General features: G+C 47.0%; 8 protein-coding genes and 3 long non-coding RNA genes across 16 annotated transcripts in view; 8 read left to right on the top strand and 3 right to left on the bottom strand.

The window, feature by feature from the left end:
• The window catches only part of Hjv (hemojuvelin BMP co-receptor), a 2,816-nt gene extending 2,133 nt beyond the window's left edge, over positions 1–683 (top strand). The window contains exon 3 of the mRNA XM_052178584.1: positions 1–683. This exon is cut by the window's left edge and continues 255 nt beyond it. Within this exon, the coding sequence (XP_052034544.1) occupies positions 1–363 (363 nt within the window). The 3' untranslated portion in view covers positions 364–683.
• Positions 684–31,692: 31,009 nt separating this feature from the next.
• Positions 31,693–35,643, top strand: Txnip (thioredoxin interacting protein). Of its 2 annotated transcripts, none has more exons than XM_052179699.1 (8): positions 31,693–32,232; positions 32,636–32,708; positions 32,817–32,964; positions 33,075–33,177; positions 33,307–33,563; positions 33,655–33,811; positions 33,919–34,070; positions 34,193–35,643. In XM_052179699.1, exons 1-8 carry the CDS (start codon positions 31,983–31,985, stop codon positions 34,241–34,243), a joined length of 1,191 nt encoding a protein of 396 aa, XP_052035659.1. In that variant the 5' UTR covers positions 31,693–31,982; the 3' UTR covers positions 34,244–35,643. The 2 variants fall into 2 exon arrangements, with proteins under 2 accessions (XP_052035659.1, XP_052035658.1); XM_052179698.1 differs by having other exon boundaries at positions 32,633–32,708.
• A 7,342-nt stretch (positions 35,644–42,985) lies between these two features.
• LOC127682940 (uncharacterized) lies at positions 42,986–58,341 on the top strand. 2 transcript variants are annotated; one of them, XR_007977459.1, is made up of 4 exons: positions 42,986–43,169; positions 43,415–43,551; positions 55,364–55,427; positions 57,430–58,341. It is a non-coding gene; the product is annotated as an uncharacterized LOC127682940 (long non-coding RNA). The 2 variants fall into 2 exon arrangements; XR_007977458.1 differs by lacking the exon at positions 55,364–55,427 and having other exon boundaries at positions 42,990–43,169; positions 57,430–58,340.
• Positions 43,541–50,704, bottom strand: LOC127682941 (uncharacterized). The gene is made up of 3 exons (XR_007977460.1): positions 50,192–50,704; positions 48,424–48,553; positions 43,541–43,674 (listed from the first exon to the last, which is right to left on the bottom strand). It is a non-coding gene; the product is annotated as an uncharacterized LOC127682941 (long non-coding RNA).
• Polr3gl (RNA polymerase III subunit GL) lies at positions 51,643–65,269 on the bottom strand. 2 transcript variants are annotated; one of them, XM_052179695.1, is made up of 8 exons: positions 65,167–65,269; positions 55,605–55,772; positions 55,171–55,300; positions 54,418–54,486; positions 54,014–54,070; positions 53,579–53,652; positions 53,360–53,473; positions 51,643–52,120 (listed from the first exon to the last, which is right to left on the bottom strand). In XM_052179695.1, the coding sequence occupies exons 2-8, from the start codon at positions 55,728–55,730 to the stop codon at positions 52,034–52,036; spliced, it is 657 nt and encodes a 218-aa protein (XP_052035655.1). In that variant the 5' UTR covers positions 55,731–55,772; positions 65,167–65,269; the 3' UTR covers positions 51,643–52,033. The 2 variants fall into 2 exon arrangements, with proteins under 2 accessions (XP_052035655.1, XP_052035656.1); XM_052179696.1 differs by lacking the exon at positions 53,360–53,473.
• Positions 65,270–68,236: 2,967 nt separating this feature from the next.
• Positions 68,237–70,402, top strand: Ankrd34a (ankyrin repeat domain 34A). Its single transcript, XM_052178583.1, has one exon. The coding sequence runs from the start codon at positions 68,389–68,391 to the stop codon at positions 69,877–69,879; it is 1,491 nt and encodes a 496-aa protein (XP_052034543.1). The 5' UTR covers positions 68,237–68,388; the 3' UTR covers positions 69,880–70,402.
• A 1,762-nt stretch (positions 70,403–72,164) lies between these two features.
• On the top strand, positions 72,165–99,797 carry Lix1l (limb and CNS expressed 1 like). The gene is made up of 6 exons (XM_052179692.1): positions 72,165–72,616; positions 86,714–86,877; positions 91,629–91,769; positions 94,976–95,071; positions 95,805–95,882; positions 96,958–99,797. The coding sequence occupies exons 1-6, from the start codon at positions 72,325–72,327 to the stop codon at positions 97,198–97,200; spliced, it is 1,014 nt and encodes a 337-aa protein (XP_052035652.1). The 5' UTR covers positions 72,165–72,324; the 3' UTR covers positions 97,201–99,797.
• Positions 93,955–103,674, bottom strand: LOC127682938 (uncharacterized). The gene is made up of 3 exons (XR_007977457.1): positions 103,307–103,674; positions 96,924–97,119; positions 93,955–95,893 (listed from the first exon to the last, which is right to left on the bottom strand). It is a non-coding gene; the product is annotated as an uncharacterized LOC127682938 (long non-coding RNA).
• A 104-nt stretch (positions 103,675–103,778) lies between these two features.
• Positions 103,779–105,753, top strand: Rbm8a (RNA binding motif protein 8A). Of its 2 annotated transcripts, none has more exons than XM_052179694.1 (6): positions 103,779–103,896; positions 104,168–104,227; positions 104,342–104,416; positions 104,704–104,840; positions 105,283–105,419; positions 105,536–105,753. In XM_052179694.1, the coding sequence occupies exons 1-6, from the start codon at positions 103,830–103,832 to the stop codon at positions 105,579–105,581; spliced, it is 522 nt and encodes a 173-aa protein (XP_052035654.1). In that variant the 5' UTR covers positions 103,779–103,829; the 3' UTR covers positions 105,582–105,753. The 2 variants fall into 2 exon arrangements, with proteins under 2 accessions (XP_052035654.1, XP_052035653.1); XM_052179693.1 differs by having other exon boundaries at positions 104,339–104,416.
• Positions 105,754–110,678: 4,925 nt separating this feature from the next.
• Positions 110,679–120,765, top strand: Pex11b (peroxisomal biogenesis factor 11 beta). The gene is made up of 4 exons (XM_052179691.1): positions 110,679–110,804; positions 111,737–111,852; positions 112,386–112,587; positions 119,604–120,765. Exons 1-4 carry the CDS (start codon positions 110,749–110,751, stop codon positions 120,007–120,009), a joined length of 780 nt encoding a protein of 259 aa, XP_052035651.1. The 5' UTR covers positions 110,679–110,748; the 3' UTR covers positions 120,010–120,765.
• Positions 120,766–121,873: 1,108 nt separating this feature from the next.
• Positions 121,874–138,375, top strand: Itga10 (integrin subunit alpha 10). 2 transcript variants are annotated; one of them, XM_052178581.1, is made up of 30 exons: positions 121,874–121,922; positions 123,312–123,423; positions 123,561–123,670; positions 123,858–123,949; positions 124,335–124,449; positions 125,272–125,399; positions 126,168–126,316; positions 126,992–127,142; positions 127,756–127,921; positions 128,027–128,100; positions 128,352–128,496; positions 128,685–128,833; positions 129,066–129,209; positions 129,351–129,554; positions 130,007–130,137; positions 130,984–131,150; positions 131,253–131,395; positions 131,690–131,803; positions 132,167–132,252; positions 132,527–132,668; positions 132,827–132,919; positions 133,065–133,141; positions 133,299–133,388; positions 133,771–133,855; positions 134,004–134,117; positions 134,313–134,393; positions 134,525–134,638; positions 137,073–137,168; positions 137,835–137,948; positions 138,236–138,375. In XM_052178581.1, exons 1-30 carry the CDS (start codon positions 121,874–121,876, stop codon positions 138,299–138,301), a joined length of 3,501 nt encoding a protein of 1,166 aa, XP_052034541.1. In that variant the 3' UTR covers positions 138,302–138,375. The 2 variants fall into 2 exon arrangements, with proteins under 2 accessions (XP_052034541.1, XP_052034542.1); XM_052178582.1 differs by lacking the exons at positions 121,874–121,922; positions 123,561–123,670; positions 123,858–123,949; positions 124,335–124,449 and having other exon boundaries at positions 123,336–123,423.
• Positions 138,376–139,133: the final 758 nt, after the last annotated feature.

The raw sequence follows: 139,133 nt of genomic DNA, 5'->3' as shown, positions 1-139,133 counted from the left end.
GCTCGGGCCTTCTCGGCTGAGCAGGACCTACAGCTGTGTGTTGGGGGATGCCCTCCGAGTCAGCGACTCTCTCGCTCAGAGCGCAGTCGCCGTGGGGCTATAGCCATAGACACTGCCAGAAGGTTGTGTAAGGAAGGGCTTCCGGTTGAAGATGCCTACTTCCAATCCTGTGTCTTTGATGTTTCAGTCTCCGGTGACCCCAACTTTACCGTGGCAGCTCAGGCAGCTCTGGACGATGCCCGGGTCTTCTTGCCGGATTTAGAGAACTTACATCTTTTCCCCTCAGATGCCGGGCCGCTCCTCTCTCCAGCCACCCGCCTAGTCCTGCCGGCCCTCTTTGTGCTGTGGATTTGCATTAAGTAGGCCAGCAACCCCGTGACTGGTTTGGAAACGGTCTGAGGATAGAGGTTGGTGTGAGAAAACACAAAGATGCGCCAAAGGAAACAGCAGGGACTGGAGACAAACGACGCTTGCGCAATCAGATGAGGGTGCAGCCCAGGGCTAAAATGACGCCAGAGAAAGGGTTTTGCACTCCAGACCTTGGTGCGGGCTATTCACCATGAATTTCCCAGTTAGTGATTTCCTACTTGTAATGAAATTCCACTCTCTGCACACCTGATATCACTCCTACAAGGCTAGAGATTGTGAGAGTGCTAATGACCAGCAAAACATTAAAGGGTTGAGATATCGTAAAGGCAAAAACTAAAATAAAATTTAAAAAAAAAAAAAGGAAAACATGATTCTCTATAAGAAAGTCAAAAGAGGAGAAACTAATTAGGAAAAGCTTTTTGGTTCAGAAATGAAGTAGGCATTGTCTGGCAGAGGAAGTCAACTTTTGGAGACTGGTACCCACACAGAAACTGGCATCTCCATCCCTTCCTCATCTGTTATTAAAGTGATGAGTTCTCCATGCTGTCGTTTGTGGCCTCTGTTGAACCGCTTTGCATGTGTGGCATGCAGCTGAGGCTGTGTGTTCCCTCCACTGGAAGAGGCCTTGCAGCTGCTGCCTCCTCCCTCTTGGCGTCTACAGGCTGATGGAAAGAAAAAAACTGGTTCACAGGAAGAAGTCCTGAGTATTATTATTATTGTTACATTTGTTTTTATTTCAGTGGAGCCTCTTGTAGCCCAGGCTGGCCTTGCACTGCTGGCCCAACTATCTCTACTCCTCAAGCGCAGGAGTTGAAGTGGGTGGAGGAGTGTGTAATTCTTCCTTGGATCCTTTGGCGGTTGGATGGCACTGTAGATGGTAGGCTAGGAACAGTTCAGGGCTTCACGGTTCAGTGGAAACTATCGGGAGTTATCTATCCACGGAGGCATGATTAGTGAGGAAACAGCGGAACTCTAACAAAGATTCGTGAGATAGAAGGGCAGAAGGGCTTATGAAGCACCTTAAGGTGGGATCGAGGAGTTCACATCTGATCACGAACACTTATTTCGTGCTTAAAATCTGCCAGACAATGTTAACAAAGCTTAAAATATATAATGTTATAAACACATTGGAAATGCACGGAGCTGGAGCAATGGCTCAGCAGTTAAGAACACTTTATTGCTCTTATAGAAGACTCAGGTTCTGTTCCCAATGCCCAGAATACTAACAATGGCCTGCAAGTCTAGTCCAGGGAACCTGGCACCTTCTTCAGGCCCCCTCTGGCATTTGCATGAACATACTGCACATAAATTTATGCCAAACAAACACACATAAAATTTTTAAAATATTTAAGTTTTTGCTTCACCACTTTGTGCTCGCAGCAGATCACATGCTTGTGTCTGCCCAGGAACTATCTTCAGATCCTTGAGGGAAAGGCACACACACATTAGATGATTTTTAAAGTGCCTTGGCTAACTCAAAGGCTGGGCACTCCTGCTGTCTCAGGCCCCGTCGGGAGGTGGCCAGTGGCCGCATGGCTGGTTGACTTACCTTCTGCTGCTACTGAGTCCCATCTTTATTCCCTGAGTTGGGGAGATTCTCTCCTGTTCCTCTCTGCGTCCTCACCTGCCCAACTCTAAGGCTTCCCCACCCCGTGCCAGTTCATTGGTTGTTGGCATTATTATTAATTGATCAAAAACCAATTGGGGACAAGGACCTTTAGTGTTTGGACATGCAGATTCCTGATCGAATCAAAGCATTAGAACCAATCTCTAGCACCAAATACACACACACACAATGTATATATATGTATAATATATATGTATATATGCATATATATATATACACATATACACACACATGCATGCATTAAGGGCCTGGCATGTAGCTCAGTTACAGAGCATTGGCCCAGCATATACAGGGGCCCTGAGTTTGAACACCAGCACTGCAAAATAATAATAATGACAATAATAGTAATTCTTTTAGCTTAGTTTGGTGGCACACTACAGTAATCCTAGCACTCAAAGTGGAAGCAGAAGGATCAGGAGTTCAAGGTCATCTTTAGCTCTATATATAGACCAGCCTGGGCTGCATGAAGTCCTATTTCAACCTTCCTTCCTAAAACTAAAGTAAGTAATGATAATTATGATTCATAACTTTCTAAGAATGGTAGTCTTCTTTTAACTGTCTCTATCACTTCATGTTTGTCTGTCTGTCTGTACACACACACACACACACAAACTTATCTTTATGCTGGTGGTGTTGGGAACGTTCTGCACATTAGGGATGAACCTGGGCTGTGTACACTGTCTAAGCACTGAACCCTAGAGTGTATCTCCATTTCTACTATAAGGAAGTTGTGGCACAGAAAGATTGAGCAACATTCCCACGGACATACAGCTGGTAAGTAGCAGAGTCAGAGACTGAACAGACACAGTTTGCACCTGAAAATGTAACTCTTAACCAGCCAGCATGCTCCTGAGGAAAGAAAGTGACAAGGGATTGGGATTGCGGAGCCAGGCGGAGGCAGGGGATTGAGGCGGTGGACAGTAGGTATTACAGTATTCCGAAAGCTCTCCTCTTTTCTCATGTGAAGCCAAAGAGCAAGTGTTGGGAAAGGGAAACAAACCCAAGCAACCCAGTTTGCGGAGGGAAAGACTGAGGTCACATGGTGTGCTCTTTGGGGTGTTCTACATACGCACTGCTTCTAACCAAACGGGAAGGAGGATTCCACACTTAGTGCCGCAGCCTCTCCTGCAGGCGCTCCATGCCTGGCTCCTCCACAGTTCTCATCTAGTCTTTGACGCCTCTCTAGGAACGCTGACCATTCCCCAAAGCAGTCTTCATGTTCTCTGAATCAACCGTTAGCTCATCTAGGAAGTAATCCATTCCAATGGGGAAGTGTGTGTGTGTGTGTGTGTGTGTGTGTGTGTGTGTGTGTGTGGACTGTATCCACTCCTGTACCTTAACTTACAGACACTATGGGCACTTTAATGACATTTGTTTAGTTTTCTTTTTCATGGGGTCTTATGTAGGCTGAGCTGGGCCTGAACATACTCCTGTAAAAAAGGCCAGTGCTTGAGTTCAGGGCCAGCCTGGTCTACAGACTGAGTTCCAGGACAGCCAGGGCTACACAGAGAAACCCTGTTTTGGAAAAAGAAAAGAAAAAAAAAAAAGACCAATGCTCCTGCTTTGGAGGTTGGCCTGCACCACTGTGGAATTTATCCAGTACACTGGGGACTGAACTCCAGGCTCTGTGCAAGCTAGACAAGCACAGTGCAAACAACCGCATCTCAGCCTTGCCGACATGTCTGAACAACTTTATTCCTCAGAGGTGGGACTCTCAAAGAAGAACTTCATAACCAAATGGCTAAGGGAATTCTTTCATGGCACCAGTCATATAAAACTCTTCCTTTGCTGAGACTCAGGATTCAGCCCTTTTCCCCATGGGATGTTTAAAAATGAGCAGCTCAAATGAACACAAGAAAAGACTACCAGCATTACTACTAATAAGGAGGTGCATATCAAACTAAAACTGTGATGAGAAAAGGCTCATCACAGAAAAGATGATAGGCACAGAGAGAAGGGGATATGCTCAGTGGGTAAAGTGTTTGTCGCACGAGGATCTGAGCTCAGGTCCTCAGCACCCACTTAAAGGTTGCACACAGTGATGCATGTCTATAACCTCCTTCAGTCTGGAGGACTGAGACAGGCGACCCCTGGGACTACTGGTCAACCAATGTAATAGAAATGGTGACTTTCAGGCTCAGTGAGGCACCCAGTCTTAAAAAATAAGGTGGAGGGCCAGTGAGATGTTCAATGGGTCCACATATGAGTGTGGTGGGAAAGCCTGGGCTTCTAAAATTCCTTCCCAGGGAAGACCAAGTGCAGGTTACCCCTTTCTCCTAATGTTCCGCTGGCAAACAAACCAAGACCTGATTCTGCCAAAGATCATTCTGGGGATCCAGTGAGTCTATGTGGCTTCCTTACAGAGCACAGATAATTTATGAGGTTAACATACGGGGGTGCAGAGGGCTGGAGAGATGGCTCAGCGGTTAAGAGCACTGACTGCTCTTCCAGAGGTCCTGAGTTCAATTCCCAGAAACCACATGGTGGTTCACAACCATCTTTAAAGGGATCTGATGCCCTCTTCTGGTGTGTCCGGGAAGAGTGTACTCATATAAATAAAAAATAAATCTTAATAAAAAAAAAAAGTAAACATGAATAACATACAGGGGTGCAGGCACTCCCCAAGCCTTACCCAGCCTCTATACCCAGTGGCTTTCAGCCTTCCTAATGCTGCGACACTTTAATACAGTTCCTCATGGTATGGTGGCCCCTAACCATAAAGTTATTTTTTTTGTTTGTTGGTTTGTTTTTGTTTTTTGGGATTTTGGTTTTTTTGAGACAGGGTTTCTCTGTATAGCCCTGGCTGTCCTGGAACTCACTCTGTAGACCAGGCTGGCCTCGAACTCAGAAATCCGCTTGCCTCTGCCTCCCAGAGTGCTGGGATTACAGGCGTGTGCCACCACCTCCCAGCATAAAGTTATTTTATTGCTACTTCATAATTGTAATTTTGCTGCTGTTATGAATTATAATATAAATATCTGATGTTCGGGACATCTGATATATGACCCAGAAGAGGGTCACCAGACACAAGTTGAGGACCACAACTCTAGCCCCTCCCCCAGGCCAAGTATACAGTTGTCAGGTGGCAGCTAGATAGTCAGACAGGAGATTCTCCTACTCAGCTCCTCTACATGGGGGATTTCGGTGGGCGTGGGCGTGCAAACGGTCAACAATCCCAACTGGGATGACCTTTTGCAAGGGGGCACAGCTGAACTACCCAGGATCACAGCTGCCTGGCTGCAAAAACAGCACTCAGGACAAACTGATAGCTTGATCCTGAAATCTGCAAAGGTGGAGGGAGAGAAGCAACTCCACAAGACTGTCCTCTCAGCTCCACATCTGGAATCTGCCAGATGTGTGCCCTCATGTGCACGCTCCCAATACTCAATAAGGTGGAGCGCGAAGCTGGAGAGATGGCTAAGCAGTGAAGAGCACTTGCTGCTCTTGTAGGGACCCAGTTCAGTCTCCAGCACGCACAGGGCTGCTAACACCCGTCTATAACATCCATTGCTAACACCCGTCTATAACATCCATTGCTAACACCCGTCTATAACATCCATTGCTAACACCCGTCTATAACGTCCATTCCAAAGGGTCCTATGCTCTCCTTGGCCTCTGAGGGCACTGCACACAAGTGGAGCACAGACATGTATGTAGGCAAAACACCCATAACACAAAATAAAGCTTTATAAAAACTTTAAAAATGGAAAACTAAGCTGGGCAGTGGTGGCGCACACCTTTAATCCCAGTACTTGGGAGGCAGAGGCAGGTGGATTTCTGAGTTCGAGGCCAGCCTGGTCTATAGAGTGAGTTCCAGGACAGCTGGAGCTACACAGAGAAACCCTGTCTCAAAAAACCAAAAAAACCCAAAAAAAAACCAAAAAAAAAACAAAAAACAAAAACAAAACAAAACAAAACAAAAAAAACTAAAGCTAAAAATAAAAAATAAAAAAATAAAAAGGGGTGACCCAGTGAGAAAGACACCTACCATCAACCCCTGACTTCCATGTGTGAAGACAGTGGCAGACCACACCGTCAGCCCCAGCACAGGGAGGGAGAGGCACATAGACATCTAGGACTGTAAGGCCGGACTGGTTTACATAGTGAGTTCCAGGCCAGCCAGGGCTATATAGTGAGATCCTGTTTAAAACAAACAAACAAACAAACAAGCAAGCAAACCAACAAAACTACTACAAACTCAAATTTTAATACAAGTCTAGCAATCCTTAACATTGTCAAGATGTGGGATGTTCCAGATATGGGATGCTGCACATGTGGTAGAAATGCAGAATGGTACAACCATTTTGTAAGAAAGGTGCTTTTCGGTAGGTGTGGGGAGATTTCGCAGGGAGGGGGCACGTGCCAGCAGGAAGGTAACCTACTTAACTCTGACAGTCCTTTGCTCCGAGCTGGTTTTATTTTGAGACAGGACAGGGTCTCCCAGCCTAAAGCTCATCGCACAGGCGAGGATGGTGGGCCACCCGTTTTCATCTCCCCAGAACTGGCTTACAAATTGCACCAGCTCGGTTTTTTAAATCAGATGCTTATTCATTTAACGGGAAGGGCCATGTGTGTCAAGAACATGCCACGGCCCACATGTGGAGGTCAGAGAACTTGGAGTCTAATCTGTCCTTATATCATGGGGGTTCTGGGGTCAAACTGAGGTTATCATGCTTGGTGGTAAGAACCTTCACCCACTGAGCCATCTCAAGTCCCTCACCCACTCCTTTACATCTAGCTTTTTATTTTATTTATTTATTTATTTATTTATTTATTTAGGGATTTTTTTTTTTTTTTTTTGGATTTGTTTTTTTCAAGACAGGGTTTCTCTGTATAGCTCTGGCTGTCCTGGAGCTCACTCTGTAGACCAGGTTGGCCTCGAACTCAGAAATCCACCTGCCTCTGCCTCCCAGAGTGCTGGGATTACAGGCGTGCGCCACCACCGCCCGGCTAGCTTTTTATTTTTTATGTCCAGCTTTTTTGTTTTGTTTTTGTCTTGAGACAGGGTCTCACTATATAGACCATAGCCTCCAAAGAATCTACCTATCTCTGCCCAATTACTGGAATCAAAGTGTCTGATGTCCTGTTGTTTGTTGTTGTTTTGGTTTTGTTGTTGTTTTTGTCAACTTGACATAAGCTATTAACTGGGAAGAGGAACTTGAAAAAAATTGTGTCCATCACATAACCTGTCCACAAGTCTATAGAGCATTTTCTTGATTAATGATTGATGTGGGAGGGCCCAGCTATCTGTGTGGGTGGTGCCACCCCAGGGCTGGTGGTCCTGGGTTCTATAAAAAAGCCAGCTGAACAAGCCATGTAGAACGAGACTGTAAGCAGCACTGAGGCCCCCACATCAGCTCAGCCTCTGGGCGCCTCCCTGAGTTCCTGCCCTGCCTTCCCTCGGTGCCTGGAAATTGTAAAGGAAACAAGCCCTTTCCTTCACAAGTTGGTTTTGATCACAGCAACAGAAACCTAACTGGGACTTTTAAAGATTCCCTTTCATTATTTTTAGCTGTGCCTATGTGTGTCTCTGTGCAGGGGTGTGCATGTGAATGTAGAGTTGGTTGGATCTCCCTGAACTGGAGTCACAGGCAATAGTGAGTCTTCTGATATGGGTGCCAGGGTGGGACCGTCCTCTGGATGAGCTGCCTGTACTTCCTGCCCAGCCTTCTTGTTTTAAGACTTACTTATTTTTATTTTTATGTGTGTGGGTATTTTGCCTGCATGTATGTCTGTGCAGTGTGTGCATGCCTGGTTCCCTTGGAAGCCCGAAGAGGACATTCTGGTTCTGAAGTCATAGATATTTGGGAGCTGCCTTGTTGTGGTAATTTCTTACCCCAATAAGCCCATATAAAAAACACACAACCAGGTGTTATATTTATAAGCTATATGCCTAGATTGGACAGATCTATCACCATACTAATCTATTCCCCATCTATGAGACCCCTGGCTATTTGGGGCTTCTCCACGTTCCTTTTACCTCCTCATCCTCCATCTTTCTCCTCCCCCTCTCTGAGACCACCCACCCCACCTTTCCTTTCCACTGTCCAGTCATCGGTTCTAGCCTTTACTTGACCAGTCAGAATGGGGAGAAGGTTTATGGAGATCGCCTGATCACATGATCACATTGTACTTTGGGCAGCGCCTCTTGAGGAAGAATTAACATCAAAATACAAACAGCACCAGGGCAACACACAACATTTTCCCCTTTTTGTCTAAATAAAAGGCTCTTTTTTTCTTATATAAATTGAGCACAATCCTTGCAATTATGCAAATGGTAAAATATACCCTTAACCGTCAGTCTATCATAGTTGTCAATTTAGATAAAGCACTCTACCACCTATCCTAATTTAAAAGGGTTACAATTCTATACCTGAATTATGTTCTGATTTTAGTTTGCTTTACCATCTGAAAATCATCCTTTCAAGTCTATATCATATCTCTCAATGATAAACAACTTAAGCTTCCTTATGAAACTATAACTAGTCTTTAACTCTGTCAGAAATTCGAGAATGAATTAACGCTTTCCTGAGTAAATAAGAAGCACAAAACATAGCTTCTAAAAGTTGAAGTTTGTAGAGACAGCTGACTACCTGGACAGCCCCTCATTTCTTATAACGTTGGAGCATCTGTCTGACACAATGCCCATCTAAGAGTAATAATATTAATTTCAAGTTTTATGTCAATAAACAGATTTACACTGATAAAAACCTTAATCCTACATCAATATGCAAATTCTGTACTAATGTAAGAAATTATAACTTCAATTTTGCATCAGTTAGAAAGATTTCTGTCAACGTAAGATTCTGACTATGCAATGTTTTGTTTAGGAGTAAATTTGATAACCTATCCCTATTTGTCTTTTCCTCTAATTTCTATGATATTACTGTATCCCCCTTTCCTTTACTTAAGAAAGATAGAGAAAAAGAAAGGAAAGGTAGAAATGCCTGTATGTGAGCTCTCTGGTCCCCATTCAAGCTACAACATTTGTAAACTATCCCTTAAAATGACAACAAACCTATAATTCATAAAATAACCAGAACCATCCACTGGGACAACTGGGACGACAATCTTTTGTCTGCTTTGAGCTGAATTCCCTACTGGGGGTCTAAGAGAAATAGGAAAATTGGTTTTGTCAAAGTAGGGCTAGCTGGCATCATTTGCCTTCCACTCTCTATGTGCTTAGAAAGTTCCTGGCTTCACTGAAGTCCTGACTGTAACAGTCTGAAAGGATAGATGGGCAAGCTAGCTGTTCTGGAAATGTCTTGGAAGCGAATCTTTAAAAGAAGCAGCTTCGATGTGATTGAGGTAGAATCAAACACAGAGCTGGAACAGAAGGTCCCAGACTCTCAGCATCCCAGAATGTGAATCTTGTTACAGCTGTCTCTCTCCTCTTTCATTCTGCAATATACAGACCTTACAAGTAACACATAGCTCTTTAAAGACATTCATATGGAATGTTTAGTGTGCACAAATCAGTTTAGGAAGATCAATAAGGAAAGACAACTGCCTTTCTTTAAATGTTAGTTTGATCGCATAATCAAACTATAATATAAATTTCTGTTTATGCCATCTTAAAGGATGGTATGTAGTAATAAGTCATGAGAATTTTGTACTCAATAAGTGTTATTGGCTGTATATAGACATTTTAATCTCAGTCAGTTCCAGAACTGTCTCCATAGACAGAGACATATATCACCACATATAGATCACCTATTTTGTTGACCATTTTAGTCTCCCTCTTCTTCTCCACCACAGAGGTCTTCAGCGGGTCTCCCTCTATCATGTCTGATTTTTCCAACTTTGAAGGAACCCATAGCTTTTCTTTTCCTGTGGAAATGTAGGCATAACCTCTCCCTCAGCATAACACATTTCCTGTTTTCCATTCTGACGTCAGAACACCCTTAAATAAAGAGGCAGGTTTAGTTCAGCAGTTTTCCCCACAATCCAGTGCCTTTCAGCAGCTGTAGTTTTTTGTTCATTAGCATTTTTAAAATTAAGGTTAATAAAGCATTATGTAATCTACCTCTGGGGGGGGGGTTGTTGCCTCCTTTGCCTGCTAAGCATCTCCTATAGAGTGCAATTAGATCTTTCTACAATCGCTGTGCTGTAGGATTATGTGATGCGCCTATAACATGTTTTATATTATACTATGTAAAAACTGCTTCATCTATATTAGAGACATAGGCCTGACTGCTGCTGGTTTTAATTTGTATGGATATTCCCATAATGGCCATAACTTCTCACAAATGTGTAATGATGGAATCAGCCTGAAGTAGTTGCCCATTGAATCCTGAATATGTGTCTATAGTGTGAGGCACATATTTCAGTTTGCCATACCCTGTAAAATAGAACACATCCATTTGGTAAATATCATTTCTTTAGGTACTTAGGGTTATTCCCTGTAGGAAATGGATTTTTGTTATCTAATGAGCAAGTAGGACATCGCCTCACAATTTCCTTGGCTTGTTGTTAAGTGATCGAGAATTATTTCTTTGAACATTTGCTGTTAACGTGGTGTTTTTATGGAATTCTGAAGCCTCTAGTATACTTCCTATCAATAGCTGATCGATTTCATTAATACCTTGTGCCAGAGGGTCTGGCAGACACATATGGGATCTTATGTGTGTTACATACAGTGGATGATTCCTGATCATTTGCTGCAGCTGAGTAAATAGTGAGGTCACTTCAGAATCATCCTGAATAAGTTCAGCCGTCTCTATGTGTAACACAACCCCTTCTGCTTGTTGAGTGTCAGTTACTATATTAAGAGACTCTTGAAAATCTGACTACACCATGATTATTGCATATAATTCAGACTTTTGAACTGACTTATAGGGACTCTCAGCCACCTTCCTTATATTTTCTGTTTTATATCCTGTTTTTCTTGATTTATTAGCTTTAGTGTAAAATGTAGGGGCTCCAGAAATTGGTATTCCCTTTATTGTATGAAGGAGAATTCAATTAGCTCTTTTTATGAACTGAAGTTGCTTGCTTTTAGGGTATCTGTTGTTAATCTCTCCCATGAAATTACTGCATGCTCTCTGCAATGTGCATCTTGTGCCCATAGTGAGGCAATCTCTGCATTAGTAAAATGTACCACAATCTCAGCTGGATTCATTCCAGTTAGTTGTCAAAGTCTTATTTTTCCTTTTAGTATCAATTCAGAGACCTTTTCAATGTAGGTTTTTAATTTCTTACTCTGTTTATGTGCTAAAAATATCCATTCTAAGATATAATCTTCCCTCTGCATGAGAATTCCTGTAGGGGAATGAGTAGAAGGTAAGATAACTAAGATGCAGGCCATCTTTGGATGGATACCATCTAGATGTGTATCCTGCAATTTCCTTTCTGCCACAGCTAACTCTCAGCCTGGGCTGATAATTTCCTCAAGGCTATTTAAATCTTCATCACCTTGTAAGATTTGAAATAAATTGCTTAGCTCTTGAATGGCCAAGCCAATTGCAGGACACAGCCAGTTAATATCTCACAGTATCTTCTAAAAATCATTAAGAATAAATTGGTTTCTTCTGATTTGCACCTTTTGTGGCAAAACCTTTTGTAGGCTTATTCTATATCCTAGATAATTAATAAAATCCCCCTCTTTATATTTTTCCAGGAGCAATTTGCAATCCCCAGTCAAGAAAGGTTTTTTGTTTTTTGCTTTTTTACTTCATCAAATATTCTTTCTAGGATACTTATGTCTGAATCAGCCAATAGGATATCATCCATATAATGATAAATAATGAATTGAGGAAATTGTTTGCAAATCATCTCCAGTGGCTGTTGTGCAAAATATTGACATAAGGTGGGGACATATAACATTCCTTGTGGCAGGACCTTCCAATGATACCTTTTTATTGGACAACTTCTATTAAAGATAGGTACTAAGAAAGCAAACCTTTCCTTATCATGTTCATGTAGAGGAATTGTGAAAAAAATATCTTTTAAATCAATCACTATGATAGGACATTCCTTAGGTAACGAGGATGGCAAAGGGATTCCAACCTCTTGGTTGAATAATCTTATTAATCGATCTGAGATCTGTCAACATCCTCCATTTGCCAGATTTACCGGAGAATTCCAAGGCTGGTGGACTTGTCTACATGCTGAGCCCCCAGCTGCTCCTGGACTAGCTGTCTAATGCCTGTAGTTTTTCTTTTATCATAGAGCACTGATCAATCCAAACCGGTAGGTCAGTTAACCACCTTAGTGGTGAGGCTGGTGGTGAATTGTCAGCCCCGGCTGTCTAACTGACTTTGATAAAGTTCCTTAACTAGTGAGGAATTTTTTTTTAAAGATTTAATTATATGTAAGTACACTGTAGCTGTCTTCAGACACAGAAGCCACCATGTGGGTGCTTGGATTTGAACTCATGACCTTTGGAAGCGCAGTCGGTGCTCTTACCCACAGAGCCATCTCTCCAGCCCCAGAAACTAAGGAATATTAATATGTGTTTTCCACTGTTGTAACAGATCTATTCCCCATAAGTTTATGGCTGTATCAGCCACGTATGGCCTTAATTTTTCTATCTGATCCTCAGGCCCTATACATCTAAGCCACCTGGTGCTTTTATTTACTTTGGATAAAGCTCCAACTCCTTGAAATGTCTACTTCTTGAAGTGGCCAAACTACAGGCCAAGATTTTGTAGAGATAATGGTGACATACATCTATTCCAGTGTCAACCATTCTTTCAATCTCAATATTGTTTACTAATATTTTAAGCCTGGACCTTTGATCTTCTATAGAAGTTTGCCAAAATATTCATTTTTTGGCCTCATTTTAGTCTTTTTTTTTTTTTAATTGTTTGTAGAACTTGCCTTGACTTTGTCTGGTCTCACAGCATCTGCTTTTAGAACAGTGATGTTTATTTGTCCTGAGGAAGCGAACTCTCCCTGTCTGCCTTGGGGCCTGAAAGAGCCCTGGGAGGTTATTGCTAAAATACTGCCCCATTTGTCTGTTATTGCTTTACATTCCTTAGTCCAGTGTAGGCCTTTGCCACATCTTTTACATATTTCAGGAGGCATCGGCTCCCTTTTGGAATTAATTCGGTTTTTGGAATTAATTTTGGTTTATTTTGAAATGACCCTGTTCACCACAGTTAAGATATCTGAAACGTTGGATCATCTCAAGGCCTCTAGTGGAGGCTTCTACTAAGGTCGTATCAGGTGAACAAGGTCTAACATGGCTGTGTATCTAATCCATTCATCTATTGATGCTGGCCTTGCCCTCGGTGGTCTGATTACTTCTTCATTCAGCATTTGCATTTTCAAAAGCTAAGGACTCCATTATTGCCTTTTTTGCTGCTGGATCTGATACACTGAAGCCTTTCCACAGCTGAAGTCCACCTTTGAACCTTGCATGACCTGGAAAATGGTTCAAGTCTTTTTCCTGATTCTGTGACCTTGTCCCAGGCATTTACAGCTGCTGAGTGACATAATGCCACGGTCTCTTCATCCTATACAGCCTGCACCTCTACCTCAGCAAGGCGACCTTCACCCAGCAGCTGATCTGTGGAAGTCTCTCCACCCCTGGCTCTGTTTTGTCGCGCTATCTCCTTCGCCTCTTCTCTCCATTGTGAGAACCACTGTAAACGTGACACAGGTTCTAGATTGCTTTTGCCATATCCTTCCAGTCTTGGGGGATCATTCTGTTTTTAATAGCCCAAGAAGTCAGGAGTTGCTCCCTGTTCCTTGTCCTATTCCCTGAGTTGCCTGTTCAACGTTCTGCCTCCATATTTTAATTTTTCCTTTATGTTGTAATTTTTATATTCTGCTGTCTATTTTATTTTGATTAATTTTAACGGATTCTCCTCAAAGCTCTGTTTCCAATCCTCATTATTTTCTCTTTGCCTCTCAGTGTGATCTGTGATCAAAGGATCAGTCTGCCGCATCCTTTCTAGCGTTTTGTTCTAGCGTCTTTTCCAGTGCCCGTTGTCCACCTTCATTGTCTTCTCTCTGTTGCTTATCTTGACCTATAAATCCCTCTATCGTTGGTTCCAGTGTTTCCTCTAGACTATGTTGCCAGGTCTTAAACTTCTCTCTGTTGTTCATGCTGCTCTATAAATTCCTGTGTCTTCTGTTCTATGTCCTGCTTCCATGATTTTAACTTCTCTTTATGTTGTAATTCTGATATTGTAGCATCTACCTTATTTTGATTTACTAGTTTTAGTAAATTATCTTCTAGATTCTGGTTCCAAATTTTATCGCTACTGCTTTGCCATTCAGTCTGATCTATGGAATTCTGCATCTTTTCCAATGTTTCCTCCAATAATTTTTCTAATGCTTGTAATTTTTTTATCTAGAGCCCTGTCTCTTGAGAAGACATAGTAAATCAAGCTGCTCAATATTGTAATAATTATAACTGACAAGGTGTCAATTTCCTTTAAATCCATCCCTGTCACAAACGGTATTTATTTTGTTTCTTGTCTTTATCTAAAAATTATCTTGTTACCTGATCTGGCGCTTTTTGTACCTTTGTCTCCCTCTGCTGTTCTCGTTGGGACACTGCAGTTCACTTCTGGCCTGGCCTGCCTTTGGGAGCCTGTGGCGTTCACCAATCCCAGTTGGTAGAGCCCGGCTGGTTGGTCTGCGTCCAGTTTAGACTTGGGGGATGCTGGGTAAGCGAGCACAGGAAGGCTCCCTGGGGCGGATCAGCCTGCTACGCCTGTGAGGAAGCTTTAGAAGGTTAATTACTGTTTTTTTTGTTCCTTTTTCAGCTGTCTACTCTCAGCTGTGAAGGCCTTTCTACAGGCAATCGCCCCCCCCAGAGTCCTTGGTCCTTGTTTTAGGCTCTGGAAACCCCCAATCGCGTGCCACAACTGTGCTGCCCAAGCCCCAGCTCTGCCTCGGGCTCGGGGAGGGAGCCTCTCAGGCTCTCCATAGATCCCTCAGACCCACTCAGCCCTAGATCGCAGCCACAGCCGTTTATTGTTTATTCGGGTTGGGGTGGTGGCGGTGTGAACTTTTATCTCAGGTTAGTTGGGTTCTAAGCTATATGTTGATGCACCAAATGTTGCAGTAATTTCTTAATTCTCCAATAAGCCTGTATAAAAAAAATACACAACCAGTTATTATATTTGTAAGCGATATGCCTAGATTGGGCAGATCTATCACTATACTAATACTCCCCCGCTGTGAGACCCCTGGCCCCTTGCAGCTTCTCCAGGCCTTGTGGTTCTGCTCCATCTTTCTTCTGCCTCCTCTTTCTCCATCTCTCTCTCCTCCCTCTAGAGGGAGCAAAATTAACATCAAAGTACAAACAGCACCAGGTCAACCCACAACATTGTCTTGTGGATGCTAGAAATCAAAGCCAACTCCTCTGTGAGAACCGCAGGTGTGGGCTGGAGAGATGGCTCAGCAGTTAAGAGCACTGGCTGCTCTGTGCCACCAACCACACGGTGGCTCACAATCATCTGTAATGGGATCCGATGCCCCCTTCTGGTGTGTCTGAAGATGGTGACAAGTGTACTCATATACATATGATAAATAAAATGTTTTTTTAAAAGAACAGCAAGTGCTCTTTAACTCCATGCACAGCTTTTAAGATGAAGATTTGGGGGAGTCAAAATTGAGTAGCTTGTGCTTGCTGAGTGGACTGGCTGGTTCTGTGTGTGAACTTGACACAGGCTGGAGTTATCACAGAGAAAGGAGCTTCAGTTGGGGAAGTGCCTCCATGAGATCCAGCTGTGGGGCATTTTCTCAATTAGTGATCAAGAGGGGAGGGCCATCCCTGGGCTGGTGGTCTTGGGTTCTATAAGAGAGCAGGCTGAGCAAGCCAGAGGAAGCAAGCCAGTAAGAAACATCCCTCCATGGCCTCTGCATCAGCTCCTGCTTCCTGACCTGCTTGAGTTCCAGTCCTGACTTCTTTTGTTGATCAACAGCAATGTGTAAGTGTAAGCTCAATAAACCTTTTCCTCCCCAACTTGCTTCTTGGTCATGATGTTTGTGCAGGGATAGAAACCCTGACTAAGACAGACAGCAAGCACGTTATCAGCTGAGCTCTCTCACTGCCTGGCCACGGAGACACTCTAGGCATTGTGGAATCTGACTACAGTTTGACTTAGGCAGCAGAGGCATGAAGCTCACTGTAAACTCCAGAACCAACTAGTGTATCCACGTAGGTAATACAAGGATCAGCCAAGGGAACATATAGTAAGAGCCTTAGGAGAGAAGGAATGGGGTAAGGAAGAGGGAGGGAGGAAGGGATAGAGAGAGACAGAGAAAGGTAGATACAGACAGACAGACAGACAGACCCAGGAGTTGGGGGTGTAGCTCACTTGGTAGAGTGCCTGTTAGCATACGGAAGTCATGAGTTCCCATCCCTAGCACTAAGCCCAGCACTCAAGAGCTGAGGCAGAAGGATCAGAAGTTCAAGGTTATTCTCAGCTACATAGGAATGAGGCCAGCCTGGGCTGAATGAGATCCAGGGCTGGAGAGATCACTCGCTGAGGACTGCCTGCTTACCCGAAGCACCTGAGTGTGGACCTAGTGCCCAAAAGACAGTATGTGACTGTCAGGAACTCTAGTTCCAGGAGAGTCAACACCTTCTTCCAACCTCTGTGGGCACCTTGCCTGCATGTAGTACATGTGTATGTGCAGATAAAACACACGCATAAAATTAAATAATTTATTTAAATGGGAGAACAATAAAAGTATACATATGCCATAGATCTAGATATTCTACTCCTAGGAACTGATTCAAAAGAAATGATAATATGTCCACCCAAAACTTGCAGAAAAGTTTTCTTTGTAACTGCCAAACGCTAGTAGCGTGTGAATTTAGAAGACACCATCCAATCCTAGCTGCGGTGAAACGGTGAATTTAATGGGATGACAGACAGGAGCATGGGTGACTCAAATGTTGTCACGTCCTGGAAAGCCATGCCCTAAGTGGATGATGACTTGTGAAAACTGCACACCTGGATCTCGCTGGACAACCTGCAGGCACCTCTGCAATCTCCCCCTCCCTAGGGACTGCCACCACTTACGCAACACTCAGGAGGGGCCTTGTTCCTCTAGAAACTTCTGAACTGAAACCTCGTACCTTTTGTTAGCATCTGGGACTTCCTCCCTCCTCCAGAAGGGGATGTTTCAATTAGGAGGAAATTTCTTAGAGACGATCAATTAAATGCTTGGAGATAGTCAGAGGGAGGGAAAGAGGCAAGAGAGACTTTTAACGTACTCATTATCTTGAGGGGCCAACCAGTTCTTGGACATGTACATGCACACATATACATTTTGTTGCTGTTTTTCGAGACAGGGTCTCACTAAGTAACTCTGTGAAGCAGCCCAGCCTTGAACTCAGAGATCGTGCCTTGTTGATGGACATATATATTAAAACTCACAAAGTTACAAAACCCTGTCAATGTGTGTAACTTATTGTAAATTGCAGTCACCCAGTGGCCATGGACAAACTGGGTTTCCTGAAAGGGGGCTGGAAATGAAAAAGGACGGGTGCAGGAGAAGGGTGACGCCAAGACAAAAGTTTCTGATCAAGGCTCCAAGTGTGTTAGTCAGCACTGCGTTTCTATAGGGAAAGCCACATACCCATCCTTTGTTTCAGCTGCGTTGAGCTGCAAAGCAAACTTAGCTAACAGTTCCTCAAAGCTCCTGTAGGAAACAGCAAATTCCAGGCCAGCGGACTCCAGCTAGGTTGTAAAACTATTGCGGAAAGCCCTCAAGGTTTGTTTACCCTACACGGGCTGGGGGAAGGGCACAGTAAACCAAAAACACTTAAATAAAGTTGCAATATAAAGGGGGTGGGGAATCCCTAGCAGGGTGGTCCACACCTCTGATCACAGAACTCAAGAGGCAGAGGCAGGTGGATCTCTGTGAGAACCAGGCCAGCCTGGTCTAGAGAGTGAATTCCAGGACAGCCTGGGCTACACAGAGAAATACTGTCTCAAAACAAAACAAAACAAAACAAAACAAAACAAAATGGTGGTCCACATTTTCCTCTTCCTTTGGTGAATGGGATAGGAAAAAAATGGGGTATTCAAACAAATTTAGGAAAATCATAGAATGTCAGGGAAAGAAAATAGACCAATTAGTCTATGTGGCTTTTCAAGACTGGGTAGCCCTGGCTGACTTGGAACTCACTGTGTAGACCAGGCTGACCTTGAGCTCAGCCTGCCTTTGTCTCCTGAATGCTGGGATTAGAGGTGTGCAGCACCACTTTTTTTTATTTGCTTCTTTTCTGTTAACACAAGATCCATTTTCTTTTCTCCAGAGTGTCATTCTCAAAGTCATATCCAATAAAAAGGTCTAAAGTTTTTTAAAACAAAAACTGAACACACACACACACACACACACACACACACACACTAATTCTGACTTTCCACTTTCACAAATTGTCAGCAGGTGGCGCTAATAACTAAAAAGTTATTCAAAGAAGGCTGTCAACTCTGCATTTCTTTTTTTTTTTTTTCTTTCTTCCTTCCTTTCTGACAGCTTTTGTGGTTCTTCTGGAATTCACTGTGTAGACCAGGCTGGCTTCCAACTTAGAGATCTACTAGCCTCTATTCCCTGAGCACTGGGATTAAAGGCATGTGCCACCTGAGAAAAACCACTTTCTGAAGAGTGTCTGAGCCTCCACCCCACCCCGGTAATACAGGCACTGTCGTGGCTCTTGATGGCACAGCATACTGAAGACATCGTACATTTTAGTTGCAGAGCATGGAGAAACCAATCTAGGACTGAGCAGGAAACTTCTAGTGCAGAAGGCAGAAGGCAGACTACCACCAAAGGAGAGACATCAAAGGTCTCCTGCTGGCCCCTCATCTGTAATACTGATCTTCTAAGTAAGATTCGGCCACTACGACAAGAGTGTCACAGCTATTTAGGGGGCAACCGACTGTCTTCTGGCTGGACTTGAGGCCTTCTCCATCAGTGGCTGAAACCATTGCTGAATTCTTGCTGCAGATGCTTGAAAACACAGAGTAATGCTCATCTTAGGGGTTAGCTGTAGACTCAGCCACTGACCGTCTCGGGGTCAGACGTGGACTCTGCCCCGGACACATTCAGGAGAGCAAAGCACACACATTTAGAACTCACGATCATATCAACCCATAAGTGAGTTCCCCCTGACACTTAGAAGTGACCCTTCCTGAAAAGGAGCAAACTGTGTGCCTTTAATCCCAGCACTGGGGAGGCAGAGGCAAGTGAGTCTCTGTGAGTTCAAGGCCAGTCTGGTCTATAGAGTGAGTTTCAGGACAACCAGGGCTACACAGACAGTTTCCTGCCTCTGCCTGGGATTAAAGGCATGTGCCACCCCACAGGTTAATATGTTTTATTTCGTGTATATATACATATATTGTTCCATTTTCTTATTTTCTTCAGAAGACAGAATTTAAAGTCCCAGGCTAGCCTGGGCTGCATAGTGAGACCCTATCTGAAACAAACAAAACACATTAAATGAGAAATATCAAGAAATGCACAGAGATACACTTCAACCCATTCCTAGCACGAGGCACTAGGTCCCATGTCTAGCATGAGCAAAGAAAAAATAAATACAAAACAAAGCAAACAGATATAGTGGTGAGTTTTTGTCAACTTGACACAGCCAGAGTCAATGGGAAGGACAAACACAAACCCCAACTGAGGAAACGCCTCCGTCAGATCGGCCTGTGTGCAAGTCAGTGGGACATTTTCTTGATTAATAACTGATGCGGGAAGGCTCAGGCCACTGTTGGTGGTGCCAGCCCTGGGCATGTGGCCTTGGGTGGTATAAGAAAGCGGATCCATGGGGAGCAAGTCCTTCAGCAGTTCCTCCACGGCCTCTGCTTTTCTCTCCCAGTTCCTGTCCTGCCCTCCCTCAGTGATGGACTATAAAAGTAAACTGAAATAAACCCTTTCCGTCCCAAGCTGCTTTTGGTCAAGAATTCTTGTTTGTTTGTTTGTTTGTTTGTTTTTGAAACAGGGTTTCTCTGTGTAGCTCTGGCTGTCCTGGAACTCACTCTGTAGACCAGGCTGGCCTCGAACTTTAACTCAGAAATCCTCCTGCCTCTGCCTCCCAAGTGCTGGAATTAAAGTCGTGCGCCACCACCGCCCGTCTTAGTCAAGAATTCTTATCCCAGTGATAGACAGCGCAGCAGCGCACGGGAGAAAGCGCCGGAGCTGAGAATTGTTCAGGAGAGGGGCCTGAGGAGGGCTGCTTTCCGAACGCACGTAACATACAGTAATTTTAAAATTTTTTTATCCTTAACATTTTTTATATTTATCTTGATGATTTTAAAAATAATTTTAAAATATTTTCTTTAAAATTTGTGGTGGACGTCTTGAGTGTGAGTTCATGGATGCGAATGCAATTCCTCTGGGGGCCAGCAGAGGTCACTGGTTGGATGCGGGGAAACAGTTGTCTGCAGTCTGGGGATGTGCTCTTAATCCCTGACCCATCTCTCCAACTCCAAGTAACCTTAACGGAATTCTTAACTACATTACATTTCACTTGGAAGTGAGACATTTCTGCCTTGGCTTGAACACATAATCCCCATCTTCAGCGCTGCTGGGATGAACCCAACTTCAGCCTTCGCTTCAGACAGCTGGGTAAGCCCTGCAGCTCTGCAGAGCCACATCCCCAGTCCTCTCCAGTCACTGCCACATCTCCAGACCTCCCCAGGGGCCGCCACCCCTGTTTTAAAGACAGGCGCTTACCCTGTGGCCACCGCTGACCTGGAACTTAGTTTCTCCTGCGTCTGCCTCCCGGGTGCTGGGATTAAAAGTGTGCACCGCCACACCCGACCCTTGATCACTTCACAGATCAACCTGCATCACCTCCCGCCCTCCTCCAGCCATCCATCTTAGCAGATTTCCCTCTCCATCTCAAAGAGAAAAGATAATTGCACAGCAATGTTGTAATCATTGTTCTCAAAATCAGTGTCAGGAAACTGGCAGCAACATGGACTGGAGGAGGCGGAGCTCTGGAAGCCACGACTGCGCAGTTCTGCCATTCTCAGGACAAAGTGTTTACCACCATCACATCGTGTTTCCTGAAATAAAACGCGAGTGTGGCCTCTAGTATGTACAGTCTGTGTGCGTGTGTGTGCGTGCGTGTGTGTGTGTGTGTGTGTGTGTGTGTGTGGTGTGTGTGTGTGCGAGAGAGAGAGAGAGAGAGAGAGAGAGAGAGAGAGAGAGAGAGAGAGAGAGAGAGAGAAATTGAAGGGGCTATAACATGGAAAGGAACAGGGAAGAAAAAAAATCACCTATTTTCTCCCTCAATCTGAATGCACCTATGTACGCGTGTGCATGTGTGTGTGTGTGTGCTTGTGTGTGTGTGTGTGTTCCTGTATACATGTGTGTGAGTGAGATGAGAGTAGAAAGGGGCCTGTGTGGAAGGAGAGAGGCCGAGACAAGGAATGGTGGTGGGGATGTAACGAGATAAGGGTTATGTCTTGTTATACCAACGTCTTCATGAGACCTACTGTTTGTATGCCACTAAAAATAACAAATAGCCAAATAAATACAAATAAATAAATAACTGGCTCAGTATGGTAGAGTACACTTGTGTTCCTGATAGCTGTCAGGCAGAAGGATCAGGAGTTCAAGGCCAGCCTCTACTATGTGGCAAGTGAAGGTGGAAGGCGGTGAGCCTGTGGAGCAACAGACCCTTATTTTTTCTTTCTTTCTTTCTTTCTTTTTTGTTTGTTTTTTTGTTTTGTTTTGTTTTCGAGACAGGGTTTCCCTGTGTAGCCCTGGTTGTCCTGGAACTCACTCTGTAGACCGGGTTGGCCTCGAACTCAGAAATCTGTCTGCCTTTGCCTCCCAAGTGCTGGGATTAAAGGCATGTGCCACCATCGCCCACCGAGAACATTATTTTCTGTGATTAGTTCATAGAGTCACTGTCTTTAAGACCAAGGGTTTCATGTCCCTGTCTTTAATATAGAGCATTTCCTACCTTCAAGCATTTACCTAAGTCATATGTGTATATTTGTTTGTTTTAAACAAGGTTTTACACTATAGCCCACATCTGCCTGGAGTCCACTCTGAAGCTTAGCTTAGGTTGGCTACCAACAAGAGGTGATTCCCCTGCCTCCACCTCCCGACTACTGTGACTGCATATAAAAGACCACATCACAGTCTTATCAAATACACATATAGTTGTTGTTTCAAGACAGGGTCTCTCTGTATAGCCATGGCTGTTCTGGAACTCAGACTTACAGAGATCCAACTACATCTGCCTTCTGAGTGCTGGGATTAAAGGTGTGCACCACTAGTTTCAGGAGATTCAATTTAAATTCACACCACAGCCAGTCAATTTTTTTTAAAAAAAAATGTTTATTCCTTTTAGTAGCATACAAACAATATGTTTCTTTAGGCCCCAGTCATGCACATGGTACACATGCACACATGCAGCCAAAATACTCATACACATAAAATGAAAATAATTCTTTATATCTTTTTTAAATTAAGTTAACCAGTCTCCATTTTCTCTTCTGCTTTACCCCATGCTAGATGAGATCTGAAAGGCCCTGTGCTAAAATTAAATCATCTGAAACAGGAAGAGGCCGTGTCAGGGGTTTATTTTCTCTTTGTGAGGACACGCACAGTCTTGTTTCTGTCACAGCCAAATCTACAATCAGAAGGGTGCGCAGTGGGTTATACACCGCAGTGGTTCTCAACCCTTGTGTCCTGACCCCTTTGCGTACTGACGGACCTTTTCACAGAGGTCACCTAAGACCATCGAAAACACAGACAATTTCCATTATAATTCCTAACAGTAGCAAAATTACAGATATGAAGTGGCAACAAAAATAGTTTTATGGTTGGGGGTCAGCACAACATGAGGGTGCTTTAACTATATTAAAGGGTTGCAGCATTAGGAGGGTTGAAAACCACCGTTGTATTAAAAAAATGTGCCTTATATTTGTTATTGCAGCAGTTGAGAGGTGGAGGCTGGGGAATCACTACTTTTTCAAAGTCAACATAAGTTACATTCGCTGATTAGGCTAGAGTTTAGAAGCCAAAATATTTCATGGATTTATTTATTTATTTATTTGAGACAGGATCTTTTGTAGTCCAGGTTTTGGTAGAACTCAGAGGATGCCCTGGAACTTCTGATTCTTTGCTTCCCATCTCCCAAGTGCTAGGATTACAGGGATTTGCCAGCAGGGCTACTTTGGTCCTGGAGATCAACCCCAGGCCTTCATGCATGCTAGGCAGTGCTCTACAAACCGAGACACAACCTCTCTGCCTGTGATTCTTCTCTTGAATTCCTGTTTTAAGACAGGGATTCACTTTGTCCCACACTGGCCTTAAACTTAAAGCAATTCTCCTGCCTCAGCCTCCCAGTACAGGGATGACCCTCATTCTTTAAGATTTCTGAAGTCCCTAAACTATGATAATATGGTTCACACCTCAGAGGAGCTCTGTTTAGTGACAAGAGGCAGGCAAAAGTGACAGAGTTGGTAAAAAACAAACAAACAAACTCATATGCATTGGCGGTGCTTAGCACGCCACCAGGACACCAAGGTTCCAGTTAAGTCTGTTTGGAGAAATCACAGAAAACTGCAAAAGCTGTGGTATTTTACTGTCTGAAGGATCAGAGAGGCACTGGTGGACAGATTCTTGAGCCATACGTCAGATGATGTGGGGGAGGCTGTGAGTGACCACAGAGTGATCACACCCTGCCAATCATACGTCAGATGATGTGGGGGAAGCTGTGAGTGGCCACAGACTGACCACACCCTGCCAGTCACAGTGGTCTTTTCTCAGAGGCTCATCTGCCCACCTCTGAATAAGAGTTGGCTGTCTAGAAATTTTGGTCTTGGGACAGTCTCGTTATGTAGACCAGGCTGGCCTAGAACTTACAGACACCCACCTGCCTCTACCTCCCGAGTGCTGGAATTAAATCCCTGTGCCCCAATCCCCAGCTTGCAGTTTTTTAAAAAATAACTTATTTTTATTCTATGTGCATTGTTGTTTTGCCTGCAGTGTGTCTGTGTGAGGGTGTCCGACCACTTGGAGCTGGACTACAGACAGCTGCGAGATGCTGTGTGGGAGCCGAGAGTTAAGCTTCGGGTCTCCAGGAGAAGAACAGTCGGTGCTTTGACCCCTGGGCTGCCTCTTTCTTTTTCTTTCTTCCTTCCTTCCTTCCTTCCTTCCTCCCTTCCTTCCTTCCTTCCTTCCTTTCTTTCTTTTCTTTCTCTCTCTCTTTCTCTCTTCCATCCTTCCTTTCTTTCTTCCTTTCTTTCTCTTTCTCTCCCTTTCTTTCTTTGTTTCTTTGTTTCTTTCTTTGTTTCTTTCTTTGTTTCTTTCTTTGTTTCTTTGTTTCTTTGTTTCTTTCTTTCTTTCTTTCTTTCTTTCTTTCTTTCTTTCTTTCTTTCCTTCCCTCCTCCTTCCCTCCGTCCTCTCTCTTTCCTTCTAACACAAGCTAAGAAAGTACTGCTAATATCATCAACCAGGTGAAAAAGATGGGAGACTGCTTTGTGTTTAGTTTCTTCCTCGGTCATCTGTTTCTTTTTCTCATGATTAAGAATCATCTCTGCCATTCATGGGGAATGTTCTGGATCCAGAGTCAGGTCACCACAAAGGCTCCTGTGTTTGTCATGATTCTTAGACAGAGGATCTTGGTTGATGGATTTCACTACCCACTGGGTGGCAGGGGTGAGCCAACTGGATTCCTAAACTAGTGAAGAAAGGATTTCTCAGAAAAGGACAAGTTTTCAGAAAAGGCTAAGGACGGAGTGTCCCGTCCTTAGCGTCTCCCTGGAGCGGTTATATCAACACAGCCTGGCGGAAAACCACGCCATCCTCCCTCGCTGCCCTCACCCCTTGCCCTGCTACATAACTGATCCGTCCATAGAGTCCGAGGAGGGAAGAACTGGAATGAAAGTGTGAAACTTAACATTTACAACACAGGGAAGAAAGACTACAAGTACGAATTGCTCTGAAACACCAGAGTCTAGGTTTTGGCGCATTCTCCTTTAGAGGTCCCACCCCACCCCCCATCCATCGGCTCAGTCTCTAGGAAGAACACAAAGCTATAAAAAGCACGGAGTCCTGCTCTCTAGAAATTCATTATCTAGGGGGGAAAAGCAACTTGCCTGAGAAGATAAACAACATGCGAGGGACGAGTTAAAGAAGAAGATTAAAACCGTATTTAGTTATAGGGCAAAACCTGAGCACAGTTGGCACCAGGATTTCGGAGGGGAATGCTGTTTGGCTGTGTACTGGGAATGGGTGAGGCCTGGGGGTTCAGATGCTGGGCCGAGGAGGAAAGGTATTCCAGGTAGACAGAGGGAGATGCGTAAGCGAGGGCTTCACGAAGGAAGAAGAGGATATTAGGAGAACACCGAGTACCCAGGCTTGGCTGATGTGCAGGAAACGTCGATCAGGAAGGAGCAGGCTCCGAGGCAGGCATGTTTAGCTGGGACCATGTTGTAAAGACTTTGAATGCAAGGCGGACATTTGCATGAGATCAGAAAGCACAGGATTTCGGATAATCCCAGGAGCTGGCGGGGAAATGTTGTATTAATCTAGCCGTAATCTATAGATTATAGTGGATTGAGGTGGGTTTGAATGTATTTGGAAGATGGACATGGGAAGATCAGGAGATCAAGGCCAGCCTGGGCTACATAAGGCTCTACGTCCTTCTCTTTCCCCCATTTTTTTCCTAAAACAGGAAGCATACTAGTGTATAGCAGTGGGGGAGGCGAATACTTATTACTTGATAAATTGAATTTGAGAGTGCTGGAGATAGGCTGGTTACACAGCAGACCACTTTTCTGGACTCAAACTCACTTTGAACTTCGGATTTTTGTTTGTTTGTTGTTTGAGACAGGGTTTCTCGGTGTAGCCCTGACTATCCGGGAACTCTTGCTGTAGACCAGGCTGGCCTTGCACTCAGGAATCAGCTTGGGCTGCCACCACCTGGGGTGATTCCCACACCTGCCCCACCCCCTTCAGTGCTGGTCAAGCCCAGGGCTTCGTGAACCCCAGACTGGAATTATAGCCCCAGGCCCTGGTTTTGTGGGTTTGGTTTAGTTTTTTGTTCATTTGTTTGTCTTTAGATTTATTACTTTTATTTTATGTGCATGTGTCGTTTTGTCTATCTGTCTGTCTGTGTACTGTGTGTGCTGGCTATGGGCCTGGAGTTACGGAGGTTATGAGGCACCGCGTGTGCTGGGAATGGAAGCTGGGCTCCTCTACTAGGTCCTCTGGAAAAGAAGCAACACGGACTCTTAACAACGGAGCCATCTCTCCAGCCTCTCTGTCACCTACTGGTTTAATATTATTTACAAAAGAATGATATGCGGAATGAAAAACAAGTAAAGAAGAGCCCAGGGGCTGGAGAGTCGGCTCAGTGGTTAGGAATTATTGTTGCTGAGGACCCAGGTTTCATTCTCCAGCACCCATGTGGAGGTCAGACACTTTGACTGCACCAGGCATGAATGTGGTGCACAGGCATACATGCAGACAAAATACTCATATGCATAAAATAACAAAAGCAGCTGGGTGGTGGCGCACGTCTGTAATCCCAGCACTTGGGAGGCAGAGGCAGGCAGATTTCTGAGTTCAAGGCCAGCCTGATCTACAGAGTGAGTTCCAGGACAGCCAGGGCTACACAGAGAAACCCTGTCTTGAAAATAATAATAATAATAATAATAATAACAATAACAATAATAATAATAATAACAACAACAACAACAATAACAAACCTAAAAATTAAAGAAAGAGAGGGGGAAACACCAAGGCAAACATCCTCAGGAAAAGCTCCGAGAGAGTAAAAATAAAAATAAAATAAAATAAAATAAAATAAAATAAAATAGCTAGCAAAAGAAAAGAGGCTAAAATCCAAAAGTCAAGATAAATGTCGAGTTCTTTAAATGATGGTTTTTAAACTATATAGTTGTTAAAGAAACCTCACTTTGATGTCTTCTAAAACATTGAAGAAAACTGACTGGAGGATCGTTTCTCAGCCTGTGGGCCTCGATCCCACAGGGGTCGTAGATCAGATACCGGTAGATCAGATATTTACATTCCAATTCCTAACAATAGCAAAGTCACAGTTAAGGATTAGCAATGAAAAGACGAAATGAGGAACTGTATTAAAGGGTGGAAGCTTCAGGAAGGTTGAGAAGCGACTGCTGTCTTCTCAGGTAGGACGGAGAGAGAGCCAAACAGACAAAACTGACTTAAGAGAATCTCTCTCTAGTCTCAGGCCAGGGGCGCAGTGGCCATCCTGGCTCTCGGGAGGCAGAGGCAGGAAGGAACCTGGGCAGCAAGGCCAGACCTCAGCACCTCAGCACTGGGGAGCGTGGGGTTCCAGGTATTTTACAAACGAGTCCCTTCTTGTCAGTCTTCCTTTGTTTTAGGGGCCCATGTTGAAACCTTGAAAACAGGCGCCATCATTATCAGAGCAAGCCCAGGGATGGCTCCAACCAGATATTAGCCGGTTATCTGAGGGCGTGTCTTACAACCAAATAAGGGAAGTCCCCTTTAAGCCTAAAACTCTGAGACTCTTGCCCTATGTCCTTTACAATGCCATTACAAAGATCAAACAAGGTACGCGTCAGAGCACCAAGAGGCAAGGTCTCACATCTGTACCTGGTGACTGAGAAAGTGTTGGACCTCCTGTGGTGCTGGAAAACCAAACCTGGGTCCCCTGCAGCAATCATTCCTCCTAACCGCTGAGCTGATCTCCAGCCGGCTGGGCCGACTCTCCAGCCCGCTGGGCCTCTTCTTTGTGTCCTTTTCATTCTCCATCTGAAAATCACTCTTTTGTAAATAACATTACATGTCTCACTACATAGCCCAGGCTACTCTGGGAGTAGTGGCTATCCTTCTGCCTACTCTCCCAGTGCTGGAGTTCCAAGAGTGAGCCACTTGCCTGGCACAGAACAGATAGGCCTAGGCTGAAAGTTCTAGATGTTCTTACAAAAACCTGTGACCTCGGGCGCGTCGCTGCGCCTTTCTGTGAGGTTACCGTGGGAACTAAATGAAACAGTCCAACTTTAAATCCTGTTTAAAACGAGAAGGTAGATGACTTTACAAATAAAATAGCATCCATAAGTGTGCCGGAAGTGTGCCAATGAGTCTCGGCTGGAGGAGGCTGGCACTGCACTTAGTTCCAGTGCTGGGGAAGCTAAGGCAGGGGCTTTGCTGTGAGTTTGAAGCCTTCCAGACATCCATAGTGAAATCCTGTCTTCTTTTTTTTTTTTTAATTCATTTCTTTATTTCATGTATGTGGGTACACTGTCGCTATCTTCAGACACACCAGAAGAGGGCATCAGATCCCATTACAGATGGTTGTGAGCCACCATGTGGTTGCTGGGATTTGACCTCAGGACCTGTGCTCTTAACCACTGAGCCATCTCTCCAGCCCAAATCCTGTCTTTTTTTCTTTTTTCTTTTTTCTTTTTTCTTTTTTAAATAGATTTGAGGTCATCCTTGGCTACATAGCAAGTCTGAGGCCAGCCTGGGATACATGCAACCTTGTTAAAAAAGAAGAAGAAGAAGAAGAAGAAGAAGAAGAAGAAGAAGAAGAAGAAGAAGAAGAAGAAGAAAGAAGAAGAAGAAGAAGAAGAAGAAGAAGAAGAAGAAGAAGAAGAAGAAGAAGAAGTCTCTTTGAATTCTTAAGAAATATTTTTTAGCTGCTCTTATTTATCTATGACTTGGAGTCATGTAGTGTCAAATCCCACAGACTCATTTCACATCCCCCACCCCTAAACTAACCTTCCTTAGGGAAAGACAGGAAGGAGGTGGATGGATGAAGGAGAAGACATATTTTACAGTGATTAAGAAAACAAGCTCTTTTGTATGCCCAGCTCTAACCATCTGCAAGAGGGGGTGACAGAATAAAGAACTGCAGGCCTGGCTTGGCCTCCTGTCCACCAGGCTGCAAGCTCTGGTCACACCGTAGTTGTCTAGAGTAAAACAAACACAGGGCAAACAGCACTGGCTTCCTACTGGCGCTGAGACTGAACTTGCAAGCCTCTGCTCCCCCTGGGGCACTTCTGTCCTTGTCCCTGTACCCAAAGCCTCTGTACTGTTTTTGTAGGGCAGGAGTTTACAAGACTTTTTTCTTTCTTCCATCCAAGAACTGAGACAGGTACATACGTGTGTGCGTGTGCGTGTGCGTGTGGGGTGTGTGTGAGAGTGTTTGTGAAGAGGGACAGATGGTTATCAGAATACCAGGTGAAAGGTTATAAACAACCCTCTCCAAGAGGCAGCCAATTCAGAACACGCCTTGGCTATAGGCCCAGGAAGCAGCTGCCACTGCCAAAGTTAAACAGATTTTTGGCCTAATGCAGAACAAACAAGTGGTCTGGGCTGAGCGCTGCAAATTAAGAAGAAATGATAGCCATGCAGGGGACAGGACACAGAACTGGCCACGGGAGTTTTCTTAATGAAAAAGTCCAATATTCCATAGACAACCCCAAATAAATATCTGCATTGCCTCCTGGGAGACATGCCAAGTCAACACCCTCTGACCCCTTAGCAGCCTCCCCACCTTCCTTTCATCTGATCTCAAGATTTAAAAACAATAACTTTTTACATTTAAAATTTTTATTTTGGGTGTCTCTGGAGTGAGAGTACTTGGGAGGTGGGAGGTCAGAGTTGGTTCTTTCTCTACCGTGTGGGTTCTGCTGTTGAACTCAGGTTGTCAGGCCTGACACCACCTTTCTGGCTCTCCTGAAATCTCATGTAGCTGGGGCTGAAGAGATGGCTTGGTGGTTGTCAGTGTCAGAGGAAACGAGTTCGAGTCCCAGAATCAAAATGGCGGCTTACAACTCTCAACCCCACTTCTAAGGCATCTGACACCCTCTTCTGGTCTCTACCTGCAGCAGGCACACATGTGGCAAAAAAAAAAAAAAAAAAAAAAAAAACCCGCACATACACATACAAAACTTTAAATCTTATGTTGCTACATATCACACTATTTAACAATATCGATATATGCATTTCTGGTATTTTTTGATATTTCATAACATCAAGTTAAGGTTTTTCTCAGACACCTGCTACAGGCACTGAGAAACTAAGGTTAGTGACAGTCCTACCTCCCTTATCCTTAATAAATTCTGTTTATCATTGGAAAATACCTCAAGTCTTACCTTTCTTAACTTACCTTAACTTTCTGGACCACGCACGCACGCACGCACGCACGCACGCACACCCTAAGGATCAAGGTGTTCCTAGGCTTTGGTATTGTGTATGTTTTCCAACCATGTGATGTTCATGTCTGAGCTTGCGTAAGATTAAGGTTGAGTTGTAACTTGTTAGCCTTAGGGTGTCAAGCCAGTCAAGGTGTGTGTGTGTGTGGGGGGGGGGCGTGTTGTTTATGAACAGCCGGGAACAGGCTTCTAATTGTGCATGCAAAAGCTTTTTACTACTCCATCTTAATCTCAGGGCTATTGTCTTTATTTTCCAGGGCAAGGAACAAGGAGATAGATAATCTCCTAATAATTCTGCCCAAATATGGAAGGAGTGTAGGACTCAAAGACAAGGCTCCTGCGCGGAGTGGAGGTGGGAGGGGGTGGGTGGGGAATAGAGTAGGGGGCAGGGGTGGTTGCGGGTAATCCTTCTTCTACACAGGAGAGTTTCTTGGCACACTTAAAGAGTTATTTCTCTAGTCAGCTCCTGAGACATCTCTCAGCAAGGCTTGCTAGATAGCCAAGTGAAACCAATGCAGCTCCAGCTCCGGTGAAATTCAAACAGGCTCAGGGATATACATTTCATTTAGTGAATTTGGAGAGAGGACAAAGGGGAAAAGAGCGAGGGGCAGGAACCAAGTAAGGAGTAAGGGCACTTTTTCTTCCCTTTTTTTTGTACCCACCCCTTGTTTCCTGGAGAAACAGGGACGGAGGGAGAGACCAGTGTAAAAGTACACACCTCACTCCAGCTGCAGTGAGGCAGACACGGGAACATATACAAAATGTTCCCTAACTTCACAGGTACACTGAAGAGATGAGGGGATAAGCAACAGGATGTGGACACTCCCTTACTGCTTCCGTTCTGGAGAACAGAGAACAGCAGAGAATGTAATGGGCGAGGAACAGAAGCAGCACATAGGGGCAAGAAATGAGGGACACACCAGGGCATTTTCCAATAAGGCCTGAAAGCCAGACTTAGAATATCTGACAAGTTCTCCTCTGGAGAGACAGAAGCGTTTTATTACAATAGAAGTGTACAAGGAGCACATCGGGTGGGCTCCTCCTCACTAACACCACTGCACTGCACCCTCCGCTCCATCCTGAGGTACCCTTGGGGCGATGGGATTGTTTTTCACAGACTTGCGAACTTGTGAGCCAGGAATAAATGGTCACCTCGAAATGAATTGCGCTGGCTAAGGCGAGAACATGAAATCCGCTCCTAAGCACATTTTTCCCTCACCTAAAAAAAGAAGGGGAAAAAAAATCAACAAGGCGCACACCCAAACAACCCGGCTCCCAAGGGGAGTCCCCTGGATGAGGTTCAGGGTCGCGGGGTCCCGGGGTCCCAGGCTCCCGTGGGAGCCACCCGCTGCCCCGGGCCCCGCCCCTCCGCCTGGCAGGGCTGCGCACCAGAACAACAACCATTTTCCCCGCTAGGAGCACACCGTGTCCACGCGCCCCTGCGGCCTCGCTGATTGGCTGGAGGCCTGGTAAACAAGGACCAAGTAGCCAATGGGAGAACTGTGCACGAGGGCTGCACGAGCCTCCGGGCCAGCACTCGCGTGGAGCGGCAGGCCAAGGCGACTATATAAGCGGTTTCCGGGCTCCCAGTCGCCACTCTCCACCCCTGGTCTCGGGATCTCCAGAGTTCCTCCAGTTGCGGAAGACAGCTGTTATTTTCTCCTGAAAGCTTTTGGCGCAGCCTGCAGGTTGAAGCTTTCAGGCATCTTTTGGAGAAGTTGTTAGGGTTTGTTTGAGGCTTTCTTTACATTTTTATTTGGGCTTTGGAGCCTTGTCTGCCTCCCGGACAGTGAGCTCTTCGTTTGCTGTGAAGGGTTCTTAAAGGAGTTTTTCCTCTCCGGCTTCCGTTTTTCTTGAACCCACTCGGCTTAATCATGGTGATGTTCAAGAAGATCAAATCTTTTGAGGTGGTCTTCAACGACCCGGAGAAGGTGTACGGCAGCGGGGAGAAGGTGGCCGGCCGGGTGATGGTGGAAGTGTGTGAAGTCACCCGGGTCAAAGCCGTCAGGATCCTGGCTTGCGGCGTCGCCAAGGTCCTGTGGATGCAAGGGTCTCAGCAGTGCAAACAGACCTTGGACTACTTGCGCTATGAAGACACGCTGCTCCTAGAAGACCAGCCTACAGGTACTGCACTTTGTAGGGTGGATGGTGACTTTGGGAGGACTAGGGGTTCTCCACCAAATATTTCCAGTTGTTCGTTTGAGTGGTTTGAACCGCTGGTCCCTATATTTTTACTTTTTAAGTTATAAGTTTTTCGCCACCCCTCCACCACCACCACCACCACCCCCGCCCCAGAGTGACTTGAACAGTTTCTGAGGTGCACCTTTCCTGAAGGTGTTGCCTTAGCTACGTAAAGATTAATGTATTCGTGGGTTTCGAAACTTTCTGTCCAAGAAAGTGCCCCGGGATCTTGATTCCATAGTGTAAGAGATGAAAGTGGAAGTAAGGTAGTCGGCTGCCTGCCCAGGCAGCAGGTGTACCCCACAGATGCATTTGAAATGTTAACTTGCATTTGTTTCCCCAGCAGGTGAGAATGAGATGGTTATCATGAGACCTGGAAACAAATACGAGTACAAGTTTGGCTTCGAGCTTCCTCAAGGGTAGGCATCCACCGAATGCACCATGGACTCTTATTTCTAAGTCTTCCCCTCCACTGATCTCTTACAGTTCTTAGAGAGCATTAATTTCTGTTCATTGTTTTGACACAGGCCTCTGGGAACATCTTTTAAAGGAAAATATGGCTGTGTAGACTACTGGGTGAAGGCTTTTCTCGATCGCCCCAGCCAGCCAACTCAAGAGGCAAAGAAAAACTTCGAAGTGATGGATCTAGTGGACGTCAATACCCCTGACCTAATGGTGAGGGCTTTTTTTTCCCCCCTCAAGGTTTTATTCTCCTTGGTCAGGGATAATAAATTAGATGCATGGGAGCATTGAAATATCTCAAAATATTATTTCCTTCTACACAGGCACCAGTGTCGGCCAAAAAGGAGAAGAAAGTTTCCTGCATGTTCATTCCTGATGGACGTGTGTCTGTCTCTGCTCGAATTGACAGAAAAGGATTCTGTGAAGGTAAAAACCTAGTGCTTAATGTACAAGAGAGCCAGACCTGTGGGGTTTGTCCTGGGCTATGGGGTAGAGCCAGAGGAAATGCTGCTCAACTTAATGGATATTTATACTTTCTTGTTTTTTGAACTCTAGGTGACGACATTTCCATCCATGCTGACTTTGAGAACACATGTTCCCGGATTGTGGTCCCCAAAGCAGCTATTGTGGCCCGACACACTTACCTTGCCAATGGCCAGACCAAAGTGCTCACTCAGAAGCTGTCCTCAGTCAGAGGCAATCACATTATCTCAGGGACTTGTGCATCGTGGCGTGGCAAGAGTCTCCGGGTGCAGAAGATCAGGCCATCAATCCTGGGCTGCAACATCCTTAAAGTTGAATACTCCTTGCTGGTGCGTGAAGAGAAGAGAAACAATTACTTGGTTACAAATCCAAGGCTTTCTCTACTCAACTCATCTAACAAACTACCACCTTCCTTTCTAGATCTACGTTAGTGTCCCTGGCTCCAAGAAAGTCATCCTCGATCTGCCCCTCGTGATTGGCAGCAGGTCAGGTCTGAGCAGCCGGACATCCAGCATGGCCAGCCGGACCAGCTCTGAAATGAGTTGGATAGACCTAAACATCCCAGATACCCCAGAAGGTAAGCTGTGGCTAATACGTTCTCTTTATTTCGACCTGCTTGGGCGTTTGGAGTTGGTAGCCTATCATTTCTTTGCTGGACTTCTGACCCCAGTTTTCTCTCCTTAGCGCCTCCTTGCTATATGGATATCATTCCTGAAGATCACAGGCTAGAGAGCCCCACCACTCCCCTGCTGGATGACGCGGATGATTCTCAGGACAGCCCCATCTTCATGTACGCCCCTGAGTTCCAGTTCATGCCCCCACCCACTTACACTGAGGTGAGAATTTTCTTAGGGTCAGCGCTTTGTCCTAGGCCTTCTGAAGGAAGGAAGAGTTAGTGTGGGTTTTCTACTTACCTTAAAAAACTGAAAGTCTCTCATTTCTCTTCCCCCCACCCCAGGTGGATCCCTGTGTCCTTAACAACAACAACAACAACAACAACGTGCAGTGAGCCTGCAGAAAAGCCGCATCTGTACCAGCTCATTTCTTTCTGCCTCTCTGCTTGAACCCCAATGTTTGAGAGACTCAGTCTCTATAGTGGGGAACAGATGGGTACACCCCAGCCTCTGACTCCACAAGATGGGTGGTAATCAGTAGGCGGGTCTCCGGCTTCAAGTGGTGCCCGCACTGTGGTGCAGGAGTGTTTTGCTGGGTGTCGCTGGCTCACTTCCTCAGGGGTTGGAAATGAAGAAATTGCTTGTATTTTTTGAGTCGGGGTATTATTCCTGACCTTCTTGGCATGGTCTCTCCAAGGTGTTTTGTTTTGGAAGAGAATTTTAGGTTGTTAAAAAAGGGCAGACCATGAACTTCTGTGCCATGGGGGACAGAGCCAATTTCACATACTAGGAAAAAAATCATGGCCAAAATTTTGTAAGAGGAGTGTTTGTTTTTTAAAATCAGTGTTCCCTTTTTATATCTTTATGAAGGAAAAAGACCTTCCACAGCTGATGATGCAGCCTGTGAAATATGGGGCAGCTGCTCCGAGTTGACTTAACCCTGGGAACGGTAGTGGCTGCGCCCGCTGATGGCCATAAAAGCCACTTCACAGCCTGTTGCACTGTGTTCTCTCGTAAGCGTAATCAGACGGGAGAATCTGTTATTTCCGTGTAACTCCTTGGAGTTGATTCTAAGGTGATGTTCTTAGCACTTTAGCATGTCAGTTTTGTTTTAGTCTCGGTTATAGATGTAAGCTCCACTAGGCTGTCTCTCAAGGGTTAAACCCTGTGTGACAGGGACTTAGGAGGGTGGGAGGGAGGGTCGGTCTCTATCCCAGAACTCTGTAGACCAGGCCTGGCCAGCCTCCAAGATCTGCCTGCCTCTGCCACCCTTTAATCTGCTGAGATTAAAGGCCCAGCTTGGTCGTGACTTTTGAGTCTTTCTCCCAATGCACAGACTTTTGTAATTCGGACACTGATCTATGAAGGGTTGCCACTGACAGGTGGACCCCGGGTGACACTCTACAATGAGATGCCCCCACACTGACGGAGGTGCAGTGACAACTGCAGGTTTTCACGGAAGCCCCCAGACCCAAAACCCCTCCAGTGTTAGGAGAAAGCACTGCTTTCACTGTGGCCTTTAGCGCTTGGTCGGAAACTCACTCAGCCTTAGCACTTTTGTTCCTGTCCTGTGTCAGATCTCCGTGCTCCACCCTGAGCACCACCTAAAACCTGTACAGCCAGAACGTGTGTGAGCCGATGGAAGTTTCATTGTTTTGTTGTTTTTGTATTTTGTGTATCTTTTTGTATGATTAAAAACTATATTTTGTACTTAACCAAATATATTTTCACCCCAATGTGGGGATATCCTTTGTAAAAAAAAAAATAATAAAGGTTTTTTAATGGAAAAAATAAATGTTCTTTTCTTGTCTATGAGTTATTGGAGAAGTTACTAGGTATCAATGCCTTCCCCTGCTTCACAGTCTCTGACCCCGTGACAGAATGGCTGGTTTGGTCTCCATTCAGACTGAAGAATAGGCAGGGTCTGGTGATAGAGAATTATCCACAGCCATGGTCACCAACTCCCTTCAGGATCAGGTTTGCCCCTGCAGCTAAGAACAACCCTGAACTCTGATCCTTTTGGCCCTGCTTCTGGGCGGGCATTAAGAGCATGTAATATCTATCGTGCTCAGGGTTTTTTGCTTTTGTTTTTGTGTGTGAATACAGGTGGGAATTGTGCTTGGAACACACCTTGCACGAGTCAATCGGCTATGGGGGACCCTGAGGAGCCATCTCGCTGGTTCTCTGTACTGTTGTATGATTTTTTTTTTTTAATTTGGTTTTTTCCAGACAGGGTTTCTCTGTGTAGCCCTGACTGTCCTGGAGCTCACTCTGTAGACCAGGCTGGCCTCGAACTCCAGAAATCTGCCTGCCTCTGCCTCCCAAGTGCTGGGATTACAGGCACGTGCCACCACTGCCCGGCTTGAATTTTTTTTTTTTAAAGTAACTGGGGATTTGGAAGGGACAGGATGAGATTCCTTATTTTTTGTTATCTTTAAATCCAAATGAGCAACTTTTGTTTACACACAAGGCAGGGAGGATGAGGGGAGAAGGGACCAGGAGAGTAATGTGAGAGGAAAATTAAATGGGTGTTTGCTCAGTGGGAGGCAGGACGCAATCTTCTTGTGCTCTGGTGGGTCTCCTGGTGGTCCCTAAAGCTCAGCAGACAGACCAGAGTGAGCCTGGGTCAGGACTGGCAGAGCCCTGCCCATCCTAGCCCAAGAACAGAATGGCTGGTGGGGATGGAGTTTTTGGTTTTGTTTGAGACAAGTTCTCTGATGTTCAGGCTAGCCTCAATGTGGAAGCGATCCTGTCTCAGTCTCCCCTGCCGGGACCACTGGGGTTAGAATATCATGGTCTCATTCATCACTTGGTTTTTATTGAGAATTTTCCTCAATATAAACCTGGTTTATATGCTGAAAAGAGGAACTATTTCAGACTTAGAATTTTAGTTACAGGGATTAGATGTTTTAGAAGCAGCTCCTGTTTTTTCTTCTTTCTTTCTTTCTTTCTTTCTTTCTTTCTTTCTTTCTTTCTTTCTTCTTTCCTTTCTTTCTTTCCTTTTCTTTCTTTCTTTTTCTTTCTTTCTTGCTTTCCTGCTTTCTTTTCTTTCTTTCCTTCCTTTCTTTTTTTCTTTTCTTTCTTTCTTTCTTTCTTTCTTTCTTTCTTTCTTTCTTTCTTTCTTTCTTTCTTTCTTTCTTTCTTTCTTTCTTTCCTTTTCTTTCTTTCCTTCCTTTTCTTTCTTTCTTTCTTTTTCTTTCTTTCTTGCTTGCTTTCCTGCTTTCTTTCTTTTCTTTCTTTCCTTCCTTCCTTCCTTTCTTTTCTTTCGAGACAGGATTTCTCTGTTTAGTCCCAGCTGACCTGGAACTCATTCTGTAGACCAGGCTGGCCTCGAACTCAGAAATCTGCCTGCCTCTGCCTCCCAAGTACTGGGATTACAGGCATGCACCACCACTGCCTGGTTTTACAGTTTTCTATCTTTATAGTTTTTTGTGTTTTTTGAGACAGAGTTTCTCTGTGTAGCCCTGGTCTGTAGACCAGGCTGACCTCAAACTCAGAGATCCACCTTCCTCTGTCTGCTGAATGCTGGGATTAGAGTGTACCGATACTGCTAACTGAAGTTATAGTTATTTTGTTCAGGAAGAAACTACGCACGTGAGGAACAGAGATGGCCTAAGACATCATACAGTTCTTCCTGTTTTTTTGGTTCATCTAAATGTTTTCCTTCAAAATGGGCTTTCCAGCTGGGTGGTGGTGGCACATGCCTGTAATCCCAGCACTCTGGGAGGCAGAGGCAGGCGAATTTCTGAGTTCGAGGCCAGCCTGGTCTACAGAGTGAGTTCCAGGACAGCCAGGGCTATACAGAGAAACCCTGTCTCAAAAAGAAACCAAATCCAAAAAACCAAAAAAACCCAAATGAGCTTTCCATAGCTCTCTATACACCAGCATACTCTCTGAAGCATTGCATTAGAAAGTAAGGTGAAGCTTGCTGTGGTCCTACACACCTAAAACCCAGAGTGAGAGGCAGGGGCGGGGTGGGGGCAGAGGTGGGAGCAGGGGCAGAGGCAGAGGCAGAGGCAGAAGGATTGCCAAGAATTCAAGACAGCCTTGGCCATAAGTACCATCAGATCTGCTAGGGCTACAAAGCAAGAACTTGTATCCCCAAAACAAACCACAAAACCACAAAAAGAATGTGAACACAGAATTGAACAGAAATTGAAATGAAAAAAAGAAATCCTTTTCTGTGCTGGTAATTGATCTTTATCATTCCTTTGCTATAGCACGTCTGCTTAATCTCCTGCCTCACTTAGAAGAGTGATCGTTTGCCTGTCTATGGGCCCGTGGGTGTGGGCCACAGGGCACAGGGAGGTCAGAGGACAACCATGACTGGAACTGGGTCCCCCTGCCACCTTTCTAGGATCCCAGGGACCCATTGACCACGAGTCACCAGGCTCACATACCAAGCGCCTTTATCCAAGCCAGGTGACATTTTTCCTTCTTTGTCTTTTGATACTGAGTTTCATTTAGTCCAGGCTGTGTGTGTCTCCAGGGTCACCTTGAATTTCTCATCCTCTTGCTCCACCTTCCTAGCTCTGGGATCGTAGGCATGCGTGGCTTCCACGCTCACTTTATCTCCTGCTGGAGCCTGAAATCGGGCTCCATCTAGGGCAAACCCTTTGCCGACTGATCGCATCTCAGGCTCTTCCTGCCCCTTTTGTCTATTTACCGTGTGCCGGCCCCTTGCTCCCCCCATTGCTGTGAAGACTCTCACCTGAATTCCGCCACTTCTCACCTGTTCAAACATTTAGTGGCTCCTCCCCTTTAATTTTGTGATCAGAAAACTAGGTCAAAGTTGATGGAAAAGTTTTCTATGCAGCTGGGTTTCTAGGGACTTGAGGGTTGGAGCAGGGACAAGAATGAGAACGAGGACCAAGCTGAGGGGTGGAGGGACCAGGAAGGGCCGCGTATTTGTGTACACAGACTTGTTATGAGAACTGAGTGGTCGGGAGAGCACAGACACCAAGGCCACTGAGGGAGAGTGGACCCTGCAAGAGGCAGACCGTATGCCGCCTCTCCTGACATCCCAGCCCCACCCCCACCACGTCTAGCACTGTCTACAAGATGTTATTTTTCTCTCCGAGACTGCTCTCTTCTCTCTGTCATCCAAGCTAGCCTGGAACTCACTCCTCAGGGCGGGCTGGAGGCAATCTACTGCCGCAAGCTCTGAGCCCTTAGGTGTAGCTCGGCACACCTCACCTTACTGAGGAGTTTTTTGTGACAATAGACATTCTGTGCGAGCCTCGTGCTGTGGAGCCAGGTGGAGCCGTCACACTGTGACTGGAAAATGGCATTTTTAATTCTGTTTAATTAATTTAGACTTAAATAGCACAGTGCTACCAGTCATTGCCTCACCGTGCAGCAGGGCTAACTCTGAGGAAGGAAGTCGCCGGAGGATCGCTCCCCAAGAGGAAACCCATCCCTCCCGAGAGCACAGCAAGGCTGCCCTGCACTTCCTTTTGTGTTCTCTAACAATTTCTGCCTCACCCTGGGACATTTTCTGCTGAAGGTTCATTTTGTGCCACTTCCCCGTCGCCGGGCAGCTCTTTCCCCACTTAACACTGGGTCTCATTTTCCCAAGCTCGTCTCAAATGGCTTTCAACGTTTAAAGAGCTACAGCCTCCACGTGCCACCGTTGGTAGAGAGCTAGTCCTGAGAATTATTTATCCATTAGGTCCAGTCTAGTACTGGAAGAGCTGAGAAAAGCCAGAGAAAAAAGTGAGAAGTGGTGGGGGTGGGGGTGGGGGGGAGAGAAGTGGGGAGGAAACACCCTAAAGAAAATAAAATTAATAGGAGGGCCTGGTGGTGTCACCTCGTCATGTGGGAGACTGAGGCAAACTGGTCAAGAGTTCAAGCTAGCTTGGAGCGCACAGCCAGCTTTTGTTTTTAAGACTAGAGATGCAGTCGGGCAGCAGTGGCATAAGCCTTTAATCCCAGCATTCCGGAGGCAGAAGCAGGAGAATCTCTGTGACTTAGAGGCCGGCCTGGTCTACACGGTGAGTTCTAGGATAGCCAGGGCTACACAGAGAAACTCTGTCTCAAAACAAACAAAAACAAAAAGACTAGAGACACAGCTCAGTTGGGAGACCATTTGTCTAAAAGCCTTGAATTTGAACCTCAGCAGCAAATAAAAAATGTCTGGTGGTAGACACCTGTAATCCCCAAACACCAGTAATCTCCGAACTTGGGAGGCAGAGGCAGGAAGATCACAGAAGTTCAAATGTTCAAACCATATACAATTATATACTGAGTCTGAGGCCAGCCTGGGGTACGTGAGACCCTGTCTCAAAAAAACAGACAGGAGATCAGGAAATCTGGGCCATCCTCAGCTGCATAGTAGCAACTTTGAGGGCAGGGTGAGCTCCAAAACAACAGCTATGGATAGTTTCTTAAAAACAAACAAGCAAACACACAAAAACCCAAGAGCCTTCTCTAAACATAAAGAAAATGGAAGGCTCCAACTAGAGTTAGGACATTGAGAGAGAAAACTGTGGAGAGAGGGTGAAACTAAGCATGTGGCCAGCTGGAAATAATCGCACACGAAGACCTTTGATTCAGTCTCTCTCTGTCCGTCTCTGTCTGTCTGTCTGTCTGTCTCTCTGTGCTCTCACTTTGGGTGTTGTCGCTTTCACCACTTTTTCATTTGTTCATTTGTTTTTGAGATAGGATGTCTCAGGAGCTCAAAGTTCGGGCTACGCTGGCTGGCTAGGCATCCCCAGGGGTCCCCTGGCAAGCAATTCTCCCCCACAGGGAATATAAACATTAGCCACCGAGTTCTGCATTTTAAATAGGTTTGGGCTTCTACTGAGACCCTCGTTCCTGTGTGGCAAACGTGTTACTGAGTCAGTCAGCCCCCAGCCTGCCTTGAGTAATTTTCTTTGAGCAATCCACAGAGTCCTGCTAGAGTATTTTTTCTTGAATTACCTCTAGGTGACAGAACACAGAAGAGAGATAAAGAATACATTTAACTGGCCCTCCTGTTCTAAGCACCTTGACATGAAGAAGACCTTCTATCCACAGTACTTCTGAGGTTGAAATAACTTCCAGAGACAGCCACAGAATCAGGGGTGCTGGCCTTGGCCCGATAGGTGATGGCTCTAGAGCCTGGGAAAAGCTCAGTGGTCAGCCTTCCCGTAGAGTTCTGCCTTGGTTTCTCTTTTTTGTTGTGATAAGCACCGTGACCAAAGCAACTCAAGGAGAAAAGGGTTTTATTTGGCTTACATGTCCAGATCACAGTCCATCAGTGAGGGGCACCAAGGGCAGGAACCTGAAGACAGGAGCTGATGCAGAAGCCATGGAGGGGTGCTGCTTACTGGCTTGCTCCCCATAACTTGTTCAGCCTGCTTTTTTCTTCTTCTTCTTCTTCTTTTTTCCCCCCGAGACAGGGTTTCTCTGTGTAGCCTTGGCTGTCCTGGAACTCACTCTGTAGACCAGGCTGGCCTCGAACTCAGAAATCCGCCTGCCTCTGCCTCCCAAATGCTGGGATTACAGGCGAGCGCCACCACGCCCGGCTTCAGCCTGCTTTCTTATACTGCTCAGGAACACCTGCCCAGAAGTGGCACCACCCACCTCGGGCTGGGCCTTCCCATATCAATCATTAATCAAAATGTCCCACAGACCAGTCAGATGGAGGCATCTCCTCAATTAGGGCTCTTTCTTCCCAGACAACTTTAGTTGGGGTCAAGTTAACTAGATCCTACACCTCCTGTGACTCCTGCCAGCAGGTGATGCTGGACACCTTGTTTAAAGTCTCCGCATCGTAGGCTGTTCATTTGCTACTGCTTTGCTGTAAGGTTTTATGTATTTTATTTTGTGTACATGGCCGTGTTTGCAGGTAGTCTGTGCTCCCTGTGCCTTCCTGGTGCCGTTGGAAGCTAGAGGGGAACATCAGGTTCCTAGAACAGGAGCTAAGGATGGTTGTGAGCTGACACTGGGTACTGGGTCTAAACTGGGTTAAGTGCTCTTAACGGCTGCCCCATCGTTTGTCCTTTTAAATAGGGTAGAGAGCAAATAAGGAAACCCAGTGTGGGTCTCTTGCTTCCATAGACACACATGTGCACACACACACACACACACACAAAGTTCAGTAAAGCATGTGTGTACACAGAGGGCAAAGTCAGTCAGGTGTCTTCCTCTGACAATTTCCACCTTGTGTTTTGAGACAAGGCCTTTTCCTGAGGTCTGGAGCTTGCAGGCAGGCTAGACTGCCCGAGCAGCAAGCCTCCGGCCGACCCGTTGGCCTTCCCCCAGGGGAACTGCAGTCCACTCCCAACCTCCCCTCCCCGGCTTTTCATGTGGGTGCTCTAGCTTGACTAGCAAGCACTTCACTAACCCCCTCAATTTACTTGTTATTTGTTTCTATGTCTGTGAGTCAGGATGTCACAAGGGAAGCCAGGCCCTCACAATCCTTCTGCCTCAGCCTCCTGAGCCCTGGGATTACAGGTGTGAACCATATTTCCAGGTTGTGTGTGCCTCTGTGTGTATGTGCCTGTGTATTTTATTTAGGAGATAGAGCCTCTAGATAACCCACAATGACCTCAAACTTACAATCTTCTTGCCTCCCAAATATTGGGATTGTAGACAGACAATCTACTGCTACCTGTAGTTCTGACTGTTCATTTGTAAAATGAAAGCCAATGACAGAACTGCTCCCACAGGAACTGTGAAGATTACAAATACACAGTGGGGAGTGGGTAAAGACATTTGCCACCAAACCTGTCTCCACTAGTCACATGGAAGGGGAGAGCCAACTCCCCAGAAGGTGCCCCTCTGACTTCTCTATAGGCATGCCATAGTGTCTGTGCATGCATGAGCACGTGCACACACACACACACACACACATACACACACGGTGACGAAGAGGCTGAAGAAATGGCTCAGTGGCTAAGAATACTTGCTGCTTTTCGAGGACCGGATTTAGTTCCCGGCACACACGTCAGGCAGCCCATAAACTCCACCTCCAAGGGATCTGAAGCCTTTTGTGGTCTCTGAGGGCCCATACACATGTGACCTTCACTCACAGAGATACAGACCCATAAACTAAAAGAAAAAAATAGAGAACAAATCTTTTTTAAAAAAATAAAGTGTGGTGAGGGAGGGATGGATCTGGGCGTGGTCAGCGCAGAAACAAGTTCCTTATTCAAAGGAAGAGCAGGCTGGGCACGGAGGCCCAGAAGACAGCGTACTTCCTTCCACACATTGTTCTTTGACCTCTGCAACTGTGTTGTAATGGGATCTTCTAAATTCTTCAATTTACACAATTGTGGGAAAGCTTTCTACCACTTAGTGTGGTAAACCGAAGGCCAGAGAACACAGACACACAACGTAATGAAGAGGCCTCTTTCTTTCCTTCTCTCTCTTTCTCTCTCTCTTTCTTTCTTTCTTTCTTCCTTCCTTCCTTCCTTCCTTCCTTCCTTTCTTTCTTTCTTTTTTTCTCTCTTTCTTTCTTTCTCTTTCTTTCTCTCTCTCTCTCTCTCCCTTCCTTTCTTTCTCTTTTTACATTTCTTTAAAATTTTTTATGTGTATAAGTGTTTGCCTGCATGTATGTATGTGAACTACTTATATGACAGGTGCCTGCAGGGGTCAAAAAGGTCCTGGAACTGGAGTTACAGATGGCTGTGAGTCACCTCCTGAGTGCTGAGAACAGAACCTGGTCCTCTGTAAGACTTCTAGGAGTTCTTCCTGGAGCCCTCACTCCCGTCCTAAGGTACTTTGCTCTTTTCCCAGAGATGGCCTAGCTGGGTAGCCAAGGGTCAGGTCAGCTGGCCCGGATTGTTCTTGTCCTGTGCTGACCGTCCACGGGGCTCGGTCCTTCTAGTCTTTCTTTAGCCTGTTGCATAAAGAGGAAAGAATGAACAAACTCAGTGCACTGGGCTGTTTCTGTGTTCCCACTGCTTGGCCATCTCCAGGCAACAGCGCGTCGGAGTGAGAGGGACAGAGCATGGGGACAGCACTGTGAATCCCATGTGACCTGCACCTCAGGATGTCAAGCGAGGTCCATTCTCTGTCTTTTTTTGTGTGCTGGAACTGCTGAGTGGCCATCTTTAAGTCCACTCAGCAGTCAGTAAGCAGGTTCTTGGAGATGCCTGGCTAGGTGCTTGTCACGGGTATTTTTAACCTCCTGGACAGATGGAGAGACTCCCAGCGTTCCAGTTGCTGGGAGCGGAGGGCAAGTGAAGGGGCTTCCTTTATATGGCGGCAGCTCTTCAGGTGAAAACCCCTCCCGCCGACATGCTCCTCGCGTTGCCCAGACCCAGGGCCAGTGCTTCGTGTCGCTCTTTCTTTCTGCACCCATGGTCTTTCATACTTGCCTCGCCTTCCAGGGCAGAAGCTTAGCTTCCTGTTCCACATTCAAAGTTTTCCCTCCCAAACCTCCATAAATCAGTGGGCGTGTCCTTCTCTCCCTGCCCGGCCTGTAGGAGGGCTACAAGCCCTCCTGCAACCTCATGGTCCGGACCCTACTGTGCCTATTCCTGAGAACAGAATCTAAGACTGAGAAACCCAGGTTTGGGCTTTAGACACCTTAGGAACGTAGAAGAGATGTTTTCTTGTGGAGGTGAGAGATCGAAAATGGGGGCGGCTGCCTAGAAATCTCGGTCTCCGGAGGGAGGGACGGGAGGGGTGGGGAGAGCAGTCAATCAGTGTGTGTGTGTGTGTGTGTGGTGTGTGTGTGTGTGTGTGTGTGTGTGTGTGTGTGTGTGTGTGTGTGTGTGTGCTGAGACAGGGTTCCTCCTGGGTAGCCCTGGCTGTCCTGGAACTCACTCTTTAGACCAACCTGGTCTAGAATTCAGAGACACAGCTTCTGCTTCCCAAGTGCTGTGTGTTTGTGTGTGTGTGTGTGTGTGTGTGCTGAGACAGGGTTCCTCCTGGGTAACACTGGCTGTCCTGGAACTCACTCTTTAGACCAACCTGGTCTAGAATTCAGAGACACAGCTTCTGCTTCCTAAGAGCTGTGATTTTAGGCAATGTGCCACCACCACCCTGCACCTTGGCCTTATTTTTAGACCACACACCTTGCCATCCCCAAACACTTCCCCTCCTCTCCCTCCCTCCATCTCTTTCTGTATCTCAGCACCTCTTCTGATACTTTCTATCCTATTTGTGGTAAGGAAGGAGTCCTCAGCACAGACACTCCAAGTGCTGGGAAGACAGAACTTTGCTGTAGAGTCCCAGTCAAACTATTGTGGGTCGTGGTTCCCTTCCTGTATGCTGATTTTAGCTGAAGTTGACAAAACAGGGCACAACAGAGGAAATGCTAAGTCAGAGGCAGAAGGCTAGCCAAAGCATCTGGCACATGTTTGGAAGCCCCTACAATTTCTTCCTCAAAGTTTGAATTGGTTGTGAACATTTAGACACTAGATTACTGCATTTTAGGGGCCCGGGGTGTGGCATTGCATTCCTGAAATTCCAGTATCTGGAAGCCTGAGGCAAGAAGGTTAACAGTTACCAGCCATAATTGATAATATGACAGACTGTTCCCAGACACTGTTGGAAGAAAGAAAGAAGAGAGAGAGAGAGAGAGAGAGAGAGAGAGAGAGAGAGAGAGAGAGGAAGGAAGGAAGGAAGGAAGAAAGGAAGGAGAGAGGGGGTAGGAAAAAAGGTGAGACAACTTATAAGTAAAAGTACTTGCTACCTGAGTCTGGTGACCTGAGTTCAGTCCCTGGAACCCATGTAAAGATGGGAGGAGTCAACAGAGTGCACAGCTGTCCCTGAGCTCTGTGTGCACACACACTATAGGACAAATGTGCTGCATTTACACCACACCCCAAAATCCAAGGGGGCAGAATTCCTGCACTAGGGAAGCTGAAGCAGGAGGATCAGGATTCAAAGCCATTCTCAGCTGCATAGCAAGTTCCAGGTCAGCCTGGGTTACATAAGACCTTGTCTCATACATACATACATACATACATACATACATACATACATATACATACATACAGATACATACATGCATAAGAGAGACAGACAAACAGACAGACAAGAGAAAAATTATGTGACGCACCGAGGACTTCAAGGATAAGTCTAAAGATCTCTGTTGTATAGCCACCTCTCTTGGCCAGGCCCCCAACATCTCCTGAGAGGTTGTGGAGCCACTGGCACCCTGGGCAGGTGTGAGAGTGCTGGCTTGGGCTGGAAATTGAGACTCAAAACAGGATCCAGGCCAAGTAAGGGAGAGGTGAGCGGCTCAGAGCCGCCAGATCCAATTATGGTCGGGCGGGGGAAAAGTTATCTGGTGCCAGGAGAGAGGCCTGGAGGAGGAGCTCTGTGAAGGGCTGCTTCTCTCTGAGAGAGGGCTTGGCTCTTCCACGGGTCGTCCATCTTTGCTTGCTTACTTCCACCACCGTGGCCTGGGAAAGCATTCACTCGAGGAGACAGTTTCCTCTCAAAATGGTTGCCTCCGAGGTTACAGCAGGGCAAAAGGAAAAAAAAAAAAAAACAACGAGGCTTCTTCCTGTCCAAAGGGGACTTTGGGAGGCATCGCCAGGATAAGAAGGATTTAGACAGCCTTCTTCCCTTCTGGTTTTGTTTGGTTGGTTTTGGTTTTGGTTTTAGAGTGTGTGTGTGTGTGTGTGTGTGTGTGTGTTGAGACAGGGTCTCAATTCTGAGACAGGAATTGAGGGCCCAGGCTGACCTCAATTCCCTCCCTAGTTAAGATGAAGGCAGGCTTTAGCTGATGGATGGGTAGCACAAAATCCTAACTAACCCCAGCACTCAGGAGCCAGAGGCTCTCAAATTTGAGACCAACTAGAGATCCTGTCTCAAAATATCACGAAGAAGGCTGGGAGTGGCTCGGTCAACAAGGTGCTTGCTGCGAAGTTGGGGAGGACCGACTGGTGTCTACTCCCTGCAATCCCAGGTCTGGGGGCATGGAGGCAGACGGGTTGCTGAGGTCAGTGTCCGACCGTCCTAGCTTACTTCACATGCACACAAGGCAGGCCATACAGGAGGAACAGTGCTTTAGGCTGCTTCCAGCCATTCATATTTACAGACACGAATGAGTACATATATGCACACAAACAAACGAAAAACTCACATCAAGATAGGGAAAAACCAAATGTGGTGGCGCACACCTAGAATTATACCACTTTAATTGTTTTTTGTTTTTTTTGGGGGGGTGTTGGTGGTTGTTTTTGTTGGTTTGTTTGTTTTTTCAACAAAGGGTCTCACTATGTAGCCCTGGCTGTCCTGGAATCCACTCTGTAGACCAGGCTGGCCTCTTAACTCACTCAGAGATCCACCTGCCTCTGTCTCCCAAGGACTGGGATTAAAGGCATGAGTTACTGTGCCTGGCAATCCCAGCACTGTGGAAACTGAGGCAGAAGGATTATTCCATGTCTGAGATTAGCCTGCACTGCACAATGAATCCCAGGTCCCTCTGTCTTAAATAAATTAAAACAAATGAACAAACAAACAAAAAAAACAAACAAAAGCCAACCTGAAGCAGTGGTGAATGCCTGGAATCTCAGCACTTGGGAGATTGAGGCAGAAGGATTAGGAGTTTGAATGTTACATGATCAAGTTTAAGGCCAGCCTGAGCTACCGGAGACCCTGTCAGAAATGAACAAAGCCAAACACAAACGTTAGTTTAATTGAATGTTTCCTGGCAGGCACTGTAACTCAGAGTGCTGGGGACAGATGAATTTGGATATGTTCCCCCTCTTTACCATAAATCCCGAGAGGGAGAACCACAGGGCTGTGTCCACTCAAGGGGGCAAGGAGTCTGAGCTGTGGGAAGATCCTGGGATACGAGGCGGTTGAAATAATAAACAGCCACAGACTCTGTGATGATGGAATCCTTAACCCCTCTGGTTGTGCAGTTGGGGTGAGGTCAGTGTGTGCCTACTAACTCCCACTGGGTAGCTATAGCTAAGCAGCTGACAGAAGAGACACATTAAATCCTATTGGATTAGGCGGAGCTTTCTCGGTGATAATACTAGAAACTAGAATTCTGCATTGGGATTTCAAATTTCTATGTTTGTGATTTCCTTGGGGGATATGGGTCTCAGTAGGGGAAAGGTCAGTGGAGAAAAGGTCACACTAGTCTGGCCAGATTACCTAACCGAACTATTCCTGTCTAGCTCAGTTGTCTCCTCCTAGTCCGGCATATTTAAGGACAGATAGGAAGGACCTGTATCTTCAGCCACTTCTTTGGCCAGAACTCTCTGTGGTGTCCTTGATGTGACTCCTGACTTGCAGGTTGTAACCTTGAAGTCTCTGTTACAAGGCTTTCCTGCTTTCTTACTAGTAATTACTGGGGAATTGCTGGTTCCCCGCTACCCTGGCTGCAAAGGTTCTTGGAAACAACTGGCGATGCCTGAGGTATCTTTAGCTTGCCTGGCTGAAAATAAGGTAGGAAGATCAAGGGGATCCGATGACAGCTTGGTGACACAGGGTCACGTATGCCATTTGGAGGACAAAGGTTGGAGTGACCACTCTGGATCAGTTGTACTGCCTCAAAGACAAAAGTGTCATAGAAATCAAGTCATATTTGAACTTTGCTCTGCCTGGACTCCTGCTTTTACTAACTGGTGACCGTGATGGACTGAGCCAATGACTGGCGTCCCAGTACCATTTGTACCTTCACAAGTGGGTCCACTCCAATCCTACTGTGGAACAGGGGTCTCAGGAGACAACACGCCCAGATTCATGCATCAGACATGGAGAAACTGAGGCGTGGAGTCTTGACACAACTTTCCAAGGGTACAAGACTGTGGAGTAAAGAAACCAAGGCTGTGAGATGATGCTTTTTGCCTGAGATGACAATAGCTCCCCTTGGCTTAGCTTCTTGATTCTTTTATTTCTTTTGAGATGGTGTCTCCCATGCCCCAGATTTTCCATATAGCCAAGGGTTATATGCATATGTCTTTATGTGGTTTTAGGGATAGAGTCTAGGACTTTATGTATGCTACACAAGTGCTCTATCTACTGAGCCACACCCCCAGTTCACACCCTGCTGCATTCCTGACCAGCCCACACCCTTCTTTACTTTTAGAGTTCAAACAACCATAAAAGCAAGGTGCAGAAACCATCTCCCTTTTCCTTACGAATCCATGGGTGCCTAACCACTGACAACCTAAACTGCTTGCCGCATCCAGCTCTTTCTGTGGCCCTCCCTCAAAATAAAATAAAATAAAATAGTAAAAAATGAGCCCTTGAGTTTGTTCACAGACTCCCCATTTCACATGTCCCGCCCAAATAGGTGAGGTCTGGGAGGGTAGATGTGGAACTTGGGTCAGGGAGAGTAGATTTCCTGCTGTAAAACCTAGCCTGCAGCCCAGGCAGAGGAGCAATTTAGACAATTAAGAACTGGGGCTGGAGAGATGGCTCAGCAGTTAAGAGCACTGACTGCTCTTCTGAAGGTCCTGAGTTCAATTCCAGCAACCACATGGTGGCTCACAACCATCTCACAATAAGATCTGACTCTCTCTTCTGGAGTGTCTGAAGACAGCTACAGTGTACTTATATATGATAATAAATCTTAAAAAAAAAAAATCTAGCCGGCTTCGGCGTCAGTGTGAGTTCCAGGACAGCCAGGCTACACAGAGAAATCCTGTCTCGGAAAAAACAAAACAAAACCCAAAACTGTTTCTAATAGGTATTATATACCCGGCTGGCAAACACTGACTGTCTAGCTCTGACCCTGTCTGCCGGCCCCAGGCTCCAGCCCCTGCCTGTTCTTGTGGGAAGTTGGGGAAAGGTCAGTGGAAACAGCTCATGCCTCATGCCTGGAACCGATTAGGAATCTGGGGAAGCTGCTGGGTCTCGTGTCACCTCACCAGCTTTGTCCAACAAGGTCACCTGCCAGGGGAGGCAGGAGTCCAGGCAGGGCAGAGTCCAAGAATGGCCTGATGTTTATGCCATTTTGTCTTTGAGGCCGTATGACTGATCCCGAGCGGTCATTCCAACCTTTGTCCTCCTTCCTCCCGCCATGGGAAAAGGGACGTGAGGAGGCGTGAGTGTGGAGAGATGGGCGGGGACTAGCTTCCAGCCGTGCGGCCGCAGGGGAGTACTGACCCCCGCAAGCTGTCCTCTGGGCTCCCCACACAAGCCATTTTGCACCCCCTTGGCCAAATAAATGAAGTGTAAAAAAAACAAAAACCCCGAGTTTCCAGAAGAGCATCAGGTGGCAGTGTCTCTCAACATAGCCTGGATTTTAGTAATGAGGGCTAGGATGGTGTCTCCCCTCCCAGTGTGTGCAGGGGACGAAGTGGGGAAAGACAACAGAAAACGAAACATAACAAAACCGGTCAGGATCTTTGCTTTCCGCTGTTCCCTCCCTAGCCACAGTCACTGCTGTAGAACAGTGGGAAACCCCAGGGACAAGTCCTGCCCCACCCTTCACTCACCTCGGAGAGCTAGAAAAGGAAACACATCAATCATCACAAATTGCTCAATAACTCTGGAATGTTCCTTTCTATTCCTGTTTCCATCTCCGTTTTCTTGGCTGGGCTTCTATCCCAGCGCTTCTAGCACGTTTAAACGAGGCCATTAAGGCGCTTTCCCTCCATGGGGTCGAAGCCCGTCTTCGCCCCATACAGTGGGGTCAGAAATACCTGACCGTGGGTTTCTCTAACCCACGATGCTGTAGGAAATTCAGTCAGCCTGTCTAAAAGTGATTGGGAAGTTTTATTGGACGCTTCTCTCACAGTCCATCTTTAGACTTTAAATGCCCCGTGGTGGCACCCGGTGGTGGCACCCCAGATGTCTATGCAGTTCCCCTTACTCTGTTTTCTATACTGGACACGCAACTTACCCGTGGCTGTGGCATGGCAAGTGCATGCGACCAATCAGCTCGAGGAAGGCTTCCTCAGAGGCCAATCAGCGCCCAGGGAAGTGACCTCACCCACGGGAGCGCTGTGTGGGCGAGGGAGCCTCTCAGAGCAGTGAGTGTCCCTAAATCACTCCCTTCCTCCCCACCCTCCTTACTTCCTGGAAGATAACACCGCCTACCCCCTCTCCTAAGTGGAGTGAGAAAGGCTAACTCAATTCCACAAAGGAAAGAACACACACACACACACACAAAATAAAAATAAAAAAGAAGCTGCAAGCCACACCCCATCTGTCGGTAGAGAACAGTATTTTTAAGGAGATCCCTAAATATGCCTTTCAAAGTAGGCTCTCCAGTTCCTGGAGGAACCATGCTAGCCAAGCCGAAAGCAGTGAGTCACTCCTCTGCTGGCCCCTGGCTTTCTTGACTCTCTGCACAAAAATAGCTGTAATCACTCTTTGTAAATAAGGACGCGATCAAGGTCAAGTGTGAGAAAGGAGAGGGCTGGCTTCCTGGTGAACTCCTGAATATGCAGGCTCGGTCCCCGTGCTGTGGGAGGCCAAAGGCTGGGGTAGTCCACAGGAGAGCCCATGCTTTCCCCAGTGATGCTTTGAGACCCAGATGAGTTCCCGAGTGTCCTCCATGGCCGGGCTGAGAAGTAAGGTCAGGGATCAAGGCGGTGACCTCTCCCCCCCCCCCCAACCCCTGTTCCGCAGAGTCACCCCACAGCAGAGGTTTGACACTGGCAGCACAGGCTTGGGATCTCAGCTTGGGAGGCTGTGATAGATTCAGGCCTATTTAGGCTGCAGGGTTAGTTCAAGGCCAACTTAGGCAACTTAGCAAAAACGCTGTCTAAACATTCTAAAATAAATATATAAAAAGAACTGGGATATGGCTCAGTGATAGAACACTTGCTTAGCATATGTAAGGCTGTAAATGCAGTCCTCTGGAAGGGGGCATGGCGGGATAAGAATGGCTTGGCTGGATGTCCCTTCAGCCTTCCCAGCAGGCATCACTCTGGGCAGAGGGGCAGATACAAACATTTTATTTAAAGGTACAAAACAGGCTTTACTCCCTTGACTGTTTCTACCCGAAGTATTTCCCCAAACGGTTGTTGTGCACAACCCCTAGGGATCACACAGGTCACCTGGATTCTGACTAAATAACTTTTCCTCAACAAAAGTAAGTATTAGTAAGTCTGGTGTGGTGGTGTATCCCTGTAATCTCAAGACTTGGGAGGAGGAAGTGGGGGGCTCAAGAGTTCAAGGCCAGCCTCAGCTACATATTGAGTTCCAGGCCAGCCTGAGATACATGAGATCCTCTCTCAAAAAAACAATAATAAAAACAGGAAAAACCCTAAGTAAATAGGGATATTTAGTTCCTGTATCTTAAATCAAGAACCATCTCTGGGCCCAGGTTTTCAGTATATGGCCTCATCCATATTGTCATCGCTGTCCCCTCCAAAGTCCTCTCCATTGTCAAAATACGACATGATGTAATCAGTTTCCTGAAATGTAAAAAGAAGCAAAGATTGGGAATGATTTCAGAGTTTTCTTCTCTTTTTTTCCAGGCTCTTTCCTCCCAAATACACCAGGTGTGGGGTCCCTACCAGCTGTTACAGATTCATTTTACTTTTTATGTGTATAGGTGTTTTGGCTGCATGCATGTGTATGTTGCTTGCATGCCTGGGACCCTCGGAGGTCAGAAAATGGCATCAGATGGGCGGGAACAGGAGTCACAGGTGTCGCGAGCTGCGGTGGATGCTGGGAGCGGAGCCTGAGTCTCTGAAGAGCGGAGCCTGAGTCTCGGAAGAGCAGCATGTGCTCTTGGCCTTGAGCCATCACTCCAGCTCCATGATATAAAAGTTACAGTTATTGGTTTGCCTGTGTGTGTGTGTGTGTGTGCCCTGGTGTCCACGTGGAAGTCAGGGAACAGCTTGCAGGGGTCAGTTCTTTCCTTCTACTGCGTGGGTTCTAGGGATTGAACCTAGACCATCAGGCTTGGTAGCAAGCCCCCTTTGCCCTCTGAGCCATATCACCCGCCATGTTTTGTGTTTGGAGAATAGGCCAGGGATAGGTGAACTGGAGAAAGACTTCTTCCTTTTGGTGGCACTGAAATTCTCTGAGAATGTCTCCTGTGTAGGTGTTGGGAGGCCAGGACTAGTGAGGTGGCTCAGTACAAAGGCATCTGCTGTCAAGTCAGAGGACCTGTGTCCAATAACCAGACCCCACACGGAGAAAGGAGACCGCCAGCTCCCTCAAGTTGTCTTCTGACCTCCACACATTTGCCATGCCGCATGCAAGCACACACGTGCACATGCACATGCACACTCATGCACACATGTACTACAAGATGGTGGGGGTGTTAAAGGCCTTTGTTGCTCTTGCAGAGGACCCACGTTAGGTTCCAGCACCTACAGCCCACAGCTGCATGTGACTTCTAGTTTCAGGGGTTCAGAGACCCTCCTTAGGCCTCCTGACCAGAACATGCTTGGTAGACAATCATACAGAGTCTTGTATGCCAAGTCTGGAGGTGTCCTCATGTAATCCCAACCGCAGGAAGTAAAGCAGGGGAATTTCTGGGGAGTTCCTGGCCAACCTAGCTTACATAGTGGAGACCCTGTCTCAAAACCAAAACCAAAAATAAAACAACAAAAACCTTGAAAAGAAAATAAGAGTTTGAGCCCACAACTTGTTCCCCAAGGGAGAAAGGAGGGGGAGGGGAGGGGGGAGCAGAGTCCCTTCACCTCCTCATGCTCCTCTTCATCGTACTCCTCCTCCTCCCCCTCTTCCTTCTCCTCCTCTTCTTCTTTCTCTTCATCTTCCTCTGAAGTCACTTCCTCCTCCTTCTTCTCTAGAGTCTCATGTGAGGATGAACAGGAAGAGAAACTCACACTCAGGGAACTCGGGAGAAGTCAGGCTCTGAGGGCCCGGGAGGCCAGCTGTCTATCGCGCTCCCTCCTCACCTCTAGTTTCTGTATCGTCTCCTCCTTATCGTCTGTGCTCTTGGGGGGCCTCTTGGGAAGGAGGATGGTGGTCCCTGTGTGGAGGATCAAAAAGTGAGTCCTTATGAAGCACGTCTCCTAACTAGCTATCTTTCCGGTTTTTAAATTTGATGTGTGTGCGTGCGTGCATGTGTGCGTGTGTGTGACACACACACGCGTGGAGCGTAGAATGAGTTCTTCCAACGTAAGGGTCCTAGGGCATGTGGCGGGTGTCCTTATCAGCAGAGCCATCTCTCCCTCCACCCTAGCTGAGCCTACTCCACCCTCTTGCAGCAAACACGGCACTCTGCTGCCCTCGTGTGGTCTCCGGCAGCAAATGTGGCGGTCTGCTGCCCTCGTGTGGTCATTGCGGCACCGGCGGACTAGACCTCCTCCTCCTGCGGCCGATTCACTCACGCTCCTTCTGTACTTTCCGCACTCGAATCTTGAGCTCGCTGGGTAGTCGCCGCCAATCTGGGAAGAGTGGGAGGGAAAATCAGCAGGACCCCGTCTGGCTGGGGGCTTCAGGGAGCGATGGCTGGTGCTAAGGGGAAGGGGGTGTTTAAAGGGAAGGAAGGGAGGGAGGAAGGGAGGGAGGGAGGGGTTGGTTTGAAGATTTTTCAGAATAAAACTGTAGGCTGGACGCCTCTGGAGAGAGGTGGGCCCTGTTGTTACAAATACAGTTTTCAGGTAGAACCAAAAGTGTTACAGAGCACACCTAAGACTCTAGTTTTTAGATGTTGCACAGGAAAGGGAGGGTGATGCGTTGAGGCCCCTAAAGAATCTGGAAGAAGAGCATTTGGAGAGGGCCAGTCACTTACCAGGGTTCCAATCGATGGCATTGTCAATCGGCCCGGACATCTGATACTTGTCTGAGTAACGTTCCACATCTGGGAGTCAGAGCCCACGAGTCAGAGTTTTATCCTTAGAACATCTGTTCCTAAGGGTCTCCCCGTCTTATCTATCAGTTGCCTTGCTTTAACCGGAGCCCAGAGCCTCCAGCTTGGGTGGAGGCCTGGCCTGGCCTCCCCTCCAATCTGCCTTTCTGCTACTCTTGTCTTCGTCCAGAGTTCTCTCCTGAGAGGCAGTGTGCTCAACTGGATGGGGCACACTGGGATAAACACCGGGCTCAGTCTTCTGTCTCCCGCCCACTAACTGGGTTAGCTGAGCCCCCGGCTCCCAGGGACTCAGCCGAAAAGCATCAACTGTCACCGAGGGCAAATATCCATCCTCCCAAGCCTGCCAGCAACCCTGCCCTCTCCAGTCTCCTGCTCTCACTAGCGAAGGGGAGAAGGCGTTGCAAGGTCAGGTGCTGAGAGGCCCAGCATCAAGGTCTCTCCAACTAAAGAATGGGAAATTCATTTGCACCCCACTCCCCCATTTGAACTAAGATGCTTTAATGTCCCACTAGGCCCCAAATTAAGGTGCAATTCAAATCCCGAATAAGGCGATGCATTTCAGACACGGAAGGGACATTTAATGCTCTCTCCATTAGACAGTAAACTTCCTAAGCCTCTCTGGTGGGCACTGCCTATGGAAGAAGGCCCTCGACAGACACGAGCCCTTCCACTGACCTCTCTTGGGGACGGCTGGCCGGATGAAATAGGGGAGCTGCCTCATGGCCCCACGCAGCTCCTGCTTCAGAGCCAGGACATACTCCCCCTCCTCTCCTGCGGGCAGAGGCACGGGGTGGAACTCCAAGGGCTGAGGAAACACAGCGGTTAGTCAGGAGCGCTGCAGGGAAACCTTAAAGGGCCTTTCCCCCAGGTCGAGTCCAGCGTTCTCAGTAAGGCCAGAAGATGGAGAGCAATTTGAGAGCTGGAGAGTGGAGGTATGAAGAGTGAGGACAAACACTTTCGTGCCTGGAAACCCCTCCCCGGGGGTGACTATAGACAGACTCAAGGTGGTGATGACTCCTGCTGGGCCAGCAGGATTCTGTGCTCACGTGGGCTCCGTGGGGCTGGGGGGGGGGCACAGGGGAGGCTTAGGAAGGGAAGGAGACACTCACAGGGAAGAGCGGAGAGGGTTGGAGAGTGGGTGGGGGCAAAGCGTCACCCTTCCCAATGCCCACAGCCTCCATGTTGAAGGTCAGCTGGCCTCGGCCACGCCCCCGGCCCCCACCCCGGCTGGTCATGGTGGAGGGGGCCTGGATACGTAGAGATCCAGTGAGAAAAACCTAATAAAGACAAAAACAAAGAGGTAAAGGAGTATACTAGAAGAGACGTGAAGCCAAGAAGCTGTGTACCCGGGTTCAAACCCAGGGCTTTCCTCATGCTGGCCAAGTACTCTCTCTACCTTTGGGCTACACTCCAAATCCTGTTTTCTGTGACAGTTAAAAAAGTTAATGTGCTGGGCTGTGTAGGCATGCCTTTAGTTTCAGCACTTAGGAGGCAGAGGAAGGCATTACTTTTGAGTTTGAGGCCAGCCTGGTCTACAGAATGAATTTCAGGACATCCAAGGTTATGCAGAGAAACCTTGTTGAAAAAAAAAAAAACAAAATAAATAAAAAATATACTTAAATAAATAAATAAATAAATAAAACGTAAAGCTAGGAGTGACACCACAAACCTGTAATCCCAGCCCTGTACTTGACAGGAGGATTATCAGTTTGTGGCTAGCCTGGTCTACATAGAGTTCTAGGCCACTGAGGGATGAATAGCAAGATCATGTCTCAAAATAAAGAAAGCCGGAGAGATTGCTCAGTGGTTAAGATGTGCATTGCTTTTGCAGAGGAATGGAGTTTAGTTCCCAGTACTTGTGTCTGCTGTCTCACACCGTTTGTAAACCCAGCTCCAGAGAATCTAACACTCCTCTGGCCTCCCTGGACATCTACACTTACATGCACACACTTTTAAAACCTTTTTAAAATATATGTTTTAAACACGGTTTGGAGAGATGGCTTGATGGTTGAAGCATTCTGTGCTCGTGCAGAGGACTGGGTCTGCTCCACAGCTCATCTAAGGCAGCTGCCGTTGCCGTGACTCTACTTCCGGGAGGTCCGGTGCCTGTCGCAGGCTCCACACACATTTTACACAAGTGGTATACATTCAAACAAGTAAAAGTAAATAATATTTTAAAATACTAAAACAATTCAGCCAGAGAGCTGTCTCAGTGGTTGGGCACTGCTCTTCCAGATGCAGATGACGTGGTTTGATTCCCAGCACTCACACAGGGTGACTTTACTGTAACTCCAGCTTGGGGTCCAAGGCCTTTGGCCTTCAAGGACACCTGAATTCAAGTGTATACACAGAGATATACACTAACCCATAATTAAACAAAGACTAATCTGTTTATTTTTTGAGATCTTTATTTATTTTTACTTTATGTGTATGGGTGTTTTGCAGGCAGATAGACACACATCATTTGAATGCAGTGCCCATGAAGACCAGAAGAGGGCACTGCTTCTCCCGAAACTGGAGCTACAGATGGTTGTTAGCAGCCTGATGCAGGTGCTGGGACCAAACCTGGATCCTCTAGAAGAGCTGTCAGTGCTCTCAATCACAGAACCATTACTTTAGTTCCCAATAAAGTAAAATAATATTAGATTATCATCCCAAAGTACAAAGTAAATGCCCAGGAGTCCATCATAATATAAATGACAAGGAAATGACAAATGCTCATGCAGAATTCTAAATAAACCAAGCGTGTAGATAGTCATGCTAACAGGAAAGGATCATACTTCCTGGTTCATAAGAATGGGGGAATCAGAGATCTGCCTGCCTCTGCCTCCCAAGTGCTGGGATTAAAGGCGTGCGTCACCGCCGCCCAGCTTGTAATATGTATTCTTAACATGCACTGACACATTTATTTCCTTTCTTATTTTGTTCATTCAGGATCTCCAGTAGCCCAGTAGACCGAAACTAACTATGCAGCAGACAATGACGGTGACCTTTCGATCTGTCTGCCTCTTCTCTGGAGGTGCTGGGACTGCAGGGTGTGTGCCTCCTTCCGTCTCTCTCCCTTCCTTTCATCCTTCCTTGACGAGGTCTCATTATGTAGCCCAGGCTATCCTTGAACACTGTTTTTTTTCCCATCTCAGCTTCCAAGTACCTGTCCCAGATCCAAAATGATGCTTGTACCTCTATGGTCATCATGCCCAAACCTCCTAAGTCCAGATTAGTCCCAGAAGAACCAGAGCTTCTGACAGAGGGATAGCCTGCAGCATGCCTGGTCAGTTAGTTCTCTTCAAAACTGTCAGGGCCCAGAGGAGCCTAAGGAGACAAACGTGTTGTGGTGTCTCGGATGGGATCATGATACGTGAAGAGACCATTATATCAAAAGTGAAGAAATCTGAGTGCAATATGAACCTTGAAAAATAATAATAATATATCACTAGTGGTTCATTAATTGTAACAAATAAATTAGAGTAATATACAGCATTAATAAAAGGGGAGCAGTGTGCCAGGGATACGTGGGAACTCTCGGGATTATCTGCTCAGTCTTTCTGTAAATCTATTTTTCAAAAAATTTGTCCCATTATTTTGGTCACTAAACTACATGCCCAGCTCTGTAACGTGGTTTTCTTTCAGACGATGGGCCTTCATGATTGTTTCTTATCTTCCTGTTTGTGTATTAATTTTTCCTATAATATATGAATACTTCTTTTATAATAAGATAAAATTATTAGGTAGGCAGTGTGACTTGAGTCTGTAATCCCAGCACCTGCAGGGCTGAGGAAAGAGAACAGCCAAGCCGAGGAATCTAGGGTTAGCCTGGGCTACACAGAAAGTTCTACATATATGATCCCCCCCCCCCCCCCCCGCCTCTACCTCCTAAGTTCTAAGATTATAGGTATATGCCAACACGACCAGCCACTAAATAAAATGATTGATTTAAAATTTTAACTAGGGATCCAATGACATGTCTCAGCAAGCAGAGGCCTTTGGGCATGCACGCTGACAACCTGTGCTTGATCCATGGAAGTGATGGGAAACAAAGAGGGGAGAGTCACTGAGCGTTTGGAGGCTAACCAGCCGGACATTCACTGTTCAGCAGTTAGAGACCCTTGCCTCAATAAGGTAGGTGAGGTGTGTAGCTGAAGACGGCTCCAGTGTACTCACATAAATAACATAAATAAAACAGAAGAGAGAGAGAGAGAGAGAGAGAGAGAGAGAGAGAGAGAGAGAGAGAGAGAGATTGAGAATCCATTGGGCATGGATTAGGCGAGGCTACATAGTGAGTTCCAGGCCAATTTGGGCAACATGGTTCCTGGCTCAAAACACTGAAACCAACTAGCCAGCCAGCCAGCCAACCAACCAACCAGCCAGCCAGCCAACCAACCAACCAGCCAGCCAGCCAGCCAGCCAGCCAGTCAACCAACCAACCAGTCAGTCAACCAACCAACCAGCCAGCCAGTCAATCAACCAACCAACCAACCAACCAACCAACCAAACAAACAAACAAACAAACAATCAGCCAGCTAGCCAGCCAGTCAACCAACCAACCAACCAACCAGTCAGTCAACCAACTAACCAACCAACCAACCAGCCAGCCAGCCAGCCAGTTAACCAACCAACCATCCATACAGCCAGTTAACCAACCAACCAACCAACCAACCAACCAGCCAGCCAGCCAGCCAGCCAACCAAAAAGTCCCAGTTCTGTCATTTCCTAGCTACATAAACTTTGGTTCCTTCTTTGTCTGTAAAATGGGAGTAATAATAAACCTAAGGTCTTAGTTACTTTTAAGTTCCTTCCCAGAGACACCATGATCAGGGTGACTCATAGAAGAGCCTTTATTGGGGGTTTGCAGTTCCAGGGGGTGAGCCTGTGACCATCATGGCAGGGGTGGCAGCAGGCAGGCACTGCACAGGAGTGTAGCTAAGAACTCACACCTTATCCACAGGCATGAGGCAGAGAGAGCGCTAGCTAACCGGGATTAATGAGAGCTTTTGAGACCCCAAAGCCCACCCCCAATGACAGACCTCCTGCAACAAGGTCACACACCCCTATTCTTCCCAAACAGTTCCACCAACTGGGGACAAAGTACCCAAATATATGAGTCTCTGGGGGTCATGCTCATTCAAACGACCACAGCAACCCTGAACGCTGTGGATAAGGCTATGAGTGAAATGGACAAAACTAAACAATAACAAAACGTTTCCTGTGCACCCTGGTTCCTCCTGCATGGAGTTTATATTCTGGGGGACTCATCAGCTTACAAATTAAGAGTATGGGTGCGGCCCCTAGAGGAGACTGACCAGTAGAGGGCACTCTAATGCTCTATTTCTAGTAATGTAGGAAATCAGTTCTATGTCACAACTCTTAGAGATCTACATGGAAGCAAACCATCCCGTTCCCCCAGGAGAACTGATAGCTGGAGATGAGGCTCCAGATAGAGTCCTTCCCCAGGAGGTGCAAGGCCTCAGCACCAACCCCCAACACTAGAGGGAAAAAACAGCAAGTCAGATGGACATGTGCAACATGCCTGTAATTTCAGCTCCAGAAAAACTGAGACAGGGGGATTGCAAACTCTAGACAAGCCTAGGCTACACAGTAAGATATTGTCTGCCAACAAAAAACAAAAAACAAAACAAACAAAAAAACACAAATAAAACAAATAGGAAAAAAAAAAGGACGAAGTCTGGACATGGCGTCCAGCGACTTTAATCCTAGCACTTGTGGCAAAGGCAGGCATGTCTCTGTGAGTTCAAAGCCAGCCTTGTCTGCATACAGCTACATAGGAAGACCCTGACTCAAAACAGACAGACGGCGACAATAACAAATGACAAAGAATAGGAACAGAAAATTGACAAAAGAATGGTCAATAAAGCCACTTTAAAATATTTATGTATGTATGTATTTATTTATTTGAGACAGGCTCTCTACATAGTGCTGGCTGTCCTAGAACTCACTATATAGACCAGGTTTGCCTCAAACTTGGAGATCTGCCTGCCTCTGCCTCTCAAGTGCTAGAATCAAAACCATATCTGGTCTCTTTCTTTCAAAATTTATATTTATTTTAGTTATGAATTATGTGCATTGTGTGTTTGTGGGTACGTGCATGTGGTGCCTGTGGAGCCTAAGGTCGGATTCCCCTGTAGCTGGAGTCGCAGGTGGCTGCTGGGAAATAAAAGTGACAACAGTATAAGTACACTCGCCTAATCGCTGAGCCCTCATTCTAGTCTCTGTGTTAAAAGCCATAACTGTATGTATGTTACAGGCCTTTGACCCTGTTTCCAGTTAGGCTGTGGCTTAGCTCTTACATACCCTTAATCCCTCTGACTGGAATACAGCCACAACTTTAGTACTCACCTTTAATCCCAAACAATGAAGGTAAAGTTAGTTTGTAGAGGGAAGCAGCTATGTTTGAAAGTAACAGCTAACTGAGTGGCAGACAAGGAGAAACCGGAGAAAGATTTGACAGAATAGGATATTCCCAACCAAGAAGAAAGGAAAGGGGAGCGACTTCAGGGATAGACAGACAGCACAGGAGAAGAGAGTCGGTGCAGGAACACAGTGGAGTCCGTGGAGAGCCGTGCAGCAGAGTTGGGAGGGAGCGTGGACAGCGGAGAGGGAGGAGGAGGCAGTCTTACCAGGAGAGTTTTACAGAGACACATCGAAGAGAGAACAAGCTCGACACAGGTAAAGACAGAACCAGCAAGAGAATGAGAAGGAGCCAGAGCTTAGAAAAGATTGCTGGAGTTAGTTAGAAGCCAAGCAGAGCAATTCAGAGGCAGGGAGAAAAAACAGACTGAATCAGTCAGTTGGGAGAGGAGTTTGAGCCAGAATGAACCAGTCAACCAGAGTTCAGAAAGAACAAGAAAGGATGAAATTATTCAGTAGCAGGCCTCAGAGGCTGAAAACATTCTAGGCCTAAATAAGATTGTATAGAGGCTAGAAGCCTCCAGGACTAGGCCTGGGCTAGTCAGACAGAAGCAGTACACCTCTGAGACAACAGTTATTCAGGTGAGTAAAAGTTACTTTTACGAGTGTATGTGTGTGTGTATTCATTCATGTGCGTGTGCTTGACGTTTGTGGAGGTCAGAGGACAACTTTGGGTTGGCCTTCACCTCCTGTGAGCTCTTCCTTGTGGGCCACAGCTGGCCCGAGAGCTTCTCTACCATTCCCTCCCCCTCCCATCTCACCATAGCAGTGCTGGTATTACAGCTCAGCCGCCATGTCTGCCCTGCCTTCACATAGGATCCATGGAAATGACCCAGGGTTTATGGACTGAGCAATCTCCCTGGCCTGATAAAACCATTTTTCTACCTAATAAGGAACTAGAAAAAAGTATAATAATAATAATAATAATAATAATAATCAGGCTGAAGTGAAATTTTCTTCAGATGGACATTGGCTGTGCTAGGGAGCTTGGGAAAATGGCTCCAGCAGCTGGGCCTGTGGGAGGGCCTAGTTCACTGTGGGGGGATCAGGGAGGTGAGAACGGGGTGGGGGTGAGGACAGGGGTGGGGTGCCCACTGAGCAGGGGGTCTGGAGCTGTCTGGAAAAGAAGCTGAGGAAGATAAAGCAAGCAGCTCTCCTCCATGGCCTCTGCTTCCTTTATCAAAGACTGACTGGGAAGTGGGAGCCGAGCCCACGCTTTCCTCCTTTCCTTCCCCGGGCGGGCGTTCGGTCCTAGCGTTTCACTATAACCACAGGAAGCGTCTGAAACAAGCACACCTCCATGGGAAGACTAAACAATTTCTTGAAGTTTTTTAGTGTTTTTATTCTTAATCCTACTGTTAAAATCTGTCCTAAATAGTCACATATTCTGCAATAAAAGTATCACAATGCTTGTTAAAGAGCTATTTATGGCAGCAAAAGTTCTGAAATAACTCGATGTGGTGACTCACACCTACAGTATGAGCCCCCAAGGAGGCTAAGGCAGAAAGTGGTCAGCCTGCGGTATCTATGGAGTTCCAGGCCAGCCTGGGCTACATAGCGAAGCCTTGTTTTAAACAACAACAAATTCTGAAATGACATAAATGGTCTAATAATACACGATAAAAAACACAAACAAACAAAAAAAAATAGCCAGGCTGTGGGCTCTTTATCCCAGCACTCAGGAGGCTGAAGCAGGCAGAAATCTAGAGTTCTACGCCAACCTGTTCTACAGAGCTGCCAGTTCCAGGACAGCCAAGGCTACAGAGAAATCCTGTCTTGAAAAACCAAAACAAACAAACAAACAAACAAACAAAACCACCACCAACAAAACCAACAACATAAAAAAACCCCAAACAAACCATTTTCAAGGCAGGAGGTTGATAACGTGGAGCGTTTAGGGGTGAGGGAGAATACAATATAAAGCATATTTACCTGTTGTTGTTTTTTAATGTTTTCATTCTTGGTATAAAATTGAATTTATTGTGTGGCTCTATTTACTTATAAAACACAAAGTTATACATATATACAGAATAAACTGAGAGTACACATGTCAAAATACTAGTATCGGGGGCAGGCGAGATGGCTCTGCAGATAAAGTGGGTGCCAGTCCAAGAACCTGAGTTCCGTCTCTGGAACCATGTAAGGTGAAAGGGAGACACAACCTTACAAAGTTGTCCCCTGTCACCAACATGTGTGCTGTGGCACCAGTGTACACGTACATAAAATAACAATAAAGCTTAAAATCGTAGAGTACTAATTGCAATCACTATTACGTCAGGGCTATGAAGTAATGCACACTTGTATCACTATGTGTTTGAAAGTGGTATAGAATAAATGTACATCCTACAATTAACAAGGAAAAAGGATGTTTGTTTTCAAGGATGCAGGGGAGGCCTGGAGAGATGGCTCAGTAGTTAAGGGCACTGGCTTCTCTTCCAGAGGATAGGGATTCCATTCTCCAGGACCCACAGTGACTCTGTGACTCGGAGCTGTCTGTACCCTGCCAACACCCTTTTCTGCCTTCTGAGGGTTTTAAGCACACAAGTGGCACACAGACCACATGCAGACAAAACATCCACACACATAAGAAGAATCAGAGGACTGGGGGGGTCCTATAGCTCAGTGGCAGAACCCCTGATCAGCAATGCATGAGGTCCTCAAATCAATCCCCAGTTAAAAAAAACAGGCAACTCCCTTCCCCCCCAGAAAACAACAGCACATTGGCTTAGCAGAAAGCCTTGGGCCACGCTTGTCATTCAGAAGTTTAAATTCATCTTTGGCTCCATGGTGAGTTTGGGGCAGCCTGCAGAATACACTTCATTCCTCTGACCTCCACATATGCACCATGGCCCACTGATAATAAGTTTAAGCTGAATAAATACAAAGAAAAACATTAAATAGTGGACCGACCTGAAAAGAGCTAGGGAGTTCCCTTACTAAATATGCTGGCTCAGGAGTAGGGGCGTCCTTCAGGGGCAGAATTAGTGCTTAGCATTTGTAAGACCAGATTCACGCTTCTCAATTTAAAAGAAAAATGTTTATTTGGGGTGTAGTGGTCCAGGCCTGTTATCCCAGGAAGGCTGAAGCAGGAGGATCACAAGCTGGAGGCCAGCTTGTTTGCCCTGCATAGAAAGAACCTGTCTCAAAAACATTTTCCCACATACTAAGTAACAATTTATTGAATAGATGTTATCAGAGGGTTCACTGAGCTCCCCATTGTCTAGCATCGTGTCTGGTATATAGTAGGTGCTCAGTAAATATCTGTCGTTTGAATGTGTGTCTACAGACTCTGAGTCATAAAGACTCCCTTCCGGTTCTTTTTGTTGTTTTCCTTCTCTGGTCTGAGAATAACTATAAAACATTAATGCAATAAAGCACCAATTTAAAGGCCCTTAATTATATGCTTTGTTGTCTTTTATTGTTCCTTAATTGTATTAGTTTAAATTTGTCCTCCTTGACAAGAGCACTGGTTGCCACAAATCAATTCCATTCGATTAACGCTTATTGAACACAATGTATTAAGTACCACAATCTGTCCCATCAAACCTTCCGTTCACAGACTAGAAACATCAAAAGAGAACATGTAATCCTAGGAGACTGTGGCAGGTGGACCGCAAATTGCAGGACTGTATGGGCTACAGAGCAAGAGTCTGCTAAGCAAAAGGATGGGAGGGAGGGAGGGGAAAGTGAGCCTCAGGAGATGGTATATAGGAAACAGACTGACTACCTCAACTTGTCCTCTGACCTCCTTGTGCAAGCAATGGCGCGCACGCCACACCCCCCAATAATAAATGTGATTTAAAAATTAAAGAGATTCCAATAGTGATAATCAGGCATTGTCAGACTAGGGATCAATAAATTCTTCAAGGCGGTCTAGGAAAGTGGTGGGTAGAGTAGCCGGTCAGTTGACTTGATAGGTATTAAGAATCGGTCAGGCTCTTGACAGGGGGCTAATGTTATGTTAATGTTAGATCCGGGAGAAGCTGATATCATAGAAGAGTCTGAGCTACCAGAATGAGCCTTCCTCTCCTGCTTTAATATCTGTCCCCAGGCACGACAGCAAGCCCGGTCTCCGGTGTACAGTCAAGACAGCAGTGAGATCCCGGGGAGAAAGGGGAGGGATTCAGAAGGGGGCTGATCCAAGAGGCTGACAGAAAGCCTAACCTACGCTGTTGTCTGCGCCGAGGGACTAATTCGGGAAGTACCGAACCAAACCGGGTCAGAGCCACCAGGTCGAAACCTTACCTGCCGTCCCTCCCCCACTCGGGGCCCACGCAGCCGCCAACTTGAAATTTGCTTTTCTTCTTTCAGCCCGTGTTCTAGGCCCGCCTCCCCGACCTCTCCATTGGTGGGTTTTGCTGGCCAATCGACGGGAGCGGAGGCGTGAGAGGCGGGGAGGGGGAGGGAGAGAGCCTAACCGGAACTGAGGCTTGGGAAGTGGGGCGCGCGGAGACCTGGGGCTGCAGAATTCACCTCTTCAGCCCCGACAGAACAGACTCTGCAGGGCAGGAGTCGGCTAGGTTGACCTCCTACTCAGAGCTCATCCAGAACCGCTGCTGGGAAATGTAGACCTGGGTTAGAGAGACCAGCTGTCAACTGTTAACATGGTGCCTGCTGGAGTTCCCAGAACCCTCCCGCCTGACTCCAGCGCCCTCTTCTGGTTAAGGACATATCACACACACACACACACACACACACACACACACACACACACACACACACACACACACACACACACACACACACACACACACACACACACACACACACACACACACACACACACACACACACACACACACACTCTATTAATCTTCCTCAGTCTCCAGCACTACCAATAAATAATCTTTAAATGATTTTTTTTCTAAAGGCAGGGTCTGGCTACCCAGTCTAGGCTAGCCTTGAACTCTTGATATTCTTTTTTTTTTCTTTTTTCCCGAGACAGGGTTTCTCTGTGTAGCCCTGGCTGTCCTGGAACTCATTCTGTAGACCAGGCTGGCCTCGAACTCAGAAATCTGCCTGCCTCTGCCTATTACAGGCTTGTGCCACCACTGCCCAGCTAACTCTTGATATTCTTGACTCTGGTACCAAGCTCAGGCCCCAAATGCCCCATCCTGTAGATTGTTGCTGTGTCTGAGAAGTCGGGGAGGGAGGGGCGCTTGGGATCAGAGAAGATGGCAGGAGCCCAGTGGGTTATTTTCCCTCCTGCATGTTCCACTGCCCTTCAAGCTCCTTCAAGGGAAGGGGTGGAGTAGGAAAGGGCATTCTTTCACAGAGTAGAAATAAAGGGAAATATGTCAGGATGGAGGTAAAACTAGGAGTTAGTCAACAAGAATATGGCAGAGGTCAGAGAAAATGGCCTCTAGACGGGGAAGTTGCATGTGGCTGATACATACTCGGGTTTTGTTATAGTATAAAAACATAGCTGTGGAGCTTTGGGGGAACTTGCTTAACCTCATTATCATTTGTTGCAAGAAGACAATAGTTCCCACCTCATAGAGTTGTGAAGGTTGGAGGTGACGTATGTATGTATGTATGTATGTATGTATGCAAAGCTCTCAGCACACATCAATAGCTAGTAAAAGTGGGTGATTTCCCTGCAGCCATTTCTCTTCCTTTCCCAGGAACGTTATTTTTTGTATCTGTACATGGTGGCATCCACCACTCGAGCCCTCTGTGATCCTTGGGGAGCTTTGCAAACCTGTAATACCCATCCGATGCCCCCACTTCGTTTGGTACTTTCCAGCTGGACACAAACTCATCCCTAAACTATGCAGATGGAAGCCTTGGTAACCATGGAGACAGGACAGGTGGCATGGAGAGGCAGAGGCAGTGAGCAACAGATAGGAAGAGACAGGGAGTGATTCAGGCAGGGACCTTCAAGGGAGAGGGGAGAATGAGTCTACGGGACTAAAGAGAGGCAATGAGCGCATCCGTGCAACAAGGTTCAGTCATCACTCTGCCTTTTGCTACCTCCTATGCACACCCCTTAAAATATTGCAAAGAGGGAATTTGAGAATGCCCCTTGCCCTAAAAATTCCCTGGGAAAGCCACTGTCCTCACATTCCTAATGGGACCCAAGGGAAATGAGATCCAAGCGTCTCTACGGTGTGTGATGTTTGAGAGGGGTGCAGCGGGAATAGAGTGCTGTCTGATTCCAGGCTACACTTTCGCTGATATTTAAACTACGGGAAGGGAGCCACATCTCCTGCCTCTATGCTCTGTGTGGACGCTGCTGCAGATCCCAACCGCCTCCCTATACCCCTCTGCACAGTGTGCCATATGCCGTGTGTGGCAGTCAGGTCTGGCATACCGGAGCTCATGGAGATCTGTTGAAGATCAACGAAGAATCTGGATGGTTCCTGAATGGGTCGTGGGAGAGTCCCCTAAGGAGCACTTAGGTTTGTTTGGGTTCGGGAGGTGGGTTAAGAAAGGGAAGTCAAGATTGGAGGCGCTAGGTGCTTTTTTTTTCCCCTTTAGGATTTATAGGTTTATATGTGTGCGCATGGGGGTGGGGAGCGGATCGGTGCCGGACGCCCCCACCCGCAGAGACTGGGCTATAAATAGCTCAGAAGAGCTCCGCCCCCACCCCCCCTTCTCTCCTCCGGAGCCGGCGCTGTGCCCGGGGCGCACCGGGAGGAGGGACCAGGATCCAGCGCTGAGGCGCAGATACTGACACCAAGGGAATCCGGGTACCCCCCCACGCCATGTGGGCCCCCAGGTACCCGGCTCCTCCACCCCAGAGGCCCCCATGGCCCCGGCCTCAATCCTGGCCAGGCAGAGATTATGCGGACATTCAGGTATCTATTTGGGGGTACAGGCTGGGAGGGGGAAGAACAAGGCGCAATGGGGAACATTGCAAAGGCAAAAGAAACCCTAATTCTTTCTCCACCCCTTTAGGTCCCAATTGCAATCTGCTCCCCCCCCCCTCAATTTTTGGGGATGTGGCAATCTAAAAGAGGTTAGGAATAGAAATATGTGTATGACTGTACGGGTGCATGTGTGTGGGTGGGTGGCGTTCAGTATCCTAGAGAGGGGGATTCCAAGTGTGGATAAGAAAAGGGGGGTGTTGGAAAGGTCTGATAAGCCGTGGGGTGCGAATGGGGGGGGTGGGAATATCTGTGCGCGTGCATGTGTGTACATGCACGCGCTCTCATCCTTCAGTGCGGGTGGTGCACCCTTCCCACCTCCTCTGACATGCGTGGGGGGGATGGGACGACTCAAAGGCAGGAGTCAAAAGGAAAGACTGTGCATTGTACCAGCCCCCCACCCCGGGCATACATCAGGTGCGTTCATCGGTGCCTCAGTTTCCCTGCTGAGCCTGTCAATGAGCTCTCTCTCTTTTTCACAGGGATAGGCTTCACTACCAAGACCTCAGGCCTCTCCCAACCACCACCCCCATACTCCTAGATATCTTCGGCAGGTCCCAGTCCCGGCTCCATCGGTGCTTTTGCCCGAGCCGCAGCTATGCTGCACACCGAGGGCCACGCTCTTCTTCGGGCTGTGGGACAGGGTAAGCTACGCTTGGCCCGTTTGCTTCTGGAGGGAGGAGCCTACGTGAATGAGGGTGATGCCCAAGGGGAGACTGCGCTAATGGCGGCCTGTAGGGCCCGTTACGACGACCCTCAGAACAAGGCGCGCATGGTCCGCTATCTCTTGGAGCAAGGCGCGGATCCCAACATCGCAGACCGTTTAGGACGCACCGCTCTCATGCATGCTTGCGCCGGGGGTGGGGGAGCCGCAGTGGCCTCTCTGCTCCTTGCCCACGGCGCAGACCCCTCAGTCCGAGATCACGCTGGCGCCTCGGCGCTTGTCCACGCCCTGGACCGCGGGGACCGCGAGACCCTTGCCACACTGCTGGACGCCTGCAAGGCCAAGGGCACGGAGGTCATCATTATAACCACGGATACCTCGCCCTCGGGCACCAAGAAGACCAGGCAGTATCTTAATTCCCCGCCGTCCCCGGGGGTAGAGGACCCTGCACCCGCTCCTCCTAGTCCAGGGGTCTGCACGTCGCCTTCAGAAGTCCAACTGCAGACTGCAGGAGGAGGAGGACGCGGGCTGTTATCCCCTCGCGCCCAGGAAGAAGAGGAGAAAAGAGACATTTTTGAATTTCCTCTTCCTAAGCCCCCTGATGACCCTTCCCCTTCGGAGCCTCTCCCCAAACCACCTCGGCATCCTCCAAAACCACTCAAAAGGCTCAATTCCGAGCCCTGGGGCCTTGTAGCTCCTCCCCAACCGGTTCCTCCTGCGGAAGGGAGGCCCGGCTTGGAGCGCCTGGCTGCTGAATTCAACGGCTTGACCCTGACCGGTAGACCGCGTCTTTCTCGGCGTCACAGCACCGAAGGCCCGGAGGACCCGCCCCCATGGGCGGAGAAAGTGACGGGTGGGGGTCCTCTCTCGCGGCGAAACACTGCGCCCGAGGCTCAGGAGTCTGGTCTTCCTTCAGGGCTAAGGCAAAAACTGAGCCGCATGGAACCGGTGGAGCTCGACACCCCTGGACATTTTTGCCCTGACTCCCCTGAATCCAGCCGTTTATCCCTGGAGCGCCGGCGATACAGCGCCTCTCCTCTGACCCTCCCTCCAGCGGGCTCGGTTTCCTCTCCACGCCAGTCCCAGGAAAGTCTGCCTGGGGCTGTATCCCCGCTGAGCGGACGGAGGCGGAGTCCAGGGCTGCTGGAGAGAAGAGGCTCCGGGACCTTGCTCCTGGACCACATCTCGCAAACGCGACCGGGTTTCTTGCCTCCTCTCAACGTCAGTCCCCACCCTCCCATCCCCGACATTCGTCCCCAACCCGGAGGTCGGGCACCCTCACTGCCTGCCCCTCCACACTCTGGGGCACCAGGGTCTCCCAGGACCAAGCGCAAGTTAGTGAGACGCCACTCCATGCAGACTGAGCAGATTCGCCTGCTAGGGGGTTTCCAGAGTCTAGGCGGGCCTGGGGAACCCGGACGCTGAAAGAGATGAGCGGCCCAAGGAGGGGGAGGGTCAGGACCCTGATAGAGGGAGAACCAGCTGATACCTCGGACACGGGATCTCTTGCATGTGCTCCTGGCACTGTGCACGCACACATGGGTGAGCATGTGTCCACAAGCACAGTACACTTAGTAGCGAGAAGGATAAATACTGTGTTTACTGGGCGTTTAGACCCACGCACCCGTGCCCTGGTCATTTCACAAGTACATGGGATTACTTGGGAACCCATAGGCACAGCACACCAACAGAGGACCACTTGTGCTAGGGTCCCAGACTCACACTTGTTCAGAAGCAGCAGGGAGCCCCCACTCTTGGCTGGTCTCCTGTAGCTTTGCCCTCCTGAAGAAGCAATCCCTCGCTTTCCATGTATGCCCTGCCACATGGCCTACCTATCATATCCTCGCATAGTCTGCTTTCTCTTCATGACTATCTCACCGCATTCTGCTGGCCTCGCTTCTCCATGCCTGGCTCCTAGCTCCGTCCCCCGCGTCCCCCTTCCCCTCCCTCTCGCCCCCCCCCCCCCGTCTTCTTCACTATTCTTGGGGTTCTTGAAGCAGCTCCCAATCTTGGCTCTGCTGCTGCCTTTCACGCCCTACGCTTCTCAATTTCCTGCTTTTTATTCCCTCCCTGTGCCCCCACCCACCCCCCCCCACACCCCCCCCCCAACACGCACACCACTCCCGATTGTCTTGTTTCCCCCAGGGGTAGATCATGGGCTCAAAGTTGCTCTTCTGTGTGTCTGAGCTTATGAACACCCCCCACAGGGATATGTGGGGAGCAAGTCTAAGTCGGTCCTTACCACGTGACATGTCAAATAAATGTGTTCAGAAGTCTGTTTTGTCACTGCTGCCTGAAGGCGTGGGTTGGGGGTAAAGAGAGAGGGCGTGGAAGGGTGAGGCTTTCAGCCCCGACTCAGGGAGAGGTTGCTGCCACCTTCTTTCCAGGAGACCAAATGACCAGTAGTGGTTGTAGGAGAAGAGGCAAATGGGCCCTGTGCTCTGAGGGCTTAAGGCATCTGGTAGGCCTTCCCCAGCCTCCCCACGCCTGACCTTTAAGTTAAGAGTCTTACAGAGTGGGCCCCTTCTCCATAAGCGGATGTGACTTCCTATGTCTTGACCACACAGGTTTTGCTGTTGTTGTTGTTGTTGTTGTTTTAAATACAGGGTTTAATTTCATTTCACCAGGTGTGCCTCCTTCATTTTCTTCTCACCTCCATTGTCCTAGAAGAGGGGGCGGGGCTAGTAACTTCACCTAAGGGGGAAAAAGTCAACACAAGGGCAGTTCGGTGTGTGTGCAAGGATGTCTGCTGGGAAAAACTGTTGGAACCCAGCCTTACCTGGACGAAGCACCCTTTCCCTCTATGTCCTGGATTTCTCGGTTTGATAGGTTTCTGCATATATTCTAGCTCACTCTTTCTGTACAGTGATAAACACATTCTCTGTTCTCTGACTCCCTCAGTGAATAGCTGAAATCAGAAAACCATCCCTGAATGTAGAATAGTGAAAAAAGGAAAACATTCGGATCGCAACACTTCACGTCTGCATCTCCCTGGCAACCTAGCCATTTGATTTGGGGTAGTGCATCCAATCTTCCTGAGCATCGCTTTCCTTGTTCATAAAATAAAACCTGGTTTGTACCTGCAGTTGTTAACTAATGCAGTGCACTGAAGTATACTACATAGCATGTTCCCATTAAAGTCAGCATCGTACTCCGTTTTCACTCCACCACCAATTGTGTATGAATTTTAGAGACACTTCTCTGAACCGCATCTACATCCAGAAAGTAAAGTGATCATACAAAAGGTCCTTAAGAATCCTCTCCAGTGCCGGCAGTGGTGGTGTACCCCTTTAATCCCAGCACTTGGGCGGCAGAGGCAGGAGGAATTCTGAGTTTGAGGTCAGCCTGGCCTACAAGGTGAGTTCCAGGACAGCCAGGGCCCTGTCTCGAAAAAACCAAAAAGAAAAAAGAAAAAAAAGAATCCTTTCCAGCTACAATTCTTTTTTTTTTTCTTTTCTTTTCTTTTTTTTTTAATATATATTTTTTTCCAGCTACAATTCTATCCAGCCTTGCATCCAGGCCTATTTTTTCTTCAAGCCCCGCCCCAGGGGTCTGGCCAGATTTCTAGCCTTTACCACAGGATTCCCAAAGATGCTCCGAAGCGCTCCCTCGATTCAGACTTTTCTTTTTCAATTGGTTCTCGCAGCCTCCGCCTTCCTCAATCATTTGCCTAAGGTGGCTCAGGAGCCCACCCCTTTCCTCCCTCTCCACCAGTGATTAGCATGGCATCTGGCTCGTCCCGCCCGCTCTTGACTGACAGCTGGATCACGGCACCGCCCTCAATCCCCCCGACTCTTGCTCACTGGGGTGGCTGGGACCGTTAGCTCGCCAGGCTGGCAGGCTCCAGGGCCCAGCCCGCCGGCCGCCGGGATGGAGACGTTGCGAGCACAGCGGCTGCAACCCGGCGTAGGTGTCGGCGGGAGAGGCACTCTGCGAGCGCTGCGGCCGGGGGTGACTGGGGCCCCGACTAGCGCCGCCACACCCCCCGCGGGCCCACCGCCCGCCCCGCCGCCCCCCGCCCCGCCCCCGCCCCCTCTGCTTCTGGCTGGGGCCCCCGGGCTGCCCCTGCCCCCCGGCGCCGCGGGGAGCCCTGCGGTGCTGCGCGAGGCGGTGGAGGCGGTGGTAAGGAGCTTCGCCAAGCACACGCAGGGCTACGGTCGAGGTAAGTGTCGGGGACTGGCCTCCTGCCGGACACCCTCTAGGCAGGGCCTGGCTCCCACAGCTCCCACCGTCCTCCCAATGGCTCCGCTTGGCGTCCAGCCTTCGCATGCATTTCCTTTTGGGGAGTTTCCTTCTGGATGGACACACACACATGCACACACACAGGCGTGTACGCGCACGCGCGCGCGCGTGTGTGTATGTATGTGTGTGTGCGCACACACACACATACATACACACACACAGTGAGTTATTAATGCATTCTCCTGGGACTCCTTTTTTCAGATGTAATTCTCTTTTCTTCCCAACTTTTTCTGTCAGCAGCAGAACTCCTGTAGGCTAAACTTGTTAATGTCCTTCTCCCTTTAAGAACCGGCCCCTATTGTGTGGGATCCTCTCCTTTATATCAGTCAGACCAGGGGCATTTCTCATCCCTACCCTTCTCCATCTTCTCTCTCTGATCTCAGCAATTCCTGCACTCCATCTCCTGAACCCTTGTACTTCATCTTCTGAACCCCGACTTTTTAGTTCTTCACATACTTATCCACCCCCACCCCACCATGAAATTTCCATCACGACTTCAGATCTGCTGGAGAATTAGGTAGTGCTTTCAAAAGTCACTCACAATAATTGTTCTTTTGAATCTGGACCCACACAATTGAGGCCCTGCCAGCTTCCTGTGTCTTGCTGCCTCTCTTTAGTGTCTTAGTTTGGAGCCTCACAACTCGGGCCTCTGTCTGTCTGGCGCTGTGTTCCTGGCCCTTGCCCAGGAACTGAGGATAAATCTCAGGCCCTGGCTCACTCAATGCTAAATTCTGTGGAAATGAGCCAGGCAGCACCCTTATTTTGCTTAGAAATTACCAGCTTAAAAATGCCTAATTTCTGGGAAGAGGGATGTGAGGATTTTCTTTGTTGTTTTTGTTTAGGCAGTGTTAACCAATTTCCTGTCAGAACCCTGGTTCCAGATTCATAGTTTAAACGACGAGGAACACACAGTGAAGGGTGTGTGACTCAGAATTTAAGACTGGAGTTTCCAACACATCACTTCTGTTTCCTTGGTCAGGTCCTCCCGGGTCTAAAAGTGACTGCATCCTTTCTTTTTTAATAGAAAAGTTGTACAGCGCCCCCCCCCCCCCAGCTCTCTTTCTTTCCAGTCTGTTGCCCCCCTTCCACCCCACTCTTTGCTTCCTTTTGGAAGCTTCAGTGAAAAGAGCGGACAGGCGTCAGGGGCCTGCCAGTGCCAGGTTTGTCTTTTGGCAAAGGGTCTCACAACTTCACTGAGCAAGTTTCCTCAAGGGTCGTGCTCTGGGTTCATTAAGATTCTGCCACTGGGCCAGGAGGTGGTGGCGCACGCCTGTAATCCCAGCACTTGGGAGGCAGAGGCAGGCGGATTCGAGGCTGGCCTGGTCTACAGAGTGAGTTCCAGGACAGCCAGAACTACACAGAGAAACCCTGTTTTGAAAACAAAAAGAAAAACAAAAACAAAAAAAACCAACCAAACAAAAAAAGATTCTGTCACTGACAACAGATTGGGCTCTTGAAATAATTGCTAGCCCCGATTTTCTGGCTATCTCTTCCTTGAGAACACGTTTCATTTTCTTCTACTCTTAACTGTTTGTGTCCTTGTAAGCTAGGAGCTTTCAGTGAGGCTGAAGGCTCAGATCCACTCTGCCGCACGCCTGATGCCTCATTTCCTATTAGCTCCCTTTGCTCTCTAACCAGTCTGAATTCCAGCCAGGCTAGGATTCCGTAGGTGCTGGGGATACAAATGGATGTACTTCTGAAACTAGTGAGTCAGTAGAGTTACTTTCCAGGTCTCTTAGAGTTAACAAGGGTTAACAAGGCTACACAATAGATCTGTCCAGCTCTTTTTACCTCAGTTCTGAGGGAAACATTTCGCCTCGGGTGTAGTAGTAGCCAGTAGCTACCCTATGCCTGAAGAGTTCCTCTTGGAAACTTACAGGCACTTATCGACTTGATAGAGAAATGTACTCTTCCCTCACCCAATGTTCCTATGCCCTGAAGAGCCTCTGGTCTGGCTTTCTAAACTGGGTGTCTGGAAAACCTTTTTAGTTTCCCGAGAAAGGAGGAAGGAACAAAGGGATTGTGCTGACGGAGAACAATCAGGCTTCGGAGTCTGTGGCGTGTCTCCCCTTCAGCCTCCCCACCTCCCACCACCGTCTTATTATTCTTGAGTTTCTCATTTCCAGTCTGGGTGTCCAGCCAGTGCTGTAGGAGATTCCGGCTCTCTGCTGATTTGGCTCCAAGTCCTTCACCACATGGAATCACTTACTCTGCTTCAATTAATAGGCAAAGCTGCCCTTGGCATATACCCATGTACCCTTGTGACTGATGGCAAGAGATTCAGGGGATGGCTCCGCTACCCTGAATACAATTTACTTTGGTCTCGGTCCAGATCCCTCCTTCATCTGGGGCTACGTTACATGCCATCTTCAATTCACGTCCTTCAGCCTTTTCCTGAAGACTCTAGGCTCACCATTTCCAGTACTGACTTTTTAGATTTATCTTCACCAGCACTGGGTCCCAGCACACACACATTGGGTCCACACACACACACACACACACACACACACACACACACACACACACGCACGCACACACGCACACGCACACACACACACTGTTGTGCCGACTCTTTGTTTTGTTTTGTTTTGTTTTGTGAGAAAAGCTCTTGGTATATAGCTCGGGTTAGTATGGAACTCACCGTGTAGTTCAGGCTTTTAAATTCATGGTGATTCCCCAGCCTCAGCTTCGCAACTGCTGCGATTGCAAGCGTGTGCCACCATGCCTGGCTTGCTGTTGATTCTCAATTCAGCTCGCACTATAAAGAACTTTTGACTGCCGTGCAGGGCACTGTGATCTCAGCGATGTTGCCCACTCCTTTTTACGTTTTATCTGTTCCATTTTTTTTAACAAATATTTACTGCTCACCAGATGTAGTGGTAAACAAGTCACATATTTAGTCTCTATGTTGATGGAGCCCAGTCTGCTTTAGAACATGTGTGAGGATTAATGGTACAATGAAGCAAAGTAGTATAATATGAAAGAGGGCTTGTCTTGGAGCCAAGCGAATTATTAGTTCTTTATCTTGGTTCTGTCATGTGTGGTCTGTTCCCTAGGCTGGATACTTTCTACAGAATGGGCATTATAGTACTTGTCTTGGTTTTTAAATGTTTTTGTTTCTGGATGTCTTGCCTGCATTCACATCTATGCACCATGTGCATGCCTAGTACCCACAATGGCTAGAAGAGGGTGTTGGATCCCCAGGGACCCCAGATGGTTTTGAGCTACTGTGTGGGTGCTGGGAATTGAACCTGGGTCCTCTGGAAGAGCAGCAAGTGCTTTAAACCAGTAAGCCATCTCTTCACCCCAAGAATAAATGAATTTTATATGATATTTTCTGATTAGCTAGTCTTTGTCATTACAGTCATAAACTAAATATCGCTGGGTCTAAGCTGGTATGGGCATTTATCATTTTTGGAACTACTGGATCGGACCCTCTGTTAATTTCTTCTGCCTGTCATAACAAAGCATCATAAATCTGCTTCTTAAAAGAAATGAAGTAGGCATGGCTATACACATCTGTATCCTCACTTGGGCAAAGGAGGAGAAGGAGCAATGGGAATTCATGGCCATCCCTGGCTACATGGAGACTTTGAAGCCAACCCGAACTATGTGAACCCTAACAGAACAGCGTGTGTTCTTCTGCAGTTCTTCAGGCCAGACACCAGCATCACAATCACAGGGCCAAATGTGTATTAGCGCATCCTGCCAGAAAGTCCAGTCTCCTGGCCTTCCCCAGCTTCTGGTGGTGGCAACGTTCCTGCGCTGACCATGACCACAGCACTGCAGGGTCTGCCTCTACGACAGCTCCTCTTCTGTGTTTTGCCAACTCCGAGCACCCCCTCACAGTTTTGTTGCTGTTTCTTTTTGTGTTTGAAACAGGCAGTAGCTGTATCTGTAGAGCTGTGTAGCTTTTGCTAGCTTTGAACTCAGAGATCCCTTTGCCTCTGCCTCCCCATGTCAGTGGTATAATCTATGACTCCCTGAGTCAGAGACCGTAAACACATCTGCAAAGTCCTTGTCACATAAGGTAGCCTCGCTGGCTCCAAGGACTAAATAGGCAGATGTTGTCAGGATGCATTATTTAGCTTTAATAGATAGAGTCCCTACTTCTCCACACTAGATAAAGTCACTGGTTCTCCACAGTCCTGGCCTTCAAAGACTTCTGTGGACCCCAGGCTATCATGGTCTTCCAAACACCCAAAGGGGAAATATTAGACAAAATATTGTTAAGCAGCTCCCATTTCCATAATATCTCGGATGAACCTGCCAGCGTATTTCTCACAGACCAGATGATCAGGGAAACCCCTTACCTCTCAGTGGCTCTACCTAGTCACTGCCCTTTAACCCCTTCATCCTCACCACAGTATTGTCTTCATTTTTTCCCTACCTATGGCTGGTTTGGGATTTTGTTTGTTTTGTTTTTGAGGAAGGGTCTCACGTAGTCCTGGCTGGCCTTGAATGTGCAGTCCTTTACTCTGCCTCCTCAGGGCTGGGATCACAGATGCACGCTGCTGCCTCTGGCCCTGGAGTTATTTTTATTACTGTTGTTTTTCCTATGTTACTCCTGTCATCCTCCCCATGCTTGGGAATTAAGCCCAGAGCACGTTGGGCCTGTTAGGCGAGCACCCGACTCTTGAGCTGCATCTTCACTCTATAGCTATTGTCTTTTTAAAGGTCCACTTAATTAGCACATGCACATGTGTGTGTGTGTGTGTGTGTGTGTGTGTGTGTGTGTATCTCCATCTCTCTGTCTAAGACAGGGTTTCTCTGTGTAGCTCTGGCTACCCTGGAACTTACTCTGTAGACCAGGCTGTCTTCAAACTCAGAGATCTGCCTGCCTCTGCCTGATGTATTATTTTAATGTCTTTATCCTTAGAAATAAATCATTTGTCACCAACATTTCATTTAGACAGTCTTCTTTTTTAAAAAAATATTTATTTATTTATTATATGTAAGTACACTGTAGTTGTCTTCAGACGCCAGAAGAGGGTGTCAGATCTCTTTACGGATGGTTGTGAGCCACCATGTGGATTCTGGGATTTGAACTCATGACCTTTGGAAGAGCAGTCGGTGCTCTTACCAGCTGAGCCATCTCTCCAGCCCTAGACAGTCTTCTAATGTTTTATTTCCTACAAGAAAAAAACAAAACCCAAATATTTACTTTTGTGTTTACAGCATCATGGTATAAGCATTTAGACAATAGTTTGGTCTTTATCTCAACTCAGAATCTGTCAGTATCTTCCACAAAGCATTGCATTTGTCAAGTATATTCTGTTCATATCTCTTCTTGAAATATATATATGTATGTATATGTATATGTATATTTTGAGACAGGGTTTCTCTGTGTAGCCCTGGCTGTACTGGAACTCACTCTGCTATGCTACCAGAGGCGGTAGCATACATCTGCGATCCCAGCTCTGAGGAGGCCAAGTAAAGGACTGCACATTTGAGGCCAGCCAGGACTTTAAAAAAAAAAAAGTCAGGCAATGGTACGCCTTTAATCCCAGCACTCAGAAGGCAGAGGCAGATGGGTCTCTGAGTTCGAGGCCATCCTGGTCTACAGAGTGAGTTCTAGGACAGCCAGGGCTTCACAGAGGAACCCTGTCTTGAAAAGTAAAACAGCAAATCAAACCACAAAACAAAACTCTATGGGCTGTTTACTTACACGTGTGCAGGCGCACACAGTGCACACACGGAGAGCAGTTTGTAAGTTTTATGGGACTTGTGAGGCCCTTTGAGCTCAGACATAGTTTGGATCTTGGGTTAGGTTTCCCAAGCTGGAAAGAACACTGGCCTTAGCATCTCTAGATTCATACTACAATTCTGTTGCAGGGTTGAGCCCCAGAGCTCCAGCTTCCCCAAAGCATAGCATCACTTAGGAGCATTTTCAAATGTAGATCACAATCAATTGCTTAAGACAAAACAAAACAAGCCAAACCAAACCCCAAGCAAAAACACAAACCCTTCCCAGGCTCTCATTTCATACTTCGCATTACCTAACTCAGCTCCTGCTCCCTACGACTTTGAGGAGTCATGAAAGAGCTAGCCCTGTGCTGTATGCCCAGGTCTGGTTTATCTGGATGCAGGACTGGCATGAGTTTTTGAATAGGCCCTTCCCTATGCCTCCCCCTTCTCTTTCACCCTATTTTCCATTGTTTGCACATTTGAGACAAGGGCTGAAAAGGTCTCAATTGAAAGAACAAAGATGGCGGAGCTCTCTGGGCCAGAGTGACTTCTGAAGAGCCTCGCCGGGGCCCAAGGACAGAAGAGAGCTGTTCTTTCCTTTTCGTGCCCTTTCGATAGCAGAATGAACACTCGACCAAGTCAGTCACAGATAGGGTGTGAGCTGTGCTTGCCTTCCTTAAAGACTGAATTTTCTTAGTGAAAGTGTTCAGGTTAGATCCCTTCTTCAGAAACAGAACTGGCTCACAGCCTTGCCCTTGTCCCTCTAGGTCCATCACCACGTTTGCACACAGCCCAAGATCCCCATCACTGCCCTTGTCAATGACTGAGGCATAACAACAGGGTTGTTAATGCAGGCACATGGGGTAAGATATGGGATTCCTTTGACGTAAAGACTTCTTGGCTTGGACAAAACTTTCTTGGAACTACAGTGCAGCCCAAACGTAAACCTCTTTCCTCCCCTTCCACACGTCAGACATCACTGTGCCCTGAAGGCTGTCCCTGTTGTCTACTCCAGTAAATCTCTTGCATGTATATTTCATCTTAGCACCTTCTTGACAGACCCTAACTAACACAATATGAGGAAATGGATGGGTTTTGTGGTAATTGAGAGAGGGACAGTATTCATGCCATAAGGTACTGGAAGATCTGGGTGATTTGTGAGTCTTCAGTTAAAGCCTTTTGAAATGTTTGGAACCCTGGAGTCAAAGTAATCCATTCAAAGCTGAACTGACCAGATCCCCTTTTCTATGTAAAGATGTGTTGCTTTGAATCTAACCCTCAACAAGACTCTATTCAGTCTGCTCTGGTCACTGCCTCCTTTTGCAACTGCATCCTGGATAGCACATCCCTTCCCTTCCCAATAGGCACCATGGCTCTCACTGCCTTCCCTTCCCTTCCCTGTAGGCACAGTGGCTCTCACTGTGACACCACTTCCTACTCCCTCACAGCCTTTTTCCTGCCATTCCTTATATGGTGTACCATTCTCTCATCTTTTGCCTAATGAGTTTCTCCTCAAGCTTTAGCTGAGACATGACCCTCAAGGTAGCTTTTTTGATCTTAACACTGGATGAGGGCTGGGTGTGGTGGTGCACATGGTTAATCCTAACACATGGGAGACAGAGCCAGGTGGGTCTGTGAATTTGAGGACAACCAGGACTACACAGTTAGACTCTGTCTCAAAAAAATGAGACCAACCAACTAAGCAATTAACTACTTAATCAATCGACCATCCAAACAACCAAAAACCGCTCAAAAGCACTATAGGCCTTATCAGAGTTGTAGCTGTCTCAAATGCTTGAGATTATCCAGCTAATGTCTTCCCTGTTTTACAATATAGTCTCAAAGAAAAGGAGCTATTATCTTAGCCTAGAGTGTAGCTAGCAGTCAGTCACAGAGCAACCACCCAGTAAGATATTTTGGAATAACTGAGCCCAGACATCAAGGAATGGAAGGGAAGGAGTGCTCCTGACTACTGTGCCATATCTGGAGTTTGATTTTACCATTTATAGCTGAAGTTCGCTGTTTTCTATTTACTAAATGCTAGAAGTCACAAGGTTTCCAAATCAGAGGGAATGGGCATGTGCCTCAGCGCAGCCAGAAGCACGAGCAACAGCGGTGTGCCTGGCTTCTCGCTCCCTAAGGCTGATGCAGAAGGCTCAGACAGACGCTTGCACAGCCTGGGGCCGCATCTGAGAGGAGAACGCTGGTCTTGAAGAAACTTTCATTTTTATAAAAAACACTAAGCACAGTTGCTCTTTTCATTTTTGTCATTGTTAATTTTGTGAGACAAGATCTCACTCTCAGTAGCCGAGGCTTGCTTGGGATTTACTATGTCTACTGTCTTCCAGGCTGGTCTCCATCTTGAGGCAACTGTGAATGCTGGGAATGTAGGTGTGAGTCCCTATGCTGGCAGCAAGCCTTCTGTTTCCTGTGGGATCATTGCATCCCACTTCCTGCAAAAACAGTCCTGAGAAGTGGCCCATGGAAAGAAGGCAGGCATTGCAGTGTTGTCACAAACCCAGCAAGTGTGAAGGAGAAGAGACCCTTTGGGAGTGTTGCCCAAAATAATGTTCCTCAAAAAACCATTAAGACCCAGGAAAGCTCTGAAGAGAATCCATCTGCTCCAGTCTCCCCTGTACTGTATTTATAACATTCTCAAACAGAAAGCAACTGCCCATTAGTTTATTCACTTGAAGGTCAAGTTTGCGGGTCATATGTCGTTGAATGGCAGTGTTGTCTAAAGTTTTCAGAACGCTGACTATAGGCTAGGTTGGCTATGCCTGTAATTCAAAAATTAGGAGGCTGAAACAGAAATATCTTGGGCTCTGGGCCAGCTCAGGTTACATGCAAAACTAAGAGGCTGGAGAGATGGCTCAGAGGTTAAGAGCACCAGCTGTTCTTCCAGAGGACTTGGGTTCTAGTCCACTTATAACCATTTGAACCTCAGGGGATCCAATACCCTTCTGACCTCCAAGGGTACCAGGCATATGAGTGGTATATGTACTACTCACATGCAGGTAAAATACCCACACATAGAGATTTTTAAAAAGTTTTTTTCTAAAAAAAAAAAAACCCGAAAGCTTCTAGTGTAGAGTACTTGCCTAGCTGCTTTTGTAAGGCCTTGTAAGTAAGCAAAAATAAAATAAAATAAAAATAAAACAACAATCAAACAATTATTTGACTGTGGAGCCACGGTCATCATCCACATGACCTTGTGTGTGCTGGTGAGCCCCCCACCCCACCCCCATGTGTGCCCGTGAGGGCAGAGACTGGCTTCAGGTATCTTCCCTGCCATTCTCCAGCCTTCTCGTTATTGAGACAGGATCTCTCACTGAACCTAGAGCTTCTCTTTTTGCCTAAGCTGGTTGGCCTGTGAGCCCAGGGGCCCGTCTCTACCCCAACTCTCCCTTCCCCAACACCGGGGTTACATATATACAGCATCATACCAGCTTTTACATGGGTTCTGGGAATTCAAACTCTAGACCTCATGATTGCACAGCTAGTATTATAACCACAAGAACTATTCTCCCAGCGCCTCCCCTGTCTAAAGGATGACCTTTCTCTTAGGGTTCCCATTGCTGTCATAAAACATTAAAAATCAACCTGGGGAGGAAAGGGTTTATTTCAGCTTACAGTTCTGAGGGAAGTCAAGGTATATATTAGGGTTCGTTAGAGTAATAGCTTATATAATGAATTGCTCTCATCTCTCTCTCTCTCTCTCTCTCTCTCTCTCTCTCTCTCTCTCTCTCTCTCGTGTGTGTGTGTGTGTGTGTGTGTGTGTGTGTGTGTGATATTTATTAGAATGGCTTACAGGCTGTGGTTCAGTTAATTCAGCAGTGGCCTGAATGGAATGGAAAGTCCATGAATCTAAAAGTTGCTTGCTTAGTCTATGAGGCTGGGTGTCTCAGCTGGTCTTGGGTCGTTACTGGAATCCCGAACATGTAGGGTTTAAGGCTAGTGAAGGAGAAACAAAGCAAAAAGGGGGTCAGGGGAGGAGCTGGAGAGATGGCTCAGTGGTTAAGAGCACTGACTGCACTTCCACAGAACCCAGGCTCATGTCCCAGCACCCACATGGCAGCTCACAACTGTCTGTAACTCTAAGATCTGACGCCCTCAGACAGATATACAGACAGACAGAACACCAATGTACATACAATGAAAATAGATTATTTTCTAAAAAAAAAAAAAAAAAATCCCTCACTGAGTGCCCTCCACTTTTGGATTTTACTTAATTCTAGATGTAGTTGAGAGCCAAGAATAGCCATTACAAGGTGGGAACTCAAACCCAGCAGGAACCTGTGGGCATGAGCTGACGACAGGCCAGGGAGGAGTGCTGCTTTCTGACTGCTCCACATAGCTTGCTAGGCCTGCTTTCCTATACAACTCAGGTTCATGTGGGCGGCACCTCCACAGTGGATGGACCCTCACACAGAAACCATCAATCAAGAAAACGCCCTATGGATTTGCCTCCAGGCCAGTCCTGTAGAGACATTTTATCCATTCATATTCCTTCTTCCCAGGTGATCCTGCTGTGTCAAGTTGACATAAAACTAGGCAGCACAGCCTTAAATGTCTGCCACAGCTTCCCAAGTGTGAGGATTACAGACGCATGCCACCACACCTACCTAGCTGGGTTTGCTTCTTGTTCTGTAGCCTGATGTTTCAGTAGTCATAGCCTTCCAAAAAAATGGTTGTAATTACTTGTATCTTATGTGTATGGGTGTCTTGCCTGTGTATATGTCTGTGTGTCACCTATGTGCTTGTAGAGGCCAGAAGGTGGCATCTGATCCCCAGGGACTGTTATTATAGAGGAGCCAATGCTCTTCTCCCCTGAGCCATCTCTCTAGCCACAACACAGTTATTGAATCCTTCCCCATCTTATTCCTCATCTGTAATGGTAATGACAGAAGGACCTGCCTCATAAGGTTATGATTGGTGGGTAAAGCACCTGTGGAAATGCCTGACGTTTAGTAAGTACTTTGTAAATATGATGAAACTGCTTACGTAGTGATGGTTGTCACTGTCCCAGGCCAGTTGACTCATTGTAGAATAAATGACTTTTACTTTATCACACAGTAATAATTGCTGGCTAGCCCTGAAAGTGCTGCCTATAGTATTTAAGTTAAGCTCCTTGGATCTCCAATACTAACCAACATGTGAGATAAAGCAGGGGTTCTTAAACTTTTTCCATTGGCCACACCCTTTTTGCCCAGGAAATTGTTCTGAAACCTTGGGAATATAGGTATATGGAATATACAAACCAAACATTTCCTGATAATAAACTAGAATTAAATGTTAAAGTAATTATTTAGGGTTAGGGAGATGACTCAGTGATAAAATATGTACCACACAAGTGTGAGGACCAGAGCTCAGATTTGAAGAATCCCAGTGTGCCCGTGGGATGCAGTGCAGCACATCTGTAATCCCAGTGTGCCTGTGGGATGCAGTGCAGCACATCTGTAATCCCAGTGTGCCTGTGGGATGCAGTGTAGCACATCTGTAATCCCAGTGTGCCTGTGGGATGCAGTGCAGCACATCTGTAATCCCAGTGTGCCTGTGGGATGCAGTGCAGCACATCTGTAATCCCAGTGTGCCTGTGGGATGCAGTGCAGCAATCTGTAATCCCAGTGTGCCTGTGGGATGCAGTGTAGCACATCTGTAATCCCAGTGTGCCTGTGGGATGCAGTGCAGCACATCTGTAATCCCAGTGTGCCTGTGGGATGCAGTGCAGCACATCTGTAATCCCAGTGTGCCTGTGGGATGCAGTGCAGCACATCTGTAATCCCAGTGTGCCTGTGGGATGCAGTGCAGCACATCTGTAATCCCAGGAGACTCACAGGCCAGCTAGCGTGACTTGGTAGTGATGAACAAGAAGCCCTGCCTCAAACAAGGCAGACACTGAGGACTAATAAACCAAGATTGTCTTTTGTTCACAGATGGGTTGTGGCATGTGCACCTTCACTCACACTCAGACGCACAAAGCCATGCACACAGATACAACCAAGCAGTTCTTTAGTATACATATACTTTCCCATTTACTAAAGATTAAGACAAATATGCATACTAATGACATAGACTCATTTATTTGCATTTATTGGTTTGTTGTTTTTTTTCTTTTTTTCTTTTTTTTGTTTTTTTTGTATTTGGTTTTTTCGAGACAGGGTTTCTCTGTGTAACCCTGGCTGTCCTGGAACTCACTCTGCAGACCAGGCTGGCCTCGAACTCAGAGATCCGCTTGCCTCTGCCTCCCAGAGTGCTGGGATTACAGACGTGAGCCACCACCGCCCGGCTTGTTGTTTTTTTTCTAAGACAGGGTTTCTCTGTGTAGCCCTGGCTGTCATGGCACTTGCTCTGTAGCCCAGGCTGGCCTGCCTCTGCCTCCTGAGTGCTGGGATTAAAGGAGCATGCCGCCATCATCTAGTATATCTATTTCTTATTGTGTTCATTTACCTGTGCTACTTCTTAACAGAGTAAATCTAAGCTGAGTATTTGACACTGGATATAGAGCATCTCCAACATTTCTGCAGTTTATTGATACTCTGAGCCCATCATCATCAATACTGAGAGCTGATCTGTGGTAGTACTTAGTTCAGAGTGGAAGAAGTAGTTAGGACTGTTCCAGAAATGGTTAACAACTCTGTCCTGGGCTGAAATTTGCAACTCTAGGTTCAGGGACTCCATACCCTCTCCTGGATCCATGGGCACCTGCACACACATGGTGCACAAACATATACGCAGGCACACACACCCATATACAAAAAAATAAGCGTTTATAAAGAAAACTTTTAATCACAAGCCAAAATTCACATAACAATTAAATTATACTTATTTATTTATTTATATGTGTGCATGATAAATGTTTATGGTGTCTGTGCTATGGCATTTGTAGAGGTCAGAGAACAATTCCATGGGGTCAGATCTCATCTTCCATCTTCATGTGGATTTCAGAAATCACCAGGCTTAAGAAGAGTCATCTTGGTGACCTCCATTTATCTATGTACCATCTATCCACCCATCCATCCATCCATTTTTTAAAATGTAAATTTATTTCGTGTATATGAGTACACTATAGCTGTCTTCAGACACACCAGAAGAGGGCACCAGATCCCATTACAGATGGTTGTGAGCCACCATGTAGTTGCTGGGAATTGAACTCAGGACCTCTGGAAGAACACAATCAAAGCCATATCTTCAGCCCCCATCTATCTATTTTAATTAAACTTAAACCAGCAACTTTTAAAAGCAAACACTGCAGGGCTAGAGCGATAGCTCAATAGACTAGGGTTTGGTTACCAGCACCCACATGGTGCCCCAATTCCAGGGCATCTGATGTGCACTCTAACCTCTGCCAGCACCTCACATGTATGGTGCTCAGGCATACATGAAGGCAAAACACTCAGAAAAGGAGATAAAAGATAAACCTTTTAATGTTCTAAATGCCTGAGCCATCTTTCAGCCCCACAAAACAATTTTTAAATTGAACATTTTAACACAATACAATAAAAAAATAAACTATTTTTGGAACTATTTGGAAACTATTATGTTTCCATAAACCCAAAACCTTTGTGTTAGAGACAGTGTGGTTCATGAGCTGTAAGTATCTCCAGTCTGAGCAGAAGGGTTTCGGCCATCTTCGTGGCATCACAAGGCACCAAGGCCTTGCTGCCGGATCTCCACCAGCAGCATTGTCAGAAACACCATAGGCTCATTCCACATTTGATTTTGAATTAATTTGGGTACAACACATCCACAGGATGTGAGGGCAATCTGGCTGCGACATCTGTCACCCCATTGATCGCCAGGGTTGATTTGGCTGATCTGGTTGGCTATGTCCCCTGCCTCCTCACTGCTCCACGTGCGTCCCTCCCGAAGCTGTGCACTCGTGCAGGGCTCGATTGGACGATCTTCCCCTGCTAGAGCCTCCAAACAACACATCCAGAAGCTATTTGCTGCTCCCAGTTTCCTACTCTCCCATTTGTTTACCTCACCCCATATAATGTCACAACTCATACTATACCTTAAGAAGCTAAGAACTAGCTGGGTGGTGGTGGCGCACGCCTGTAATCCCAGCACTCTGGGAGGCAGTGGCAGGTGGATTTCTGAGTTCGAGGCCAGCCTGGTCTACAGAGTGAGTTCCAGGACAGCCAGGGCTATACAGAGAAACCCTGTCTCGAAAAAACTAAATCTAAGAAACAACAACAACAACAACAACAAAAAAAAAAAAAAAAAAGAGAGAAGAAGCTAAGAATTAGAGCATTGAGGGGGAGGGGGAGGATGGAAGCCCAGCTTTGGCACGCTGATTTGTTAGTCTGTGCCTCCCCTCTTGCAGTGAATGTGGTGGAGGCCCTTCAGGAATTCTGGCAGATGAAGCAGTCTCGGGGCGCTGACCTGAAGAACGGGGCTCTGGTGGTGTATGAGATGGTCCCCTCCAACAGCCCTCCCTACGTCTGCTATGTCACTCTGCCTGGGGGGAGCTGCTTCGGGAGTTTCCAGGTAAGCGTCTGAGGCGGCCGTAGGGTAAATGTGTACGTGCTAATAAGGACTACATCACTTTGGCCATTGGTCTCTGCCTGGTGTCATGGAGGACTAACTAACGCAGGACAAATCCTTCCAGCAAGTACCTGAGGCTCATGACACTGCAGAGGAGCCTCAGTCAGCATACCGTGTTCTGGCCCACAACTCATTTCAAATTTGAGCAGTTATGACTGCACTCCGAGCGCCAACCTTTGCTTTAATTCAGCTTCCAAGCTTGCACTCCAACTTCTTGTCATTCCTTCCTTTCTTTCTCTCTTTCTTTCTTTTCTTTCTTTCTTTCTTTCTTTCTTTCTTTCTTTCTTTCTTTCTTTCTTTCTTTCTTTCTTTCTTTCTTTTCTTTCTTTCTTTCTTCTCTCTCTCTCTCTCTCTCTCTCTCTCTCTTTCTTTCTTTCTTTCTTTTTTTTTTTTTTTGAGACAGGGTTTCTTTGTGTGACAACCCTGGCTGTCCTGGAACTTGGATGGAGCAGGCTGGCCTCAAACTCAAGAGAGTGGCTTGCCTTTGCCTCCCAAGTGTTGGGATTCAAGGCATGCACCACAACCATACAGCTCCTGTTTTATTTTATTTTGATTATTTTTTTTTTTTTGTTTTTTCGAGACAGGGTTTCTCTGTATAGCCCTGGCCATCTTGGAACTCACTTTGTAGACCAGGCTGGCCTAGAACTCAGAAATCCGCCTGTCTCTGCCTCCCAAGTGCTGGGATTAAAGGCATCCGCCACCACTGCCCAGCAAACAGAGGCTTGTTTTTGTTTTTGTGGGTTTTTTTTTTTCCAAGAAAGGGTTTCTCTGTGTAGCCCTGGAACTCACTCTGTAGACCAGGCTGGCCTAGAACTCAGAAATCCACCTGCCTCTGCCTCCCAAGTGCTGGAATTAAAAGCGTGTGTCACCACTACCCGGCACCTGTTTTATTTTTAATTGCATGTATATGTAGGTATCTGTGTTGAGTGCACTTAAAGTCTGAAGAGATAGTCAGCCCCTGAGGCTGGAGTTACATGGGGTTATAAGCCTTGTGATGTGGGTTCTCTGTGTGAGAAGTGAACTCAGGTCCTCTGGAAGAGCAAGAAGAGTCATTTGTCCATCCTCTTCCTTTTCTTTTTTTTTTTTAAAGATTTATTTATTTATTATATTTAAGTACACTGTAGCTGTTTTCAGACACTGGAAGAGGGCATCAGATCTCTTTTCGGGTGGTTGTGAGCCACCATGTGGTTGCTGGGATTTGAACTCATGACCTTTGGAAGAGCAGTCGGTGCTCTCACCCACTGAGCCATCTCTCCAGCCCCCTTCCTTTTCTTTTTTAAAGACAGGATTTCATGTAGTCCAGCCGAGCCTCAAAATGTATAGCTAAGGAAGACCATGCTGAACTCTGATCCTCCTGCTCCCATCTCCCAAGTGCTGGGATTCTCAGACATGGAGCCGCCACGCCCCATGTGTGACGTGCTTGGGGGCTTCTCCCAACACCTCTGGCTCACTCTACAACTGAGCCAAAGCCCTAGCTTCCAGGCTATATTGTTTCTAAAGGTTTCCTATTGCTAAGGTTCTATACAGATATGAAAGACAATATTTGAAAACGTCTGTAGGATAGTGAGAAATTGTAGGGCCTGAAGAGATGATTCAGCCATTAAGAGAACTGGCTGCTCTTCAGAGGACCAAGTTAAGATCCCTGCACTCACTTCAGGCAGCTCACAAGCACTGGTAACTCCAGCTCTGGGGAATCTGGCACTCTCTTTTGGCCTTTACTGGCACTCACACCCCAATATATATATACATATTTACATAACTAAAATAACAGATTATAAAAATCTTTAAAAAGAAATTATATAGATTGGTGTGAATATTATCAAGAATTGATTGTTTTTCCATTTCAGAGAGGAAGGCAGCCTTCCAAAATGTCACCTTACAGAGTCTGGATAGGAATTAAAAGAAGATAATAGACACCTTTGGTTAGTTTTCATGTGATTGTGTGGCCATTAGATGTGGTTGGAGCCCTTGCTGTGCCCACCGCACCTTGGGCTTCTCCATCATATGACTTACAATGTGCCATTACTGCTTGTCTTTCAAGTCTTCCCAGCTGTATCTGCTTTTCTCCCTCTGTCTATGTGTATATGTGTGTATACACATAGGATCGAACCCAGGGCCTTGCAAAGAATCTTCCTTCTTGGTCATTATTAAAAGCCTGCCACCCATTCAGAGACTAGTATATAGATGCCAATTTATCTATTGCATGAATAAAAGCTACTGTAGCTCAGTTTTTGCCTTAGACAGAAAGTCCTAAGGAAATCTTGATCTATCTATCTATCTATCTATCTATCTATCTATCTATCTATCTATCTATCCATCCATCCATCCATCCATCCATCCATCCATCCATCCATCCATCCATTCATAGATGGGGTCTATAGTCCTGGCTGTCCTTGGACTCTCTGTAGAATAGGCCAGCCCTGAACCCCCACCCCCACCCCCCTGCCTCTGCCTTGCAGTGCTGGATTAAAGGTGTGCACCACCTTGCCTGGCTTGGAAGCTGTTTTAAAACAGATTACTAAAGCTTTTGGCTCAACACTTGAGCATTTCAGATAAATAAATATAAGCCCAGGATGACTAACTTTTCCCTTTTCATGTGTGGTGTGCACCACGTATGTGGGTGCATGTACACATACATGCCCCTTGTGTGTGTGTGGAGTCCTGAGGTTGACAGAGGAGCATCCTCAGCCACTCTCCCACCTCGCTCATCAGTGCAGAATCTCTGTCAAACCTACAGTCTGCCAGCATGGCTGCTCTTGAAGCCAGCTTGCTCTGGGCATCCCAGCTTTGCTGTTCTAGAGGCTGGAACCTCAGTCAGGCACCATGTATGTGGCTTCCAGAACCTGGATCTGAATTGTGGCTGTCACACCTGTGCAGCAATCCTTTAGCACTGGCCCATCTCAGCTCCTTTTCTTTCTTCAGAATAATATGGCTCCTTCTTACCTCATCACAATCTGAAGGACAGATTGAGTTTTACTTTGATTTGTTACTTTCTGAAAGTCAAATGATCTGTTCTTGGCTTCTTTTAGCTTATTTTACATCCCCCTTGGCAAGTGGAATTTTCCTAGTGGTTTTCTTCATGCTGACTTTTTCAGTAGTAATATTATGGGATAAAGTGGCTAACAGGCTAGTAATAACGAGAAAATAAAGAAACAAAAAGCCTTAATGTGAATGTATCAAGTACCATATGCTATCTCAGAGAGAACTGCCCTCCAAAGGAAATCAGGACTTATCTTTTGAAAGCGGAAACATCAAGCCAATGTGGTGATACATGGTTAATCCCAGTACTTGGGAGGCAGAGATCTCTGTAAGTTCAAGGACAGTCTGGTCTTCACAGTGAATTCCAGAATAGCCAGAGCTACACAGAGAGAGACCTTGTCTCAAAAAAGCAAAAAGCTACATCACTCCTCTTAATCAAGAGTGACAAAGGCTAAAGACTGATTATAGCAGATACCTTGGTGGTTAGGGATCTGAAGTCGGGGTGATCTGACTTCTGAACATCAGGCTTGCCCTAACACCATGCTGGTTCCTATTTTTAAAAAGCTGTTTCCCTTGTTTTCCTCAGTCAGCTTTCCTCCCGTAGCGACCCATCTTCGTTGCATTTATTGTGGGCGGAAATAGACATCTTCAGACTTAGATCCTATCGAGGCAGCTCCTCTGGTCTGCTGTAGATGCTGTTTACAGCTAAGAGACAGTAGAAGAAGCCCAGATGGGTGCTTCCAACAGGTCACAGCCTTGTTTTAATCTTGGCTTATCTAGAATTCAGAGACCCTTGCCTGACAAACTGGCTTGCAGTAATTAGTCCATTGACAGTTTAAATAGAGGCATTTTCCATGTCTTATGGCTATCTGCTGACTTCATCGGCCTTCCCAGCTCTGCATTCAATTTGGTAGGAGTAGTCATCTCCAATTCTTTAATGACTTCAGGATGCTGAGTCAAAATTATGTTTCCAAACACCATGCCATTTTTCAGTAAAGCTTTGGAAAGTATGATGAATGCAACTGATTCATCCATGGTGTCCAAACGTCCTCTTCCTCAGTGGTGTCCGCCCTGCTGCCCCTCCTCGCTCCTCAGTGGTGTCTTCCCTGCTGCCCCTCCTCCCTCCTCAGTGTTGTCCTCCCTGCTGCCCCTCCTCCCTCCTCAGTGGTATCCTCCCTGCTACCCCTCCTCCCTCCTCAGTGGTGTCCTCCCTATTGCTCTTCCTGCCTCTTCAGTGGTGTCCTCCCTGCTGCCCCTCCTCCCTCTTCAGTGGTGTCCTCCCTGCTGCCCCTCCTCCCTCCTCAGTGGTGTCCTCCCTGCTGCCCCTCCTCCCTCCTCAGTGGTGTCCTCCCTGCTGCCCCTCCTCCCTCTTCAGTGGTGTCCTCCCTGCTGCCCCTCCTCCCTCCTCAGTGGTGTCCTCCCTGCTGCCCCTCCTCCCTCCTCAGTGGTGTCCTCCCTGCTGCCCCTCCTCCCTCTTCAGTGGTGTCCTCCCTGCTGCCCCTCCTCCCTCCTCAGTGGTGTCCTCCCTGCTGCCCCTCCTCCCTCCTCAGTGGTGTCCTCCCTGCTGCCCCTCCTCCCTCTTCAGTGGTGTCCTCCCTGCTGCCCCTCCTCCCTCCTCAGTGGTGTCCTCCCTATTGCTCTTCCTGCTTCCTCAGTGTTGTCCTCCTTCTTCGATGTACACGTGTATATATTTTCACTCTTTCTCTCCTGCCTAGTTTTGCCCCACAAAAGCTGAGGCCCGGCGAAGTGCTGCAAAGATTGCATTAATGAACTCCGTGTTTAATGAGCATCCATCCCGAAGAATTACTGATGAGTTTATCGAGAAGAGTGTCTCAGAGGCCCTGGCATCTTTCAATGTAAGGAACTTGGAAATGGAAGGAGGAAGCATGGGGGATGGGAGAGGTGGGGAACCTGTGCAGTTTTGTTCTTTTCTTTCTGTATTTTATTATTTTGTATATATGGGCTTACCACATACATGCAGTGCCTAGAAGCCAGATGAGCATCAGGTCCCTGGAATGGGATTTATAGATGGTTCTGATCTGCTATGTGGGTGCTAGGGATTGAACCCTGGTCCTCTGGGGCAGCAGCCAGTGCTCTTAATGACTGAGCCATGCCTCCAGCCCTTTTGTCTGCATTTCTTTTTTTTAAATAATTTATTTATTATTACGTGTAAGTACACTGTAGCTATCTTCAGACACACCAGACGAGGGCATCAGATCTCATTATAGATGGTTGTGAGCCACCATGTGGTTGCTGGGAATTGAACTCAGGACCTTCAGCAGAGCAGTCAGTGCTCTTAACCGCTGAGCCATCTCTCCAGCCTTTGTCTGCATTTCATTTTTTTTTATTCGATATAATTTATTTACATTTCAAATGATTTCCCCTTTTCTAGCCCCCCCACTCCCCGAAAGTCCCGTAAGCCCCCTTCTCTTCCCCTGTCCTCCCTCCCACCCCTTCCCACTTCCCTGTTCTGGTTTTGCCGAATACTGTTTCACTGAGTCTTTCCAGAACCAGGGGCCACTCCTCCTTTCTTCTTGTATCTCATTTGATGTGTGGATTATGTTTTGGGTATTCCAGTTTTCTAGGTTAATAACCACTTATTAGTGAGTGCATACCATGATTCACCTTTTGAGTCTGGGTTACCTCACTTAGTATGATGTTCTCTAGCTCCATCCATTTGCCTAAGAATTTCATGAATTCATTGTTTCTAACGGCTGAATAGTACTCCATTGTGTAGATATACCACATTTTTTGCATCCACTCTTCTGTTGAGGGATACCTGGGTTCTTTCCAGCATCTGGCAATTATAAATAGGGCTGCTATGAACATAGTAGAGCATGTATCCTTATTACATGGTGGGGAATCCTCTGGATATATGCCCAGGAGTGGTATAGCAGGATCTTCTGGAAGTGAGGTGCCCAGTTTTCAGAGGAACCGCCAGACTGATTTCCAGAGTGGTTGTACCAATTTGCAACCCCACCAGCAGTGGAGGAGTGTTCCTCTTTCTCCACATCCTCTCCAACACCTGCTGTCTCCTGAATTTTTAATCTTAGCCATTCTGACTGGTGTAAGATGAAATCTTAGGGTTGTTTTGATTTGCATTTCCCTAATAACTAATGAAGTTGAGCATTTTTTAAGATGCTTCTCTGCCATCCGAAGTTCTTCAGGTGAGAATTCTTTGTTTAACTCTGTACCCCATTTTTTAATAGGGTTGTTCGGTTTTCTGGAGTCTAACTTCTTGAGTTCTTTATATATATTGGATATTAGCCCTCTATCTGATGTAGGATTGGTGAAGATCTTTTCCCAATTTGTTGGTTGCCGATCTGTCCTCTTGATGGTGTCCTTTGCCTTACAGAAACTCTGTAACCTTATGAGGTCCCATTTGTCAATTCTTGCTCCTTTGTCTGCATTTCTGTTCTGTTTATTCTACCAATTTGTGTGTGTGTGTTTTGTGCTCCATGTCTGTCTGTAATTCTTTATCTGTGTTTTTATGTTTATTGATTTGTCTTTATATTTCTTTGGTATCTTGATACTTTTTTTTTTTTTTTTTTTTTGGTTTTTTTGAGACTGGGTTTCTCTGTGTAGCCCTGGCTGTCCTGGAACTCACTTTGTAGACCAGGCTGGCCTCGAACTCAGAAATCCGCCTGCCTCTGTCTCCCAAGTGCTGGGATTACAGGAGTGCGCCACCACCGCCCGGCCTTTTTTTTTTTTTTTTTTTTAAGGATTTATTTATTAATTATATGTAAGTACACTGTAGCTGTCTTCAGACAGCTTCAGAAGAGGGCATCAGATCTCATTACAGATGGTTGTGAGCCACCATGTGGTTGCTGGGATTTGAACTCAGGACCTTTGGAAGAGTAGTCAGAGCTTTTAACCGCTGAGCCATCTCTCCAGCCCCATCTTGATACTTTTAATTCGAGCTTTGTAGAATTCAAAATTTTTTTTATAATGACAATCATATGAGTTCCAGGAAAACCAGGGCCATAGAGAGAACCTATCTCAAACAAACAAAGATAATAAGAACATTTTTTATCAGCTGGGTGGTGGTAGTACACATCTTTAATTCTGACACGCAGGAGGCAAAGGCAGGTGGATCTCTGAGTTCAAGGCTAGACTGGTCTACAAATTGAGTTCTAGGACAGCCAGAGATACATAGTAGAACTGTCTCAAACAATATAAAAAAAAACAAAAAAATGGGCTGGACACATGGCTCAGCGGTTAAGAGCACTGACTGTTCTTCCAGAGGTCCTGAGTTCATTCCTAGCAACTACATAGTGGCTCACAACCATCTGTAATAGGATCTGATGCCCTCTTCTGGTGTGTCTGAAGATGGCTACAATATACTCATATACATAAAATAAATTAATAAATCTTTAAAACAAACAAAGAACAACAAGTAAAAGTGGAGAGAGAGAAAAGATACCCAACATTAATATCTGGCCTCCGTAAACACAGACACTATACTCTTAAACTATTTATTTTTATTTCAATGTGGCAACTGAAAAATTTAAAACTAAACATACGGGAGCGAGAAGAATGGCTCAGGAGTTAAAAAGTACTTGCTGCTTTCTAAAAGGACCAGAGTTTGGTGCCCTATGTCAGGTGAGCTGTCTGTAACTGCAGCTCCAAGGGGAAGCTGCCGCCTTCCTCTGGCCTCTGTTGACATCCACACGATATACAAACATACACACATAAAAAAATCTTTGAAAATTAAATATGTAGCTCATGAAGGGCTAAAGGATGAGTTAGCAGGTAAAGCATTTGCCTTGATCCCCAAAGCCCATTTAAAGTGCCAACTGTGGTAGCTCTCATGGATAGTTCCAGGATCCCTGGGCTCTTTGGCCAGCCAGTCTAGCCTACCTGGTGAGCCTCAGGCCTGGCACCCTGTCTGACAGGAGGTGGTCAGTGCTCCTAAGGAACAGCACTAGCCTCTGGCCGGCAGATGAGCACACATGCACATGCACACATAAGCACAAAACTGTGACTAATATCTATTGGATGCTGCCGGTCAAAATAATTCTGACTGAGAATCTATTTGTCTTTTTCTTTCTTCTGTTACCAGGGTAACAGAGAGGAAGCTGACAACCCAAACACGGGCATTGGTGCCTTCCGATTCATGCTGGAATCTAACAAGGGCAAGTCAATGCTGGAGTTCCAGGTATGGTTCCACTCACACTTCTGGCTCTAATAAAGCAGGGCAGCCTGACACAGCAAGTTGAATGCCACCTACTAATCTTTACCTCCTTATTCAGAAAAAGACACAGGGAGAGAAGGTGATTAGATCTTTACCATGTACGATCTTCTCTTCCCCCTCAAGGTGCAAACCAGAATTGGTAATTATAGATGCTTCCATAAAATGATTTGTAAAATGTTTCCCATGATTCTGATGCAGTCTGCTAACTTAAGATCACTATCCTGGTTGTATTAGTCAGGGTTCTCTAGAGAAACAGAACTGAGAGTGCATGTGCACTCGCAACCCGGTTTATTAGTGTGGCTTAGGCTGTAGTCTGACTTTTCCAACAATGACTGTTTTAGAATCCAGTAGCTGTTCAGTTCACGAGGCTGGACATCTCAGCTAGTCTTCAGTACACACCAAAGTCCCAAAGGAGTAAGGCTGTAATGCCACTGAAGGACTGGACTTCCTGGCGAGGGCAAGAGCGAGCAGGCATAGAGAGCAAGCTTCCTTCTTCATGTCCTTCATAGAGACTGCCATGAGGTGTGGCCCAGACTTAAGTGGGTGGGAGTGGGGATGTCTTCCCTCCTCAAATGACCCAATCAAGAAACATCCCTCACAGGCTTACCCAGCACATTGGGTTTTAGTTCCAGGGTTATCATCAGGTTGACAACAAAAAATGGCCTTCACACTGGTGTTTCCTCTCTTCTTCCCCCAGGAGCTGATGACAGTTTTTCAGCTGCTGCACTGGAATGGCAGCCTTAAGGCCATGAGGGAGAGGCAGTGCTCTCGACAGGTAAGAGTCACCTGAGGGAAAAGGGCAGGAGAGCTGTTTTCAGTTGCTAAATGGTTACCAGGCTGTGACTACTGAAGGCCTTATTCTAGCATCTTCTTTGCTCTTCTATTCTTCTGTTTTGTTTTTCAAGACAGGGTTTCTCTGTGTGGTCCTGGCTGTTCTGGAACTCACTCTGTAGTGAGTAACTGGCCTTGAACAGAGATCCATCTGTCTCTCTGCCTTCTGTCGGCGCCTAGCCTGCTCTTGGAGTCTTTGCTTTTGAATGTCACTGCACTCCTTTTGCCTTGCTTCCCCACCATAAAGTTTCCCTTAAGAAAATCTCTGGCTGAGCTGGGCTGGGTGGCTTTAATCCTAGCTCTTAGGAGGCAGTGGCAGGCAGATCTGAGTTCTAGCTAGTTCCACACCAGATAGTGCTACACAGTGAGACCCTGTCTCAAAACAAAAACCACACAAACAAGAAGGAGCTAGCTGGGGCAGAAGAGCGAAAATAGTCATTGCATTTTTAACATATTTTTGCCAAGTTATAGGCATTCCTACAGACCCTTGAGCAAGGGCCAGTGGTGAACTGAAACAGTGTACTTGATCTACAGAAAAAGTTCCAGGACAGCCAGGGCTACACAGAGAAACCCTGTCTCAAACCAACCAACCAACCGAGGAGATAGTATATAAAGGTTTTTCACACATTTAGTTTTTATTGTTTTAAAAGATGGCCACATTTTCCACCAGTCAGACACATTCTGCATGCTGTTGGGGTACTGGAAAGTGACCTGTCTGAGCCTGAGCTCAGACTGCTGTGAACGTCACTGTGCTGTCCCCAGAACCCCCGTGCGTCTCTGTCCTGTGCATGTTCAACCCCCCTGCCCCACTCCCTTCTGCTTTACTTAAACTCTTATAAGACGGGGGAAAGCAACTCTTTACAGGACGTATGTGCGAACACGTCAGGGCTAAGTTCCACTGGGAACTGTCACTATATGACATATAGGACATATGTCTCATCCATCAGGGTCACTGTGCTGTATGATGTGTATAATGTGTTTTTACCTTCTCAGTGGTCTTTGCATTCCTCTCTGACCAGGAGGTGTTGGCTCATTATTCACATCGGGCCCTGGATGATGATATTCGCCACCAAATGGCTTTGGACTGGGTGAGCCGGGAGCAGAGTGTGCCAGGGGCACTGTCAAGAGAGCTGGCTTCCACTGAACGGGAGCTTGATGAAGCCCGGCTGGCGGGCAAGGAGCTGCGCTTCCATAAGGAGAAGAAAGATATCCTCATGCTGGCCGCCGGGCAGTTGGGCAACATGCATTCTTCCAGCTGCTAAGCACCTACCATCCCCCTACTTGCCACGGCGCTTCAGGCCCTTTTTTTGTATGTCTCCTTTTTAAGACGTAGGATGATGATTTCTGTATATACTTTCTCAATTTTATACTTTAAATATAGATATATATGTATAAATTCTACACCTGGCTTCCTATTTACTAAGAGATCCCTTTTCTAACTTCTAGTTTGGTGATGTAGTTACCTTTGAAATGTCACTGTTCTATTTTAGAGAGTGTGGTTGGCTCTTAACCCTTCAGATTATCTAAGTCACCGCCATGTACAGCTTACTAAGTGCTCGTGTCTCTTTCCTTTAACACAGCAGACAGGTGTGTGGTGACTCATAGCTAGGATCTCTACACTCAAGAGTCTCAGGCAGTACTGCTGTGAATATGAGGCCAGCCTGGACTACATAGAAAGTTTCGGGTCAGCATGGGCTAGGGTGTATGATCCTGTCAGATCCCTCTCCTCCCACATATAAAACCACAGAGGGAATCAGAAACATGTGCCCCACCTCCCACACTCTTGGTTTCTAAGACTATGTAGGGTAAGAGCATCAGGTTTTGAAGTGACCTTCCAATACACCTCTCCTGCCCACTTTCCTCCTTCTTTGCCTCTAAGTTTGCTCCTTCAGTTGGGGACTTCCCTACCTTATCCAGAAGGAAACCTGGCTTCCTTTTGTTTTATGAGACATCTTCTTATGGCCGGAACTTATCCTATAGACTAGCAGGACTTCATATTTGTGGCTGTATCTTGCTGAGCTCACGGGCATGGGTCACCATGCCTCGCCTGGTTTTTATTTTAAAGTCACTCCTGAGAAACTACCTAAGAACAAGAGAATTATACAGCCAATTCCTATGGGTGGGTAGGTGGCACTACCCAGGCTGCTTCTGGGCTTATCTGCCCTGCCAAGTCTAGGTTTCTGGATGTGAGAAGAGGGTAACGGTTGAGGCTGCTTGCCTTTCACCACCGCCTGGAGTCACTTCTCTTACTCACCAGAATAAAGACATTCGCACATACATGGCACAAGTGCACATGCGCGCATACACACAATTTTCCCATCTGTTTATGTAGCCTAGGCTGGCCTCAAACTCTCCTTGCAGCTGAGAGTGACCCTGAACTCCAGACCTCGTCAGCCTCTCACGTGCTAGGACCTCAGTGAATACCACCTCAGCTGCCTTAATCCTTTCTTTTTGTTTTTATTAGATATTTTCAGTATCTAATATTTTTTATTCGATATTTTCAATCTTTTGTTTTGTAGTAACCGTAGCTCTTCTGTTTAGCGAGAACAGTGTTCCTCTTTTGTCCACTGAGCTGTGCTGTTTATTCTGAAATGTACACACCTTGGAGTCTGATTCTTCCTTCTCCTCCACATTGACTGTGAGAACTGGGGTAGATGAAGTGTGGGTTAGAACATGGTTCTTCTTAAGCATAACAGGTTACTTGTGTGTGAAGAGAAAACTGACCTGGAGGACAGGCAGGCTTTGTACTTTTGTAGAATTTTATGTAGTAAGCTCAATTTCCCTTCTTTCTGTGATCTCAGCTATATTGTATTATTATTCAGTGCACTTTCTATCAATTTGGGACAGTTAATGCTACTATAATTCAACTTCCATTTTGACAGCTGGAGTTTGATTAGATTAGTAGCTGAGTCTGATGGTGTAGTCTGTAACCTCAGCTATAAGATTGGAAATTCAAAGTCCATCTTAGCTAGAGCAAGTTCAGGGGCAACCTGGGTAACTTAGCCAGACTATCTCAAAAATAGGAAGTAAAATCAGGGCTGGGGATATAGCATCATGGAAGAGAGTCTGCCTGGCATGTGAGGCCTAAATTTAATCTCTACTGCAAAAGGGGAGGGGAGGGAGTGAGAGATTTGGCAGGAAGAGGGAGGAAAGGAAATAGAGTTACATCAGTTAGCTCACTGGGTAGGAGCCGGGCGTGGCAGCGCATGCCTGTGATCCCAGCACTTGGGAGGCAGAGGTAGGTGGATTTCTGAGTTCGAGGCCACCTGGTCTACAGAGTGAGTTCCAGGACAGCCAGGACTACACAGAGAAACCCTGTCTCCAAAAACCAAAAACAAACAAAACAAAAACAAACAAACAAACAAAAAAAGCTCACTGGGTAGGAACAAGGTAAAAGAAGTTTTCTTGCTTTTGAAATCATCTTTGTGACAAGGACATATGGGATCAGGGTAGGGTATCCAGTTAGAATAGTGTCAGAATTTGGAAAAGGGTCCTTGGATTCCTTTAGTTAACCCTGTCTCTTTGTTCCATAAAAATGCACTTGGTTAGAACAGAGGCTCCTGCATTACATGTGTCACTGTTTTAAATTGGTATTTATAACCTAGATGCCATGAATCCTCCAGTTTCTCCTGTGATCCTTTCTTTGTGTAAGACATGTTAAGGGTTATCAGTTTGGGGAAGAATTGTTCTTGTACCTCCTGGAATGATTATTTTTCTCAAAAACCCAACACTCCAAAGAACATGAGAAAAATTGTTCTGACCACTTTTGATGTTGAAGATTTTAGTTATCCTTTTGGTACTTTCTATGTATTTTCTATGTAAAATTTTACACAATTAAAAATGGTTTTTTGTCTAGTAAGCCAGAATGACTTTTTTTTTCCTGTGACAGGATTGTGTAGCCAAGGCTGACTTCCAAACTGTTATGTAGCCAAAGCTGGCCTTGAATTCTTTATCCTTCTACCTCTACTTTCCAAGTACTGAGGTCAGGGCCATGTGCCACTAAGCCTGTGGAATGGCTATTCCTGGTTGTCACTTGACTATATCTTGAATTACAATCCAGAATTGGAAGGCTCACCTGTGATCCAGATCTTGAGACACAGTGGCTATGAATCATAGGAGACTAAGGCAAAGAGATCTGAGTTCAAGATCATCTGGGACAAAGCAAGTCCCAGATCCAGGTGTGGTGGTACATACCTTTAATCTGGGCCACACCTTCTACTAGAGGCCTACATAAGGACATCGGAAGAAGGAAGATTCACTCTCCTTTCCCTGTTTGCCTTGTGAGACTGAGCAACTACTAGATAGATCCTTGGACTTTCCATTCACAGCAGACCATTGTTGGGGAGTTGGACTATAGTCTGTAAGTCATCATGACAAATTCCTGTACTATATAGAGACTACACATAAGTTCTGTGATTCCAGAGAACACTGACTAATGTAGCCTGGTTGCTGGTTTTTTGAGACAGGGTCTTACTATGGAGCCATCCTTTGTCTCTGCTACCAGAATCAGGAGTTATAAACGTGTCACATCCTGCCAGGATGGTGGAAGCAGTTATACATGAGCTCTAGCATGGCCTGGTATACCCACAGCTTCTTGTTTCAATGTATATAATCCACTCTTGATCTTCTGGGCTCCTCCAAAGGGCTGGCATCCCTTCTCCAGCTCTGCCCTCTGTAGCACTCAAAGCTCAGGTTGATCCAATCCACTGCCTCTGCTGTTCTTGGTGATCATCCCATGGCACTGGCATCTATAATTCGCTGGGGTCTTCTGCTGCAACTAGGCTTTACCAATGGCCTCTCATAAGCTCTCTTCATGGTGCCAAGCTTCAAATCCTTTGCATGACCCCTTCAGTCCTGGGCCGAAAACTATAACTGAGGCTGCACCTTCACCAGCGGCCTTCCGTGGCCTCTCACGGTGCTCAGCTGCTCTTCATGACCTCTTCATGTCTTCAAAACCAGTAAGGCCTGGGTGAATCTGACACATTACCAAGTACAGCTGCAGCACAAGGTACCACCTTGGCAATCTCTGGACCACAGCTTCTTTGTGCTCTCAGAAAATACTTCCCAGGAGATTTCACCTCAGTGATGCTCGTCTCTTCATAATCACCACTAATTTCTTAGCTCCAGCTAACCAGCATCAGTTGTCCCAGTAGTCCCTTCTATTCTTGACTCTAAAGCCAGAGCCACATGTTCGATGCTGCCATGTTCTGCTGCTCGAAGGACCTGGAACATGGACCCCTTGTTCTATTACATTATCACTAGCTTCTTCTTTTCCAGCTCCTTCACTGCCTAAACTTGGCTGTCTTGGATCTTGCAATTCAGAGATCTGTATGCCTGTCTCCAGGGATTAAAGGTGTGTACCACCATGCCTGGATTTAAGCTTTTCTTCACCTAAAACTTGCTGGTTTCAGATGGCCTTGAACTCAGAGATCTGCTTGGCTTTATCTCCTGAGATTAAAGGTGTGTACCACCATGCCTGGATTTAAATTTAGCTGGGGTAGGATCTTGCCCCCATATCCCTTAATCTTCTCTCCTAGAACACAGTATTCAGCTCCATTTCACTTCCTGGTGCCCCTTTAATACTCAAACCATGTATTTTATATTTTTCCTTTCCCAGCTTGCTCTGCTTGTTTAAAATAGAACAAAGTCTATGATGGGAATTTCTGAGACTTCTTTTGTCAATGCAATTAATCTGAGTCTCTTCACTTAGCCACAGGCACTCTTCAAACAAGGACAAAAAGTAGCCAGTTCTTCACCAAAATACCACAAAAACAGTTTCTAGGCCACATACTGAAGTTCTTCACTGAAATTTCTTGGGCCAGGTCTGCACAGTTCAAATCACTCACAGCCACAAAGTCTTGCATAATCCTACTAGGATGGCTCATGAAGCCCCACTTAAAGCATTCCATGCCTTTCCAAATCCAAAGTCCCCAAATCCACATTCTTCCAAACAAAAGCACGGTCAGGCCTATCACAGCAATATCCTAGTCCCTGGTACCAATTTCTGTCTCAATTAGGGTTTTACTGCTGTGAACAGACACATGACCAAGACAACTCTTTAAAAAAAAAAAAAAAAAAGAAAGCTGGGCAGTGATGGCACATGCTTTTAATCCTAGCACTTGGAAGGCAGGGGCAGGTGAATTTCTGAGTTCAAGGCCAGCCTGGTGCACAGAGTGAGTTCCAGGACAGCCAGGGCTACACAGAGAAACCCTGTGTGTGTGTGTGTGTGTGTTGGGGGAAGGGAGAAAAACAAAACAAAAACAGGGCTGGAGAGATGGCTCAGAGGTTGAAAGCACTGACTTGCTCTTCCAGTGATCCTGAGTTCAATTCCCAGCAACTACATGGTGGCTCACAACCATCTGTAATGTCTGTAATGGAATCTGATGCCCTCTTCTGGTGTGTCTGAAGACAGCTACAGTGTTCTCATATAAATAAACAAACAAACACAGCAGGTGTGTTACCTGTGGTTATTCTCCATTGTCAGCTTCATTATCTCTGAAATGAACTACAAATGGACTGAACTCCAGAAATGGAGAGCACACCTGTGATTTTCTGTTTGGTGGAGTAGGTGGATCCACTTTTTTTTTTTTTTAAAGATTTATTTATTTATTATATGTAAGTACACTGTAGCTGTCTCCAGACACCCCAGAAGAGGGCATTGGATCTCATTACGGATGGTTATGAGCCACCATGTGGTTGCTGGGATTTGAACTCAGGACCTTGGGAAGAGCAGTCAGTGCTCTTAACCGCTGAGCCATCTCTCCAGCCTGGTGGATCCACTTCTAGTCCAGACTTTAGGTAGGAAGGAACACTTCTGATCCAGATCTTGAGGCAGGAAGACACATGCCTTTCTTTAATCCAAATCTTTTATTTTTAAGATTTATTTATTTTTATATGTGAGTACACTGTAGCTGTCTTCAGACACACCAGAAGAGGGCATCGGATCATTGTGAGTCACCATGTGGTGCTGGGATTTAAACTCAGGACCTTCGGAAGAACAGTCAGTACTCTTAACCGCTGAGCCATCCTCTCCAGCGGCCTCCCCACCACCACCAAAAAAATCTTAAGGCAGGCAGACATACCTTTAATCTGGGCCATACCTTTTGCTGGAAATCTATATAAGAACATAGATGAGTTTTTGCTTTTTGCCTTGCTCATAAGTCCCATTTTTTCACCGGCACTGGAGGCTACTTTCTCAGGATTCTAGACCAACTGAAACATTAGCCTTGTGGGACTCTTGAACTTTTTGGAAACAGCTAGCTTGACTGCAGCTAGTAAGTCATTTCAATAAATCCATATATGTAGATATGTATCAAAAGATTTCTTGCTAGTTGAAGGTTTTAAGGGAAAGTCACTGACTTCACTCACCCTTTAAATTTGTCCCAGCGCGGCTGAGATCCCGACTTCCAATCTGCTCAACTTAGCTGTAGAACTTCCGAAAACATTTTACTTTACTTTTTATTTTTTGAGTCAGGGTCTCATTCTATATGTAGCCTTGGAGCCCGGCGTGGTAGCACACGCTTTTAATCCCAGCAGCATGAGGAGGGGGAATATAGTTGGATATCTGTAACTTCGAGCCCAGCTAGGGCTATAGAGACCCCGTCTCAACAACAAAACAAAACAAAACACAATCACAAACTACGTAGCCTTCGGCCTCAAACTCGAAATGCTCCACCCGCGCTCCAGAGTGCTGGGTCTAAAGGCCTCTGGCCACACTGGGTTTCCCCCCTTTCAAAGTGGAGCCGCCTACATTTACGAATTTTCACGGCGCCAAGGGCGGGACTTGAGGACAACCTTTGATTGGTCAGCCTTACTCGTGACGTCCTCTCTCTGAGACGGTTTCCCGAGGTGCCTAGCTCCTAGCGGCACAGAGAGCACCGAGACAAGCAAGATGGCGGACGTGCTGGATCTTCACGAGGCGGGGGGCGAGGATTTCGCCATGGATGAGGATGGGGACGGTGAGGAGAGTGGAGGCGGCTGCGTGAAGAGGGGGAGGTGCGAGAGGAGGAGAGTGCAATTGAAGAAATTTTCCTGGGATGCCACCCCACGAACTGGGTCTCCGAAATGATAGACTCCGCCCCCTTGGGAAGGAATTAGGGGCGGAACCGGGAAGGGACTGAAGCTGGAGTCTGTGTCGTATGCTTCCCAATAGTCTAGGAAAAGAGACGTTTTTTAAAAAGAAATGACTCTTATTTTTGTCGCTTCTTATTTTCTCACCTGGAACTCTAGAAAGCATTCACAAATTAAAAGAAAAAGCGAAGAAACGGAAAGGCCGTGGTTTTGGCTCCGGTGAGTGTGGGGGAATAGGGGAGAGTGAGTGGTCTAATAGGGAGAATTTGAGGGTGCGAGGGGAACACATTTGGAGGACAGTTTTCGGTGATCTGGTATGTATTCTTTCAGAAGAGGGTTCCCGAGCGCGGATGCGGGAGGATTATGACAGTGTGGAGCAGGATGGCGATGAACCTGGACCACAGCGCTGTAAGTAAATATAGGACCTGTGGGGAGCCTGTGTGTGTTGACACTTAGATGGAAAGTAAGGAGTTGTTTAGCCAGTCTCCGAAAATTGCCTACTGTGGTTCTTTTTGGAATTTTTCTCTTTTAGTTTGTTTTTTGATACAGGATTTCTCTGTGTAACAGCCCTGGCTATCCTGAAACTCCTTGTAGACCAGGCTGGCTTCAAAGTCACAGATCTGCCTGCCTCTGCCTCCTGAGTACTGGGCTTTTTATTGCACATGTTCATAGAACACCTTCCCCCTACCCAACAGCTGTTGAAGGTTGGATTCTCTTTGTCACTGGAGTCCATGAAGAAGCCACAGAAGAAGATATCCATGACAAATTCGCTGAATATGGAGAAATAAAAAATATCCACCTTAATTTGGACCGGCGCACAGGTTACTTGAAGGTAGATTTTCTTCGTTCACTTACAATTCTTAGATATGTTTCTTGTGTTGTGTTGTGTTTGCTGGGTTGATCAAGCACAGGTAGAAAGTGAAATGACATTGGAAATTGAATTTGTTACCCACAAGAAAGAGACAGAAACAGAATGGGCATTTTGTGTATATAATGGGGATATGTGATATAATTTGAATGGTGTAGAGCTCTAAATTTTTCTCTTAAGTGTGCATTTCCAGTTTAAGGAAGAGAGTACCTGATGGTTGGTGAAGTAAAATTTTGATACTTTTTGTTGTTGTTTTGTGACAGGGTTTCACCATGTAACAGAGCCCTGGATGTGCCAGGCTCACTTTGTAGACTGACTAGGCTGGACTCTGCCTCTCCAAGGCTGGAATCAAAAGTGTGTGCTGTCAGGCCTGGCTAAGCTTTGACACTTTTATATGTTCTCCTAGGGGTATACTCTAGTTGAGTATGAAACATACAAAGAGGCTCAGGCTGCCATGGAGGGACTAAATGGTCAAGATCTGATGGGACAGCCAATCAGTGTCGACTGGTGTTTTGTTCGTGGTCCACCAAAGGGCAAGAGGAGGTAAGATGGAGGGGCGGGGCCCACATTTCTCTTAGCAAAGGGAACATGAGCAAGATAACTAAGGATACTGTGTTGTCTTTCTGATAGTCCCCTTTTGTTTTTTTCATTTTCCGTAGAGGAGGCCGAAGACGAAGCAGGAGTCCAGACCGGAGACGCCGTTGATAAATCCTCTGTTGACCAGGTGGTCTCTTTGCAAGTCCACTTGGTTAGGCTGCCTTGGAAAAACAGGGCTCAGGCGGACCTTGTGTTTATATTTAATTTACCCCATCTACTTAGTATTGCTTTTGAATTTAAGAAAAAAATAAATGTTTCATTTTGTTTTCTACATTTAAAACTATTTTACTATTTTGGAAACTGAACAACTACAGTGGGGCATTCTGAGTGATTTCGAAGCTACATCTGTCTGGTGTGGCATTCTGAGTTTCTAGAAAGGCTCAAGGAGGCTGCTCAGCAATTTTTCTTAGAAGATGAGAGCAGGGGTAATGAGATTTTTCCTATGGCACTAAGGGATGAATTTTACATACTATTTTACATACTCTTGTGAACAGATATTGGTGTCTCTTTTGCTTCTCTGTCAGAGCCTTGTGCAGCTGGCCTTGACCTCACTGGCTTATTGCCGAGAATGACCTTGAACTTCTGGCACCTGCCTCTTAACTCCTGGGTGCTAAGATTGGACCCATGGGCCACCATACCCAGTTTATGAATTAATACATGGGGCTTTAAGATGCTTGGCCAGTTCTACTTTGAATATAGTGCTGAACTGTGAAGTTTGTTAGTTCCTACAACATAAAAGAAACCCAGCTTGAGTACTGTGTAACAATATGCTCACCTTTAATTCCAGCACTTGGAAGGCAGGTGGATTGCTTGAGTGTAAGGCCAACCTGGTCTACAGGAGAGTTCCAGGCTACACAGACCCTGTCTCAAGAGAGAGAAGAAAAAAAAAGACATTGCTATCCCTTTGTCATAGTTTTTAGCTGAAATGGCTTTTCTGGTGTGTCTGTAGTAACCGGTTTGTTGTTGTGTAGGTCCCTATATGTGGCCCACACTGGCCTTAGACTGATGCTCTGCCTCCTCAGTGCATGATGGCAAATATTAAACTTAACATTTTTTCAAATGCTATTGGCCCTTCCCGTTCCTTTTGTTAAATTGCTTAGGGGTTTGGGTTGAATTGGTTAAGGATATATTTTAGTTTAGATTTGCAGGGTAAGGGTGCCTTCCTTGGTGGTTTCTGATAAGGTAGATTGAATAAGTATTTGGTGAAAGATAACCCTGGGTTTTCAGATTTCTAGGTATTCTAGGGTATTTGGAAGAGTAAGTTGAGAAAGCTTGAGGGTCATGACGGCTGGTAAAGAAAGAGTGTCAGCCAGAGAGGCAGTAGATGAATTGCCTGGCTACGACGTGGATACTTGGTTGGGATGATCCTATTCTCACTTGTGTTCTTACATCTCTGGATCTTCCTTGTGCTTTGAGAAATACAAGAGCTCATGAGGATTGGGGATGTGGTTCAGTTGGTAGAATGTCTGCCTAGTGTGGGAGGTGAAGGCTAAAGCATCATACGTTGGAGTCGTCCCCAGCTACATAGCCAGTTGGAGGTCAGCCTGGGTCCTATGAGATCTTGTCCTGGGGAAGAGGAGGTGGAAAGGAAGGAAAACTCAATCAGTTTATTGTGTGGCCTTCTAACTCCTCTTTTTCCTACAGAACTTAACCATGTACAGTAAAAACCCTCTTTTTAACTACTATGACTTTGAAACTTGAGCTTAAAGAAATAAGCAATTTTTTACTATTCCTAATGCCATTTTTTATACCATAAAATTTCAAATTTTATATGTTAAAAATGTATGTCGGTGCCGGGCGGTGATGGCGCATGCTTTTAATCCTAGCACTTGGGAGGCAAAGGCAGGCAGATTTCTGAGTTCAAGGCCAGCCTGGACTATAGAGTGAGTTCTAGGACAGCCAGGGCTACACTGAGAAACCCTGTCTCGAAAAAGCCAACAAAAAGAAAAAAAGAAATGTATGTCAACAGTTTAGTTTGGTGTTGTGCATGTTTGCATTTGCATATCTGTGAGAGTGTCAGATATATTTAATGAATTTCTTGCCTACATGTATGTTTGTATGCTACATGTGTGCCTGGTGCCTGAGAAGGTCAGAACAGGGCTCCAGAGTCTCTGGGACAGAAGTTACAGATGCTCTGAGCTGCTGTGTGGATGGGTGATTCAATTTCTGTCCTCTGGAAAAGCAGCCAGTGCTCTTAACAACTGAGCCAACCCCAGCCCTAGGTTTCTTTTTATAGTGGATGGTGGAGATCTTGTTTGTAATATTGTAGGGCTTTTTGTTGTTGTTTTGTTTTTTGTTTTTCCTTCTCAGAACTATAGTCAGGCAGCTGCTGCTGCTGCTTTATAAGCAGGGTCTTAAAACTAACTAGCTCAGGCTAGCCTGGTACTTAACTACCTTACTAATTTCCCTCCAGTGCTAGGTTGTTGAGTTTAACAGGTGCTTCACTTTAAAAAAAAGTTATGTGTATAGGTGTTTTCCTTTGCGTGTTTCTGTACCATGTTTATGCCTGGTGCCTGCTGAGGTGTGAGGAGGGTGTTGGATCCCCTGGAATTCACCTCCCCTGGAGGTTACAGATGGCTGTGACCATCATGTCAATGATGGGAATTGAAGTTGGGTTCTCTCCAAAAACAAGTGTTCTTAACGACTGAGCCAGCTCTCCAGCCACACATTTTCTTTAAGATGGGGTTTTTCCTCTTTGCCATGACTGTTCTGAAACCTGCTCTGAAAACCAGGCTGGCTCTGCTTCGAGTTACTACGTCGGCTTACTTTATTTTTGGGGGGTGGGGGGCTGGATTGATCCATTTATCTTTTTTTTAATGCTTTTTTTTTTTTTTAACATCTCAACCACATTGTTGGCCTCCCCCCATCCACTCCATTTCTCTTCTGAAGAAGGCAGGTCTCCCACGGGTACCAGCAGCCATGGTGTGTTAAGGTGCAGTAAGACAGGCACCTTCTTTCATTAAGGCTCGAAAGCTCAACACAGTAGGAGGAAAGAAAGGGTTCCAGAAGCAGGTGGTAGAATCAGAGACAGCCCCTGCTCCCACTGTTAGAAGTCCCACAAGAAGACCAAACTACACAACTATAGCATCTGTGAAGCAGTTCAGTCTCTGGGCCCCTGTAGGCCCAGTTTACTTGATTCTGTGCATTTTCTTGTTTGTTTGTTTGTTTGTTTTCAAGACAGGGTTTCTCTGTATAGCCCTGGATGTCCTGGAACCCACTCTGTAGACCAGACTGGCCTGGAACTCAGAAATCATCCTGCCTCTACCCCCCAAGTGCTGGGATTAAAGGCATGCACCACCACTGCCCATCTCTGTGCATTTTCTTGTACAGTTCTTCCTCCCCCTCTTCTGCAGCATTCTCCACCTAATGTTTGGCTATGGGTCTGTGCCTCTGTTTCCATCAGTCACTGTGTGAAGCCTCTGATGAACAGACCGGCTAGGCACCAGTCTATGATTCACCCCTACCCCACCTCACCCCATTTGTTCTATCCGAGGTTTCTAGGCTACTCAGCCTCTGGTGTCTGGCCTGTAGGGCCCATCCCTCTCAAGCTGGACAGTCATTGGTTGGCAACTTCCACAATTTCTGCACCACTTTTACTCCAGGACATCCTGAAGGCAGGACAAATTATAGGTTGAAGGTTTTGTGACTTGGTTGGTGTCACAATTCCTCCACTGGAAGTCTTGCCTGGTTATAGGAAATGGCCAGTTCAGGCTCGTATCCATCGCTGAGTCTTAACTAGGGTTGCTTGCCCTCATAGATTCCTGAGCTGTAAAATGTCTTTCCCTGACCTGGAGGTATTTCTGTGCCAATGCCTTAGAGGAGGAGGAACAGGGAGGATGAAGAGGTCGCTTTTTTTAACGTGTATGAATGTCAGCCTGTTAAGTCCATAACATTTACCACAAGCTTGTGCCCATGGAGGCCAGAAGAGACCATCAGATTCCCCGAAACTGGAGTTCGAGACCGTTGTGAACAGTCCTTTACATGTAAGAATTGGACCCCAGTTCATGGCAAGAGCAGTGAGTACTCAACCACCAAGCTAGCACCCCTAAAGTCAGTCTCAGTGTGTATGTAGCTCCTGCCAGGTGGGATGGAATGGCTTTAAGCTTTCAGCAGTCCCTGCTCTGCCTCCTAAGTGTTGAATTTAGAGCATGCACCATCACCTGGCAAAGGGTAGGCTCTGGCTTGCAAACCCTAACCCGTCGAGAGAGCAGCCTGCCTCCCCTAGGATTCATGGCCAGTGGCGGCAAAGCATGCAGTGCAGTAACTTCCCAAGCAGCTGCTGTGCAGTTAAGTTCGGGTTCAGCCCAGACCAGAGCTCTGACAGCTCACTCATCTAGAGCAAGACAAGCAAGAAACCAGTTTTCCCCCCAGACATTCCGTTTACACCTTCCCCCTGAGCTCTGGGTTAAAGCAGGTTGGGTACTGCTTCAGAAAGCTGCTATCCACATGCCAATTAGTTTTTAGAGATATGGATGCCTAACACGTGATGTCGCCAAACAGACACTGGACAAGAATGTTTCAGGTAGCGCCTTGGGGCATAACCCCAGAAGTGACCTGTAAGTTGGCAGCAGCTAAATGAGTCGAGCTGTGGGGCTAGGAAGGGATAGAGTTGGCCGAGGGTACTAAGGTGCCGCTCACTAGAGCAGGGCCGGGTTTCCTCCAGCAAAGTAATGTAGAGCGGAATGATCACTCCCATTCAGACACTGCAGCCCCTGAGAAAATGAGCTCCTCTGATATATTTCCACTTATCCAGACCGTCCTTCACTGCTGACCTGAAAGGTGTTCTGAAGCCTGCAGATGTGGTAGTCTATGAAGTATGCTTAATTCTGTCCCTAGAGTCTACATCCTCTATTCGGGAGGAGGTTGTCAAACAGCATCTCATCGCATCCACTTTCCCTACGAGAAACAGTCTAGGACAGGCTTCTGCTATTCTGGACTCTTCAGCACCAGAGGGGGTTTGGGGCGGGAGGTGTGTGTGCCTTGGCAGCGTCCTACAGCGCCTCTGGGCCCCACCTCTTGCTACTGAGAATTTAAAGCAGAATGTGCTCCTGGGAGTGTGCTTAAAAGCCGGAGACCGGCCTAGAAGGGGTGAGCTGCCGGAAATGCACCCACGATCTCGCTTCGCGCCCCGAAAATTCCGCTTCAAGGCTGGCTCTGGCTGATTGGCTTTCCTGCCGCCGTTTGTCCCTCGCGAAGCCCCGTTGCTCGCCCAGGAGGCGTGACTTGGGGCTGGAGCAGGCGGGCTGCGGCGCCGTGGGCCCGGGCCGCCGCTGTCATGGACGCCTGGGTCCGCTTCAGTGCTCAGAGCCAAGCCCGGGAGCGGCTGTGTAGGTGCGGCCGACGGAGGAGCGCGGGCGGGAGGGCAGAGCAGGTTCCCGCGAGGCGACGGGCGCGCTACGGGGTCCCTAAGGGTCACTGTGGCTACGGGGGCCCGCGCGGCCCGGGAGGCGCACTCCGCAGCCGGTTGTGAGATGATTCTTTCCTGCTCAAGGGAAAGATGGGGAAACTGAGGCATGAGTGGGCCAGCGGGGAGGCCTCCTAGGGTTACGGTGTCCACGAAGAGCAACAGTTTCCTCACTGCTGTGGTGGCATGAGGAGCGATCCTTTCTGTTCTGCGTCCTCTCACCGGTTGTGACCTAAGAGCCTCGCTATCTCTGCTCTCCCTTGGTTTCCATCCAGTTCAAGGACCTTTATCTCTTAGTTTATCTCTCGGGAGAAGTAATCTGTCCTTCAACTAGATCTCCCTCTGTCGTGTTCCAAGTGTAAATTCGAGTGTGGACGCTTGCGATGGACCCCGGGCTGCTTCCTGGCCCCTTAGGCCTCATAGTTTTCAGAACTCTTAGCCTCTTAACTCCAAATAGTGCTCTCCACCACCTTCTAGGCTTTATTTTCCTTGCACGTCTTTCCTTTCCCCTGGCCTTAAGGAAAACCTGATAGAGGTTGGCCTGAAAAGGAGGAAGTGTTCCTAGCAGGGGGTGGGAGTGTGGGGGGGTTGTTTACCAGTTACTTATTTGAGTGTTTTGTCTGCAAGGATGTATGTGTACACATGTGTGTCTGGTACCTGCAGAGGACAGAAAAAGGTGGTGGATAGCCTGGAAGTAGAATTACAGAGAGTTGTGAGCCACTATTTGGGTGCCGGGAGCGGAACCCAGGTCACCTGCAAGAGCAAGTGCTCTTACCCGCCCCACCAGCCCACGGAGGACATTGTTGGCGGAGAGGTGAGGGAGGCCTGTCCCTGACTCTGCTGCCTGTCCTCCCTCCAGGGCCGCGCAGTATGCCTGTTCCCTTCTCGGCCATGCTTTGCAGAGACATGGGGCTAGTCCTGAGTTACAGAAACAGATTCGACAACTGGAGGGTCATCTGAGCCTCGGACGAAAGTGTAAGTAGAGCAAACCTTTCACCATCCTCGGCTGGGAGCCATGGCCTCTCCCTCTGTGTGCTCCCTCTGCCAGCTCGCCATCATTTGGCTCTGCCCTGCGTGTCTCCCCGGGTGAGGTGCGAGAACAGGCATAGGAAGTTAGTGCTCATTGGAGAGACGCGCAAGGAGAAACTAAACTGGCACGAAAATGAATTAAGATTTGAAGTTAAGAAAAAGAACATCAGGGCTTAGATGTTAAGAGCACCGACTGCTCTTCGGAAGGTCCTGAGTTCAAAGCCCAGCAACTATATGGTGGGTCACAACCATCCGTAATGAGATCTGACACCCTCTTTTGGAGTGTCTGAAGACAGCTACAGTGTACTTACATATAATAAATAAATAAATATTTTTTTTAAAAGGAAAAGAACAAATTATTTTTACTCTTTCTTCCTGTATGTTATCATTGCTTGTTCAACGTTTACTTTTTTCTTTCATCCCCACTCCCACCCCCACCTCTCTACTTCAAATCCTCCCTCTCCCTTTTCCTCCACAAGTGCTACGTCTGGGGAACTCAGCAGATGCCCTGGAGTCGGCCAAAAGAGCTGTACACCTGTCAGATGTCGTCCTGAGATTCTGCATCACTGTTAGTCACCTCAATCGAGCCCTGTACTTTGCCTGTGACAATGTTCTGTGGGCTGGAAAGTCTGGGCTGGCTCCTCGTGTGGACCAGGAAAAGTGGGCCCAGCGTTCGTTCAGGTCGGTGTTCCTTTTATCCTACAAGACTATTTGTAGCCTTCGTTCTGCACAGCTTGCGTGGTGTGTACTACTGAACATTCTGTTTTACATATGTGGGTCTTTTGCCTGCGTGTCTGTGCGCCACTTGTGTCCCTGGTGCTGGCAGAGGCCAAAAGAGGGCATCAGAATTGTAGTTAAGATGGTTGTGAGCTGTCATGTGGATTCTGGGAATCAAAAGCCAAGTCCTAGGGGAGAGCAGCCAGCGCTTTAACCACTAAACCATCACTCTAGCCCCGTATATTTACATTAATAAAATTATTATGGTAGGTGCCGCAGAGCACATCTGTAGTTTGGACAACAGCCTTCAGTGGCTGGTTTTCTCCTTCTACTGTGAGTTCCAGGTACCAAACTCAGGTCAAGACTCAAACTCAAGCTGTTAGGTTTCATGGCAAGTGACCCACACCCACTTCAATCTCCTGGGCCACCCCACTTCCATCTCCCTGGCCCAGAGCTTACTGTATATGAGACAGAGGGGTCTCAGGATTTTTTTTTCTTTTGAGTGTACAGTGGCTTTTCACACCCATTGTCCCCACATCTGCTGATTCAAGCAACCACAGGCTGGAAATGTTGAGGAGAAAAGTGCATCTGAATTAAACGTGAAACTTGTTTGTGTCATTATTCCTTAAACAATACAATATTTCCTTACATTGCACATATATTGTATTAGATATTATAAACAATCTGGAGGTAGATACAGAGGATTGTGTGGATTATATATAGATGCAATGCCACTTTATCTAAGGGACTTGAGCAGCTGTGGATTTGGGTAGAATTTGGATGGGTGAGCAGGGGAAACGATCCTGTGATTAATCCTATTACTCCTCCATGGATGGACTGACTGTATATTATTCATTTGCTTTTTAAAAGATTGATTTATTTATGTATATGAGTATACTGTAGCTGACTTCAGACACTCCAGAAGAGGGCATCAGATCCCATTACAGATGGTTGTGAGCCACCATGTGGTTGCTGGGAATTGAAGTCAGAACCTCTGGAAGAGCAGCTGGTACTCTTAACTGCTGAGTCATCTTTCCAGTCATGTTTATCAGTTTTTTGAGGCAAGGTCTTCCTGGCCTTGAACTCACAGAGATCTACCTGACTCTGCTTCCAGAGTACTGGGATTAAAGGCATGTGCCACTGTGCCATGACAGTTATATCTATCTGAATTGACCATTTGGTTTCCAATCTCCTTTTCAGCTTAAACCATTACAAAGTAAAAATATCAGATGGAAGTTATATTTGCTATGCTACATAAGTGGCTGGATTAATGACTGATGTCTTTACCCTGCTGGGTCATCTTGTGTGGTGTTTTTGATGTTTGTTGTTTTGTTTTATTTTTAGATAGGTCCCAATGCATAGCCCTGTCTTGCCTAAAACTTGGATTCTCCTGCTTTAGGTGCTGCAGTTCTAGGACAGCATTACAGGCATGTGATACCATGTCTAGCTTCTTTTTCTTTTGAGATATATCATAGCACTGAGATAACACAGTTCTCCTACAAGCATGAAGACCTGAGTTTGATTCCCCAGAACCCATGTTAAACAAAAACCAGAACCACACATACTGACACATTCTTGCAATCCCAGCAATATGGAGTTAAACTGGAAGATTCCTAAGACTCTCTGGCAAGTTCCAGACCAAGTGAGAAATCCTGTCTCAAAAACAAGGTGGATAGCACCTGAGGAGAGACCCCCAGGTTGAACTCTGGGGTTCACATGCATGTGTACACATATGTGAATCTCCACACATAAAAGAGATGAGGGTCTCGGTTTGTTGCTCAGGCTGCTACAGAATTCCCGATTCAAAGAATCCTCCTACCTTGGCCACCTTAGTACCTGGGACTCCAGAAGCACACGCCACTCCCACTGCTTGGATTTTCCAAAAACATGTCTCAGTTTCTTACTGTGGACCAGGAGATTAAGCAAAAGCTAAACAAATGTGGTGCCTGATCCTTGCAACATAAAGTTTAAGATGACTCAGTGAGTTTTAAAAACAAGCAAACCTGATGTCTTAGTCTTAGTTAGGGTTTATTGCTGTGAAGAGACACCATGACCTAGGCAAGTCTCATAAAGGCAAACATATAATTGGGGCTGGCTTACAGTTTCAGAAGTTCAGTTCATTATCATCATGGCAGGAAGCATGGTAGCCTACAGTCAGACATGGTGTGGAAGAGCCTAGAGTTCTACATCTTGATCTAAAGGCAGCCGCGGGAGACCCCCTCTTCTGCACATAACAGAGCTTGAACACGAGGAGCCCAGCACCCACAAGGCAACTCAGGACCCTCTGTAACTCTCAGTTCTAGAGGAAATCTGATGCCCTCTTCTGGCTTCCACAGGCACTGCATGAACATGGTGCACAAGACATACATGAGTCAAAACAACTATATTCAGAAATTAAAAAAAAAAAACCTAAAACAAATGCAACAGACAGCAAACAGACAAATGGGAGACCCTGTCTCCAGAAACAAGGTAGTCAGTATATCAAGAATAAGGTTTGAGCTTGTCCTGTTGGTCTCCATGCATGAGGAGTCCTTTGGTCTCAGACACATGCACTTTCACCTACACACAGGAACACACACACACATGCATACACACATACACACGTGTACACGCAAGCAGCAAGCACAAGCATACCACTCTCGAGATTATGAAAAGAATGATACAAGGTAACGTTAAGTGGCTGAGGGTGTAGCTGAGGTATATAGGGCTGATTGTTATTAGATAAGAAGAGTGAGCCGGGCCTGGTGGCGCACGCCTTTAATCCCAGCATTTGGGAGGCAGAGGCAGGCGGATTTCTGAGTTTGAAGCCAGCCTGGTCTGCAGAGTGAGTTCCAGGACAGCCAGGGCTACACAGAGAAACCCTGAAAATACAAAAAAAAGGGGGTGGGGGGAGCGGGGAGGAGGAATTTTAAGAACAGACATAGTGACATGATTCACATTCATGCTACTAGCTACTTTATCAATGTCAACAGCTGGGGTAGGGACAAGACTGGCCACAGAGAGACTCTGTAACTAGGGTAGATAAAAAACAAAATCCAGGCTGCAGAGATGTGTAAGCCATGAAAAGTGGTTGTTGCAAACATGCACAAGAGCTGAGTTTGGATCCCCAGCAACTACACCAGTCAGCTGTACTGCTCATGCCTGTGAGCCCTGGTGCTGGGAGTCTGAGTAAGGAGGGTGTGTCCACCAAGTGAAGAGCTCCAGGCTCAGTCAAAGACCTAGTCTCCAAACACGGCGGAGAACAGTAGAGGAGAGCATCTGGTGTCTACCTTTGACTCTGTATATGCAGACCTTGTAACACACACACACACACACACACACACACACATGAATGTGCACACACAGGCTTTTGTATTTAAGACTTAGCTAATGTATACCTGTAACCCCAGCACTGAGAAGGCTTAGGCAGGATAAAAAACTTATGAACCACATAGTGAAATAAATCCCGTCTTAAATCAACAGAAATGCCTGCCAGGCAGTGGTGGCACACGCCTGTAATCCCAGCACTCTGGGAGGCAGAGGCAGGCGAATTTCTGAGTTGGAGGCCAGCCTGGTCTACAGAGTGAGTTCCAGGACAGACGGGGCTATACAGAGAAACTCTGTCTCGAAAAGAAAAAAGAAAAAAAGAAAAAAAAAAACTGAAATGTAAAAGGTTTTGAGCTGAGCCAAGTGTGGTGATGCAGGCCCTTAACTCTGCTCTAGAAGGCAAAGGCAGGGAAATCTCCGTGAATTTGAAGTGTGCCTACTTTACATAGTGAGTTCCAGGTCAGCCAGAGCTACAGAGCAAGACTCTGTCTCAAAATATATATATATTTTTTTGCTTAAGAAATTTATAATCTAGTATCTCAAGCAGTCAGTTAATATGTCTGGACCTTTGCGAGGGGTCTTTGTTTTTTTCTTAGAGATTGGATATAAAGTCTGTATAAGTATGTTTTCTTTTCTCTTTTTTTAAGTGTATATATATATATATATATATATATATATATATACACATACATTGGGGGTGGGGTTCGAGACAGGGTTTCTCTGTATAGCCCTTGCTGTCCTGGAACTCACTCTGTAGGCCAGGCTGGCCTCGAACTCAGAAATCCACTGCCTCTGCCTCCCAAGTACTGGGATTACAGGGATGCGCCACCACCACCTGGCTGGGGATATATATTTTAAAGATTTATTTATTTATTATATGTGAGTACACTGTAGCTACCTTCAGGCACCAGAAGAGGGCATCAGATCCTATTACAGATGGTTGTGAGCCACCATGTGGTTGCTGGGATTTGAACTCAGAACTTTTGGAAGAACAGTCATTGCTCTTAACCACTGAGCCATCCCTCCAGCCCTTCTTCTCTCTCTTTCTCTTTCTTTCTCTCTCTCTCTCTCTCTCTCTCTCTCTCTCTCTCTCTCTCTCTCTCTCTTTCTCTCTCTCTCTCTCTCTCTTGGTTTTTTTGATACAGGGTTTCTCTGTATAACCCTGGCTGTCGTGGAACTCTGTAGACCAGACTGGCCTCGAACTCAGAAATCCACCTGCCCTCCCAAGTGCTGGGATTACAGGTGTGCACTACCATCTCCGTTCTTTCTTGAGGCATGGTCTCATGTAACCCAGGTTGTCCTTGAACTCCTGATCCTAAATGTTGAGATCATAGGCATTCACCACCACTTCAGCCTGCAACTCTGTCTCTCTCTCACACACACTCTCTCTCTCTCTCTCTTTCTGTTTCTGTCTATCTGTCTGTGTCTGTCTGTGTCTGTCTCTCTCTCTCTCTTTCTTTCTGTCTCTGTCTATCTGTCTGTGTCTGTCTGTGTCTGTCTCTCTCTCTCTCTTTCTTTCTGTCTCTGTCTATCTGTCTGTGTCTGTCTGTCTGTCTCTCTCTCTCTCTCTCTCTCTCTCTCTCTCTCTCTCTCTCTCTCTCTCTCTCTCGTGCATCCTCTGTCCTCTGTGTAGCCTTGACTGTCCTGGAAATCACTCTGTAGACCAGGCTGGCCTTGAACCCAGAGATTATATGTGCCTCTTGAACAGCTAAATTTGTTCTTTCAAAATAGTTTGCATTACTAGGGTCAGGTTAAATGTATTTTTCCGTGTGTGTGTGTGTGTGTGTGTGTGTGTGTGTGTGTGTGTGTGTTTGCATGAGTGTATGCAAATGTCTAGGAACATGTTTTGGAAGTCTCCCTTTGTCTTTCTCCACCATATTCACTGGCACAGGATCTTTCAGTTGAACCCAGAGCTTACTTACACAGTGCTAGTCTGCCTAGCCACCTTCTTCCGGGAGTCTCTGTCTTCACAGATGTCAGCACTGGCATTGACTCTGGGGATCTGAGCTTCGGGCCTCACTCTCGAATGGCAAGCACGTCACTACTGCCATCTCCCCAGCTCAGAGTGGGTGCATTAGAAGGATTGTCTCAAAAATGAAATTTGTTGTTGATCTTAGCAGATTTTATGACTCATAAATTTTAAGCCAGGCCCTTAAGGTGCAAATAAGTACATTGTAGGATAGCAGGAGAGTTGCTTTTTCTTTATTGTTTCAGGAGTATAATTACATGTATTTAAGTGTACAGTGTGATGTTTTGTATATGGTGAAATGATCACCATAGTCAAGATAGTAACATTTTTATAATGGGGCAGGAGAGATGACACAACAGTTCAGAATACTAGTTCTTCCAGAGGGAACGTGGTGCTCACAACCACCTGAATCTCCAATTCTAGCTGATCTGACACATTCTTCTGGCCTTCTATAGTGCACAGACATACATGCAGGAAAAACACCCATATACATAATATAAATAATTTTTAAAATGCTTATAACCTCATGGTGACATCTTTTTAGTGATAAGAACACAAGCTGAGATCGACCCATTTAGCAACTTTCAAGTACATGATTATATTAACTATATGTTATATGTTAACTGATATATTAACTGCAGTCACCATGTTAGATATATAGAGCTATTTATTTTGTAAATCTGAATGTTTGTCCCAATAGCTACCTTCTTCCTGTGTTTTGCCCCCTGCAATCACAGTTTTATTCAATACTTCAAAAGGCTAGGCTGTTTAGGTTTAACACATAAGTGTGATGATGAGTCTTTCTGTATCAGATTTATTAAACCTAGCATGTTGTCAAGAAAGGAGGATTCTTTTCTGGTGTTGTTGATATTGAAACCAGGCCTTGTACATGGAAGGCAAATACTCTTTTTTTTTTATAAAGATTCATTTATTATTATATGTAAGTACACTGTAGCTGTCTTCAGACACACCAGAAGACGGCCTCAGATCTCTTTATGGTTTTGAGCCACTATGTGGGTGCTAAGACTTGAACTCAGGACCTCCAGAAGAGCAGTCAGTGCTCTTAATCGCTGAGCCATCTCTCCAGCCCTTGTAAGGCAAATGCTCTTACCAGTGAGCTACATTCCCACTTCTAAGGGTTCCCACTTTTAAGAGTTATTTACTTATTATGTATACAATGTTCTGGCTTCATACCAGAAGAGGGCACCAGATCTCATTATAGATGGTTGTGAGCCACCATGTGGTTGCTGGGAATTGAACTCAGGACCTCAGGAAGAGCAGTCAGTGCTCTTAACCTCTGAGCCATCTCTCCAGCCCAGCAAGATTGTCTGTCTGTCTGTCTGTCTATCTTATATGTAGCATAATATATTAATTTATTTCTGTTGGATATGTGGGTACATGTAAGTACATTAGTGTGTCTGTGGAAGTCAAAGGACAGCTCGGGAAGTCAAAGGACAGCTCGGGAAGTCAAAGGACAGCTCGGGAAGTCAGATGTTCTGGGGATCAAACTTGGAACTTCAGGCTGAATGGCAAGTGCCTTTACCCGTAAGCTATCTCCCCAGTCCCAGTGTAGACATTTCTAGCAGTGGATTACAGCAGTCACTTCTGATGTTCTAATGTGGAATCCCTCTCCAGTCCGTGGAACGTGTTGTTCAGTAGACATTTGTGCCTCTTCTAACTCATGTATCTTCCCTGTGTGTCTCAGGTACTATCTGTTTTCCCTCATCATGAACCTGAGCCGTGATGCTTATGAGATTCGCCTACTGATGGAACAAGAGACTTCAGCTTACAGCAGGCGAATGAAAGTTTCTGGAGGTGGAGTCTCGGGAGGAGTAGAGACTGGGGGACCTGGAGGACCAGGGACTCCAGGAGGATGCCTGCCACAGCTGGCTTTGAAGTTTCAGCTCCGGATCCTGCTACTGGCTCGAGTCCTTCGAGGTCACCCGCCTCTTCTGCTGGACGTGCTCAGAAATGCCTGTGACCTCTTCATCCCACTGGACAAACTAGGCCTCTGGCGCTGTGGCCCTGGGATTGTGGGGCTGTGCGGCCTCATATCCTCCATCCTGTCTATTCTCACCTTAATCTGTCCCTGGCTACGACTCAAGCCCTGACAGACACTGGTACGAGATAAGGAGGGAACCCAGATCGGTGAGATGGAAGCTTAGACTGTCCCATGTGCCAGCCTCATCGTAATTCAACTCCTTGACTGAAGTTAAAATCCAGATCCTTAGGGACGAGGGGAAGAACCTGCCAAAGAAGGTTAGGAAGGCGATGCTAAGGGGAAGACCTCTGCGGTTGGTCTTCGATTCCATTGCCAGAATCTTAGCTCTCATCCCTTTGTCTGTCTTGAGTCTAGTTAAGAATTTGTTACCATGAGACAGAATTCTCTTTCTTAGTCTCCTGCCCAGATACTTAAAAGGGGGAGGGGGATGACTTTTTGGTAGGGTACCATCCATAAGTTATGGATGGTGACGTGCTAATTGTGTTCTCTTTTTCTGAAACAGCATGTAGCATATTTTTTCTCTTCCACACTCTACCCTTTCCCAGGCTGTCCTTCCTGCCCAACGCACCCTTCCCTCACAGCTGCAGGCTGTTTGAGCTTCTCCCCGGCTCTGCCGCAGCAGACTGCCTCCTGACTCAGCCCAGACCCTCCTCTGGCCTCACACTTTTCGGTTTCTGTGTACATTTTGATATTGGAGTTTCCTTCCCCGCTTGGCTCTTGCCCTTTCTCTAGCTATCCAGCCTGCTGCTGTGTCCGGCCTCCTCCTGTAAATACTGTACAATGATTCTATGTAAATAACCTGTCCTTGCCCACAGAGCAAGCAAGCCTTCCAGGCTAACAAATTAAAGATCAGTTTGCTCACTGACTTTTTTTTATTCAATTCAAGATGCGGGGGTTCCCTGTGTTCCCCGGGCTGGCCGGGCACTCGGGGCTCTCCTCTCCTAGGCTTCTGAGTAGCCAGGAAAGCAGGTGGGTGTCACTCTGTCCATCTGCTTCCTTGTTGACATCTGTTCTCTCAGGTCATTGTAAGTCTTAGCTCCTGTGACTATGGATGGGTTTCCTTGACGTTAGCAGCTAGCATGGCTACCCGCAGGTTTTCACTGAAATTCTAAGTGTTGGGGGAAAGGTAGTGGACACACCCTAATGGTTCCAATTCTAAACTATCCATGAATTAAGATGTTTGCAGCCTCAAGTTATGGGTGAGATGTTATACTAAAACCACAAAGCACTCTTGTCTACAGGCAAAGACTCTCCAAAAGCTATTAAACACACATAAACATGACCAGAACTTTGTGGGCTAGCAAGGTCACACAGTAGGACTGCCCTTTACACAGTAGGGAGGAAAATGCTGCTGTCAGCTGTTATTTTGTATATTCCATATTAAGATTAATAAGGCAAGGAGCTGGAGAGATGGCTCAGCAGTTAAGAGCACTGACTGCTCTTCCAGAGGTCCTGAGTTCAAATCCTAGCAACCACAGGGTGGCTCACAACCATATGTAATGGGATCTGATACCCTCTTCTGGGGCAGCTGAAGACAGCTACAGTGTACTTACATAAGTAAATAAATAAATAAATATAAAATAAAGAAATATTAATAAGGCAAAACAAATATTGTCTCTGAATCTTATTTTCTGTTCCAAACTGGAGGAAATCATTGAACAAATAAAACATGCATAAAAGTAGCCTCAGAAAGGGTCAAAATTTGTGTTCTCTTCGAATATTAGGTGAGGCCTCCAGGGGGCAGCACCAAGGTATAGAGCCGGACTGAGCCTGCTCTGTGCTCCCGTCTGGGGCTCCCGCTGCTCCTTCCACCACCACTCCCATTCCGTCCAACTTTATTTTTAGCCGCCAGTGGGAGGGGGCAGGATAGGAGGGAAAGTAACGAAAACAGCAAAGGAGAGGGACAGAGCGACTCAAAGGAGAGGGACAGACAGAGCGACTCACAGCTTCTCCGACCGGACTGACAAGCAGCCATGGCGCCTCTCTCCATCCCTCACCTGTTCTTCCTGGTGTTGCTCACAGGTGAGGGACAAGAACTTGGTTTCTGGTGGGGATGGAAGATCCGTGGATTGTTTAGAATTGGGACCATTATGGCTAAGATTCGTTGGGCGCTTGGGTCAGAAGTTAATATTGATGCTGTTTCGTGTGTGCTCATATTCTTACACACCCAAATGGCAGGGGCTAAAACTCCCTCTGGCTTGTATCTAAGTATCTAAACCTTTGTACCTAGTTACCTAAAACCTTTGTCCTAAACTACATAGACATGAGGGTACAGAAAAGAGGCATGTCTCCCATTTCCCATTTGGCTGGTCTGATTCCCGCTTCTCCCTGCCATTGGTACTCCTTGGTGTCTGAGGCATAATTGCCTTACTATGTGGTCAGAAATCTGGGTTCGCCTAACGACTGAGCTACAGTTCCTGGTCTCATAGCCCTGCCAATGAAGGGCCCTGCCCTTTTTTCCTGGATGAAAAAAGGCTCACATATAAAATACCGTTCTGAAAGGGAGTGCGGTGTGAGTTGGAGTTAGATATTGGGGGATGGAGGGTTGCTTGGATGCAAAGAGCAAGACAGTGAAGAAGAGAATCATGGGAGGGACAGAGGCTTGGAACTTTTCCCTGCTAGTGCCCTATAATCTTTGTTTCCTAAAATAACAGCTCTGATTTTATGGGAATTGGGGTCAGGAGAAAGGAATCAGCAGGGCACAGTTGGGGACCCCAGGTGTGGGCTAAAGTTTGAGGAAACTACAGGAGTAGTCAATGGGTATTTGTAAGGTGGATGGGATCAGGAGCAGATTGTGTGGGGAATCTTGGGGGTGGTAAGACCCTTAACGGATAGATGGCAAACTGTGTGTGGGCAGGCCAATGGTTCCACCCACTTAATTACTGCTGAGGTTGGCAGGGTGGGAAGGAGACAGCGCCCTCGACCCTGAAGAAAGTGCAAGTGTTATAATGTCAAGAAGAAACAGGAAAAGGAGACACCCAGGCAGGCAGCTCCCTGCTTTCCCCTTCTCCCCATGGACCTGGCTTTGGGAAGAATTTGGAAGGGGTGGTGATTCTGCATCTTCAGAAAGAGCATCTCCCTCTTTCCACTCTCATGGCTTAGAGAGGAGAATGTGTAGGAGGACCGATGCGGAGGGAGTAACTTGACCCTTCCAGATGTGTCTGTGAATGAGATTTCAGGAATGAGAATGGAAATCCAGCTGTGCTTCAGTAATGCAGAGGGCCTTAGGACCCTCATCCCACCCCACAGGAAGAGAATCATCCAATCGTCCCGCCTGGGGCTCTAGTATATGACATTGACAAGACCAGGAGAGCTGAGACAGAAACGTCCCTTCCTGTCTTGTCTCCCACTGTGTCTTCCAGTCCCTCATTAACTGATTGGTGGATGCTAATTATGACCCTCCCCGCTCAGGTCTCTGCTCCTCCTTTAATCTGGATGAGCGGCACCCACGCCTCTTCACAGGGCCACCAGAGGCTGAATTTGGATACAGTGTCTTACAGCATGTTGGGGGCGGACAGCGATGGTGAGAGGGAAAACGGAGATGGGATTGGGACTGTGATTGCACTGACAAACGGGAGACATCGCACACACTCTCCCTCTCCGTCTTCCTACACTAAGGACCATGCTCACCGGATCTTCATATCCATATTCTCCTTCCAGGATGCTGGTGGGCGCCCCCTGGGACGGGCCTTCAGGTGACCGGAGGGGGGATGTTTATCGCTGCTCTATAGGGGGATTCCACAGTGCTCCGTGTACCAAAGGCCACCTGGGTAAGAAGAAGCCTGACTTTGCCCTCTAATCCCTGAGCTTGACATCTGGTCACTCTGACTCCTTGGACATCGGCTTCTTTGCCCCCATAACTTAGATTCTTTTTCATTTTCTTCCCAAACGACCCTGACCTAAAGCACCCAAACTATGACCCCATGACTTCATTTTCTTCTACCCTCCTCCAACCAGGTGACTATCAACTGGGGAATTCCTCTCAGCCCGCTGTGAATATGCACCTGGGGATGTCTCTTCTAGAGACAGATGCTGACGGGGGATTCATGGTGAGCTAAAAGAAGGCCCTCAGAAGGTTCATAGCAGGGAAGAAAGCATTACGGTATCTGGGCAGTGGCGACACTGCCTTTAATCCCAGTGCTCTGGACGTAGTCAGGCCTGATCAACAGAGTGAGTTCCAGGACAGGTAGTGCTATGCAGCAAAATCCTGTTTTGAAAAACCCAAACCCAAAACTAACCAAACAACAACAACGGAAAGAGCATTGTGGTAAGAGAAATTAGTCTGTATAGAGGAGACAAGGAAGTCAAAACTCTAAAGTGCAAGACAGGGTACCTCACGGAGTGGTCTCTCCGCCTCGCCTCTTTTTTAACTAGGGGTATGTTCTGAGCAGCCCCTCTCAAGCCTGGGAATAACTATTTTCCCTATCCACCCAGGCCTGTGCCCCCCTCTGGTCTCGTGCCTGCGGCAGCTCTGTCTTCAGTTCTGGAATTTGTGCCCGCGTGGATGCTTCATTCCGGCCCCAGGGAAGCCTGGCACCCACGGCCCAACGTGAGCCAGTGGGAGGACCAGAGAGCTCAGTTCCCAGATGGGGGTGCTGGGTGGGCAAAACAGGACAAAAGACTTGGTGTCTGCACGCTGTCCTCATCATTCCCAAGTGTGCTTGCAGAAGAGTCTCCTGTTTGCTAACAGATTAGAATTCAGTCTCCTTAGGAGAGCCTCGAGACACCAGGATCTGGTTTTACCAACTTAACCCAGCTTATCCCGCGCACAGCCTGTCCCCCATTTACATTATTGTTGTTCTGTGTGCCATTTATCTTTGGACCCTGATTTCCCTTTGTTTACAATGTTTTCTACCCCAGAGTATTTTCTCACAATATCTTATTTGTGTGGGTCTTATAGATGCCAAGTGAGCCCTCAGTTCTTGGGTTCTCCCCTCATGCCTTTCATCGACTTTCTTATCTGCTGCCTTGTGAGATAGTCTTATGTAGCCCAGGCTGCCCTGGAACTTGGAATGTGCTTGCCTCAGCTTCTCAGTCTGTAGCAGTGGGATAATAGACATGCACTGCTGCGCCCCTTCAGGGCACCCTGGTAGGGCATGAGCGGAGGCCTTGTTCAATTCCTGCCCCTCCCCCACAAACACAAACAAGAGTGAGGCTCTCTCCGTCTTCCTAGCACAGAGTAGTGGTAGGTCTCTGGCTCGTGCATACTTCATTCTTTACATTCTTTCATGTCTACACTGGGGACCTGGCCTAGTGCTTTCCATGTAAGTGCCAGTGAGTACCGTACACTGCGCATCCTCCTGGGATTTCCCCTTGTGACTCCGCCCTGCATCCTTCCGTGTCTGCTTCCCATCACTATGCCCTCTTCTAGGCTGTCCTACATACATGGATGTCGTCATTGTTTTGGATGGCTCCAATAGTATCTATCCCTGGTCAGAAGTTCAGACTTTCCTTCGGAGGCTGGTAGGAAGACTGTTTATCGATCCGGAGCAGATACAGGTAAGAGAAAGATACGTGGATGGGATTGGAGGAGGTAAATACTTACAGATCCTTCAGGGCAAGCGGCCATGCCCAATCTCTTTCTTTTTTTTAAAATTTTATTTATTTATTGTATTTCTAAGTACACTGAAATTGTCTTCAGACACCCTAGAAGAGGGTGTCAGATCTCATTTCGGATGGTTGTGAGCTACCATGTGGTTGCTGGGATTTGAACTTTGAACCTTTGGAAGAGCAGTCAGTGCTTTTTTTGTTGTTTGTTTGTTTGTTTTTGTTTTGTTTTTTTGGATTTGTTTTTTTTCAAGACAGGGTTTCTCTGTATAGCCCTGGTTGTCCTGGAACTCACTCTGTAGACCAGGCTGGCCTCGAACTCAGAAATCCACCTGCCTCTGCCTCCCAGAGTGCTGGGATTACAGGCATGTGCCACCACCACCCGGCTCAGTCAGTGCTCTTAACCACTGAGCCATCTCTCCAGCCCCCATGTCCAACCTCTTAACATCACCCCAGGTCATTGTCTTCTACAGAACTCATGTTCAAGATCTGTGCAATTAAGAAAAAAATTGCAAAAAGTCGCCTAAATTTCGTAATGTTTGAAGTAGGTTTATGATTGTGTAGGGGCCACACTCATAGCTTTCCTCTGCTGTGTGTAGTAGCTCCAGGCCCACGGGCTGCAAGGTGGACACGCCCGTTCACTCCCCCTCCATCCTTTGCGCTCCATCATCCCCACGCTCTACATCCATCCCACGCGGGCACACGGTCTGTTGTCCTCAGGTAGGACTGGTACAGTACGGGGAGAGCCCTGTGCATGAGTGGTCCCTGGGAGACTTCCGAACAAAGGAAGAAGTCGTGAGAGCAGCGAGGAACCTCAGTCGAAGGGAGGGGCGAGAGACGAGAACCGCCCAAGCAATAATGGTGGCGTGGTGAGGCGTGGCGAAGGGTTGGGCGAGGGAGGAGGAAGGGTCAGCAGGGCGATAGAGAGGGTTCGGGGTGTCCCGTATACATCCCAAGATGCTCTGCGTGCTTATCTTTATCTGCATGGCAGAAGCTCACGGAGGAAGGCCAGGTTGGCTGTCACTGCACTCTCTTACTCTATTTGCATTTTACAGTGTCTGTGGGTGTATTCTCCTGTCTGCTTTGTTTCTGCACACAGAACTCCTTCTCTCTTCTTCTACTTCTGTGTCCATTCGGATTCTTAGCTTCTCAACCACTCAAGTCCTAGCCTTCTTTACAAACATGACTCTAAACCTCTGGGGAGACTACCGGACCTGACTAGTCTCTATTCTCCATTTCCTTGATCTTGTCAACCCAAGTGCAACGTTTGCTGAATGAATCTATGAATGAATCAAGCTTGTGCATATTTACACTGCTGAGGGATTATTCTATATGTTCCGTGCCATCCAAACAGTCTGTGCCAGTTTGCATGCTAGACACTGTTGGGGAGTGGTGTAAAAGACATTTGACCACATCTGAACTGCTGACAGTGCTAAATGTGCTGTACATGCGTGCATGCACATGTGTGCATGCCTGTGTGTGTGCATGCCTGTGTGTGTGCATGCCTGTGTGACCATATATCATTCTTTTATTTCTCTTCTTAGCACAGAAGGCTTCAGTCAGTCCCGGGGAGGCAGACCAGAGGCCGCTAGGCTGCTGGTAGTTGTCACTGACGGAGAGTCCCACGATGGAGAGGAGCTGCCAGCAGCACTAAAGGCCTGTGAGGCTGGCAGAGTAACACGTTACGGGATTGCGGTGAGCCTTGATTAAGTCCAGTTGTTTTGTGTGCATTTGTATAATGTGTGTGTGTGTGGGGTGTTTGTATACATGAGTGTGTGTGTGTGCGTGCGCCTCTGTGTGTGCATGCACCTCTGTGCACATACCATGGTGTGTATATGCCGGTCAGAGAACAACCTCAGATGTTGGTCCTCATCTTCCATCGTGTTCAAGACTGACTGGATATCTTGTTCACTGCGGCTACAATGAGCCAGACGCAGCTGACCCATAAGACTTGGGCAGGTCTTCTGTCTCAGCCTCCTGTCTCTTGTTTTGGGGCATGCTGGGATTCCAGATAAGCTTGTGCTACTGTGTCCAGAATGTCATAAGGCTCTGGGCATCTGAACTCAGGTTGTCAGGCGTGTACCACAAGCACTTTAACCACTGAGTCATCTTTCCAGACCAAGAATTGACTCTGAATCTAGAAAGATTGAGGAAGAAAGACTTACTGATCTCAAAGTAGGAGCATTAGTGTTAGCCACTGCCTGGACTTCAGTTGTTAACTCCCTCCCTTGCCTTTATTTAGTTGGCTGTGTTCTATCAGCTCTAACACCTTACGTCACACAGCTAATGGACCCCATCTTGAACCCAGGTCCTTGGTCACTATCTCCGGCGACAGAGAGACCCCAGCTCTTTTCTTCGGGAAATCAGAGCTATTGCTAGTGATCCAGATGAGCGCTTCTTCTTCAATGTCACGGATGAGGCTGCACTGACAGACATTGTGGATGCGCTGGGAGACCGGATTTTCGGTCTTGAAGGTAATGAGTATCCTGATGAAGCGGAAGTCTGGGTTGGGGCCTTCTAGAGTGAGTTCAGTAGAGCGAGCTCCCCTGATAGCGCCTTGCAAATTTCTCATGCCCAAGGGTCCCGTGGAGAGAATGAAAGCTCCTTCGGGCTAGAAATGTCTGAGATCGGCTTCTCTATCCACCGGCTGCAGGTTGGACAGACCCTGACCCTCTGCAGTGCCCCTACCTCTCCATTTCTTCATAATCCTCCCCTACTCCTAACTCTGGTGACTTCAGCCCCAAAGCCCTTCCAGATTTCTCCTTTAACTAGCCCACATCCTGATCATCCACGCCTTTCTGACCACAGTGTACCTGTAGTGAGCATCTCACCTCTGCAAAGTTCTTTTTCCTCCTAGTCCCCGCTGTCTTCTCACAGTGCCCACATTTTGTTTCTCCCCGTCAGGATGGGATTCTCTTTGGGATGGTGGGGGCCTATGACTGGGGGGGCTCTGTGCTGTGGCTTGAAGAAGGTCGCCGCCTTTTCCCACCACAAACTGCCCTGGAAGATGAGTTTCCCCCTGCACTGCAGAACCACGCAGCCTACCTAGGTGAGTCACAGAGAGGTGCAGGGACCTGGGAGAGTTGGGGAGATCCGCTAAGGGGCTGTGAGGTACTTCCTCTTAACTCTTAGCTCTATTTAAACCTTAAATCTCTGCAAACCTTGCCTTATGCCGTCAGCAAACCCTCCTCTCTGACCTCATCTTGTTCCTTTTACATCACCACCTCCTCACTTTAGGTTACTCTGTTTCCTCCATGCTTCTGCCGGGTGGGCGCCGCCTCTTCCTCTCGGGGGCACCGAGGTTTAAACATCGAGGAAAAGTTATCGCCTTCCAGCTAAAGAAAGATGGGGTTGTGAGGGTTGCCCAGAGCCTCCAGGGGGATCAGGTATGATATCAAGGAAGGGTGGGACCCTTGGGCTTTCCCGCCGGCCCCTCACAGACTTCCAGGAGACAAGAAGGGAAAGGGCGAGGCTGGAAAGCCCTGCTGAGTTCTGGGTAGGCAGTCAGTCAAGGATGTAAGGTCCAGATTGGCAGACTGGAAAATGCTTCCTGCTGAGTCCTGCTGGTCACAATCATCTTCCCTTTTCTCTTGGATCCTCACCATCCGCCATGCCCAGATCGGCGCGTACTTTGGCAGCGAGCTCTGCCCGTTGGATACAGACACGGACGGAATAACTGACATCCTGCTCGTGGCGGCTCCTATGTTCCTGGGTCCCCAGAACAAGGAGACTGGGCGTGTTTATGTGTACATGGTGGGCCAGGTAAGGATCAGTGAGACCTCCATAAGATGTGTGTGGGTGATGGTGGAAGGAAGGGAGGAGGGAGACACACGTGTTTGAGAGCTTGCTGCGGGGCAAAGGTCACCAGAGAAGCAATGCCTTTTATCTCTTCTCCATTACAAGCAAAATTTGCTGATGCTTCACGGAACCCTTCAGCCAGCGCTCTCCCAGGATTCCCGGTTTGGCTTTGCCATGGCTGCTCTTCCTGATCTGAACCATGACGGTTTCACTGATGTAGCAGTGGGGGCGCCCCTGGAGGACGGACACCAGGGGGCATTGTACCTGTATCATGGAACCCAGACGGGAATCAGGCCACATCCTTCCCAGGTCAGCAGTGCTGGCATAAGAAACTGTGTGGTGTGGCACAGGCCTTTCATTCCCAGAAGGTGGATCTTTGTGAGGTCCAGGCCAACCTGGACGACCTAGTGAGTTCCAGGCTAGCCCGGACTATGTAGTAAGATGCTGTCTCCAAAACAACATATAAAGGAACAACTGAAAAATGGGACGCTGTGGTAGGAGGGGGAAAGGGAAGGGAGGGGCACATGGAGGGGAGATGGGAGGGGTATTATGTTCTTGACCTGTTTATCATGCACTGGGCTTAAGACTCCCACCAACAAGGGCTTGGATTCATTGGTTGAAAAATGAGGTAGTGGAGGAGGGATTCCTGAGATAGGCAAAACGTTCTTATTCTCCTGACAGATGGGAATGTTAGAAAGAAGCTGACAGAAGGAAAGGAAAGCGGGTGTGGCCCCTCCTCAGTCTTCTTCTCTTCTCCCCAGAGGATTGCTGCGGCCTCCATGCCACAGGCCCTCCGATACTTTGGCCGAAGCGTGGATGGCCGGTTAGATCTGGACGGAGATGAACTTGTGGATGTTGCTGTGGGTGCCCATGGGGCAGCCGTTTTGCTCAGGTGAGGAGTCCAGCTCAGGTAGCCCTGGACAGCATGGCACAGCTTATAAGCGCAAAGTCACAGATTTGGCTTTCCTGGTCAGCTAATCTGACGCCTAAATGCCTAGTTCACAGAATGGAAGTAATTGCCACTATCTTACTGGCTTACTGTAAATGTCAAATGAGGTCGTCTACATAAAGCTTCTTACAGTGCTTATTCATCTTTATTTTATGTGTATAGGTGTCTTGCCTGTGTGTCTATGTACTGTGTGTGTGTGTGTGTGTGTGTGTGTGTGTGTGTGCAGTATCTGGGGAGGCCAGAAGAAAGCATCAGATCCCCCAGAACTGGAACTGGGAGTTTTACCACTGGCCTTGAGTTTACATGTGGGTGTTGAGAATCAAACCTCTGGAAGAGCAGCCAATGGTTTTAACTGCTGAGTTGTCTCTCCAGTCTGACAATAGTGTTTATTGAATTGAGTGTATTATATATGATTCTGTCATAGGCTTCTGGGAGGAGTGACACATTCAGACCATTTATTTATTTATCTCTATCTATCTATCTATCTATCTATCTGTCTGTCTGTCTGTCTGTCTATCTCTCTATCTATCTATCATCTATCTATCTATCATCTATCTATCATATATATATATATATATATACATATATATGTATATATATATATATATATTAGCTCAATCACATGGAGGCAAGTGCCAAGGTTGCCAGTCTTGTCTTTCCTTTCCTTCTGGTTCTGAGGTGCAGGCCCAGATCTTCCGGGGCTCTGCCACTGAGCTCCACCCCCAGGCTACGGTTGTCCTTTAAGGGGGACCTGCATCTTTTAGAATGTCTTGTCCACCTTCTTCCCAGCTCCCAGCCCGTTATCCAACTGATCCCAAGCCTGGATGTGAAGCCTCCGCACATCAGCGTGGTTCGGAAGGACTGCAAGCGACGAGGCCAGGGAGCAGCCTGTCTGACCGCAGCCCTTTGCTTCCGAGCGACGTCTCAAACCCCTGGGCGTTGGGACCGCAGATTCCGTGAGTGGTTACATCACATCGTATCCAAGACAACCCTCAAGCCCTGGCCCTCCTTGGTGTCTCGCATCTGCCTCCGCGCTCACGCCTGCCTCTCCCATTCAGACATACGGTTCTCAGCCTCTCTGGATGAGTGGACCACTGGGGCGCGTGCAGCTTTCGATGGCTCTGGCCAGCAGCTGTCCCCTCGGCAGCTCCGCCTCAGCGTTGGGAAGGTCACTTGTGAACAGCTGCACTTCCATGCACTGGTGAGGATGGGGTGGGAACCGCTTTGTGTTGTTCCAACCAGATCGGCGATAAAATGGAAACAGAGAGAGGGAGACCATTCAAATTTGGGGGTCAATATGTGATACCACCTCTTAGTACCCTTGCTAATCTGATAACTATTTCATAGGAGTTGTATCTGAATTATATTCCATAGTACTGTGAAAACCTTGGATGGTGCCCAGGGCCTAGATAATCACACGACATATTCTGCAGAGGCCTGGCTTCTCTTCCAATCCTGGTTCCCCATAACTTGCCCTTCATTCTGTTTCCCTCAGGATACATCAGATTACCTCCGGCCAGTGGCCTTGACTGTGACTTTTGCTTTGGACAATACCACGAAGCCAGGGCCTGTGCTCGCTGAGGGATCCTCTACGTCTATACGGAAGTTGGTTAGCAGTGCCCTGCTCCATCCGGGGGCTCAGTGCTGCCCTCCTAGTGCCCTGCTCCATCCGGGGGCTCAGTGCTGCCCTCCTAGTGCCCTGCTCCATCCGGGGGCTCAGTGCTGCCCTCCAAGTGCCCTGCTCCATCTGGGGGCTCAGTGCTGCCCTCCTAGTGCCCTGCTCCATCCGGGGGGGCTCAGTGCTGCCCTCCTAGTGCCCTGCTCCATCCGGGGGGCTCAGTGCTGCCCTCCTAGTGACTTGAAGAGCAAGGGGAGAGCACATATAAATGGTGAAATCTGATTCAGGCTCTGAGGAGCAAAACATCCCAGTCCTTCCTACATTGCTTCCTCTCAGACCCTAACTCTCTTTTAGATCCCCTTCTCAAAGGACTGTGGCCCTGACAATGAATGTATCCCAGACCTGGTGCTTCAAGCTGACATGGACATCAGAGGCTCCAGGTTAGATGGAGGTGGACTAGGCAAACCAGAAGGGACTCAGGGGAGCTAGAGAGGGTTTGTTTGCTTGTTAGCTTTGTTCTGTTTTGGTGGAGAGCAGGTTCTCCCTGTGTAACCCTGCTGGCCTGGAGCTCGCTATTTGGGCCAATCTGGCCTCGACCTTGCAGAAATTCACCTGCCTTCCACGTGCTGGGATTAGAAGCATGCGCTACCATATTGGAAATGAGACTTTCGATTCTCCTTTGCCTCTTAGTCTTTGCTTTGTCTCAACTCTTAGGAAGTCCCCATTTGTGGTTCAAGGTGGCCGGCAGAAAGTGCTGGTGTCAGTGACCCTGGAGAACCGGAAGGAGAATGCCTACAACACCAGCCTGAGTCTTAGCTTCTCAAGAAACCTCCACCTGGCCAGTCTTAGCCCTCAGGTACCCTGGAGGGTGCACTGAGGCGAAGGAAGAAAGAAGGAGGGAGCCCAGGACATCAGCTCTGGGGTGCTGTGGAGAAAGGCTCTGTGTGGAGAGTGTGGGCGGAAGTGTGGCTCCAGCCCCAGCTCTAACTTACACTTCCATCCCTCTGCCTTCAGAAAGCCAAATCAGTGAAGGTGGAGTGCGCCGTCCCTTCCCCCCACACCCGGCTCTGCACCGTGGGGCACCCGGTCTTCCAGGCTGGGGCCAAGGTGAGTGTGGCTTCAGAAGGAGCACAAGGTGCTGAGAAAGCTAGGTCTGGGATCCACGGGGCATGGAAGTTCTGGGAAGGCATGGGCTCTTGTTTTTCTACAAGAAAGGATTTATTATTACCTCACCCATGTCTTTTGGCTCCAGGCGAGCTTCCTGTTAGAGTTTGAATTTAGCTGTGCGGCCCTCCTGAGCCAGGTCATTGTGAGGCTGACTGCCAGTAGGTGAGAACCAAGGGACTTCCCCCAGCCCTTACCCACCCCCTTCAGAACTCTGCTCTGCTGAAAGTCACAGGCTGGAAGAAACAACTCTCATTCCTCTAGCAGCGAGAGGGTCCCTGAGCAGGGGTTGGGATGTGACACGTTCTTCCTGGCCCTGCAGCAGTAGCCTGGAGAGGAGTGAGACCCTTCAAGATAATACAGCGCAGACCTCCGCCTATGTCCGATACGAGCCACACCTCGTGTTCTCTAGGTATGGCCGGGGCCATCCTGACCTCGGTTGACAGATTGACATCCATTGTGCTCTCTCACTGTCCTTCCTTGTGCTTTAGCCTTCCCAGGAACACGATCCTTGGGCTCCTCAGTCTTTGGTCCTCACTCCCACTCATAGGCAACCTTTCCTCTTAAGCATCTCAGGTCCTGAGCATTAGAACTGGGATAAACAAGTACGGGGTTATGGCCAAACATTGTTCTTTTAAAATCAAACCTGTGTGATATTTAATTTCCTTCTTATCCCCTCCTCTCTCATTATCCTTGACCCTGCCTCCCCTGAATCCATGTTTGTATACTGATCACGTGTCCTGCGTCTGTGGCATGGCTCTGACCATACACCTCCTGGCTTGGTGTCTACACAGTGAGTCTACTCTGCATCGGTATGAGGTTCATCCTTATAGGACTCTCCCAGTGGCTCCTGGCCCTGAATTCAAAACCACTCTTAGGGTGAGAAGATGGAGGGGTCTTGGCAGCCTAGGGGTAGGGTGTGTGGAGAAAGACAGAGAGGAATCTCTCCTGGATTTGACTGGCTGAAGGAGCTGATGCAGCGGGTCCTCTGTCTCTCTACTCTTCCCGACTTCAATTCTTCTCCCAGGTTCAGAACCTTGGTTGCCATGTGGTCAGCGGTCTCGTCCTCTCCGCCCTCCTTCCAGCTGTAGCCCATGGGGGTAACTACTTCCTGTCACTATCTCAAGTCATCTCTGGCAATGTGAGTCTGGGCCAGGGCGTGCAGAACCTGCCATCTTGAACTAGTGCACCCCATCTGTTGACTCACTGCTCTCTGGGCTCCTCTTCCTGGGACCACTCTCTCATGTGGCTTGGGAAGAAGGAAAGGGATTCTGCATTAGAAGGGTTATAGGAGCGGCCTGTCTAGGAGGGTCTTTCAAGTTGGATCGTCCTCTAGGCAAGCTGCGCAGTGCGGAACCTGACTGAGCCCCCAGGATCCCCCGTGCATCCGGAGGAGCTTTGGCACACAAACAGACTGGTAGGAGTCTCAGGAAGGTGTCTGGGACAGGAATGCGAGTAGAGATTGCTGTTTGGTGACAGGTGGGTGGGCAGTGTCAGTGGGAGGGGATCTTCCCATTCCAGAGTCCTGATTTGTCTCTGTCCTCATAGAATGGGAGCAACACTCGGTGTCAGGTGGTGAGGTGTCACCTTGGACTGCTGGCAAAGGGGACCGAGGTCTCTGTCGGACTGCTGAGGCTGGTTCACAATGAATTCTTCCGGAGGGTAAGCCGTTCTTCCTTGTGGCTTCTCTCTGAAATGCTAACACAGCTCGGGAGGCACATAAACTCATGTGTAAGGTCAGCCTCCCTCTGCTTGTCTGCAGGTCATTTTATTGCTCTAATCTTTTTTCCTGTTATTTTTGTTTGTTTTGGAAACAGAGTCTCTTCATATAGCCCTAGCTGTCCTGGAGCTCATGATGTGGACCAGGCTGGCCTTGAACTTACAGAGATTTATCTGCTTTTGTCTCTCAAGTGCTGGAACTAAAGGAATGAGCCACCTTACCTTGTCTTTTCACGATTTAAAAAAGATTTATTTATTTTATGTATATGTATACACTGGAGCTGTCTTCAGACACACCAGAAAAGGACATCGAATCCCATTACAGATGGTTGCAAGGCACCATGTGGTTGCTGGGAATTGAACTCAGGACCTCTGGAAGAGCAAGCAGTCAGTGCTCTCAACCACTGAGCCATCTCTCCGGCCCCTTTTCATGATCTTTAAAATGAGCACAGTGATACCTAGCTTGTGGAACTGTTCTGAAGAAACGAGATGGACAGAAGGCAAGGCCTCACTAGAACACGGCCACGCCTTGGCATTTCCCTTTACTTAGTGTCCCTTAGCACCACCGTAGTGAGCAACTAATAGAATGCCCACATTTAATAATTTACCAAGTCAGGTGTGGTGTTGTACATCCTTAGTCCCAGCACTCAAGAGGCAGGTAGATCTCTATGAGTTCAAAGTTCGTGGCTAACCTGGTCTACATAGCAAGTCCCATACCAACCAGCCACACATACACACATATGTACACACACACACACACACACACACACACACACACACACAGATGCGCATGCACTTCATCAAGTGCCTGTTAGAGGAATGACTGTATTAAGTCAACACAAAAAGACTAGTCCTAAGATGTATCATGTCTAACTCAGGTCTTTAATACTTTTCTTGCCAAACAATGAACACAATAATTGCTATTACTTATGGGATTTTTATGGGGTAGTGGAAGGTAAGATTGCACAGTTCAGAGAGGGATCTAGACTGTGAGGGTCTCCAAACTGAAGTCGCTGTCTGAGAGGCACTCAGAAGTCAGAGTGAGCAGGGAAATGCCATCTTGATTGTAAGTGGCCTTTTAACACTGGAGGTTATAGTGTACATTTACATGGAATACCTTCAGTATTGTAAGATCGCTGGGCTATAAGTATGTCATAGGTGAGTGAATTCTGACAAACTCTTCTCCAAGTCTGGTACTCTATCCCTCTTGATCATCCTGTTTCATTCAGCTGTGTGTGACTCGGGATTGCCTCAGTGACCTCTGGGACACCACTGACCACCCCCAGGCATATTATTATTATTATTATTATTATTATTATTATTCGAGACAGGGTTTCTCTGTGTAGCCCTGGCTGTCCTGGAACTCACTCTGTAGACCAGGCTGGCCTCGAACTCAGAAATCCACCTGCCTCTGCCTCCCAACTGCTGGGATTACAGGTGTGTGCCACCACTGTCCGGCTTCATTTTTATTATTTTTATTTTTTTTCAAGATTTATTTTTATTTGTGCATATGTGTCTCTATATGTATGTATGTGCACATGTGTGTGAGTGCTGTCAGGGAACAGAAGAAAGCATTGGGTACCCTGGAGCTAAAGTTACAAGCAGTTATCTGGGTGCTGGGAATTGAACTCTGGTCCTCGAGAACAGCAAATTCTTACTAGCTGAACCATTTCTCCCCTCTACCCTGACCCCCAGGAGTTCAGTGAGTTGTTCTAGTTAGCCTTGACCTGATTCTGTCTTCTGAGTGCTGGGATCACAGATATGTACCACCATAACTAGCATTATCATTATTATCATTATTATTATTATTAGCAAAAAATTGTTAAGAAGTCACTAGAGGGCCTGGGGGGTGACTTAGGAAAAGGATGATCCCAGGCCATACAATGAAAGCTGGATGAAGTAACGTGTGTAACGTGTGTTTGTAATTCCAGTGTGACATAGGAGAGTGGAGAGCGATTCAGGTACATCCCTAGAAGCTTATTTGCCCCGCTAGTCTCACCTTTTTGATGAAGTTAAAGAAAAAAAAGTTGATTTCTGTGAGTTCAAGGCCAGCCAACTGATGAGAGAACTCTCTCTCTCTCTCTCTCTCTCTCTCTCTCTCTCTCTCACACACACACACACACACACACACAAAGAGCCAGATCAATGGTAGATCCTGTTTCAAACAAAAGGGCAAGAGTAGGTACCTGAAGAATAACAAGATTGTTGCCTTGGTCTCCACACCTACACCAACGACCTTCCTCTTTCCCCATCCATTTCCAACAGCATCTTCTGGTCTTCAGGGCCCTGGTAACTGCCCACCGGGCTCCTCACTGCCAGATGACACTGCCAGATGACAGCTCGGTTTAAAGGTTTTCCTAACTGCTTGTTTCCACAGGCCAAGTTCAAGTCTGTGACAGTGGTCAGCACCTTCCAGTTAGGGACGGAGGAGGGCAGTGTCCTTCTGCTGAACGAGGCCTCCCGCTGGAGCGAGGTAGGGCTGGGGCTGTGGGAGGTGCAGGGTGAAGGGTGGCCTTTCTTCCCTTTCCCACCCCCCTTTTTTTTCAACTTAGTTTTAAAAATCTACGAGTATCAGTGTATGGCCGGCAAGGAAGTGTGCCGTGAGTAGAGACCAGAACCTCATAGTTCTGCCCCCTCCCCCCGCCCCAGCTAAGATGGTTTTGAGCCACTGTGTGGGCGCTGGGAACCAAACCCAGAACCTTTTTTTGCAAGAGTAACAAGTGCTTTTAACTATGAGGCCATCTCTCTCGTCCCACAACGGTATTTTTCAGAGCAAAACTATACCCATTGGGCAGCGTTCCGTCAGGCAGAGGTGGCAGTCCCATGGGTTTTGCTTCTTCATTGTTTTTTTTTTTTTTTAATTAGAAAGAGGTTTGGGGTTTTTCATTCTATTTAGGGACTGGCTTTGTTATAGCATTGAGTGGGGCTGAGTTAAAGGGCAGGTATAAAACACAAGTCAGGTGTGATGATGTGTGCCTGTAATTCTGGTTCTGGGGTACTGAGAATGGAGGCTTGCCATGCGTTGAAGGCTGGCCTGGGACATGAAATGAAACTCTGCCTCAAACACAAACAAACACACCCACAAAAAAACCACCTCAAAAGCAAAGCCAGACAAAAATAAACTCTCCTTGATATTCAGAGCCACTTGGAGGTCATTCAGACCCTCCCTACCCTCATCTCCCTGTGGATCCTCCTCGGCAGCGTCCTGGGAGGACTGCTCCTCCTTGCTCTCCTTGTCTTCTGCCTGTGGAAGGTAAGCCCAGCTTTCGAGGGCGGTAGGGCAGTAGAGCATCGTGATCTGTCGGGAAGGACAGGCTCTGTGCTCTGCAGTCAGATGAAATGGGGGCAGGGTGCTGTGTTCAGCTCTCCGTGACTCTGTCCACAAATGATGGCCGAATTAACCTAAGCCAAATAAAATAAATTTGAATCTCATTTTTGGAAACAGAGCAAAAGCGAAGCCCTCAGATGCGCTGGAGGGCTGGCTGTTGGCAAGGCCCCAGTCGGGGCGACTGGCAGTGACGGGCATCTTTTCCTCTATAGCTTGGCTTCTTTACCCGTAAGAAAATCCCCAAAGCAGAACAAAGCGAAGAGAAGTTGGAGCAGTGACTGCAGAAGGCTCAGAAGTCCACTTTGGCTGCCTCTCCATGAGACTCCGCATCCAGATGATTCTTGGAAGCTCTAAGGGGAAAAGACGCTGCCCGCATGTGTCTCCGGACCTGCAGCCTGACTTGACTTTTGAGCCATGGGGATGCTTCTGGCAAGAGATGAAGCTTTGCCTTAGCCCAGAAGGGCTGGCACCAAATCACATCATCTTCCCACCCTGTGGGTCCACAGCCAGCATCGGTTCTTTGTCTTGGACCCTATCTTCCCCATTACCAGGAGTCAAAAGATTTTGCTCCTGACTCTCCTTTCAGATTCCCTTTGTCCTCCCTCTCAATTCCAAAAGGAAGGTTATCCTCCCCACCCCTCCAACACCCCCCACACACACACTCTCACCTTCCTGCCTGCTCCCCTCTCCACAGGAGAGAGCTGACGTTGGCTTAAAAGGAGTATAAGTCAACATCTGTTGCTTTCGCGAGGAGTCCTGTGATTCATAGAGCTGGATGGGGAGAGTCAACAGGAAAAAAGGAGGGAGGAGAAAAAGCCACAAGAGACATTCTGTACAATTCCAGGGCACAGAGAAGCCTTCAGACAGGCAACTGCCAGCCGGCTGAAACACGAGCCTTCACAGCTCTCCCGCCTTCAGGTGCCGGGGAAACCCAGCACCTCCCCCCTCTGGGCTGAGGCGTCCCAACCCTCATCCTTCTCTGGGAGCAAGGCCAGGACTTGATGCTGAATTTTCCGGAGCCAGAGGCCCCCAGGTGGTCCAAGCTGGCATAGCAGGGAAGCCCGTGACCGTTTTCTCCATTTACTCTTTGGGGTTTTCTTTAACAGAAAG

The sequence above is a fragment of the Apodemus sylvaticus genome, chromosome 4 (genome assembly GCF_947179515.1).
Source record: "Apodemus sylvaticus chromosome 4, mApoSyl1.1, whole genome shotgun sequence".
In the NCBI taxonomy this organism is placed as follows: Eukaryota; Metazoa; Chordata; class Mammalia; order Rodentia; family Muridae; genus Apodemus; species Apodemus sylvaticus.
This window is presented reverse-complemented; position numbering and strand designations above follow the sequence as displayed.

Coding starts and splice junctions, on each gene's coding strand:
- Rbm8a (XM_052179693.1), top strand. CDS start 103,830: ATGGCGGACGTGCTGGATCTTCACGAGGCGGGGGGCGAGGATTTCGCC. Junction 104,228..104,338: donor AGGCCGTGGTTTTGGCTCCG/GTGAGTGTGGGG, acceptor GTATTCTTTCAG/AAGAGGGTTCCCGAGCGCGG. Junction 104,417..104,703: donor TGAACCTGGACCACAGCGCT/GTAAGTAAATAT, acceptor CCTACCCAACAG/CTGTTGAAGGTTGGATTCTC.
- Ankrd34a (XM_052178583.1), top strand. CDS start 68,389: ATGCTGCACACCGAGGGCCACGCTCTTCTTCGGGCTGTGGGACAGGGT.
- Txnip (XM_052179698.1), top strand. CDS start 31,983: ATGGTGATGTTCAAGAAGATCAAATCTTTTGAGGTGGTCTTCAACGAC. Junction 32,233..32,632: donor CCTAGAAGACCAGCCTACAG/GTACTGCACTTT, acceptor TTGTTTCCCCAG/CAGGTGAGAATGAGATGGTT. Junction 33,564..33,654: donor AAGTTGAATACTCCTTGCTG/GTGCGTGAAGAG, acceptor CTTCCTTTCTAG/ATCTACGTTAGTGTCCCTGG.
- Itga10 (XM_052178581.1), top strand. CDS start 121,874: ATGGCGCCTCTCTCCATCCCTCACCTGTTCTTCCTGGTGTTGCTCACA. Junction 123,950..124,334: donor ATGCTGACGGGGGATTCATG/GTGAGCTAAAAG, acceptor CTATCCACCCAG/GCCTGTGCCCCCCTCTGGTC. Junction 128,101..128,351: donor TCTCTATCCACCGGCTGCAG/GTTGGACAGACC, acceptor TCTCCCCGTCAG/GATGGGATTCTCTTTGGGAT.
- Lix1l (XM_052179692.1), top strand. CDS start 72,325: ATGGAGACGTTGCGAGCACAGCGGCTGCAACCCGGCGTAGGTGTCGGC. Junction 72,617..86,713: donor CACGCAGGGCTACGGTCGAG/GTAAGTGTCGGG, acceptor CCCCTCTTGCAG/TGAATGTGGTGGAGGCCCTT. Junction 86,878..91,628: donor GCTGCTTCGGGAGTTTCCAG/GTAAGCGTCTGA, acceptor TCTCCTGCCTAG/TTTTGCCCCACAAAAGCTGA.
- Pex11b (XM_052179691.1), top strand. CDS start 110,749: ATGGACGCCTGGGTCCGCTTCAGTGCTCAGAGCCAAGCCCGGGAGCGG. Junction 110,805..111,736: donor GCCCGGGAGCGGCTGTGTAG/GTGCGGCCGACG, acceptor TCCTCCCTCCAG/GGCCGCGCAGTATGCCTGTT. Junction 111,853..112,385: donor TCTGAGCCTCGGACGAAAGT/GTAAGTAGAGCA, acceptor TTCCTCCACAAG/TGCTACGTCTGGGGAACTCA.
- Polr3gl (XM_052179695.1), bottom strand. CDS start 55,730: ATGACCAGCCGGGGTGGGGGCCGGGGGCGTGGCCGAGGCCAGCTGACC. Junction 54,071..54,417: donor TGCCATCGATTGGAACCCTG/GTAAGTGACTGG, acceptor CACTCTTCCCAG/ATTGGCGGCGACTACCCAGC. Junction 53,474..53,578: donor AGACGATACAGAAACTAGAG/GTGAGGAGGGAG, acceptor TCCTCACATGAG/ACTCTAGAGAAGAAGGAGGA.